General features: G+C 39.7%; 2 protein-coding genes across 2 annotated transcripts; both read right to left on the bottom strand.

The window, feature by feature from the left end:
* Positions 1-40,625: 40,625 nt before the first annotated feature.
* SUSD1 (sushi domain containing 1) lies at positions 40,626-77,988 on the bottom strand. The gene is made up of 16 exons (XM_065745185.1): positions 77,856-77,988; positions 76,923-77,036; positions 76,109-76,264; positions 75,302-75,454; positions 74,389-74,565; positions 72,699-72,878; positions 71,422-71,601; positions 63,217-63,311; positions 61,459-61,648; positions 60,475-60,569; positions 59,183-59,369; positions 51,114-51,207; positions 50,033-50,288; positions 45,076-45,115; positions 43,171-43,264; positions 40,626-41,140 (listed from the first exon to the last, which is right to left on the bottom strand). The coding sequence occupies exons 1-16, from the start codon at positions 77,935-77,937 to the stop codon at positions 41,011-41,013; spliced, it is 2,223 nt and encodes a 740-aa protein (XP_065601257.1). The 5' UTR covers positions 77,938-77,988; the 3' UTR covers positions 40,626-41,010.
* Positions 77,989-92,524: 14,536 nt separating this feature from the next.
* PTBP3 (polypyrimidine tract binding protein 3) lies at positions 92,525-133,194 on the bottom strand. The gene is made up of 15 exons (XM_065745217.1): positions 133,064-133,194; positions 132,030-132,063; positions 116,519-116,588; positions 114,501-114,670; positions 113,516-113,662; positions 107,903-108,067; positions 105,189-105,299; positions 103,671-103,845; positions 101,338-101,409; positions 100,507-100,592; positions 96,833-96,866; positions 96,108-96,200; positions 95,355-95,571; positions 94,308-94,385; positions 92,525-93,617 (listed from the first exon to the last, which is right to left on the bottom strand). The coding sequence occupies exons 1-15, from the start codon at positions 133,132-133,134 to the stop codon at positions 93,485-93,487; spliced, it is 1,656 nt and encodes a 551-aa protein (XP_065601289.1). The 5' UTR covers positions 133,135-133,194; the 3' UTR covers positions 92,525-93,484.
* Between the last annotated feature and the right edge of the window lie 497 nt (positions 133,195-133,691).

The following is a 133,691-nucleotide window of genomic DNA, read 5'->3' as shown; positions in this document are numbered from 1 at the left end:
CAACACAATTACTCCTGGCATGGTGTGGGGGAGCCCTGCCTGCAGAAAGGCTTACCTGACACAGCAACTGGCCTCGTGGAAACAGGAACTGCAGCAATTTGATGGCATCCCATCCTCCTTGCTGTGCTGTTTTTCTCAGGCTCAGCATTGTGTGTGTACCTCCGGATGCTGTTCTCACTGGAGGGCACAGCCAGTGCCTGTGCTGGCTCAGCACCTGCCCAGCAGGGCTCAGCACCTCTGACAGGAGCAGCCTTGGCTCTGCAAGAGGGATATCACTACCCATGGTCAGACCATGATGTGGCTGCAGCCCAAAAAACACTGCACTTTGCTCCGACCACTGGGTTGCCAAAATCAGGCTGATAGCTCACAGGTCTCCCCAGGAGCAGCAGTGCTGAGAAACCAGGGCTATTGCCGGTATCAGAGGTTATAGAGAATTGCTGATCCTCAGTGCTGCAGTTCCAGGCCACCTCCTCCTTTTCCACTCCTGGTGCTCAGATTGATTGTCAGCTGCAGGATGCTATGCAGCAGTGCTATCAGGGAGCATGTGCAGTGTACTGAAGGCAGATGGCACCAAATTTGCCACACATCATCACCTTCCCCCTACCAGCACTTCAACAACTGTTCTCACAAGGCCTGGGTTTTGGAGCATGAAGACATTGGACCTTCCTTTGCTCTGCTAGTGGCAGGGCTCCCTATTTGCCTGTAGGATGCCTGCCAGCTCTCCTGCAAGGAAAAGGCAAAATTTTGCATGTGGGATAAAAAAAAACAAAAACAAAAACACCAACAACACTGGTATTTTTGTCTAAGCAAGGGGATTTCCCGTCTGTCTATCTCCCTCAGTTTCCTTTTTCCTGTTTCACTATCATTCCTCTTTCATCACTTCCTCGTTAGGACTCACATGATTCTCCTGCAAAGCCACCACCACCTGCACAATGTGTTTATCTTGTAATCCCATGCTCTCCACCCTATCAGCAGGTGTTCTGCAGTCATTTTGACACCAACGTGCCCTTCCTTCCAAAAAATCTTGAGAAACCAGCACCTTAACAGGCTGAAAGCCCCACATCTTCTACTACCACCCTCGGCCTCCTCTCAGAGCACTGAGGCACCAAGACTCACCCAATTACCTCCCTCTGCCTTCCTGCAAACTCTGCCTCCACACTTCCCAACCTGAAGGTGCCTTTTGGGCCCACCATAGACTGCTTCTCTTGGGCTCCTCACTCAGGCTGGAGGTATAAATGGGCAAAGAGCAATCTCTAAGGCAAGGACTTTGGCCAACAGGAGCTTTACTGTTGACTTAATGCATCAGGTGGTGCCAAGAACATAGTAGGTTTCAGCAGTTACCATTTAGAAAAACAAACACTGAGCTCCGCAGTCTTTTTGTGGGAACACTGTTCCTTCAAACCCAGGAGCCTGAAATGAGACAGGGAAACTAACACCTCCAGGACAGTACAGCCCACCTGTGATTCAGAGTGTTGGGAAAATAAAAAAAGAAAAAAAAAAGAAAAAAACAAGTAGTTCACTTGCTGGTTTTGATGGAGATATGTTGGGCCAGAGGAACCAACCCATCCTTGCTTCTGATCTTCACGCTTCTAACAGCTTCTTCCATCAACCCCCGCATGAGACTCAGGATGTTTTCCACATTCACCAATTTGCTGACTGCAGCAGCAGTGAGTGGGACTCTGAGAAGTGTTGATTAGTTTCTCTGTGGCCAGTGAATCGAATTATGCAAATTTTCACCTGGCAGGTTCTTGCAGGTTGAGAAAAATGGCAGAAGGGAGAGGCAGAGGAAGAAGAGCTCAATAATAAGCTTCGCCATTCCTAAATCCTGTGAACAATAATCCTGCATCCTCCTCCTTCTCAGGTGTCATCTGTAAGCTGTGCTTAAGATTCAGGAGGGGCTGTTCGTGCTAAATGTGACATTTTGAGAGACCTCATGGGAATTGTTCAGAAAACTATTACTTTCACAGGTTTTCTTCTTCATTGTTCAATGTATTAAAAAAAAAAAAAGAAAAAGAAAAGCACAAATGCCATATCTAGTAGATGCCAGAAGAATACCAAAGGCTTAGGGGAACCATCAGGCCCTTTATTTATCAGCTTGGGTGCTGCACCATTAATCTTCCTCAGCATTTCACAGCAACACCAGCTCTCCCTGAGAAGCACTGGGACTTTGCACAGCCACTTCCTACTTTAAAGCATGTTTTAAAGAGGTAACTTCTTCCTTTTATCCAGAGTACACAAGGTATAAGGATGTAATGCTGCTATTCAGCTATATTTATTTAAAACAACAAACATTATGACATGATAATGTTTACCCTTTAAATGCATGAGGAGCCTTGCTTAAATCACCATGACATGGTCTACAAAACCTGTCTGAGTGTGGGAGGAAACACCAGGGTGGTGACTTCACCCAATTGGAAGCATTGTGTCCTCAGGGTGACAGTGTCCCCTGTGTCTCCAGCACAGCCCTGATCCGACCAGTCCCCATGCTGCACCCACAATTGTTTGCATTACCGCAGTGATTCACGGCGGGTAAGTGCCAGGAGCTCTGGGCATGGCTCAAAGGGAAACTGTGCTGACCTCCCCTCTTTGCTCGGTGAAGGGTCAGCTCCTAGTGTCACCAGAAAGCCTTTGGTGTGTGAGCGTCACCCTGCTCAGCACAGCATGCAGGTTTCATCACAGTCTATTTCTGATGCCCCTACTTATATGGCCATATTGACTTCCTGTTTATAAAGCGTGCAATTTAAAGTAGATTTTAAAACCAAAGTACTGAGGTTTCACTACTGCAAGAAATGCGCATTATTATATAAACAGGAAAGACCTGATCTTTCCAAACAGCTTACTTTTTTTTTCTCAAAGGCCTCCTTTCTTGGCTCAGACCCAGCCTATTACGATAAAGAGATTACTTAAATGGCGAGAGACAGAAAAAGAAAAAAAATAATTGTGGGGGATGGAATGGAAATGGCTAAATGGCTAAATGGCTTGTGAAACTCTTCCCCTCCTCCTCACCTTTCTCTATTTGAACTTACTTGCATTCTTTTTCTCTTACACACACCCTTCACAAACATGTATCCCGGAATAAGCCCTGGAGGTTTCTCGTTCTGTTGCATTTGAAAGCTGTGCCACGTGCAGATGTGGTTGGAGAGTTTGAATCAACTTGTATTCAGCACTTCTGCTTTCAGCTGCCACGTGCAAATGCAGGGAAACAAAGGCCCTGGCTCCCCAGCCCAGGAAAGCCCCCGGCTGCACACCCAGCCCCGAGCTGCTGCACGAATCCAACTGCGTGGCCACGAGCCATGTCATGCTTACACGTGGCACTGAACAGGGTTTCTCCTGGGACTTTCACTCCCCGTTACTGTGCCATCTGCTAAGATATTTTGGGGGGACTGAAAGCTTATGTTTGCAACAGCCACAGCCTGGCATGGGATGCTTTGAATGTGTGCTTGCTGCAGTTTTCTGCTCACTGATGTGCTTCCCTTGTTTGTTCTTTCTCTTATGAATCTGCTCACCTGGCTGCCTCGTCCCATTGATTTGTTACCAGCTTCCCGCTTATCCAAGGTCTGCCCATGGGGTGAGTTTGCAGGAAGCATCCTTTCTGCCCTCCCGATGCCATGAGCACTGGGGCATATGGGCATGGCTCACCCAGGGGCTCACAGGCATGAGCAAGCATCTCACTATGTTTTCTTGACATTTCAACCTCAAAGCTGTTGCTGCATTTCTCAGAAGAAATCCCATCATTCTGAAACTTATCCATGACGATTGTAAAGCTGTGTGGTCTTCCAGACATGACCAGGAGCAGCTCCTTTGCCTCTGCAGGGGTGGAAGGATAAGGACAGCAGCCAGCCAAATGCAGCACAGGACCACAAGCATCAGGACTACCACTGGCAGGTTGTGTTCATCTCACTGACTGCATGATAAAGAGAGTGAGAGGATGTGCCTGCCGTCAGATGCTGCAATTACAGTTAGTTTTCTTTGGCTTAAAAATAGTTGTGTGTTTCTGGTTTTGAGGCAGCTGGAAGACAGCAGCAGAGAAAGGCAAAAGCAAGGTGCTGCAGAGGGGTATGCCTATGACTCCCATGGGCCTGCACGGCAAGAAGGAGGATTGTACTGGGACATCTGGGGACTGGAAGGCAATGAACAGCTCAAGAAGACCTGCAATGGCTCCAGCTTTTCTTCCAGATGGTTTCCGGATGCACATTGTGTTGCCCAAGGTCAGAGTGTGGGCAGGTCTGGAAGCCTGCCCAGATCATCCATCTGCATCAAAAATTTTCACGAGAGAAACAAGTGGCAAAGAGCAACAATTAACCTCCCTGTTCCGGTGGCCCAGGCAGCCTTGTGCCAGGTCACTAGCATAAACATAACATGAAACTCACATGGTGATAGCCAGTGATGGACTTGGTGGAATGAACATGAAGAATAGATTTTGTTAGAAAGCTTGAGGGGCAGGAGGGACCCAGCAGCCCAACTCCATTTGAGTCCAAACCACTCAAAAACTGTTTGTGTGACACTGGATTGCACAAGGAGCCCTCCACAATGACAGCAGAATTGGTTTGTGCTCAGATAGCCAAAAAAGAACTATTTCAGTTGTAGTGTGAGGGCCTCCCAGACTGAATTCCCCTGTGATCTTGGGATGGCCTTCTCCCAAGGAAGTCTGTACGCTGGCACATGCTACATAAAAACCACACTGCTTTTATTTTGTCCACTGTGCAACCCAGAGAGCCAGCAGTGTGCAGGCTGGAAGGCAAATGGGAGCAGTGTGCATATCCCAGCTTTCTCATTTGTTTTCTGGAAACTCATCCAATACCACGGGACAAACCATTGCTGGGAAAACACAAACTCTTTGCCTCTGCCTCTGCTGACTGAGTCTGTTTAACTCCACAGAAGTGATGGAATAAAACTGACTTTTGTTAGGAGATGATGTAGCCAGCTGTGATGGCATCAGGCAGCAGAGGACAATGGCAATGGCCAGCAGCCTCCAACCAATCCCATCACCTTCAACAGAGAAGTTATTAGTGAGTCCTACCTAGCAAGATTTGTTTGGATTTTATTCTATGGTATCATGACTGTTGCTCCTGCTTCACAGAATCCCAGCATGGCTGAGATTGGTAGGGACCTCTGGGTCTGTCTGCCCCAACCTGTGTTCCAGCAAGGACACCCTGAGCTGGATGCCCAGCAGCCAGCTTTGGAGATCTTCAAGGAGGGGACTCCACAGCACCAGGGCAGCCTGTGCTAGGACTGAGGCAGTCACACAGCACAGAAGTGCCTCCTGGTATTCAGCAGGAGCCTCCAGTCCTGGCACTGGGTTGTTTCCCATATCCAACTCTACAGGAGCTCTGCTGATATTAGTAGCATTACTTCTAATCAGTAAACTAGAAACCCAGCTGAAGCTGCTAATTTTAACCAGAGTTTTAACGTTCTGTGAAGGCTGCCCTTAGCCCTTCCTAACTCATGCAAATTACTCAGTGCTTGGGACTGGTTGCTTTGAAGTGAGAAGTGCAAGCAGGTATGAAGGGTTTCACAGCTTGAGCCACAGCTTCAGGAATCAGTTCCCCTTGCTCTGCCCACAGGTTTTATGATGTCCTCCTCTGGATGCCAACTGCCATCTCATGTATGCTGCTCTCATAACACCTCTGTTCTCACCTTTAAGGTCACGATGCCCACAGGAATTTGACAGGGATTTGCTGTGAGATTTTCAGACTGAAGGTGCTTCCTGCTCCCCAAGGCCTCCCTGGTAGTTCAGTGTGACCCACGTGGCCTGTGTGCACCATGGCCATCCTGTTCTGAGACTCCACAGGGCTGAGATGAGAGGCTGTGTTGCACCATCCAGTCTGAGGAAGAGCTGATCTTCCTGAAACTCCATCCCTCAGCAGGGCTTATACCTCCAGGGGGCTTCCAAGCTGACCCTGCCACTCCAGAGCCCCAGGAGCTGGGGCAGGAAGAGTGGAAGGACAAGAACTGGACAGGGAGTGTTTCTCTTCTTGCCACATTAAACACTGCACCCTGACTGACCCTGACTTGTATTCCTCTGTGTTCTGTGACTATTTTTCACGTTATTCATCAGCTATAAAACAGATAAACTGTATAGCAACTATCTGTGTGAGTCACAGTCTTGGTCAAAGTGATGTTCAGGTTAACACAGAGCTAATGCTAGCTGGGGTTCAAAGATCTCTCTTAAATCCTGAGCATAATGAGCAATGGGTGATGTTATCACACTAAAGCTATACAGTGTCAGTACTGCAGGAACTACATGGCCTAGCCAGCATGTAAATCATGGACCAACCACAGACAAGTGCCCTGACCAGCCAGGAGCTGCTCCTGGGACTCATGTGTTGTAGTAGGCGTGGAGGAGCATCCTTCCTGGGTCCCTGCATCCTTCCTCAGGAGGGAAGTGCTCCTCAGCATCACGAGGCCATCTGTAGATGCTAAATTTGGTCTGGTTCCTACAAGGTGGTGTGCATGCAGATAGTTCACAGCAGAGCTTTCATTGCTGTCATTATGCTTGCTGTGTCAAAGTGAGGTGAGACAGGTCATGTGTGAGCCATAAGTAAGGAACAGCCACCTACATGTAGGCTGTACACAAAGCACAGTACAACTCTGCAATGTGGCCTGCCCAAGGATCTTAACAAGGTAATTCGCAGGACTCTCCAGCTGAAGAGCTTCTGATTTGGGTCAAGATACAGGAAGCAAATGGAAAAACAAAGTCACATCCACCCCTCTAGAAAGAGCACAGGACACACCTTTTTCCCCATCTTAATCTCCCTTCTGAAATGGCTGCAGCTAGCAGTTCCTTGAAATGGCACCATGTACAGACAATAAAACCAATCAGTTCCCTAGCTATATCCAGCAAATAGCAGCATTTCTTAGGAAAAGAAAAGGCATGTTGGAACTTGGACTAATATGCCAATTTGTGTACTTCTTTTGCATAAAGCCAGAGGCTTACTACTTGCATCCTGGCAGAAAAATAAATATCAAAGTGCTTGTACATTCTGTATGATTAGTGAATTCTCAGTCTTGAGAATGTTTGCAATTCGTCATCTTTTGTTTGTGTATTGGACCAGGCTTTTCAGAAAGGAAATCACTTTCTAAATGGCATAAAAGGAACACTTTAACAATTTAAGGAATTTATTCCTTTCAGCTTGTGATGTTGGCATTTTCTACTCTTTGTATATGTTAAAATCACCCCAACATCTGGAACAACAGTTTAACAAAAAGAAAATTCCAGCTAGCTGTGCAGGGGTACATGGAAGTGATCAGCAATCAGAAGGAAAGCTGGAGTGATTTGAATCTCCTGGGCTTCATCTACATAGAGCACAGCCAGGACTGTGCACAAGCTCTGCTCTCTTCACCTGCAGAAGCCAGAATGCCTCATATACCTCCATTACAAGGTGAAAACACAGATCTTCTGCTGAAGATCTGAAGTCTGGGACTTCAGGATGGGTAGCCCAGCAGGTATTCACTGATTGCCTTATGTGGGCTAGGAAAAAAAGTCCTGCCTAATGGGAAATATCATCATACGTAATGTCTAATTACAGCTAGGAGTTAAGGAAAACAGGATGTTGTTAAAACATGAACAGATCTCAACTTCTATATGTCATTTTGAATATGAAACTCACTGATTTGAATGGAGGCTACATATATACATTTTTTTTCCATTCATTATTTCTGTACCATAAGATAATTGTCAGTTTGGCTGGTTTTCATTTTATGCAGAGCTTATTTTGCCCTGGTCCAGTGCTGCAGCTCCCAGCGCCTGTAATTACAGATGAAGGCAAACAAAAACAATGATTTTACTAGCAACCAGTAGCCTAAATACAATAGTGAGTAGACAGGTGTGGGGTGCATGTCACAGATGACACAAGGCACTATGGCCAGGACAAGCAGAGTCTTTGAAGCAGCTCAGGTGGAAGCAATGATTCACCAGCCACTTCTGAGTTGTTCTCATTTGTGGCTTCCTCACAACATCCCAGGGAAACTGCAGCTTCAGACTCTGAGTTCCTGCAGTCATAGGAACACTAATCTGGAAAGAACTCCTATTGAATAAAACTACCTTGAACAGAAATACAACAACCCTTGAGGTCACTTGAAGGACTTTGATCTAAACACACCCAAAAACTGTCAGGGAATGAGGTTTCTCAGTAGCTTATGTAGCTCTTGGCAGTATTTCTCTGCCCTGCCCTGCCCTTGCAGCAAGCATTTTTTCACTTGCCAGGTCAGATCACGCTTGCAGCAGGTGAGGCTGACTGCGTGCCAAACTTCTCACAGGACCTGAGAACTGATTTGTGCCCTCATATATTCCTGAAAAACAAGTGAAGATGATGCCTGTTGCCTCCTTCCTCAATAAGTGAGGACATTTTCCCAGCTACTAGCATATGCCTAGAATTTGTGTATAGTCTTCATTGCTTTCTGCTGTCTCTTCAAGCTCCATGTCTCACATCTGCAGTTCACTGCAGCTGGACCTACACAGTGCTGAAGTGAAGACGACCTTCCTTTACTGGGACTTTAATTCTTCCATCAGTCCCACAGCACTCTTTATCTACTTTCAGTAGCATCACCCAGCTTATATCTCTGGCGTTCAATGCTTTCTTTCTGCCCTTTTATCCTGTGCCACTCTCTGAATACTCTACTCATCCAGACAACACACATTTTTGCTTCTCCTTCTTCTGATCCAGCCAACTGTGGCTGTAGCCTAAGCATGGCCATTGGTGCAGTTTGTGATGAAGACAAGCTGATCAGTAAGACAGCGATTGCACTTGGCTTTTTCAGCCTGCAAACTTTTTATCTGTTTCCAAATGCCTACAAGACCCTCCCATTTTTTCTTCTCAGCCCCCTTAGATCAATGCCCAGTGTCCTCAACAAGGTTTAAACAGCCAGGGAAAGCCTTCTGTTTGCCTCTTCTTGCGATGTTAGAGAACAGATGACAAAGATCAATCAGGTTTGTGGAGATAACCACGGTCTGCAAGAAGGAATACATCTAAACAGTACCAAGCAGTGGTCAGACTCACTCAAGGAAGAGCACCACCTCTCTTGGGAAACAAGCAGGAGTAGGGGAAATGTGGGGAAAAAAGAAACAGCAGCCCTGTTTGACACTCTCCTATGACAAGGGACCAGAAGGGATTGGTGCAGAAAGCACAGGGTATTCCTATTGCTCTCCTTGGGTGCACTGGCTCCAGAGGCGCATCTTTGTGGGACTGGCACTCTTGGTATGATGCTGAAGAGCCCCAAACACAAATAGCTCGTGCTCCAAGGCCCCGTGGGAAGCTCCTGGGGAGCTCAGCTGCCCCTGGAGCTTAGGACGTGGTACTCCCATGGAGAGCAAATATATCCTAGAAATCCATTCCCTTCCCAGACCTTGGCTATATATAGGCTCGCATTGTCACTCTGAATGTGTTTCTCTTTTTGGTTGTGTAGCTGCTGGGGAAAATAACCAAATACATATACTGGGTCAGAAGCCAGAGTATTCAATGTGGTGTGGAGCAAATGGTTAGTGTGGAGGTGCACTTTTCTTCATTAATTAACAACAAGGCAGAGAGGAAAGAAGAAGGGAGTCCCATGTGGATAACTGTCAGGCCAGGGAGATCAGTACCACTGGGCAAGGAGATGGGCTGAGGTCACAGTTTGGATTCTTGCCCTTTTCATGAAAATAAGCACTTTATTAGGGCCCTTCAGCCCATGCTAGCTGACTGTCACAGCACTCACAGAGTAGTACAGCCACTAGACAGATCCATGAGGAAAGACAGGCTTCATTGATTTGACTTGCTAATTGCTATAAGGCCAGGGCAATGTCTGCCCAGCTGCCTTCTGGTTTCTGTTATGTGGGCCATTCAGAAATCAAATGCAGGAAACAGAAGAAAATAATATCGTAATTGGAACTGTCCAAGGCTGCACTTTAAGCTGCAGTGAGGCTGTTCACACAGCATGTACAGTGCTGCAAGGGGAAGGATGATGGGTACAGGGATAGGTCCAGAGGAGTCCATGGCCACTGTTCAGCACCTCTCACTATCATAAGCTGGCATGGAGACCCCTTGGTAGGGACAGAAATGTGACAGACCCCACAGGATTCATCACTGATGAGGGCCCTGTCTCCTCTGACAATGCATTCTGGCACTCTTGTATGTTACCATCACAGTGAGCATGTTCTTGGTGGTTCTCCTTCAGCCTGTGTTTTCTTGACCTTCCTTGTCATGGATGGAAGCACATGCAAGGTGCTTACAGTAAGTACTCTCTCACAAGCAACCTGACAAAAATCAGTTCACATAGCAAAAGATCGTTCAAAATCTGTTGACTGTCTAATGGTTTAAATTGTGTAATTTCCAGAGGTCCCATGTGGGAGTGAAGGAAGTGCAGACCATCCCACATCCCCTGAAGGCACCAGATCCTGCCTGTGTGTTCTCTGTGGAATAGGACAGCTCTTAAAATTACTGTGGACTCAAAGAGTGCATTCTTCTCACAACTCTGAAATGTTATGTACAAGAAGTTGAGGTAAGAATAAAAGGGAGGAAGCACTTGTCTAATAACAAAAATAAAATCATTTATTCCACCTAGAGCATGTTTCTAAAGAGTCATCCCCACTTCTCCCACAGGTAGTCTTGCCAGGGAAGTGATTGGATTTCTGCTTACTGAGTATTTCTGAGGGACACAAAGCCAGCACCCACAAATGGCCATTTCCTGAGGTTATCAGAGCACAAGGGCTCTGACTGCTGTAGCTGGACTCTTGGGATGGAGGTGAGAGAATGAAGCATCTGCTCAAAACTCCTGCTGTCAGTTGCAGTGATGGGATTGACTCAGGGCATTGTACAACTGGTATTGCAGATAGCTGACCTCTTATTAAGGATAACCACTGAAGTACAGGTGTACTAGGAGAACATCTGTTGTCTGCAACAAGGATGATAGTGCTGGCTGTGCTGGGGGGAGTGGGAGCTGCAAGCCCCTCTCTCTCTTGCAAGCAAAATTGCCAGTGCCTGGTATTTAAACAAATGATTCATTGACACTTCAATCTCATTTAATTAAAGCAGAAAGGTCATGAGTCAGATTTTACCTCTGAGCATGAATTTACTTCTGAGAATGAATTGTACACTTCTGACCCACTTAGCAAAAACAGTGTGGGAGTGAGTAAAAGCCTTGCCATTTGAGAAGTGAAACTGGATTAGGTGGTAAGGCTGGAAAGTACTCAGAATGTTAACTGCTTATACTTCTGTCCACAGAAAGGTTTTGGCCCTAGCACAGCAGTGAAAGCAGAATGAACTGTGGGTGTGACTTGGTCTTATTCTGGCTTGACTGCATGATCCTGTTTCCTTTGGAACCAAGAGCAGAGTCCACCTTAATGCAAGAAGAGATTATTTTTGTGAGTGACACAAATTGCTTATTATTAACTCCTTCAATATTATTTATATTATTTTTTATTTACTGTTATTTAATTTATTATATATTTATGAAGACCAGGTTTTTCACAGTCCCTACATGTTCTGATCTATGCTGTCTCTGGGCTATGAAGAGCAGCAAGCTGTGGATGGATATGGCACCATGACCACCAGATCTGCAGAAGTGGAATGCATTTCTTTAGGAATGGTCTCCCCTAAATACCTTTCCTGCTGCAGATTCAATGACTTCACATAAATGGGAAAATGTGTTGCTGTGCCATAAGGGCTCAGGTATTCCTGATCTGGCTCTTCTGAACAAAAACCACACAAAGAGTGTCTTGCCCAGGAGTGGAGGCAGGAGTGTGGAGTATCTACTGGATGGGATCTTGAGTAATTTAGCATAAAACACACCTGTAAGCTCTTCCACACCAAGTAGCTCACTGCAGCATTGCTGATCAGCCAGACCAGGCTGCTTTCTTTGGAGGAAGCATGCCTTAGGTAAAATCTGTTCCCAGGGCAAACCACTTACACAGCAAAAGGCATTTCTTCTGCAGTTCTCCACATCTGGACCTCCCACTAAGAGACAGCTGAATATCTGAGATGCTTTGGGAAACAAGAGGGAATAAACAATATGTATTATTTAACACACTAAAAATAGAATCAAAGTAAGTCTTGAATATTGCTCTGCACGCATATTTTTTTAACACAGTTTAATTCTTCCTAAAACTGATCATATTGGCCTGTAAAAAAGAAATGATATGCCTAGTGCAGGTAGGATAATGGTAACATTGATTAAACCTGGTAAGTGCACTAGAAGTTTGCAAGCTTGATCTGTCCTAAGTGTAATTTTTTGCACCAAGAGTGAGCAATCTTCATCTGCAAACAAATATTATGTATTTCCTGGGGAATTAACATCAAATGTGAAAGCACTGCCTACTGAAGGTAAGTGCTGTCACTGATCTGCAAGCAGTGGGGTTAGGGTCAGGATTACAGTCAGGGCCATTTTTGCTACCTGTGTCCAGCAACCAAGGGTTGACACGACCATATGCAAGACACAAGTGCATCGATCTGTTTTGAAAAGAATGTGCAGGTAGGGCTGGGGGTAATTTCCTGAAGCCCAGGTACAAAAAGACAAGTTTTGGTTGATGGCTTCCACAAGCATCCTTGTTGCTTACAGACAGAAGACATTGCAGCTCAGCTGGTGCTTCTCTGGTCACAGAGTAACAGAGGAAAGATGAGGAGATAAATGAAAAAATAAATAAATCCATATTCCTCCTCATTTTCTGTATTGAAGGACACCTGGAAGGGTTGCTGGTATGCATGCAGTTCCTGTATGTGCCCTTGGAGGCACATCAGTGTCCTCCTTCAGTTCAGCAAAAGATCATGGACCTCAGCACTGTGTCTGGGTTACTCTGCTGCTCCTCATTAGGCTTGTGGCAATTATTACGAGAGAACCACTGTGTTGTGACAGAGTGCAAGGGAAAGCATTGCACATTCGGCAGCAATTGGATGGGAAACAACACAGATTCATCCATAGAAACGTGGAGCAAAGGAAACTTACAGAATATCTGACTTGGGGTGGAAAAAAAATAAGAAAATAGCCTGTGGGAAGATTTGATTTATTTACAAACACTAGTAAGCATTTTCGGGAAAGAAGGGATTTTTATAGCCTAGGCATTTTATCACAAGTATAAAAATAGGGTTGTTTTTCTTTTTTTCTTTTTTTCCTTTTTTTTTTTTTTTTTTTTTTTTTTAGGGGAATACCCTGCAAACCCAGAGTGCTTTTGGTTCTCCCTCCAGAGATGTTTGCATTCTCACAGCTAAAACCTACCTCTAAAGATCCGCATCAGTGGAAACAGAGCAAATCTGTGCTGCCAAAGGCATTCTTTTCATCTCCATGCCTCACAGGTGTACAGTGTTACTGCTTACCCTCAGGTAGATATTCATCTAGTTCAAGCTGGAAGACTTGCCAACACGGATACCCTGAAGTCTTCAAAACCTTGTATACAAACAGACATTTCCTCCCCTCTCCAACAACCCAGCAATTCACTCAGGCAGAGGCAACAACTGAGATAAAGGACATCACTTTCCAGGAAACTGTATGTTCTACTGCCCTTGAAACAGGGCAGTTTCACAGTGGGTAGATCCTTTAGTAATTTTCTCATCAGCAAGATTTCAGAAGAACCTAGAGATGGAAGAAAAGAAGACACTTATCAACCCAACACAACCTCATCCTTCATACAATGAACTTGAATGTGAACCACACTACAGACTCTCTGGCTACAGTACAGCAAGGAAATGATCTCAATTTCTGCCAGGAAAGGTTCGGATTGGACATTTGGAAGAATTTAATCATGTAAAATGTGGACAAGGATTGGAATGGGCTGCCCAAGGAAGTGATGGAGTTTGCATCCCTGAGGCTATTTAATAGGTGTGGGGATGTTGTACTAAGGGATATGGCTTAGTGCTGGGACTCAGTAGGTCAGGCTGATGGCTGAGCTTGATGATCTTGAAGATTCTATGAAAGCATGTCAGGCTTAGTTATCACTTATTTATTATACACCTGACAGTGAGCCAGGGTAGCTGAATCACTGTAATTTCTCCTCACAGATCCACCAAAAATCGTATTATGACAAAGGCAGATGGATCAAGACTAGGAAATAAAATACTTGGTGGTTACAAGAGAGACAGAAATTGCATCCATTATAGGAAATGCCTGATGCCAAAATGTTTGAGGCTAGGAGACAGCTCAGGGGAAATACAGCATAACTTCTTGTAGCAGAACTACTGCTGGTTCCAGTTATGGCTCTCTAGACATCAATTTATGAACCCAGATGGAGATAGGAAACCACAGTACTGGGACTATAGTCCACACTAATGATCTTGGACAGCTTCAAGTACTGAACTGCCAAGCATCACTGTGAGAGTGACTTTATTGTCTCTCTCTTGCTGACTGATGCAGAAAACAGAATGGATCTACAAAGCTGAACCTGCTGCAGAGCAATTTGCTTGTGTGAGGTTAAGTCAGTCAGCTGCAAAGGAAAGAGCAGCTTCCTGGTATACGATCCTAAAGTCACATGTCTGGATCCATTTTGGCATCTCTGAGCAAGAGCACAAGCTTAACATGTTCCCTACATGCCAAAAATGTGTATGTGAGAGGGAAGACTCTCCTGAAGCAGATGTTTTGTGGTAATGGAATTTTTCTATGGAAAGCAAGATGAAAAATCAGAGTTTATCAGCAGGATAGCTCATGCTATCCTGCTTCAGGGGGAGGCTGCACAGGTTCAGACAGCAGCAAGAAAAACAGAAACAGAAAAGCTGCCAGGTGCATAGGACTTTCTAATGTCCATACCATCTACTCTTCAGGGTAGATTTTCTAGAGAGCACAATGCAACAGTGTACTGCAAATCTGCTTCCTAAAACTAAAAATCCTTGACAGCTTTCTGTGGTGAGGAGTTTGTCGTCTCCACGCCAGACTGTCAGCTTGAAAAGCATCTCAACATGCTGTTGCAGGATGGGCAATGGCTCTGCCACAGCTGTGTCTTCTATGGGTGGACTTCCATGTCCACCCCAAAGACCCCATGGACTGTTGGTCAACTCCCCATAACGGTGGTGAGATATCCTTTGCCAAGCCCAAATAACATGGCTGAAAGACAATCAGATATCTGACTTACATGGTTGTTTGATCTCTTCAGAGAGGCTGAATTTTACCAGGATTTGAATCAAGACCAGTTACACACATGTCTCTTGAAAAGCCTGAGAGTTTGGTAACCTTCTAAGAAGTCCAAGCCCTGGAACAAGTGGGAAAGTTTTCCTCCAGAAGGATAATCCATGCCTGTTTTTTTAATCTAGAAGTGCTGGAAGGAGGAACAAAGTACCAAAATGGTCAGGCCTGGTACTGAGCAGATGTGCCTGCCAAGGGGTATGAGGAGAGCTGAACTAACGTGAAGCTGAATCAAACCCAGAAGCTGGTGCTTTCTGAAGCCTACAGCCAGACACCTTGCCAGCCCACTCTTTCTTTTGCTGGTTGTACATGTGCAGAGAGGAAAAAAGGGATTATGCCCAGTGTGCCCAGATCCCAGATGTCCCCTGGAAGGAGCACCATGCACCATGAAGAAACTTGAGTATGATTAGACTGCAGAGACTGGTCTGTTGGTGCAAGCAGCCTCCACTGAGACTCCTGCCTGTCTCTAAGTACACCAAGGTTGATAATCAAGACTGATGGCCAGGGTCTCAAAGGCAAACATCTCCTCTGTGCTGCCCTCCATCAAGAGGAAACATTTTTTGAGAGGAAAGAAGTGCAAAGAAGAGATGAATCTGGCAGAGAGAAAGGGAGATAAACAGAAGGAATTGGGCTGAAAACAATTTTCTTTCAGTTATTTTTGTACAAAGGGAGCCATATCATAGAGCTGAGAGCGGTTTGCAGTTGAAGTAGCAGCAGAAGTCCAAGCCAGCTGACCTTGTGAGTGTGCTTGAGCATCTCCTTAACCCTCATTGACTGCCTCTCACACTACACCAGAAAGTCCAACTCCATAGAAAGTGAGCAACTGAAAGAAAGCTAAAGTTAGGAAAGCTTGGTGAAGAGCTATTTGCAAAGTACAAGAAAAAGAGCAGAAGCTGTCTAAGAATCTCTTGAAACTAGAGAGAGTTTATAGCACTAAATACCTTCTGCTGAGAGCAGATAATAAAATCTCTCTGGCTACAGGTAAAGTTTGCTTGCAAGGTTAAAAACAAGAAATAGGCAGGTCAGAGCAGTGAGCTGTGTGGCTTCACCCATCCAGCACAGCTAGGCATCAATGCCCACAGAAATTTTACATCCTGAAAGCATATGGCTTTTGCTCTGAGAGGTTGACAGCCGTCATGAATACCAAAAAGTTTAGGTGAAACAGCTCAGATTTTGGGAGAGATGTCCAAGTTCAGACTTCTTGAAGTGAGCCTTTATCATCAGGCGTACCTGCAGCAAACCAGTCACCAAAACGGCATGCTCATCGCCACATCAGCAGGACACAGAAGGAAGTGGCAGATAAGGATGGACTGGGAGAGGAATTGTGAAACCATTCTCCTAGGAACAGCAAGCATCTTTTCCAGTTTTAACATCCATTACAAAGACTTAACAAATTTGTGTAAATCGTGTTAATTCCTATTGCCATTCTGCAGCAGTCAAACCAGGCACCAGATGCCTGATGCCCTGCCCTTTTGCATAACAGCAGTGTACTGAAAAATGTTTTAAAACAGCAGCAGCAAAGCTTGGCAAATACATTCTTTCAGATTACTGCTCTGAAATCACTGAAGCATACACTGACAACCGTTGGAAAAACTAATTTTGTAAAAGAGTTGTAGGACTCATTCCCCTGCCTACATTATTGCCCTGGTTGCATTGGGAAGATCACAGAATCACAGGGTCATGGGGGCTGAAAGGGACTTCAGGAGGGCTTCCAGTCCAACCCCTGCTGAAGCAGATTCTCTACAAAAGGGTGCATAGGAAATCTTCCAGGCAGTTTTTAACACCTCCAGTGGGCATTCTTTGGGTGCCCTGCTCCAGTGTTCTGCCATCCTCAAAGTAAAGAGGATCTTCCTTGTGTCAGTATGGAACTTCCAAATATGAGAAACTCAACATAAATGCACAGCCAGCCTTGGCACAGAACAAGGCTTTCTTTATACCTACTTTTAACGTAAGGCTAGGAGAACAACCGATAATAACCATACCCAATGTTTCCATGTTCTTCCAGCACTGCCAAACACATCCAGAGATTATCTGTGCTCTGAAGAGAAGAAAGTAAACTAGCAGTTTTCTCTCTTTCTTCCTTAAAGCATAGTTGTTGCTAATAGGTCATTGCCAATGATCCTAATCACAGCTTTTCCTGCCTTATTTCAAGTAAATAATAGTTTATCTTTCAATCCCGCTGTTTTTACAAGTTTATGATGTTCATTCCTGCCAACATGTCAGTATGGCAATGTAAGGGAAAGCTTGCTTTTTTTTATATCCTATGAAGCTTACAGAAATTCTTTTCTGATCCTTAGAACAAAATAAGCCTCTTCCATTGCCTATGATAGAGACCAGCATGTGATCAGTGCAGAAATAATCTTATCAGGCTGCCACTGTACTCTGCACCAGTTACAGCAAAGGACAGCTGGGATTTATTTTTAAAATTAAAAATGATCATGTGAGAGAGAAGTGCTTTGGGAGGACTTAGTCATGGTTCACAATGACAACCTTTGTTAATGAAGTTCCAAGAAGGCTTCTATCCAGAAGCAGAATGAGGTGCAGAAATGTTTACAAGCCCAAGGAGAATTAATTAATAAAGAAACTCTCAGATTTGCTGAAGGAGCCAGCCTGCAGGATCTGACAAGTGATGTTTGTAACAGAGACACAGTTAACATGCAAGGCTGGCAGCAAACATGAGGCAGGAGTTCAGCTCCTCAGCAGGCTGCTGTTTGTGCTTTTGAAATTCTTGTGGTCCCCATGGGTCCCCCCTCTCCACACATAAAGTCAAGAGAAAGAAGGCAGCCTCATGGTTAATGCTGCCTCTAATTAGGAAATCTCTCCAGTGTAGCAGTCTCACACAGCATTGTGCCTAGGGAGCTAAGATCTTTGTTTTGATATGACTTGGGCCCAACCATAATACTTATCATAGAATCATAGAATTATGTGAGCTGAAAAAATCTTTAGAAGTCATCTAGTCCAACCCTCCAGGAATGAAAAGGGAGATCTACAGCTTGTTAAGGTGCTCAGAGCTCAGTCCAGCCTGACATTAAATGTCTCCAAAGACAGAGCCACTTCTCTGGGCACCACCTGTGCCAGTGCCTCACCACCCTTATCATATCTTTTTCTTGGCCTCTCTGGATGGTATTGATCCTTCAGGCATGTTGACCACAGAACAAAGCTTGTTGTCACTCATAAACTTGCTGAGAGTGCACTCAACCCCACTGCCAGTGACACTGATGAAGAGCTACAGGTTAGTCATTCTCACTTCTGTGCCTGACAAGGTCGTGGAGCAGATCCTCCTGAAGACCCTACCAAGGCACATGGAAAATAAAGATGAGGTGACTGGTGGTAACGAACATGGCTTCATGCCTGACAAACTTGGTGTCCTTTTATGATAGTTACAGCATTAGTGGATAAAGAAAGAGCAACTAATGTCATATAATGGGACTCGTGCAATACGTTTGACACTGTCCTATATGGCAACCTGGTTGCCAAATTGTAGAAAATGTGTTTGATTAATGGACCTCTTGCTGGATAGGGAATTGATTGGGTTGTTGCACTCAGAGAGTTGCAGTCAATGGCCCAATGTCCAAGAGCAGACTGGTGATGAGTGGCACTCCTCAGACATTAGTGCTGGGTCTGGTGCTGTTTAACATCTTTGTAGGCAACATGGACTGTGTGACCAAGTGCACCCTCAGCAAGTTTGCAGACAACATCAAGCTGAGTTGTGCAGTTGGCACACCAAAGGAAAGGGATGCTATCCAGTGGGACATGGACAGGCTTGAAAGGTGGGCCCATGCCAGCCTCATGAAGTTCAACAAGACCAAGTGCAAGGTCCTGCACCTGAGCTGGGGCAGTCCCGAGCACAGATACAGGTTGGGAGAATAATGACTTGAGAGCAGCCCTGAGGAGAAGGATTTGGGCATGACAGTTGATGAAAGGCTTGACATGAACTGGCATTGTGAACTTGCAGCCCAGAAGGCAAACTGTGCCTTGGGATGCATCAAGAGAAGTGTGACCATGAAGTCAAGGGAGGTGATTCTGCTCCTCTACTCTGTTCTTGTGAGACCCCATCTGGAGTACTGCATCCAGTTCTGGAGCCTCCAACACAAGAAGGATTTGGAGTTGTTGGAGCAGGTCCAGAGGAGGGACACGAAGATGATCAGAGGTCTGGAGCACCTCCCTTACAAGGACAGGCTGAGAGAGCTGGGGCTCTTCAGCTTGGGGAAGTGAAGGCTCCAGGGGGTCCATATAGTGCCTTTCAGTACCTGAAGGGGACCCACAGGAAAGCTGGAGAGGGATTTTTTTGTAAGGGCAGGTAGCATCAGGATGAGTGGAAACAGCTTTAAACTAGAAAAGGATCGAATTAGACTAGAAATTAGAAAGAAATTCTTTAGTGTGAGGTTGATGAGGCACTGGAACAAATTCCTCAGACAGTCTGTGGATGCTCCCTCCCTGACAGCATTCAAGGCCAGGCTGTCTGGGGCTTTGAGCAACCTGATCTAGTGGGAGGTGTCCCTGGCTATAGCAGGGTGTTGGAATTAGGTGATCTTATAGGTCCCTTCCAACCCAAACCATTCTATGATTCTCTGATTTTCTGATTCATGCCCTGAATTAACAACAACAGATGGAAAGTCTTCTTGAGGGACATGGCATGTTAGGGACAGCGCACTGCAGAAATGAGTTCTAGGATGCTCAATCACAGCATGTAACTGTGTGTTTGTATGTTTCCCAGCAATTAGAAGGAGACTCATGGAGAGAGAGTGCAATATATGACTCCTCGGTGTTGCCTATGTTTTTGGCTTTGAGGAAAACTTCAAGCCTCCTACATATCCTGGGCAACATGGAACACTGGAACAGGAGGTCAGAGAGAGGTGGTCTTTGCTCACAGCAAGGAACAGCTTTGCCTTGTCCTGGAGGCACTTACTTTACTAAATGAGACTGCAGGCAGAGAGGTGCTTCTTGCCAAGGCTGAGTGAAGTTGTTAGCTGCACTTTCAGTTGAATTTCCCATGACCACCTTCAAGAGCTTAATGGCTGCAAACAGGACTGTGAGGCAACAGTGCAGATAGAAGGTTAAGGTTAGTGATTATTGCCTCTGCTCCAAAACTGAAATGAAGATTGAAGAGGAAGATTAAAGTAAAAGGGACAAAAGGCATCTGTAAAAAGTCATAGTAAAAAAAATTTTTGCAAAGCACAAAGGCAAAACTACTTACTGCAAGGAGGGCCATGCAGTAGGGAACAATTCTGAGAGAGGAGTGCAATTTCTCTCCTTGACAGATTTCAAAATGGAATGAATAATGCCTTGATCAGTCTTACCTAGCACTAAAGCTGGCACAGCTTTGCACAGGAAGCTGGACCAGACATTTCTAGCAGTTTCTTTCCATTCAAACTGGTCCTTTTTTTTTTTTTTTGCCCTGAAATTCTGAACAGACGAAATAATTCCTCTCACAAGATCTCTCAGACAGCAAGATAGGCTTGCTAGGAATGCTGATTAAAAGCTGGAAACGTCAGCTAGCAGCAGATTTACTTGTCTATGAGAGGGAAGAAATTTTCCCAAAATTCTTGGAGCCTTTTTTTGCATACAAACCCAGCATCCTCTGGTGGTCTCCACACTGCTGTGCCTAGAGGTCTAACCTCTTGGAGTTCCATATTCCTTTTTCCCCCATCCCCAGCTCTCCAGATTTCTGAAGAAGTTTCTTAGTCTCAACTGTTTGCACCTCAGTGAACACTTGCAGAGGCCATGGATAGGCAGAACCCCAGCTGTGCTGCCTTGAGGCCTGAGATGCTCTAGAGAAAAGTCCTTGGATCCTGTGCATGGAGTTGAGCACGATCAGAAAGGCTGGATGGAAGGAAAAAGCTGTCCCCCAGAAGGATGACCTGTGGATGGGCTGGCCTGATCTCAGAAATTTCCAAGCATGATGATCCCTGTGCAACCCCATCTGATCTCATGTCTGACCCTGCTCCTAGCAGGAGATACTCCCATTGTTCCTTCCCTTTCTCTTGTTTTTTTCTTTTCTTTTTTTTTTTTTCCTATGTTGGCTTGGTATGTCCACAGAGAAGATCATCATATAGATACAGAAGCTATTCAAGCCTTATCTCGAGGCTGGCATATACTTTTACCTTTTTAACAACCTTATTCTTACCAGTGCTTTTTCAGGTACTTGCAATCAAAGACAAACTGAGAAAAAAGCTCCCACACTGTGGTGTCCTTCCCTGTTCAGACTTGGGTTTGCTTTCAGCTGTCATTGCCGTATTCCAGTGCTGATGGTTCTCTGGCTATCTGGAAGCTTCTGGAAGCAAAGAGATACACATATTGAATTCCCTCCCTTTACAAGAAGTGAGCAAAAATTCCACAGGCTACCAATGCTGGCAGGAGGTGACTTGGATTTGTTTCATGAAATACTGAATGAAGTTATGTCGTGTTCCCTCACTGTGCACTGGAAATAATGCTGCCATGATGAGCCCCATCCTGCTGCAGCAAGCAGAGGGAAAATTAAAAGGCACTGATACAGTAGTTGCCTTCAGTTTGCCTCATTTCCACAATTAATATGGAGTTTCAGTTCTTATATAAGAGGGTCTTTTTTCCTGCTTATTAGATTTTGATGTTTTGAGTCTTATTTAGGCATAGCTGCTCTGAGTGTGGGAGCATCTCTCTTGTGTTGGGGGGTTGGACTCGATGATCTCTAGAGGTCCTTTCCAACCCCTGTGATTCTGTGATTCTGTGTGTTTTGCTGGGTCTTTTGTCACAAATTCTTTCTGGACATCTTAGCTTGTTCTAGGGCAAGGAACTGCTTTCCAATTAGCAATCACATTTCCAACTGCCGGGAGTACAGGCGAGTTTTTCTTTTGCAGGGCACATGTCTCTCATCATCCTCAGATGATATGTGTGGAGTCACTTGACTCCAGATACTACAAGAACATGACTCCAGCCAGCAAACCACTGCCCTGGGGCCTTCCTCTGGTGGAAGTGACAACAAAGGCAGCCTGGCTTCAGAACTGGGGCTGCTGCCTCTCATGAGGCTGGCAGCTCAAGGAGCTGACAAATAAATTACTACTGTGCTCCCCTACGCTCATGTTGGCCTCCTGGATATCAAATACAGAAACCTATTTCTTGAGCTAATATTTCTCTGCATGAAACCTGAGAACTGCTATTTTGCAATTCCTTGTTGATCAGGAGCTTTATGGCTCCTTGTTTTAAATGATACAGATGCTCTTGTTCTGAAATAGCTGAAACAATTCTGTGTCTACTCAAGACTTTTCCCAGCATCTCGTTTGATAAGCTGTCATTTGGTGTTAAACCACCGCAAAAGTTTACTGTTACTGTCTTCCTGGAAAGTAGGGTAAAATCATCACCCTTTTCCTTTAAATCTCTAATAATCTACCTTGGAAATTATTAGATTATTATTAGATTATTATTAATTACACTCTGAAGAGAGTGGTAGGCATAGCATCAGGCCAGCTAATATTTAATCTCTCCTCCATTTGCATTTTGTATTTCTCTTCTTTGGTTGATCCATCGTGTGGCTGAAATGGAACAAGAATATTTGTTATCACTCCTGACAAATGTATTCAACTTTCTGAAAAAAGTTAGTATTTTTGAAGTCTTCAAAGAAGCCCGGAATTCCTGACTATATTTAACTGAGGTTTGGGCTGTAAAGCTTTCTGTTTCATGCTGAGAAAATCTAAGAGATGATTTCCACAGGATCAAAGCTCCTTTAGATGTTCCTCTCATTAGTGCAGGCAGCAGTTACATTATCCTCTCATACAGAAGCATTTCAATGGCATAAACGTGAACAGTTTCTGCAGTAAATTTTTGGGCACGTTTCATTGACAGCATTATTTCTCTCAGTGGTTTTCAAATAATCACAGTAAACAGAATATTCTGAGTTGGTAGGGACCCTGAAGGACCATGAGGACTAACCCCCCAGCTCCACAGAGCACCACCAAAACCCAAACCCTTGTGTGTGAGAGCTCCATGGACATAATCTAAATTTTAGTGTGAGCCTGAAAATGCTTTGCAGTTCACAAACGTGTTACACTCAGTTTCAGAAGATTTATTTCTATGCAAAAAATACCAGTGATATTGTTTTACATTTCATTTTGTAATGAGCAGCTGACTATTGAGTTTAAATTAAATTGAGGATTCACATTGCTGATACATTCCTAAGAATTAGAAGTGGTTCTGTGATATCTGTGTTCATCTTCACATCACAAGTTCTGCTTCTGTATTGCCTTTCCCTTGCCTTTTTCAACACTTTTTCTGCCATCAAGATCTCTGTTGTTTAATGAGCAACACAGTAAACACGAATAGCTTTTAACATGGTTCTGTTGTAATCTATATAAAAATACCTGTTTTCCCTGTACTCTGCCAATTTTTTCTCTTCATTTTGAATTCCAAAAACATTTACTGCTATCTTCTTCCATTAAAAAATATATATCCTTAGACAACTTTCAGGCAATTTGATAGCATGATATTTCCACATTCTATCATTTTATCATATATTTGCATGAGTGAAGATCTGGTGAGTAGGAAGAAAACAATGTTGTTTTCTGGTTTTTGGGTGTTTTTTTTTTTTTGTTTGTTTGTTTGGTTGGTTTTTTTTTGGTAGATTATTGATTCTGTGACTCTGTTCCTAATGCACTTTGATGCCCTTGTGGAAGAGCCAGGAGTGTTTACAGCCTGCATATTTCATAATACATACAATTCCCTAAAGATGAATTATGACCTGGAACCATAGAGTCATAGACTTTTCAGAGTTGGAAGGGAACCAATTCATCTAGTCCAGCTCCCCTGCAATGAGCAGGGACATCCACAAACAGATCAGGTTGCTCAGAGCCTGATTCAGCCTTGCCTTGAAAATCTCCAGGGATGGGGTATCAACCACATCACTGGACAACCTGTTCCAGTGCTTCACCACCCTCACTGTAGAAGATTTTTTCCTTGTATCTAATCTAAATCTACTCTGTTTAACCTTGAAGCCATTTGTCCTTGTTCTGTCACCACAGACCCTGCAGAAGAGTCTGTCCCCTTCTTTTCTATAGCTCCCCTTTGGTTACTGAAAAACTGCTGTCAGGTCACCTCGCAGACTTCTCCAGACTGAACAGCCCCAGCTCTCTCAGTCAGTCCTTGTAAGAGAAATGCTCTGTTCCATGGATCATTTTATGGCCTTTTTCTGGACATGCTCCAACAGCTCCATGCCTCTCCTGTGCTGAGGACTCCACATCCGCATGCAGTGATCCAGGTGAGGCCTCACCTGTACGGAGCAGAGGAGCAGGATCACCTCCCTCGCTCAGGATACTGTTGGCTTTCTGGGCTGTGAGAGCACACTGCTGGCTCACATTCAGCTTCCCATCCACCAGTACCCCCAGGTCTATTCGACAAGGCTGCACTCAGTCCTTTCACCCCCCAGCTTGTATCAGTACAAAGATTTTAGTCTTTAGTCAGCACTCACATAGCAAATTTCATCTCAGGATGTGGATCACAAAAAGTGGTTTCCACACGGGCTCTAAAATAATAATAATAAAAAACAATAAATTTGTCCTGTCAAATGTGTACATTATTAGTTTACAACTTTTGCCCATGTGAGATAAAGCACTAAGGGATAAGGTGCAGCTGGTGAGAACGCTTGCTAATTTCCACGGGAGGAGGAAACAAGTTGCTGACCCAGACAGGCATGGTGCCAACAGTGCACAGCAACATCAACCCGGTCATTTCTTCTCCAGGTGTTTCATATGCTAGTGCACATGCTGTTCATATGTCTTGCCTTTCAATCCTTCCATCAACAAGCTGTGCAGGAGGAAGGCTGAAAACTGAAAGAAGTTAGAAGAAGAAATGCAGAAGCAGTAATTCAGTGCGTGGGAACTCAGTGAAATGTGTTGCTGATAGTGAGTTGGGTTTGTATTTTGTTACTTGGTCAGGCCTTGTGAAATACCACTAGAACCAACATCACAACAGAAACAAAACGAGATCTGAAACTCAAGAGGCACGTGGCCTGTTTAGGATGTAAGAATGACCATCCTACTCTCAACTGTGTTGCTGTGTCCCTTGAAGGGACACTTCAAACCCTCCAGCTTCATGGCATCTATAGAAGCAACCTCCCAACATTTAAGAGGATAGTTAAAACTCAGCTCAGTGAGCTTGTTTTTGAATTATCATTTAGATGGAATAACTTTGTGCTGTAAATTGCTCAATTTCTGTTTATCTAGATCATTCTGGAGAAAAATAAATAAATAAAAAAAGCAGAATCCTTTCTACCAGCAACATCCTTGGCACAGGTTTCCCAGCATTAAAGGAAGCACACTGCCCTGCAGCATGAAGGGCCAGCTGTGCCCTTGGGTGCATCAGGCCCAGCAGTGCCAGCAGTCGAGAGGAAGGGTTGTCCCCCCCTGCTCTGTGCTGTGTGGCCTCACCTCCAGCACTGTGTGTGGTCTGGGTGCTGCTGTGAGAAGGACATCAGACGAGGTGGGCTATGGAGAAGGGCAGATGTGCCAGGTCCTCACAACAGAACATATAATAATAATACGTAAGAATTATAGCTCCATCTGTCCACCGTGAGGGCCATGTATTTCCAGATGAACCCCAAAATACATTATTTTTCAGATAGTTATGTATCAGAAATAATACATCTGCAGCCAGGGCAGCCAACAGGAGAGCTCCCAGCTCCTCATCTTCACATGCTGAGCACCAGTGCAGAGCATCAGAAAAGCAGCAGTTTTGCCAAATACCATATGGAGCATCTCACAGAGCTGCTGTATGTCGCTGAAGGACAGAAGGTGGGCACAGAATGTCTGAAGTGTGCTCAGATGGAAAGGGACTGTGCAAATAAGCTGAGGGATCCTGCAGTTTGCTCTCACCATAGCTTGGTTTTCCACTTCAGAAGGTTTCTCAGTCCCCACAGTCTGAGCAAAGGAAGCAGAGCTGCCCCAGAATGAATTTGTCTTACACATGACAGTATGTGGGAGCCTCCACCCCTTGCACTGCAAAACCCTGAACCAGCACACCCTGGGGCTTGCAGCTTAAGAAGCTCACAAAGCCCTTCTCAGAGCTCTTCTCTGCACAGTATCCCTCCCTGCTTCTGCTTGAGTCCTGAATGAATTCAAGCTCAGTGCTCTGTTGTGATGCAGGAAACATGTGACAGCCACGATCCACAGTAATCTGTGCATGTGCTGGCAGGTCATCTGATGTATCTTGAAGACTGAGACCTCTTGGAAAAGATCCTCTAAACCATATCTCCCTACTTTCATCTTTGCCTCTTTCTCTAGGACCATTTTTTTCTTCAAAGATATCCTGGAGCAGAGGATGCTCTTTCAGAGAAAAAAGGCTTTTGTAAAGCAGAGTCCAGACTTGCACAGTTCAAGAGGCAAAGCAGCAGGAAGCCAAGCACACCATAGCCAGCAGAGCCATCCCAGGCCCTCAGACTTTTCCCATTTTCACTGTGCTTTGTTTGACTCCTGCTTTCACTCTGTTGAAGGGAGTGGTGTGCTACTTGGCCACAGATCAGGAGAACTATGGTTGCTGTCAGCAGGGAGTCACATGCCTGGATTTTCCAGAGATGAGCAGTTCTGGTACCAGGTATAACAATGGCAGCTGGGCTCTTAAAAAAAAAAAAACATTAAAAATGCCCACACAAACCAAATCCTTATTGGGTTTGGGTATCAAACCACTGGAAAAGCATTACTGACTTCTGTGTCGTGATGGATGGAACGGTGAGGATAGATATCACACATGCCTTCTGCTTCAATACTGCACAGACTAGTTGCAGTTTGAAGAGGACCAAGCCTCTTTTCCTGATTGATTTTAGCTAAAACCCAATTTTCAGCCATTTTCTGGCTGGGTTCCTGTGGACTTATCATGTATCCTCACCTGATGTTATTTCCTGAATCAAATCCCACACAATTTCTCACACCAATTTCTGAAAAACTAAGGCAGAATGGAAACCTGAAGGACCAAGGGATAAGCAGCCTGGGTGCAAGGCATGAGTGCCACCTGGAAGGATAATGCTCTCTCTGCAGGGATGTGTGGCAGACAGGCTGAACAAGTGCTGAGCTTGCACTGGTCCTTACGGGTACCTCCAAACACTGGATCCTGAGCACTGAAACAATGAAGATGATGGCAATGCTCTCAGGCTGTCAAACACTGTGTGTACAGGATGCCCCAGCCCTGCCAAGTGGACACAGCACCCACATGGCACAGAGTGGGAGCGCAGACAATGAGGGCTGACGTTCCCAGCAAGGTGAGAGCTGGGGACTTGCAGCACCTGGCAGTGGCCACTCTGTGGGCTCTTTCCAGTATGCTTTAGTATCATCTGTTCTCTCTAACCCTTTTCAGGTTATTTATCAGAGAGTAGCCAAGTTGCTTTGCACCTAAGCTCCTTGTTCTCCTTCTACCACCCTCCTCTTGTGATAGAGGATTATTAAATGTAAAGAAGTTGCAACAAAACACATACTTCAGGTGCTGTGTAATCAAATATATGGAAAAGGCATATCTGTAAGTACAGGCTATGCAAAGCTTTGCAGGATACAGGTTCATGACTGCATTAATATTTTCACCATGCAGATGCACATACATTAAAGGGAGACTGCAAGCCCAGTGATTATGAATTCAAACAGTAATCATCCCTAAGCAAACATTTCTGTGGTTTAGGCCATCTTCTGCTGCAAAGGGAACCATTCTTTTTACCTAAGTGCTTAGGCTCATTGATTTGGGATGGCTTTTTATTGTTTGATTCTTTCCTGCTGGATATTAAGTTAGAGGCTATTTTTCACACGTAGAGCCACAGTTTTCTAGGCCTTCATTTTTCTGGTCTGGGTGCTCTACTGATTTCTGCTGTGTTTGGTTCCTGTAGGACTTCCAGTTGTCTGAGAAAACCAATACTCTCAGATCTGTTTCAGATCTGTCTCAGGAAACACCAAGTGGTCAAGAGGTAACCTAAGCAAAGCTGTGCCTTTGCAAAAAGGGGTGAGAAAACCTCATGTTTCTTCAGAAGCGGAGTGCCAAAAAAGGGCCTTGAATCCACAGGGTTGCAAACATTTTATGACACACAGTTTCCCCTTGACAAACCCAAGGTGCAAAACAAGACATAACACATGCAACGCTGCAGCCCCCAGGGACATCAGATCTGCTCACTTGCCATCAGACTGAAGGCACTTGAGAAGCTGGAGCTCTCCAGCTACAACCGTTGCTCCTGGGGGCAAGGCAGGGATGCAGCCCCCTCTGAGCTTTTGGCAGCACAGGCACGAGTGTGAGCAGTATCTGATGTGAGTGCTGGCAGATGAATAACTCTTTACAGCCACAGGCGCTGAGGGGATGGATGCTTGCCAATATCTGTGTGCTGATTATATAAATATACATTTATGTAGATGCTTGGAACAGCTTCAGTGTGATTGCCGTGTTGTTCCAGTCGAGAAGAGTCTCTTCAACTGCTGTCATAGCAGTTTTACCAGTGGTGAGACAAGGCCACTCACTGTGGCCCCCTGGGCTACAGCAGAGGCCCATTGGTGCCCCCATGCTGTCTGTCTTCAAAAGCACCAATATCTCATCCATAGCTCATAAAGGTGAGGAGCTACTTTCTGACCACGCTGCTCCTCTTCATCTTGGGTACAGCACCAGACAGCTCCTGCCTCAGGAAAACTCACAAGAATAAGAAAGGAGACACTTCATAATGCAAAGGTGTAAAAACAATGCAAACGTGCTACTTGCAGGAAGAAAAGCAGCAGCAGGCCTTGTTTCCTTGTTTCCTCAAAGGGATCACAGTGAATTTAGCATGGAAAGCACCAAGTGGAGTATGATTTGCTGTGAGGGAGGAGATGTGTCTTCTATAGCAGCTAAAGAAGTTATAGACTTCTTCAGCTGCTATACTTCTTTAGCTGGATTGTGGTGTTCAGAGCTTTCTGCAATGGTAAAAATTTAATCTGAAGCTCCTGCTCTCCACTGGACAAAGAAAAGACCTGATCACTGATTGACAGTCTAACAGTCTAGACAGTCAGGCTAGGAAGGTGTCCACTGGTGTGCCCTCCCCCTCTGGGCTTTGCAAAATTAATGTCAGAGACAAACTTCCCTGATTCCATATGAAATGACAAAAAATCAAAGTGGTTCCAGCAGTGTCTAATTTCAACCCCAAGAGATGCTTCAGTACCCCCCCTCCCCGATCCCCCCACTGTCCTTGCTTTCTTTTCTTTTGCTGGGGAAACACAGTTCCTCCTGCTCCCGCACCAGCACACCTGGAGCACTCACCATATTGCAACTGCTGTGCACACACAGTTGACATGGAAATCATTTGTCTGGCCTCTCCCCTACACAGACAACTAAACATAGCTGGCTGTGGTGGACTGCAAGAAACATCGATATTGCAAAACCAGCACAAAATGCAGAAGTGGCACATACATATCTTCCCAGATACTGTCTGCTTTCATTACCTCTTATACAAGTCATTCCCCACTTTACTCATGCTCTTATGAAAGACCTCCTTTCCTTAGTCTCTTCCCAAGGCTTTATTTAATGGTAATTGTTCTTTATACTAGAACATTTCCACTCATGACTTCATTGTGGACCAAAGAGGTGACTGTCAGCTACAGCTCAGCATTGTTTTGCAATTGTTAGTGAGGTTGTTTCTCAGATAAGAGGAAAAGTTAAAACTAGTTTTAAGAAAATTGACTGAATTTTATGTTCCTACTACTCCACAGCAACAAAGAGGGACAGCAAGTTGCTCAAATATGTGCAAAGATGAATAACAAATCTGGTGAGGGGACTTAAAAATAAGTGTTATGTGAAGCAGTTGAGGGAACTCGAGTCTGGAGAGCAGGAGATTGAGGGGAGACCTTGTAGTTCTCTACAGCTACCTGAAAGGAGGTTGCAGCAAGAAAGTGTCAGACTCTTTTCTCAGGTGACAGTGACAGGACCTGAGGAAACAGTCTCAAGTTGTAGGGGGGAGGTTAGAGGGGCATCAGGAAGAATTTCTTCAGAGGCCAGCCGAGCATTGGAAGAGGTGGAATTCCCATCCCTGCAGGCAGATGCATTGATGGGGCATGGAGCAATATGGTTTGGTGATAGGAGTTGTCAGGTCGGGTTAACAGTCAGACTTGATAATTTTGATGGTCTTTTTCAAGCTAGATGATTCAATCATTGTTGATGGGATCTGTACCATTAGCATGGCCTAGTGTTGACACAACCCTTACAGAATGCAGTCTACTGATAACTTCTTTATGTAAGCAAGCTGACAGGTCTGTTACAGGCCTGTTGCTTCCTCTCAGAAACAATTTCAGGCACAAAGCTGCAGAATAAACAATATTTAAATAACATTTTTCACAACTACGTTTTCACCATACAGTGCTGACTAAAAATCCAGGAGTAATAAGTTCATAAGTTCATAAGTTCATAAGGTTGGAAAGGACCTATAAGATCATCTAGTCCAACCATCCTCCTATCACTATCTCTACCCAACTACTAAATTAAGTCCTTTAGCACCTCATCTAAACGCTTCTTGAACAGCGCTAGGGATGGTGCCTCAACCACCTCCCTAGGCAGGCCATTCCAGTGCCTGACCACTCTTTCAGAAAAGAAATGCTTCCTCAGGTCTAATCTAAATCTTCCCCGGTGCAACTTGTGGCCATTCCCTCTCGTCCTGTCGTTATTTATCAGGGAGAAGAGGCCTACCCCCTCCTCACCACAACCCCCCTTCAGGAAGTGGTAGAGTGCAATAAGGTCTCCTCTGAGCCTCCTCTTCTCCAGACTGAACAATCCCAGCTCCCTCAGCCGCTCCTCATAAGACTTGTGCTCCAGGCCCCTCACCAGTTTTGTTGCCCTTCTCTGAACACGCTCCAGGGCCTCAATGTCCTTCTTGTAGTGAGGGGCCCAAAACTGAACACAGTACTCGAGGTGCGGCCGTACCAGAGCTGAGTACAGGGGGATGATCACCTCCCTGCTCCTGCTGGCTACACTATTTCTAATACAGGCCAGGATGCTGTTGGCCTTCTTAGCCACCTGGGCACACTGCCGGCTCATGTTGAGCCGAGCATCAACCAACACCCCCAGGTCCTTTTCCTCTCTACATTCTTCAAGCCATTCTGCCCCAAGCCTATAGCATTGCATGGGGTTATTGTGGCCAAAGTGCAGGACCCGGCACTTGGTCTTATTGAACCTCATCCCATTTTGCTCAGCCCAGCTGTTCAGCCTATCCAAATCCCTCTGAAGGGCCTCCCTACCCTCAGGCAGTTTGACACATCCTCCCAGCTTTGTGTCATCTGCAAGATAATAGCCTCACAATAGCAAGCACCTTATGCGACTTCTCATTCACCAAATTAATGTGAAACCGATCTGTATTACATTACTGAAAACCAGGTCTTAATCACAGACAGGTAGGTGGCAGACACAGATTCTGAGCCATAAAAGACAATTATCAGAAGATAAAGAGATAGCACTGTCTAAATCAGTCCTCACGACACAAAACTGGCAGTCAAACTACAACAGTTTTAGTTTTATGTTTTTACTGATTCACTCTGTGACAGTCAGTACAGTTATTCACACTTTTTTATGGTATACTATTTTGAGTTCTACAGGAAAAAAGGATGCTCTATAAAGAACAGGCAATGAAGGCAGGGAAAGATTGACAGACGTGGGAGCAGGGCGATTACCCACACTCACAATCACAGCATATGGTTCTTCATATCAGTGAGATGGAGATAATTATCCCTAGCGCATCAGCAAAGGAAACACTGTAAAAAGGCTTCTATTGTACAAAGGTGAGAAAGAGTACTGGGTACTGACAAGATACTTTCCAAGCACGAAGAGGAAGCTGTTTAAAAACAAACAAAGAAATCCATTCAGCAGAAAACACTTAGCAATGCAGCTTATCCACACTATGTCTCTTTTTTAGCACAACTGACTGATTTAATTATGTTTTCTAAATAAAGATTCAAATTTCTTTTTTTTTTTTTTAGAAATAAGACACATTCCAACTCTGTATATTTTAAAAATATGAAACCATGAATGGTTCAAAATGCCTCCATCATGTGGAACAGCATAAGCAAATGAGTAAATCCTTACAACAGACATACATCCAAGTCCCGTGTTAGAAGTTGTATTCTCCTTTTTCTGAAGTTATATTCTCCGTATTAACCTTTCAAGCAGAACTTATCATCATTACCCTACAGCAAACTCTGATTTACTTTGGGAATGAGTTAAGATCTGGTCTACCTCATTATTCTTCTTCTTAATGAACTTCCACCTCCCTGTCCAAGGGAAGTCAATAGGGAAGATAAAGAATTTTAAAAAGAAATCTAAAGAAGTTCAATGGCAAAAGTCTCTCTTCTGAGCCAGGTGTGGCACTTTTAGAAACTGTAGCTTCAAAACAACATCAAATCTTTTCTATGGCTGGATCTCTAAATCTGCCTAAGGTAATGCCTTCCTACAGACACATAAGAAAGCAGCTGTCTGCAAGAAAGATTTTTTGCAGCTTGAAGTTTCAATAAAAAAGAGGTTGTGCCATTTGCTCTAAACCCATTGTGTTGTCCCTTGATTAAAAACCTACTGGAAAAGGTAAAACCTCCTGCCAAACAGACTGGGAAGACTAACAGTATTGAGACACAGTTAAGAGTGCCATGGAGAAATGCAAAGCCTGGAGATAGCAGCACTGACTTCATAAAATGTATTCTTATATGCAATGGCCAGGCATCCCTGTAGGGACCCACAATGAATACAGATCAAAGACTTCCAGCACAGGATGAGAGGAAAGGTCATTCCTTTCAGGAAGGTGCTCCCAAGCACCCAAGTGAGACAACTTGCTTCTTCACTGTACTTCTAAAATACAAACTTCTACAATTTTTCTTAGATCAATTATTTGTAATGAAGAATCAGCTAAGCTTTACTGGTATCAGATTGCAAATTAAGCACTCCTGTGAGATGAGGATAACAAGCACTTTTATATCTCCCTGAGCTTTCCTACCGCTGCACAGGAAGTCCCAGAGTACAACATACACCTTTTCTGCCTCGATTTGAAACCTGAGAGGAACACAGTGAACATAAAATGTTTGAGCAAATACATTTCAAGTCCTGGTCTCTCCTTCTGCCCAGCAAGTCTGTTGAATGCTGTGTATTTCCTAGCTTCCTAAGGCTTCTACTGAAGAAAATCTGTCTTTCCAACAGAACAGTCATTGTTCCCCCCTCACAAAGAACAGGAAAAAATACTACTGTATGTTCCCACAGCATGCTGACTCCATTGGGAAAAAGATAAAGGGAAATAAATGTAGAATATAAAAGAAAAGGAATACAAGATTAAAAGGGAACAAAGTGAAAGTCAAAGTACAGTGTGTTTGCTTACAGATGTCAAAGACAGGAAAAGATTTATGTTCTTTTTTTAAAGCTGTTTGTTTATTTGGAAAAACAAGGACTGATTATAGTGATTTGCCCTTCAAGATGGCTGAAAAGAAACACGCTGCTTCTGCAGTTTCAGGACCTGTAATGTGTAGCCTGTAATTTCCTAACAGCCAGTAAACAGATTTCTACAGCTGCAACAGGAACCTACTCTGAAAAAGTCTGATACCCAGATTACTGATTTCAGCATATTTTTGCTTGATCTGCATAATAGGAGAATTAACTATAAGCTGCAAAAGCAATAATGATGTATTGAAGCTAACCAACAAGGACCTCTAAGCACTGCCTCTGTTACAGAGCCTCCAAGACAGTACCTACCACCCCACAGCCATTCCTGGAAAGACATGAGCTGAGCATGGGTGAGGAGAAGGGATTCAGAAGTCAACTTTAAAGGCCAGCTGTCAAAGTATGAGATTTAAAAGCATATTTAACTTAATGAATCTGATCATCACTTTGCTTTAGATTTAAAATGTTCCAAACTGATAGTTCAATACAGTGTAATTACATGCACCTGTCAGCTTCCTCTACTCCTGTGAACACCAAAAGGTTTGGCTTCCAATCTTGTACATTCCTTATTTCCTGGATGTGGTTTGTGCTGTGCTCTTCTTTGCTAGGACTCTGGGAAAACATGTCCCCTGGAAGAAACCCAAGCCTGCCTGCAATCTCCTTCTTCATCCTGTGTTTCATAATTTTGTACAAGAAACTACTACATAACAACTACCCGCATCAAGCATGCATTCACACTGACTTTTTCTTTTCAAATCACAGAGGGGGGTTTAGAGAATGGCACTGCTCTTTTTCAGCAAAAAAAAAAAAAACATCTTCAGCCCCACTGATTTTCAGATGCTCATAACAGCTTTTAAGAACCAGCAGACTGCAGATAAATATGTAACAACAAAGAGCCACAAAAGAAAAATAAAAAAGCCTCATTTTCCTCAAATTCATGTCTTGTGCTTGACCCAAATTTCTAACCAAACTTGAGCTCTGCTTTTAAATGAACACACTCCATAGCACACAGAGAAGAGTAATAACATATCAGGCAGTAAAAGGCTTCCATTTCTGTTTGCAAGAACGAGACAGAGACAATTGACTGCATGGATTCCCAGACTGTACAGCTTCCTAATGTACAGGCAGAGCATCTGCAGCATCGTTTACTTACGGGGATTCTTTGATATCTGACAAGAACAGAGATTGCACTCTTGCTCTTCTGAATTGCCTGCTTTTCACTGAACTCACAGCACGATTGCTTTGTGATTCCTGTTACTCTTTAATCTACAGGCAAAGATATTATTATGGGAGGGAGCAGACAGAGATTAATGTACTAGATTTGTTTCTTTAGAAAAAAAAATAAAACTGTGAAAGTGCAGAGAGCCAGTGCTGTGAAATAAAGCCTCTTTTTGGTATCTGTTTCCGCACACAGTACCTAACCACTTCAAACAACTTTTAGGTCGTCATTATCCCTGCAGAGGAGGGGCCTGACTGTGGAGACTGTAGTCATTCAGGAAGGGCACTTGATGATAAGACTAACCACAGAAAGATGTACAAGGAAAATAGCTGGGAATGGAAATTCCATGTATCAAATAAAAAGTCCAAAGGCAAAAGTATTTTACTATCATACTGACTTACTGTTATCTGCTGGCATATATTTTCTGATAAATGCAATATCATTCAACATCTAAGTGGGATTAAATTTCTCATATCAAAGTAGCATTGTTGCTTGATGACGGGATCTCTACCATGTGTTCCAAGTTCATCATCCCTGTAATTATGAAATCATTGTCATTTAAGCCTTATTTTGTCACTCTAAATACAATTTCTCTTAAATTTAAATCTGGCTTTTATTTTGGAGGTGAAGTCATATTGTTGTAAAAGAAGCACTTGTTAAACCTTGTCAAAGATGGCATGGCTTTTTATAGCAGAACACCCAAAGCCAATGCATGAAAACATGTTCAGACAGCCTGGACTGATGGAAAAATATCGATAAGCCCTGCCTGATAATTACTGTCAGGGATATGGGATGAAAGAATTAATTCCCAGCAAACATACCAGGAAGCACAGCAGCCCAGCAAGATCCTAAACCAGCTAACTCAAACAATACTGCTTAATCTCAAATGCTGTCAGACTGACGAACAGAATAATCTCCTAAGAAGAGAATAATCTCCTAAGAAGAATACACAGAAGTAGGATGAAATCTTTGAGCAAGAGAAGGAGTCACCACAGAAACATGGTGCAGCTACAACTTCCCTCTCACCTTGCTTCACACTGTCTTCCTATGTGAACAAACACTGCTAGAGAACCTTTGGGTACTGCTGTGGCTGTACCAGGAAAAACCCTTACAGCTACTGCTTTCAACCTCATGAAAATGCATAACATATTCATCTCCCTGGGCTCTCTCTCTCTGTCCTAAGTTAAAACCTAAGAGCAGATTCTAAACTAACGTAAGTACATATCATTGCTCTAAATTCAGAAAGAACAGAGCAAAAAGAAACAGTGAGAATGTGGATAACTCCACGATTTCAAGGGAATTTTACAAAAATCTGGGTCAGAAAGTTGAATTTCTCAGAATATCTGGATGTATGTCCAATTAGTGCCTGTTTTATTCCAGTAAAGTATCTGCCAGATTAAAGCCATGAAGAATAAAGAGAGTGAGGTACTATGTAAAAGAACTGGATAAAGCCAGATTTCATTTAGCCACAGAGCATTCATGTCACCATTCCAAAACAGGCTGCATCATCATCTAAATATGATTTTATTCATTTGCCAGTAAGTGGCTGCAAAAAGGCAGAGCTGCTACTGAATTCACTGCTATGTCCCTGACTTTCAGCAGGAATCTATAACTGCTGCTCATTTGGCGTTTACATTCACCAGGCTCAGGTTTTGTGAGCCCAGATTAATATTCCAGGTGATGGGAAAAGACTGGCCAATTGTACGTGTGGAAATATAATATCCAGCGTGAGTCAGAAGTCACAGGACAGCAAACCAGAATGGAACTTCCTAACATTTTCATCAGCCAAGAGGCAAACTGAAAAGGTCATTTTACACAGTTAAAATGGAAAGCTGAGAACTGGCTTATACTACTTTCACGTTTTTGTTATGTTAGGCTTTGTCCAGCTGACCCCTGCCCACAAACCTGAATAATTGCTACCAGTCTGCTGTAATCCATTCAGCGATCTTTTCACTTCTTCCAGGATGGCTGAAGGAGGCTTTTTTATATGAACTGTCACTAAACCAAAACATTTGAGTCTAAATGCTGCTCAGGAGAATCACAGCCTTTGGAAATTACCTTCTACTGTGAATTATCTTTATTGCTATCATCCTTTCTCTGTTGTTCCCCAGGCTGTTTTCTTTTGTTTTTTAACGTTCCACTGGGGCTGAAATGGAACTTTCCCTGTGTTGTGAAACTGTGATTAAGTCTTTGGGTAAAGAAAAATGGATGAAACAGAAAACAACTGTACAGACAGATATACACATACACAGTATACACATACAACATATACAGTTTTTCACAGCAGGTCATCTAATAAAGACACGAACGAGTGTAAAACACTGCAACTGAATAACACCAACTGTGCTTCCTTGATGTACTAAAACACCAACAAAGCCACTCTTCCTTGTTAGCTGCAGGACTCCAAGAACAACAGTAGTATTTCTGGAAAAACAAAAATATTGAGATGGGGAGAAGAGATAAAACAGAGCTTTGGAGCAAGTTATATTTTCTATATAACTATAAAGGTGACAGTTTTGTTAACCTCAAAATGGAAATAGCTTCAATAATGCCACAAGTACTGTCAAGGCCGTCTGCCTCCTCAGACCTCACCTCTGACAGAGCCAAAAGGAACGAGTGTTTGTGTGTCCATCGAGCCACTTTTCCTACTGCCAGGAACTGCAATTGCAGACTTGATTTTGCAATGCTGACATCTGTTCCTTTCCACTCGAGCTCCACACTGAGATCATCAGCTAATTTCGTGGAGACCCCAGGTCGTCGTCTTAAAAGCAGTGCAACAGTTTCTTCTGTCCTCCATTGCAGTCCTTCACAATTTCTTAGCAATGCTATCACTAGAACAGCCATGCTTTCATCTGAGCTGATGATCATTGGTCTTCCAGCTCATGCTGGGTTCCAAAGAACAGTGGAAAACCTACAGTATTAGAACAGTGACTGAAAACAGGTTAATCTGAAATCACATGTAGATATAACGAGCATACTGCTTCACGCATCTGGCCCTGTAGGTGCAACGAGCAGACATCTGCACACTGATTTCTGAGCTCTGGGTTAAGTATCTGCTGAAAACTTTCTTCCACCCTAAACTTATTTTTGTAAGGAGCACAAGTGCTCAGAGATTAGTTAAGAAGCTACATTTACATATATATATGTGTGTATGTATATATAAATATATATACACATTTATATTTATATTATATTTAGATTTATTTATATAAATGTATATACATTTATATTTCAAAATACTGAAAGGGACTCATAGCTGAAAATGTTTCTTACAGGAAGTTCTTCATTTAACACACCATCACAACTACACGTACAAATGCTGCATTTTTACAGTAAGCAGCATACTAATTTACACAAAAACCAGATTCTAAGATTGCTTAAACTGACACAGAATTTGTTATGCAGAGCTAACAATTTCCTCTTTCATCTGCAGAGGAAAAAGACTTCTGAGATCATGCAGACATGCATACGTTTCTAAACCAAACAGTTTCTCAGTGCAGCACCTTCTCAGCATAGCACCACAAACATCTATAAATCAGAAGTAAAACCAGGACAGCATCAGCTGGCTTTACTTTTTTGTAACTGGGAAGTTACACATATAAAAACAGAATTTCAGTGGTAACAGAAGGAATGGCAGAGAAGAATCATTAGAAATTTCACTAGAACCTAATGAACCATGAAGGCAGAAATATATTAATGTTGCTATAAACAAAAACAAAAACAGAGCAGCTGTATTGCTGCATGAACTTGATTGTAAAGATTATAAACCTCAGTAACAGAAGTACCCCTGAAGACATACATTCTTAATTCAAAAGCCCCATTCAAGATGCCATCTTTTAGAATTCATACTTCTCGTAACACGTATCTTTGTAAATGAGTTGTCAGACTAGAAGCCCAAAAGTTCCTGATTGCAGTGAAATCAGTTCTAGCATAAAGGCATACCCTCTCCTGATGGAAATGTCAGAGAACTGGCCTAAAATTGCAGTTCTCTTAAACCAGGATCAGTGTACTGTGCAAACCTGCTTCTGTAACAGATGGACAGCATAATTTCATATTGTCTTTTCTGTACAGTCCATTAACAGCTGTTCTGAGTAAAATTTTTCTAGAATCTGCTTCTAACCACTTTTAACCTTTTTTCTATTTCATAAAAATACTAAAAAGCATTGGAAAGGATGGTAGCAACGGAGGCTCTAACAAGAGAAGTGTTAACATTTGCAGGATGATTTCAAGAGGGGCAGTGCTAAATTGTTTTTTCTCTCTATGCTTCCCGCATTAAATTGCAACAGATGTGCGTGAAAAAAAGTTATGTATACAACAGACAAAGGCTCACAGCCAGAGGTAGGTCTGCCAAGTGACAAAGGATGAAGAAAGAAAGAAGGAATCTTGCAGGACTGTAGCTGTTTTGGATAACTTGCTGGCAGAGACTCCTGCCTAAATGCTTCTCCCTGATCAGCCCACTCCTGCATCTTAAATATGCTGCATCACTCCGCTGTGCAGAGAAGTCAATATGAGTCATTATGTAATTGCTAGCAGAAGTGAGGATGTTTAGGAAGAAAGACTTGCTCTGAAATAGTTTACATTATGAAAAGACACCTCGTTAGAAAAGAGACCCACGCAGAAGGAGTGACTTGCTCAAGCTAACAGATTTCAAACTTTACAGACACCAGTGAGGTGGACTTCACATTCCTGGTCCAAAATAACAATAAAGCAACTGTAGCACAGGTGCAAGAAGTTTTCTTTCACAGAGGATGTCATGCCTCTTAATTATTTCCCGATTCTCCAGTTCTCTCTTATTCAGGAACAGCTGCTTATGAACTCTCAAAGGACAAGAGCAGGATGAAATTGAACCACAATGCAATGGTGCACTTTGTACAGCTACACCAAACCTTGGCCATCTATGCCACCAAGAAATGGAATTAAGAACAGAATGTGTGAGAATTAATTCCAGAGGAAAAACTGCAAAATCAAGTAACAGTAAGCCAACAAGAATACTTCAGTTATTCTTGATCAGTGAAGGAAAACGTGACCAACTCACAACCATTAATTTAGGCATTTTTACTCAGCTGCCTACTTCTGAAGTCTTACTAACATGATGAGCAGATGCGGGAATCAGTGGAAAAACACTGTGGCTAACAGATGTAATATCCAAGTACTGCTATTACCCAGACTTCAAAATAAAAGAAAAAGATAAAATAAAGTTAAAAAATAAAATACCCCTGGCTTTATGCAATTTGGTGGTAACCCCTCTCTACTTTACCAGCTATAAAGCCTGCTGTTACACTTGAAAATATCCTTCTTGAGCACTAAAAAGAGAATTACATAACCCAGAGAGACATAATGTCTAAAATAAGATAGTCAACTGGAACTCAGAATTCCAAAAAGGGCTATCACATATTTGAAATATGAAATACAAAACACAATGAGGAAAAGCAACAACACGGCTAAAAACAAAACACTTTCTTCTTTATTTCAGTAGTTAACAGAATGATTTTGCTAACATATTTCAAAGCAACTTCCGAACAGGAGTGGAAATAAGGTCAGGCACTTGATTCTTTCTTACAGAGGAAAAAATATTAGGGGGGAAGTACGTCATAAGAAATTACTTAACTATACTTTATTAATTGACAGTAACCTGATGTTATATACCAGCTCATCAACCAGACAATAATTTTAATGTTTTTATTCAGTTACTATTATAAAACAGATTGAAGAACAAAAGCTGCTTTTAAGACAGAGAGCCCTTGTTTTAGAACAGTTTCACATGCCACTAAAACTACTCTTCTTTACTATTTGTAATTATTGCTAATTGCTAAGAGCTGTGCTTGCAGTATCTCTGGAACACACCTCCTGGTGATGCTATTTCAAGTGACAATTTCATGACTAAAAGCTCTGTACTTGTTGTTGGGGTTGCATTATCCATGAGTAACTGATAAAATCTACCTTTTTAGTGGGAAACACAATAGGCACTTTATCTGTCATTAGGCTTGATCTCCATTTTCTCTCACAGTGGGTCAATTTGTATTCCCTCAGGTATTTAAAGTAGCAGTTGATCTTCAGACAGTCTCAGTTGGATCAGGGGATTATTTGTAAAATCAGGTATGATAAACTCACTTGTTTCCAGGCATCCATGTGGCTGGAATAGCTAAATGTGTGGCCAAACAGATGAGATGCATGCTGATGTCGCTCTCTGACATAACACACTGTGATGGAAGGTTCTTTATACACCAGACTGAAAACAGGGGGATACAATAAACAACTCAAAAACAAACACATTTCACATGTCAGTGCAATAGTACAGATGTTGGCTTTGGTAAGGAAACTGCATTTTCTCTACACTGATTTCAAAGGATACCACATTAGAGCATAGAGACATTTTCAGTCTGTACTAATGATGATGCTCGTGCTGTGTCCATAGTAGCAGATAAACGTACACCCTCGCAGGCTAAAGCAGCAGGTTGGGAGTGCACTGTCCTGTGGAGATAAGAACTGAAGAAAGAGAAGACATTTTAGTAAACAAACAAATAAATAAATAATAAAAATAAAAAGACGACCAACAAAACCTTCAAAATCACTGAAGACTGAAACACAGATCTGACAGACGATGCCTTGCTCAGACTGATGAGGTAAATGACAGTTTATAAAGATGTTTTTTATGTTAAGACCTGAGATGCTATTATAAATTCTGAACATCAGAGCTAGCAAGTTATATAAGTAGGAAGCATTCCCATTGCGTCAGATACCTGACCTGGGTTAACCCTGATAACGACAACACTCATGCCCAATGCTAATTTTCACAACGCTGAAGTTCTGTCACTGTGCTCTTACATCTGAAAGAACACCACGTACTGAAGGAAGCATAGGAATGAAGGTGAGTATATGACAAGGTATGTCAGAAGTAAAAAAAACTATGGGCTAATACATTCTTCCAAATGAAAAAAGAAAAAAAAAAATTAAAGTCAGGCTGTATACTTTGTTAATGCAGTGGGCAAACCCACTGAGGGACAGGTGAATGTCTGCAACTGACAATGACAGTAGGAGTTCAGAATCTGGCACTGAAGTAACATAACTCGTTAGACAGCAGACAGCTGGTGAACACTTGAATAGCATGGATCTTTGTGACAGAAATCAAAGAAAATGAAAGCTTACAATGATCCCAATAAATAACCTGAGACCATCCACCTGACCTCAACAGCAAGATCAGCTGTAGCTTTGTCATTCCTAAAAAATACTGGTTTGATCTTCTCTTACAGACCACAAAGAAGCCAGTTTTACATCTCCCACAGTTCCCTCTCTTTATCATTCGGAAGTACTCACGGGTACCATGGACAGGAATACGTTGCCCATTCCATAATTGCTTTTTGAGTGTTTGCAGCAGTCTACTGTTTAAACAGCTCACTTTCAACATTGATGCTAATTGATTGAACACGATTCTGGAAAGTACTTATATCCCGTGGTCACATTTTAGTCACCAAAACGACTGAAGAGCCTTTCAGACCATGACAGATCAGGGATGTGCTTCACACTGCAGTAAGCCTTCTGCCAGGACCCATTAGTTCAGACACAAGGACAGCTATTAAGAGCCCCTCAGTCCTGAATGTCAGAGCTTGACCTTCACAATGTCCTTCAAAAAACAAATCCAATCTAGTCTGCACACTTTCCACCGTATCCCAATGACAAGGGAAATCTGAGATTGCTTTCCCACTTTGTTACTTAAAGAAGAGAGAAGCTGTGGAACCTTTATTTTGGAATTCAGTTGGCAAGATCTGATTTGAAATGTAGACATCTGCAAATAATCCAAATAACCCCACAGTAGAAAGAGTATCTCCTCTATTTCTGAAATAACCAATAGCCAAGATGTAGGCTCCTGAATGTGCAAGAGATCTAAATCAGAATACTGTTAAACATATCCTGTAGTCAAGAGATTTTACACATACCTAGACACGCACAGTTGATGAAAGGAACACGTTTATCTTACTTTTGAAAGGAGGACAGTTATTAAGTTATTGTCCCTTTATGAAAGATCATAAAATACAGAAGAATCAACTTCTTAAAGATTACCAAAATGCTTTTATCACAGGCCGTGGCAAAATATCAGCCACTACAAGCTATCTTGCTAGGCACTTTGAATGAAGTAGATAAGACTGGAAACTGTCTTCTTAAATCAGAAATATACAGCAACATTTCCATTGGTAATGACTTCACTTTTAGAGTAGCACACCCTGAAAACCTTTAAAAATCATAAAATCAAAACATATCTGAATGAAATTCCTCATGCTATTCAGTTTCTGAATCCTCCTTTTATTAAGGTGAGCTCCATACTTTTCAGATGTTTCCCCAGAAAGATATAAAGGGCATCCATTCAAGCAATTGTCAGAGGCCATTGAGATAATATTTGATAAAGTTCATAACCCAAAAGAGGCCTTAAACATGCAGACTGGCAAGAAAGACATACTGAAAAGCAAAACGTAAACTTTGTGCAGGAAGTCTGCAAAGGTGGAGTTAAAAACAATACGTACCGTGCTGCTGAGAACGACAAGAACAGTATAAGGCAGACAGCAGCAACTGACCCTAATACAACAGCAGTCATGTACTGAAGGGTGGGTGATGAATCTGAAAGAAAAACATCAGATCAAATGAACAAATATCAAATAGTGTAGCTTCAGTCTGGTGACAGACCAGCTGAGTTTCCTCAAAGCTGAAGCACTCTAGCAGAACTGCTACACTGGACTTGCTGCTCCACCAAGCAGTCCTAGAGCTGACTTTTCAACAGCTACAGGGCTGAGAATGAAGTAAAACTAGTAGACAAATTTCTCAGAAGTTATTACCTTTCTCTGTTCCCCAGTATCACAAACAACTCAGTCTATATCATATGCCAAGGTTGTCTCTTGTGCCAGACAGCTCTAATTAAATGGCTTGATTTATCTCTTTCATAAATTTTTGGAATTTAGGAATGATTTATCTCCCCCATCCCATTTTCTTCCCAAGGCAACGATAACCTTACCCAAGCCCATCATACCAGAAGCCACCAAAGGACAGAACAAAAGGCTCAATAGTGATTTACAGTTAAAAACAGACTTACTGTGAACTAGCTATGAAGGTACCCTGATAAAAGAGAAACTTAACTCTCACCTGCTAGTCTACTGTGAGTCTGGGAAAATAGAAAATAAACAATTTCAGACTAAGACCCTGCAAAGAACATAGGTTTACACATTCAGTTTTGGTATAACTAATATCTGTCCCTACTTCACTGTGATGTCGATTTCCATATGTTAATTACAAATAACAGACATTAGCCTTCCATAAAAATGAAAGAAATGTTTTCCCTACACATGGAAGTCTGTTTTGTGAAATAATTCAAGATAACTGAAGGAAGTACACTTGCAACAGCGTCCTACCACTTTTTATGATATCTTATCTTTTTTTTTTTACCACTTTTTATGATGTTTATGTTAACTTTTTTAAGTCCTATCACTTTTTATGTTGTTATTCAACAACATGTGGGTGTGTCTACATGGTACCTGCAGTTTGGCTAAAATTTAATTTACAGATCTGCTCTTCACACACATTAAGTAATACTCCTCAAAGGCTTCAGTGAGTCAGTAACACTCTCAGCTTCTCCAGCTGCCAGAGTACATGAGGCCAAGGACACTGGCTAGAAATCTGTCCAATATAACAGCAAACATATATTCAGTAGGAAACCAAAGGCCTGTTCAGTGCTATTCTCATTCTTTTTCCCAAAATAAAATTCACCTACACATAGCAGTCTCTGACAAATGCTCTGGAAACTTTTAAAAAACAAGTTCAGAAAGGACAGGGTTGTTTTGGTTTTTTTTTGTCTTTCCAGAGTTATTTGACAGCTCTTGCGTTTTTAAACCAGCAATAGAGCTCTCAATTCCTGAGCTTAGCAGAGTTTCTCATAACTACAGGCTGTCAAACTAATACTTGCTCCATGGCAGTAAACAAACCATGTCTTGAGAGTAAACAACAACAAGCAGCCTACAGATAAACACAGGCTTCTCCACAGAAGGCAAGTACTAACTGCAGCCTGATGTGTCTCCTGTTGAACAGTCTGTAGAGGTCTTCGGTGGATATTAATAGCTAAAAGATGTTTTAAAAAATATAAGTACCTTGAAACTAGTTACTAAAATTTCACCTTTGCTTTTCAAGTCACTAAGATTTATGTAATATTCGGATGGGATGTATAGAAAGACTGATTCATTAAAAAAAACAGAACCAATTTTATAATGTCGTTCTCTAGTTATCAAGTGCAAAGTGGATTTTCTGACTCTAACCTTCCCAAACAACAAAACCAACTGATTGTAAATAGCAAATGAAAGAGTAGCCATAGCAATTATTTATTCATGCTGCCAAGAACAGACATTATACCTTCTGTTTTCTCATTAAAATTAAAATTCACTTACTTTTAATTTGTGCCCATACAGCACAGGACTGCGTTCTCACCTGAAAATGAAAGCATAAAAATCACTGTTTCTCATGGGAGAAATTTATCATCACTTACACTCTCTGCAAGGGCAGTCACCCTCAACATACTGAACGTTTTTACTTTGGAGAATTGAGAACTTTTTTCCCCACTACAGCAGCCCCTAGATCTTGTCTATAGAATATGAACTATAAAGATAAGATGAGATCTTTGATAAAAGTTTGGCTGTAGTCTTTCTTCATTCTTCCTTCCCTTCAACTTATGCGTGTAAGTGACATCAAAGGATTTTTGAAGCTGCTTGGATATGGATTCAGAATTTATGAAGTGCCAAGATAAGGCTGCATATGCTATACTGACTGTATATCCATGTAGCATACACGCATTAAAATGCAGTATTCATGGTTTCAGATACAACATGTCATTCTTTAATTTCTATTAAACCCTCCAAATTATGACACCTCTCTTGGTAATTTGAAAATACTTTTAAACAATAGTTACAGCAGTTAATGTTCGCATCAGTTGAATAAATATCTGTCAATGCTCTTTCTTTTACAGTAGTTTAGCAAGCTTGCTTTTTCTACTGAAACCTGTGCCTCCTGTACAGCTCTCCATACCAGTACTTCACACTCATACACGAAAACTTGTGAACATCAGTTTTGTTCTGAGATGTATCATACATACCACTGAAGTCTGTTTCTGTAGTGCTTCTATGCGCACTTTCCAGCTACATGACTTTCAGACTTTCTTACAATACACACATATTATTGTAGTGGCAAAATACGTATTATGTTGCTCTGGATAATGATATGTTTCTGTGAAACTGAAGGCTACATTTTGAAGCGTTTGCACAAAAGGGCATAAGCATTTTTGTATGCATTATCTTCCTTTCACGTGTCTGCATGCTAGAGTGCAGAATTTCTGTGTTTCTTGAAATATCTTTTTACACAGGATTTTCCATTTATTTAAGAAGACAAAAGCACTGACAAAGGAAATCCTCTTAGTGAAAGCAGAACAAAGACTAAAGGGAGGATTTAAAAACTCAAGCAATTGACAGATTTGGACAAGCACTCATGCAAGAGCCACCATCTTGAGACATCTGCCTCTGTGACATACTCTGAAGACTCCCATCTTCAAGAAAGGACGTAAGGAAGACCCGGGGAACTACAGGCCTGTCAGCCTGACCTCGGTATCAGGGAAAGTTATGGAACAGATGATATTGAGGGAGATCACACGACACGTGCATGGCAATAAAGGGATCAGATCCAGCCAGCACGGGTTCACCAGGGGCAGGTCGTGCTTGTCCAACCTCATCTCCTTCTATGACTGGGTGACCAGACAGGTAGATGAGGGAAAGGCTGTTGATGTAGTCTACCTGGACTTCAGCAAGGCCTTTGACACGGTCTCCCACAGTATTCTCCTAAGGAAACTGGCAGCCCGTGGTGTGGACAGGTTCACTCTTCTCTGGGTGGAGAACTGGCTGGAGGGCCGTGCCCAGAGGGTAGTGGTTAATGGAGTTAAGTCCAGCTGGCGTCCTGTAACGAGTGGTGTCCCCCAAGGGTCAGTTTTGGGGCCCATCTTGTTTAATATCTTTATTGATGACCTAGATGAGGGAATTGAGTGTACCCTCAGTAAGTTTGCAGATGACACAAAGCTGGGAGGATGTGTCAAACTGCCTGAGGGTAGGGAGGCCCTTCAGAGGGATTTGGATAGGCTGAACAGCTGGGCTGAGCAAAATGGGATGAGGTTCAATAAGACCAAGTGCCGGGTCCTGCACTTTGGCCACAATAACCCCATGCAATGCTATAGGCTTGGGGCAGAATGGCTTGAAGAATGTAGAGAGGAAAAGGACCTGGGGGTGTTGGTTGATGCTCGGCTCAACATGAGCCGGCAGTGTGCCCAGGTGGCCAAGAAGGCCAACAGCATCCTGGCCTGTATTAGAAATAGTGCAGCCAGCAGGAGCAGGGAGGTGATCATCCCCCTGTACTCAGCTCTGGTACGGCCGCACCTCGAGTACTGTGTTCAGTTTTGGGCCCCTCACTACAAGAAGGACATTGAGGCCCTGGAGCGTGTTCAGAGAAGGGCAACAAAACTGGTGAGGGGCCTGGAGCACAAGTCTTATGAGGAGCGGCTGAGGGAGCTGGGATTGTTTAGTCTGGAGAAGAGGAGGCTCAGAGGAGACCTTATAGCACTCTACCACTTCCTGAAGGGGGGTTGTGGTGAGGAGGGGGTAGGCCTCTTCTCCCTGATAAGTAATGACAGGACGAGAGGGAATGGCCACAAGTTGCGCCAGGGAAGATTTAGATTAGACCTTAGGAAGCATTTCTTTTCTGAAAGAGTGGTCAGGCACTGGAATGGCCTGCCTAGGGAGGTGGGTGAGGCACCATCCCTAGCGCTGTTCAAGAAGCGTTTAGATGAGGTGCTTAAGGACTTAATTTAGTAGTTGGGTAGAGATAGTGATAGGAGGATGGTTGGACTAGATGATCTTATAGGTCCTTTCCAACCTTATGAACTTATGAACTTATGAACTCTGGTCTTCTGCAAATCAGCCTTTTCCTAACTGATTTTTTTTAATTGGGCTAGTTTTAATGGACTTTTCACCCAGTATAGGAGATAGGAGATTAGGAGTATAGGAGATTCCAATTTAAAAAATAATAATAATAAATTAAAAAAAAAAAACCTCTCAGATTTTTATTGCAATTTCTACAAGGTACAGAATTATACTATCTTCACTTTTCACAGGTCTAGTCTTACTTGTTACATACACAATCTGCTCCAAAAAAGACCTGTTGACACTGAATACTGTGAAAAGTTATGCTAAAGAAATTAATTTCAGATATGCTTCCAACTCAAAGCACCTTATTTAGTTCTGGATGTTCTCTTTAAGCTTTGCACTTTGGACTGCACAAATCCATAAATTTATCAATCACTGGAGAATAAAACACATATCAAATGGGTCTGAGATATTTAACTAGCAGTATCCCTTTCAAAGAATGACAGCATGGTGGACAAATGTCCAGAAAATTTTATTTGTACTGATTTTTCCACCCTTAACACAAAGAAAATATTTCAGGTATGTGGAGGAGCAGTACCAATAAAAAGAAAAACAAAACACAACCTAATGATGATTTTGAAGCATGTATGATAGAAAATGCACTATCCTCAGGATGAAGAAGTCTGGAATCAGAAGGCATTTTAGCTGTATTCAATATCTATGAGACACAGGTATGAGTTTCATTTCAAAGAAGAGATGAGAATCAAAGCTGTATGTAACCTCATGTGCTTCATTTAATAAGAGAAGCCATACAGAAAAGTGTATATTAAGGTGTTCTAAATGGAAGTGAAAAATACAGATAACAGAAATAATGTTCCATTAAACCAGTGGCCTAGGAACACATCTGGCAATGCCAAAGACTACAGAAGCAGGGAATAATTTATATCAAAGAGAATAGGAATATATCTTAGAAGCAGCTCAACAAACAGACTGCAGATATATTGAAGCAATCTGTGATGTTCTGTTTCTGAAGGAAAAGGCTCAACACAAGTAATAACAGGAAAAGTTCCTCAATATCAGAGAAGTAATGAAGGGAAAGAACTAGGGATGCCAACTGCAGGATGCAAAAACTGAATTCAAAGACTTATTTAGGAGAGCCTAGATAGACTAAACTTGTACATAATTCGACTCATTAACAATCATGCTCCACAGAGTAAATTCTTAAAAAAATAACAATATAGTCCAACATCTGAATTCCAGAATATTTTTAACTTGTCATTTATGAACCAAATGCCTTTTGATGCCATTTCTCTACTTTCCGCCTCATGCAATTAATTAAAGATTTATGATAACCAGCAGGCTTGTATCAGGATCAGAAGCCACACTGCCCATGACACAGAAACTCCTCAGACTACTATGTAAAGTATACGGCACATAGAATATAGTTCACACAGACTAACAGATATCACTAACAGCTCTTGCATTCGCCTGCTTTATTCCACTTGGCGTGGACAGAGGCAGTCACATTTCTTACTGGAAGCTGCATTCAGTTACTCAGATTTGGGTGCAGATTTCCAAAATTAAAGGGAATTATTTACAAGTGACTCACAGATGAGCTTTTGCCCAGTTCTCCTTACTTCATGCTGAATTCACCAGGCCCCTGAACTCTGTTTTCACATTATGAGCAGCAGGCCAAGATATGGCTAGGTTCTTTTTTCTTTAGTAGGCGTTTTATTTTTACTTTTGACACTAAGAAACTGCATACATGTGGAAAATATGGCATGTGAAAAACTACCTGCAGCACAAAAACTACCTTTACAATGAGAAACTGATAAACTCTTGACCACTGATGCAGATAAAGAGTGGAAAACTAGTGGAGAGATGTCACAGGAGGCAAGACTCTGGGACACAGAACACAGCTCAGAGACGTGGTTTCTAAATAAAATTTATATTTACCTTAAAAGTGACAATAAAAAAAGAAATGCTGGTAGCATGCTTTATTCCAACAAGGCTTCCTCAAGGGAGTTGGCTGGTTAGGAGATAATACACATTAAAAAGTGTATTTTCCCTTATCATTTGGATAACTGGCATATAACTTACAATTCAAAACTGTGAGAATTTTTCATAGCTGATGAGTGGTTTTCAGATTCTCAAACTAATCTCTTTCACTAAGTTCAGCCCAACAGACACCTCCAGTTACTGAAGGCAGAGATGGCCCTCTGCTTTAAACTCTATTGTTTGCCTTTTGACATTCAGAAGCGTTCCAGAATTACAATGACATAATTATGTGTAAGGAGCTACAAGAGTTATTTAAAGAAGCATTATATTTAAACTAATCCTGTTGATTAGGATTGTAAAAATTTAGCAGGAAAGTAACATTTCCCTTTTTTCTCCAGCAACATGTCATCTAATTGGTATAGAGAAAAATTTATATAACCCCAATTACCTTATTCCACTCGCTTATTATTCTCAAAAAAACACAGTATTCTTTTCCCAGCTTTAAAGGAGCATTATAAAACTTTCCATAGTAATGTCTGTCTCCAAGAGCAACTGACATGTTATCAGCAACATCCTTAGCCCGAAATTCAGCTGCCACATATCCCTTAATGTCAGTGGCGTTGCTAAAGAAAGTTGCAGCGGCGAAGGAGTCGCAAACAAAAGTACTTTGCAAACCAAGAGGAAGCACAATCACTTGATAAAGACTGGAGAGGGGGAAAAAAAGCAAACATTAGCTTTCAGTTCAGTGCATTAAACATCAGACATTCATCACATTTTTATAGTATCTTTCCTACTTTAAGCTCATCCGCTACTTTTAATTATCAATGTCCAATATAAGCTCTTCTTGTACTGAAATAATTCCATGTGTGTGTTCACCCTTGCATTTTGAACAAAAAGCAATACAGACACCATTTAAAGCTGGGACTCCTCATGTAAAAGCATGTTCATTCATGCTCAGAAGACCACCAATCTGAGTTATACTGCAGGTGGTCCTCTCACTTACATAAAAGTTCACCTATGAAACGGAACACATAATGTGGATCTGAAACCAATTCCTAATTTCCCTGAAACTAGATGTTTTCTGTTTAAAGGAAAGGACAGATGCCATTTCTAGAAAGCTGATAGTATCTGTATCCTTTATCCCAAAACAATGTTTAGTCTATAGGATCCAATCACAGGAAGAGTAATTCTTACAGCAGTTACCCTCACTATTTCCATTATTATAAACTTTCAAATGTTTTCTGCTTCACTGCAAAGTGAGTTACAATTACTTTCTTCTTTTACAAACAGCACTTAGTAGGATGCATATCCTTATTCTCTAGAAATATACTTTGACCGTAATACTCTAGTACGGAAACACTATTCCAGAACATGAATAAATACAGACTTTGCTCTCAATTTCCTCCCACTACTAGAAAAAAAATATATTGGTTGCACTAAGTTACTCAGAAAACAAAAACAAAAAGCTCCAATTTGTAACAGAAGTCTACAGAATGCTGTTTGAGAGGGTAAAGAGTGCAGAGACAGACCTGATGGGTCCATTTCGATCTTCTGCTTTCCGGAGTCGGAGCAATGGTGCAGAACCTTTTGCTGCAACAAATTCTATGTCTGGAAAGGGGGGTTCTAAAAAGCAAGCAAATGACAGAGAGCTTTTAGTGACATGTAGGCATGAAGATTTCAAAATACTCTTTCCCAAAACTTATTCTATCCACTGAACTTCAAACCTCAAAGGTTCAAGTCTGCAGACAACAAACAAAAGGAACCTGGTCAAGTAAACACGGGGCAAGTAGAAGCACAATAGCATGGCAATGCTAATTCAGATGCCTGCAGTGAGGTATATGTACTGTTTGGAAAAACACAGATATCCAAGAGTAATGATAGCCTGCCCTGAAATGAGAGAGGAAAGACTGGTAGGAAGAAACAGTATTTATTAGACCACACAAAATGCCTAAGGAGAAGAAAAACATAGATCTCTGGGCATACAGCTCATTATGAGAAATAAGTCTGTATGAACAGAGGAGGATCCATTTGAGCCAAAAGCACTTTCAAGAAAGCAACTTCCTTAGTTACTGCATACAGTCAGCTAGCAATACCACGTCCCTTAAATACAATTTTGATATGGGCACAGTGCTCTGATATGTACTACTGGGAGTTTGCAGCTAAGCCAAAACCAAACAAACACTGCCACTGCCAATTTCAGAAGCAATGATGGCACTGACAGAGATTGATGCTATGGAAATGGAAATAGCTGATATTAGACTTTATGGGGAAATGAAGAGATCTTCAGTACATGCAGCTGAGAGAGCAAGTGTGAAGTCTGTATACTACCTACCTGAGAAGTCTGAAAGAACAAGCTTGGATATTTACAGGTACAGCTAGGCTTTTTGAACACTCATCCATCTAGCCTCTGATGTGCCAAATGCAGTGCTTATCTGCAGAAAACCATACCTTTGGAAAGAATAATCAACATCATGGAGACAAACAAGAAAAGCACTGCAGATTTACCAAAAGCAAGTCATCTCAGGCAAGTCCTTGCTGAGATGTGAGGACTTTTCAAGTAGCTGGAATTGAGGCATGCAAACGTAAAACTTAACATACAAGTAAATAATCAGGGCAGTTACAGAAGAATAGAACTGGCACAAAAACTGTAAGGTGGGTTAAGAACTGGTAAATGCAGAGCTAGCAAAATACGACATGTTGAAAGCACAAGGACTTGCACTCAGAAAGATCATTACATTTCCTCCGAGCTCAAAGAGATTAACTACTGAGACACTCATATTGTAAACAATTGTGGTGTAAAGTCCAGGTGTGTTCAGATAAATTTGAGGCCCCAAAAATGTTAGATACTGTACAATTAAAGTAGTACGGAGATATGACAGAAGAACTTAAGTCCTGAGAGCTATTGTTCTGAAGAGATGCAATTTAATAGCATAAAATACAAGGTGACATGGGGTAACTAGCATGCTTTGGTGTTGTTTGGCTCTATTTTTTAAGTTTATTTGAATAGTGGTAGGAACATGTTAGTACAACTCAGAATGAGTGTTAGTCATCAGAATGGCAATGGAAAAAATAAGCAGGAAAACATAGCCCTAAAAAGCAGTTCTCTGTAACACTAGAATAGTACCAGCACATGTATATAGGGTTCAAGAGAGCTCACTTCACTGCCATCTGAAGTTCCAATCATCATTCAAAGAAAGTAAGTCAAGCCAGTGCAGAGGATGCCTACAAGAACTATCCTAACAATGGAGAAACTGTCCTACAAGAAAGAACCAGAAACTTGACTTTGGACTTTGAAAAATGAAATCTGAGAGCTTACATGATCTCTGCTTTATATAAGACTGCAGCAGTATGAGAAAGGAACAACTGAAGTATAGAATGCCCAAAGTAAATGCAACAGGACAGTTGGAAGGGACTTCTGAAGGCCATTCAGATAGCACACTAGTTTTAAAGCTCAGCATCTTTTCCATTTTTCGTTGCTGATAAGAAAAATTAATTGTCAAGCTCAAGACAACCTCCCTGCTTTAGTATGAATAGGAAACAGCTTTCAACAACAGAAACTAATGATAATAAGGACATACAAAAGGCATGGATTTCATTTATGCTTTGGTAATCTGAAAGGGAGTTATTCTACATATAGTATTTGCCAGCTATAAGCTCTTAAAATATCTTTCAAAAAATTCAATATTTGAAAAAAAAAAAGATCTAAAGCCATCATAATGTTCTTATCTACAAATGCACATGACAAAAATCCTGGAATAACAACAGCTAGAGCAACCAGAGGGAGAAGAACATCGCTGATGTATGAATATTGGCAGTAGACCATGAGAAGAAAGCAAAACTCTCCAACGTGTTCAGGTGCTGCTGGCACCTGATTTTTTTATAAGTACTCACCGTGTTTTTTTTATAGTTTGTTTCAGCTCTCTACCTGCAAAATGGATTAATATCTGTAGCAGCACCAGGAAAATGCAACAGAACATAGCAAGAAATATAAGCATATCCAGAGGCAATCCCACTCTAGTACTTGATCAAGCATTAGCAGCCCAGGACTGCTACGACATTTAATTGCCAAGCTCCTTCTCCACAATAAAAATCGCTGTGCTGAGCCTCTCTTTGAAAATGAAGCCAGGCTCCAGCAAAGAAGTGCACCTGTTTTCCAAGTGCAAAAGTACAGGAAAACAGCACATGCCTTGAAGCTGGACTGAAAACCTTTCATATTCTTCACAAAATGCTGGAAGCATTAATTAACACAAAAACCATTTCATAAAGAAACAGTTATTTTTTTTCTTTAATCTCGGAAATGTACCGTTTGACAGACATGGCTTTTGCCAGCACTGTTTATTGCCACAGCCCAAGACTGCAATTGCAAACTGCTGTAGCATGAAGAAAGTTTATGAAATTTTCCACTAGTGGTAACAGGAATATTTAATACCTTTCTGGCCACCTGATTTTATGTGCAACTCTGAAGCAGTAATTCTAGGACAGCTCGGTGCTACTTAAGCTATATATACTTCAAGGTACATAATAATAGCAAGCAAAGTTGTAGCACAGGTTTGTCATGTACACAGATATGTCAAAAATGGATGCACAAATCCATCTCTATCCCACTTTATATAGCATTACAGATAAAACCTGTTGAATTAGATAACTGGTATCTTATTAAACAACCTTTGTCTGGGGACAGTATATTCCTTTTAATGCTCCACGTTGTTATTTTGTGCTAATGGCATAATAAAAATGGATCTAAATCACAAATTCCAAGAACAATTAGTAACTTTTGTCAGGGAAATCAAATGGGAGATTCCCATTTTGCCTTGTTGTGATTTTGTGTTGGTTTTGTTTGTTTTTAATGGTTATTCCAAGGCTTTATACCCAATAAAATATTTTACTGAATTTTAAAATAATGTAGTCAATAAATGCTGCTGTAAAATATACTCAAAAAAAAAAAAAAAAAAGCCAGAGGCATTGATTCAACAGAGAAGGTTTTCTACTATTTATATTACTGTCTGAAGAGTAATTAAGTTTACACATTTCAGTACAATTCCTTTAACAAAGAGGAAATATTTTACTTCTTAGAAAAACATTATTAACAGAGGAAAAGGAAGAAAGGAGGGGAATAAATCAAGATCACATCTACAGAAAATGATGACTTAAATCTCCTTTAAAATACTGTATCTTAGAAATGGAAAAGGTAGCAGGGTGCAAGTATGTGTGTATGAATACATAGCTTGAAAAGGCCTTAGGATCTACCTTCCTCCCCAGTGCAGCCTATTCTTCAGTTGTTTCTTTTTGCATTTCATTCAATTTACTCTACATAAATGAAGTTAACTAGTCAAGGAAAATAACAGATGATGCAGGTGTATTACTACAAATTTGCAAAGAACAACAAGCACCTAAAGCAATACTACAGAGCTCCCATCTAGAAGATGGAAGAGATTAAAATAAGTCTTTCAGTGAGAGTGTAAAGCACAAGCTACAGAGCACAGACTACATCACTGACATAAAGTGTTCTGTAAACAGAATGACAAAGGTGTTGAGAATGAGCATGATTTCATGGATCTTTATGAAAAAATAAATTCTTTTTATTTAGGAGATCAGAAAAAAATACTTAAAAGTAGGGTTTATGTGAACTTAACTGTACATTTGAATGGTCTTTGTATAAATGCAAAGTGAGCACATGAAATTTACATGACCAGCGTCTCATTTCCTCCTTACAAAAGAGCAATTTTCATGCTCAGGTTTTCTTCACACCCTTTTTCTCTGGAGGTGTATAATGTGCTGTGAGAGTATGAACTGCCATATCACTACAGCTCCAACAGTCTTACCACTTCCTCACTGAAAGCAGATTTGACTTTTCCCTCTCCTTTTCCAGATGTTAAAAAAAAAAAAACTTCCTCTATGAAAGAAAGTGTAAAAATTTTCCATCATATGACTGAGCATTTAGTTTAGAAAAGATCTTCAAAAATGATCAAGCCCAATGTAGAACGTTTTTCACCTACTAAGTCCAAAGCAGAAAATTCTAGATGATTATACACAGTCTGTATGAAATTCATTCTTTTAATTCAAATCATCTCCTTGACTCCCTGCTTGTGAATCTACTTTCCAACTTACACATTCATATGAAGTGTGAGAGGACACACATGCAAGGGTCTGTACCCTGCGTGACATGCTGGACTAAAGCAAAAACAACAGCATTTGAGAAACATGAGAACTACCTCAGCTGTTTGAGATGCACAGGTCATAAGCCAAACCTGACCAAATCCACTGGAATGTGCATGATACAAATACATACAAAACCATAAGAAGTGTGAAAAGCATGCATACTACCTACTCAAAATATAAGTGATTCTGAATGAAAATTAGAGGGTAGAAAGAGTAATGAGAAATCATCATTGAACCTATTATAATCTATTTATATATATATGTAGATCTTATTTTTATATAAATATAGATCTTCCCTATTCAGTAACTCAGACATATTCATATAACTCAGACTATTCCTAGTGCCTAGAAAATTTGACTTACAGGTATAAAGCCCCAGATCACAGTGATCAGGTCTAAACCACAGAAAAGTAGACAGATAACATAAATCATTACGAATTAACATCCTGAAGACCAACATTTTGTCACACATGCTCCTTAAAAATCTATCCCAAAACAGATACCAGCATCATTTTCATGTCACAAATGAAAAAATTACTGTTATTTAGAATTTGGAAGTGAAAGCTCACACAGACCAACTTTGTTTATTATTTTGTTTTTTAATCCCTTGGAAGTAGTTATAAAACTCAGTCTTTTTAAATTCATACGTGAAATCAAGTAACAAAATTAATAAGGGCTTGTCTGAGCATGCCTCCATAAATCAGCTACAAAGTGGAAGAACAGCAGAATAACTCTGACAGAAATTATGAAATACAAAGTATACTCATAAGACATATTCCTCCTCTTCTTTGAAAAAAGACAAGAGCTCCCTCCTTGATTAAAAAACAGTCTTGTTACCATCATTTTACACCTACGATGTAATCACTGGCAAACCACTTTATAATTGACTTAATTTCCTATCTTGAGTACACAAGGGCTGACAGCTCACCTAAAATAAGACATAAAAGACTGCGTGAGATGTCTGTTACTGGAAGTACGAGAGGAGCAGAACTTCAATGATCCATGAAGCATTTGGTAGACTATATTTACCATCCACAAGATGTTAGGCAAAAACAACCATGTGCTCAGCCCAGAAGTATTTTAAAAGGATGTTTCTTGCCAGGAATTGAAACAGGCTTTTGAGTCCCAAATTCTTGTATCTTTTTTTTTTTTTTTTTTTAATACTATGGATGCAATATATACTCAGTTTGGATATATAAACTGAAAATGGATTTCTCAAGAGGCATTTACAAGTCTTCCTTTTTGAAGAAGCTTTTCGCAAGTTCTTACATTACGATTGCATTTTGCAACAATCTGAAGAACTTACACAAATTATTGGGAAATTGAAGCTGACTGTCCAACCATCAGGGATACGACTCTTGACAGGATTTGAAACTCCACAGGTACAGCTTCCCATACTCCCAAAATGTGAGAAATGTGTGAAAGCCAAGGAGATGCCACATCTATCACACTGTGGATTTGACTCCTCTGGGAAACAGACAGACTGAATGTGCTTTCGTTAACAGATGCTATATGAAATCTTAAGACAATAAATGAAATTGCTTCCAATAAATTAACAGTTAAACATATGTGTGAGTCTCAGCTGCTTTACAGTCTCTGTTTTTAAGGCATATCTTACTTTATACAGTACTGTTTAGTCAGAAAATTACCACAGCCAGACAATGCTTTCCAAAGATAAGCTGGCAGAAAAACTGAGATCATTCCACCCACCACAAAAAACAAAACCATCTGGTTTAACAACATACATTATTACAAAATAGATGGACAAATGAAGAAGCAAATTATACACCTACTGTAAAATAATAAATAGTTATATAAATTGTTTGTAAGTTAATGCAATGCTCCAAATAGAAGGCACAGAAGTCATAAGGGATACTGCCAGTAAAAACATTTTAGCTGTTTCTTTTTCATCTCAGATTAGCTGAAATAGCATAAAATGTAAGACCTTATTCAGCTTCTCCTTACTTGGTGAATTTGCAGCATGATCACTCTTGGCACAGTAATTTTGCGTAGCATCTTTTAGATAAAGATCCTAATTGCAGAGGAATTTCTACCTTTTATTACTCACTGAAAGAAAACTGCAATACATAAGATGTCTTATGTGGCAAGCTCTCCCTTCAAAATGGAAATGACCTAACTTTTATGAGATGATCTCTTCTATCTGGAGCTAGGTACATTTGCTAAGCACTAACTCAGTGGGAAAGGAAACATGCCAGCTGACAAGTCACAAATATCACTTTGTACAACACCTACTGCACAGTGTTCTCTTGAACTTTTCTGGGTAAGTGACTCAACATGATCCAGCAGACTTTCAGAACTATGATGACAGACTGAAGAGGAACTTCACTTTGCCTCTACTCTGAGTGTGTATTTCCACATCCAACCAAACTCAAAGACAGGTAATAATTAGTTTTCACAAATCTACATATACTCATGGATGCTACATTTGAGTCACAGCAAAGTAACTTATAAGACATGCTAGCAATCCTGGTCATTGTATACCTTAACCAGTAATTTCAGGAAAAAAGAGATGTTTTGCCATTTGTGAAGCTTAAAAAATTACAGTTACTTTTAAAAACCTTCTAAAAATATAAATATCTAAAACTTCTGACCGCCAATTCCAGTAGTCAGAAGAGGACTGGTTCCATCTAGTGGCTGAACAGAGTTACATGCACCCAGATAGTTCTGAGGATTCTTCCCTGACTATTTCAACTCGTGGTCCAAACAGGAAGAATGGGCACTAGCACCAAGCACTGCACTTCACAGGAGAATAATAATAACCTCATGCAGAAAGTCTGACAGTATAGGCATGGTATAAAAATTTTCTGAACAAAAGTAGGTGAGGAAAGAACGTGGTTTTTTTTTTTCCACAGCATTCTAGTACCATGCACTTGCAAAAATATTGAAGTTGAGTATCTTCTGAGGGTTCATTTGTTGCTCAAATGCCTTCCATGTTTTGAATTCTGCTAATTATATGTGAAAGGATCTCTCTGAGGTACTTGCAGGATTCTTTGTACTTTGGACCCACCAGTACTACTGCAACTGCTACTTCAGTAGTATCTGTTGTGCTAAGGTCTCCATGGTGGAGAGAACTTGCATGGAAAGAGTAAGTGACCTAATAGCAGAGGGAACTGTCCTTTTCTCCCCTAGGTACCAACCCTGCATCTAACTCACCAATCCATCTTTTCCCTGGTGTGCAAGAATGACACTTCAAAACACTGCACTCCATTTCTCCCCCTCTTCAGCTGCTGTACTGCCAACAGTATTAAATCCGTGAAAGCAAATATGAATGAAGAACTTTTAAGTATAGAAGGACTTTTATTTTTTTTTTTTTTTTACAGCCCACCATACAACACAGAGATGAACAAGGCAATTTCACCTGCATCTCTCATACCCAACAGTCCTTTTGAAAACACAAAAAATAAATGGCAGGTCCTACCTGTGATTTGTGTTGCCATGGAAACCAGCAGTGAAAAATTCAGAGCTACCATGGAAATATTAACAGAGTAATTGGTGCCTGGCTGCAAATCAAAACAAACTTCTGGAGCTTGCTTGCGTGTGGTAAGGCTGAAGGTCATTTCATGCAAGAACTCCTTCTGATACCAACGCTGGCCTTGCACATGAAACTGTAATCAAACAATCACAAGCATGCACATTGCAATGTTTTAATATATCACTTACATTTAATCATGTCACACTCTAAATAAGAAGGAATAGCAGGAAAACACTGCAAGTGGCAAAATTCCTGGCACTGACAGTTATTCAAATGTGTAGAAAATCTGACAGGTATAGACCCTCTCGTTGATCACCTCTGACATTGTGATAGTTCTGCTTCTAGTCTGTCGTTCCTATTTACTGCTAGAACCACGACTGCCCTCAAGTCTCACTTGCCCCCTAACACACAGGTTTCTAGTAATGGTGCACTTTCATTGCCACTACATTTTCATGGTGCAAAGTGATGCATGACAAAAGTAAGCTCACATGCATACATCTGTGGTTTAACAATAAGTAAAAATCAAGAATCTTTGACATATGCCAAAATGACAAATCCCCTCCAGGATTTTTTGGAAAACAACTATGCCTCCAGGAAAATTTACGGACCCACTACTTTTATTTCAGTTGGATTTTTGTTTTGGTAGTTTTGTTGTTGACGTCCCTAATGATCATGAAGTTATTAACTTAAGGCTTTTCCTGATCATCCTATTCATCAAAACTAAACTGTTTTCAGTATTTTGTTCCTGCTGACAGTCTTTTAAAAGGATCTTATGCCTTTAGATAATTAGTGAGCATCACCTAGAATGTGGAAATTTAAAACAGCAGCAGGTTTTCAGAGTCCTGGTAGAGATGGCTCACAAGGAAAAGCCTTGTCAGACTAAGGGCAGCCTGGAGGGACATCACAAGGTGGAGTGTACTGCCTGGAATGGGACCAGCCTTGTCTGGGGCCAGCGTGTGACAAAGCTGAAGGTACAGACAGGTAAGGCAAAAGATACCAACAGGGAAGATACAGATAAGGAACAGTAAAACAGGGGAAACAATAAGAAAGAAAAAGGTGGCTTGTTTCTGTTTTGAATGTTGCTGTGAAGCTTACTCCCTTTTTATGAGAAACTGCAATAGTACAAGGAACAAGTGACAAGTACCTGAAAAACTGCAGGTTATTCACATACATGAATGATATAAAGTGTTTCCTAGGGTGGTAAAAGAGTCTAAGATAAGATAAGGATTATTACTTACTAAGTATCTGTCTTCTGTATCAGCTCCCCTGACATTTCTCTGCCATTTCAAGCAGGTATCATTAAAAATCAATACGTTATTGAAAGCTTCCTTTACTGTAGAAACAATAATAACAGAGAGAAACTTTATTACAGAAACTTCACATTCCCCAGCAAATTGAACGTGAGTGGATGAAAATAACACAGTAGAAAAAAGCACAAAAATGTTCCCATGAAAATGGCTTCTGGAAAAACTCAAGCATGGTATTCAGGAAATCAAGACCCAAATGAAAGTACAGCGTAATGACAAAGATCCAGTGGTTCAGAGCTTCTGATGGAAATAAAGTTGTTAAATCATTTCTCACAGCTGCTGTCCTTCAGGATAAAAACTCTTGAGAATAAAAAAAAACCCAACATTTTAAAGGCAATTACTTCTCAAGGTCTGTTCCCTTACTATTAATATGTCAGAAAGCAATCATATTTCCATAAGCAAAATATTACAGAATTCTACAGTTAGAACATACCTTCCACCATGTCTACAAAGCTGCCAGAACATCGCTCATCAGTGCTAAACAAAACACAAGCACGTTGTCTGTAATGCTCATGTCACTTAGGTCAGTATCACACAGCTCTGCCACAGTGAACTGTCTCACAGAACTGGTTATAAAGACAAGGAATGGAAAGCAGTGAGCACCGTGCCATAGACTGGCAATGCCACTGTACCAATCCTGCCTAAGTCTAAATACAAATTCTGAAAAAGCATGTTTCCCACTTTTTCTGAAGAGCACTTACTGTCACAGCTCTGAGTATAGATTCAGGGACTAAAGTGAGCAGAAAGAAAAGCACTAGCAAAATAGAGACAGCGATGACAGTGGATTTCTGCAGTGAGCACAAAGAACGATCTCATCTAGCAAACGGTTGTTAACCTCCCAGCAACAATCAAACATTTAACTCTTCACCAGAGTAAATTCATCTACAAGCACAGCAGATACAAAACAGAACCTACCCTTTGTTTGAACTGCTACTGAAACTGAGACAGGCACGTTCATGGAGGAGATGGCAGTGATATTCACCACGTAGTTGCTGCCAGAGTTGAGGTCTAAGCACACCTTTGGATTATCTTCACTCGTAGTGATGTTAAGTATCACATCTTCTGAGAATGTCTTTTCATCCCATCTTTGGCCAAGAATATGAAACTATTAAAGGGTTAACAAAAATTAGTTTGCAAGAGGTTGTGGCTCTCCAAAATTCAGAACTAAGACTAGTGAATCCAAGTGTCACACATACTGCATCAGCCCAAATACAAAAATAGGCTTGTGAACAACTACTTTGATGCAATTAGATGGCTTATTTACTAAATTAGGCTTGTAATTTCTTCTGGCTCTTAAAACAAATTATATGTTTTATTTCTACGATAAATAAAAGGAATCTTTAACACAGATTAAAAAACTACCACCAACACAGAAAGTAAGCTGTAAGTAAATGCTCAGTGTGCACAGTATGCATGAAACAACTTGCTACTCTGGGTTTTTTTGTTGTCTTTTTTTTTTTTGTCTAGTTCTTCCCTCTTGCCCTGCAGAAGCAAAATTTAGGCTACACAACAGTAAAATACAACCTTTCTGCTGACTTTCCCAGAGCTGTGAAGTAAAAATCTGGTATTTGTTTGAGGTGAAGAGACAGATTAAGCTTATCTAGTTGAGCTCAAGGCAGTCCACTCCAGACAGTATTTTGAACTTTACCACATCAACACACTGTCCTTCAGTTTTGACTACTTTGAAGTGTCTTGCTGAGAACCAATTTCAAGCAGCAATACATACACAGATCACATTATCTCAGGCATCCACAGCTTGCCAGGTACCTCAGGGTACAATGAAAAACACTGGCTTTGAAATATTAGAAGTTAATTTGGAACTTGTTTTCTTCCATCTCAGTGTAGCTCAGTAAAAGCACTCAAACTAAAACAGGACTCGTTTATAACGCATCAGGAGAAAGCCAGGTTGTTTTCCAAAATTATCACCCTACCTTGAAATGCTTTTCCACATTAATTTCCCCATCCTTTTTCATTCTTCCACATTTGGACATGCTCAAAAAATAACCTCTCCTGGTCTGTTTTTATTCCTAAAATATGACCATTCTTGTTGCATTTTTGTTTTGGATGTGAATAATTACTGACTGAATGACTTGTTTTCAAAAATGGACATTTTGATTTTTATTCTTAGGTTTACAGGTGGCAAAAAGTAGTAATTACAAAGGTTGTTTTCCACTTACAAGAAAATCGGTTATAAGAATGTTCAAATGATAAGACAGTTGAATCCCTTGAGCATGGCACAGTGCTACCTTGCACTTGTTAAACAAGTTACATCCCATGTCTGCAAGTGATATACTGCTTGCTTGAAACATTTACATCACAGACAGGGATAGAGAGCAGACTGCAATGTTTCCCATGTCTGTGTGACCACCAGCTCTGCAATGGAATTTCACTGAAACATGAACTTGTGCTGAAATGCTTCTTGTAGTTTCAAACAGGCATTAAGATCCAATACAGGAGTTAGATCCAACAGTTTAAGTCTTTCAACTAACATTAGGACAGGTATATGTTCCTTTCCTAGGAAAACCATGACACCTAGTCACCTTCAGGTTTCCAGGTGGTTCAGTGGGAAAACTGAGCCACATAAACAAAACCCACAGAACTAATCTCCACTAATGACTCACCAAAATTAACTAGAACAAGGCTTCTCTCAGCCTCAAATACTGCCCCACTTACCATGTAAGTCTTCTGCACTCCCAGTCTTCCAGTTCTCATTTGCCACTTCACACAGGTTTCATTGAATACGGTCAAATTACTGAATAATTCCTCCTCTGCACGTACACAGAACAAAAATAGTTGTTATTTCTCACACAGATCTTGATATGTTTGGAGCAACATTTTACAGCTCCACCTTCCCTGTTTCTTTTACAACGGGTAAATAAAACAGAGCAGGCAAAAATTATGTGGCAAGCTTTGCCTTGCCTCCCCTATGGCAGCTCCTAAAATCAAAATACATGGTTAAGTGAAAAAGCATGTTCTGACCTAATTTTCCATTCACAAATGAACCTGAAGAAGTTGCAGACCACTGAATCTCATGCATTAGAAATCACATTAAATAGCAAACAAAGAAGTCAAACTGCTTTAAAAGATCTGCTGACAAGTAAATGGGGTACTGACAAGCCAACTCAGAAACAAACAAACTCTGGAAAGCAAAACAACACTTCTCTGAATGCAACAACCTACATTTTAAGAAAGCTTCTGAGGAAGAGGCTTCTTTAGCTAAATGAATGTCTTTGCTCACTGTTGGTTTGGGCTTTCTTTTTAACAAGCTATAATAAATAAATGACACAACCACACTAACAACTTTTCAGATTTTCATTAGATGAAAAGGAAGAAGTGCACAGAACAAAGCATGCAGGGAGTATAATTCTAGCAACCAACAGTAGAGTCCTCTGTGTCACCTGTGTTCATTTACAAACTCAGAGTTGGTTTGTGTATGAGAGAAATAGCACGGTCAGAAAGATCTACTCATCCATTCTTTTTATAGTCAGTCCTCTCGCTGCTGTCAGATGCAGAGCAGTTGCCTTCACATGACAAGACAATGAAATATCTTCCCAGAGCTAAGAACATAGCTCCCTCTGGACACATTGACAGTGAAAGTATTTGATCCTCTCCTTGTTTTCACCAGCCTTCAAATATGTCACTGCAAAAGACTGGCGTATTTTCTTATCAGATTTACTACATGAACAAGTCCATACAAATCCAAGCTGATGCTGATGCTGGTCCTAAGCTAAGAAGCCCTTACAGGCTACTGAAAGCACAAATGGGATTTATATGACAGCCTTGGTTGATTCTTCACAAACACTCATGCAGAGTTGGTGCAATGCCCTTCAGTAAAGGCAGGCACAGCTCCTCCTCTGTAAGTCCACTTCATTACCATTTCATGGGGGACCCTTGTTGCACAGACATTAATCTATTACTGAAATAAGTGAATATAGAAGGTTAAAAAAAAAAACCACACACAAAACAATCACTGGAATTGCTCAGCAAGAAAATCTGGCTGTCAATCAATGAGCTTATAAAATATTCTGTATAAATAAGAAAAAATAAGGAAACACATCTTACACAGTGGCCTACTTGGAAGGAAGCAAGCAGCAATAGTAGCATTTTTTTTTCTGTAGCAACATCTATCTGTAGCATCAAGAGTTCTGCACATTTCCAAAGGACAAGGCCACCATGCACTTACCCACAGTATAGCTGACAGACTTTTCCAAGCACTAAAAAAGCCACTTTGCTCAATTAGCATCAAGGTTACCTTCACAACACCCATCCCATCCCAAAGGAAAGGGACCTCAAACAGCACGCAAGTGGCTGAGTATCAGAGCAACAGGAAAAAAATCCCTGGTTGAGTCAGACACTGCAAGGCAAATCTGGAATAGGGCTGAGAGACACAACTGACACCTGGCTGTCAGCTTCCAGGAAGGGCAGGAGCTGGTAAACAGAGCACAAATGGAAGAACACAGAAAGGAAGAACAAAGAAAGCAAGCAACAGAGTGGTTCAGCAGTGCAGCGAGATCACGGGGGGAGAAATCATGCTATGAAAACCACAGATACTGACTCTGAAGAAGAAAAAGAACTAGTGAAGGTCAGTGTCTTCTTTACACCATTTTTAAAAGCTTTGCTAGGAAGAAGAGTTTCTTTCTCTGCTTGAGTGCATGGAAAAAACCTTCATATTAATTACAGCCAGTACATAAACACCTGCCCCATCACACTGACCTTCCGTAACCCAGTGCTGATGCACCCATAGGTCTTCAGCCTCCATCAGTTTAGGTCCCAGTGCTCAACTACTATTTGCAGAACCAGAGTGAAACATAATAGGCAGACAATGTATGTCCTTAAAATCACGACTTCTTTCACATATACCATTCATTAGTTCTCCTTGGCTGAAAAAGCACTTGACTGCCACTGAGGTGAGCCTGAGATACACTTTACCAGAGAGCTACTCCTGAACTTGCTTGAAAAGAAATGGTATTTACCAGCATGCTGTCAGAACCAGCTCCAACCTGCCATTCTGTCTTTTGCCAATAGCTAAAGGGACATCCACACAGGCACATCCACGTACAGACCATTTCTCACTCACCCATGCAATTAAGGAGAAAAGAAATGTTGTCTTCCTTTTTTCACCTTCAACCCTGTGAAACCTGTGAACGATGCTGCAAATGCCACCTGCTGCTAACATGCATCACACACGTGGCACGTGTTTGGACAGACAGTATTTCAAAAGGGACTTCTGCTCAATCTGCTTCAAGGCACCTGTTTCACAGCATACAGGTAAATCCATTTTCCATGGTACTTTTTGCAGGTATACACAGAATTTACTTCAGAAAAAGATACCTTCAGCATTTGTACCATACCTGAAGGGCAGCATGATGGCTTTTTTAAGAGGTTTGTTCATTCTTGCATCCAGTTTAATTAAGGTTAAAAATTTCAACATGTTTTCACCTTCTCCCCTGAAGTTTACACAGAGGAAACCCACAAAAACAGCAAGACTGTAGGCATAGACAGCCACATAAGGAGACAGAGAGCTTATGATTTACTGCTTCCCTGGTCTAAAAACATTACCCGAAAATAATCATGAGCAGAGTAATTCATGTACTGAACAAGACTACCAAAAACATGAAGAGCTTTGACTGTAAGTCTATTTACAATGTAAAGACGAATCAATCAACAGTGTGAGATTAGATGGCATTACCTGGACTGGGACTAGAAATGCACATGATCTACTCCACAGGTCAAAGAGGTTCTGTAGACTGTTATGTGCCATCACAAGCTGGTTTCAAACAAACAAACAACAAACAAACAGCCTGAACAGTTGTACCGAGCAAAAAACTATACTTATTTTATTTACATATCACTGTGCCATGCATTGCTTTGATCTAAAGAGCAGCACCTCCTGAAACAGACTCCACCTGTGTTTTTCCAGGCAGACAAAGAAATTATCTGATTGCCACATGTCTGGATTTGACATATCCAATTAGCCCTTTTCAAGAACTCAGGTCCTGTTCACTGATGACTATAATTATCCTAATGGTTTGATGGGTTCCTTATTCCTACAGAACCGTGTGTTTTGAATCAGTGCCCACAGATGTGAGTGACACCTTTTCTATTAAGATCATATCTCCTGGCATGAATTATTTGCACATGGCTAGGAATAAAAATTAGGAGGAGAATTACATTTAAACCATTCGCTGACTTATGGAAATTACTGATGCTACCAACATAAACACATTCCAGCTGTCTTTCTGTATCAGCTCTTTATTGTACAATTGGAAATGTAAGAACTGACATGTAGTTAGAGGGGAAATCAGCCAGTGGGAACATAAAGCACAGGAGAAAAAGGGAAAGTGGAAGCAAGTGAAAAACAACTCCAAATGAAAAAGCGCATTACCAAAACACTGCAGAAGGGGAAATCAGTACTTTCATACTTTAAAAAGTCTTGGAAAAAAGAGTAGCACAAGGTGAGGCTGGACTGGGCTTTGAGCACCTTGATGGAGCAGTAGATGTCCCTGTTCACTGCAGGGGAGTTGGAGTAGATGGTCTTTAGAAGTCCCTTCCAACTCAATCAATTCTGTGATTCTATGAAATCAGGAGTAAAATCTGAACATGGAAAAACAGGGCAGGATCATCTTTTCAGCTGTAACTGCAGACCTAAAGCAATATCCATGCAACTAAGGGGGTTTCAATTACACAGGTGTGGAAAATCTGTCATGTCTTCTCTGGACTGATTCATCAAGCTGCTCTTCTTTCTGTGCCTTCACAAATCTAAAGAAACATTTATAAAAAATCAACAAAAACATGCCACCCCATAGGATTTTCAGTGTTGGCATGCAATAGACATCTGGGACATAGCTATATTCATAACATTAAAGTTTAAGAAGTCAAGACATGCAGCTAAACACTATTTGTAGATAGGGAGCCACAACACAGAATTTAAACAGGAAATTGATCTTTAAGAGAAAAAGAGACAGTTCACAACACACTGGGTATGAAGCACTGCAAAAAAAGAGCATGCACGTACAAAATTAAGATACAAAAGAAGCTCCAACATCAGAATTAGGTGCAGTGCATGCTGGTATGGAAAACAGGAGCTCCACTTTGAGTTCCAGGTTCACAGTATGCTGGGACTGAATCTGTGCATAAAAACCCCCAAGCTGCTGACAGCCTGCACTGCCTGACTCTGCTCTGAGAGGCTCTCACAACTGATCACTAAGAAATCTGTGCTGCCAGACTTGGCACTACAGGGGAACAGGGGTCAAATTTCCCCTTTTGACTACCAGCAGTTATTTCCTGCTGCCTGAGTTTTGGAATGCTCTGCAAGAAATGTGCACCACCAAGCTGGGAGGAAGTGACAATTTGCCTGGGGGTAGGAAGGCCTTACACAGGGACATGGGAAAGGTGGAGGTCAGCCTCTTCTCCCACGTAACAGCGATGGAACAAGAGGGAATGGCTTCAAGTTGATCCCTGGGAAGATCAGGCTGGATATTTGGAAAAATTCCATCTCCAAAAGAGTGGTCAGGCACTGGAGCAGGCTGCCCAGGGAGGTGGTGGAGTCACCGTCCCTGGAGGTGTTCAAGAAACATGTCAATGTGGTACTTAGAGACATGGTTTAATGGAGAAATATTGGTGGTAGGTGGATGGTTGGGCTGCGTGATCACAGAGGTCTTTCCCAGCCTTGGTGATTTGGTGATTCCTTGATTTTTTATGTGGCTGATTTTTTTAGGGCAAATTCTTGTAGGAAGATCAGCTAATAAGGGAAAACTCCCATAAACAAGGATATCTCTAGGACTTGGAAGCGGGAAATTGGAAGAAGGGGAAAAGAGGACTCTGCAAACAGAATCAAGAGAGCTGCAATAGGCAAAGGGACTGTCTTCCTCAAAAATACCCCTAACATTTGTCCAGTTAACATATAGAAGTGCACCAGACACTCACCCTTCTGTGCATAAATTCACCCCTTCCTGACGGAAACAGACTGGGAAAAGCACCAGCTTTAGAGTTGCATATGATATTATGAGCAAAGCAAGCCCAAAAATACCCACCTCACCATAATTGCTTCTAAGTTGCCCTGCATGTTCAAGAAGCAAGGTCTCAAAGTTAGGCTGGATGAGTGTATGTACATACCAGCATATCCATACACAAAGAAGGAGGTGAAAAGATTTCACATCACTGTTCTAGTCCTTCTTGACATTTAATTAACAAGCACTTGTACCCAAGCTCACTAAGAGACAGAACCAACTCCATTTACTCTTTCATTTCAAATATGCTCCAGCTCCTCTTTCTGTCCTTCTCTTAATAAGAGTTACCCCTAGAAACATGGCAATGGCTTGGCACATACACTGCAACACTGTGCCTTTTGCAACGAGCATATTCAAGCACAGATTCAGGAGCAAACATCTCAGATACAGCCAAGGCACCAATTCTTACTCCTGTGATGAATCCACTCTACAAGAAAAAGCAGAGTGGGAAGGTCTGATTTTATGAATTTCCATTTAATAAAGAATGCAAACGTAATTCTTATATTACCATTTGTAACACTTTGTGATCAACCTGTCTAGATAAGATAAACATTACTACCAGAACCAACTCAGGTTTGACAATTTCTTCTCCAAAATTCTCATCGAGCAGAAAACAAAGCTTCTTGTTGTAGACTACGTTCTATTCCACTGCTGCACGCTATAGCATGCTATGGCTAAATCGCTTTCCTGAAACAAACTAAAATATTATTCCCACAAGAGTATCTTATTTTCCCTCTAAATAGAAGATCCCAGATTTGCCAAGTAATTTCCTGCAACAAAAATAAATGAAACCACAGATTCCTACTCCACAGAAATAAAAAAAAGCTTTTCTAGGACAAGCTGTACAGGATGCTCAGACTTATATATTCATCTTACTGGACAGTGAGTATTTAACTGCTGATAAGTTCTCTGCACTTCATGCTCTTGAGTTTGCATGAAGGGTTAGGAAAGGAAGTCTGTACTTCAGCTGACTGAATTTCACTGCTGATGGCTTATTCCATTCAGCATCTCTAAGAAAAATTAATTACTAAAAGCCATTTTCAAAATATTTTAAGTAGATAGTATTAAGTGTTCATGAACGCACATATATTCCAAGGATTTCAGTTAAAAAAGAATGCAAATAAAGGGCATTCCATCACAGTGTCTGACTGAGACATTATTATTTGTCAAAAGGAGATACTTGGAGGAATTCTTTCATTTCTTCCTTACTTCTAATGAGGTTTTCTAGGCAGTAGAAAAAGAAAACTGTTTTTCTTCTTAAATTATAACAAAATTTATTTAGGAACGTTGCATGGTTTTCTTTCATTATAAAGAAATACTGATTAATCATGCATACCTTCAAGGTGATACACATCTGAAAGACATAACCACTGAAATTTCATTTCATTTGGAACTCACTTATTACCTCTAATGAATGTTAAAAATAGAAGTTTAAGAAGTTGAAAACCTTTATAATTTCTGTTTCAGATGAGCCTAGGCTAGCTAGTTTATTTAAAAAATATATGTTTTCCATTCCACTTGTATATAGTGTAGGTGAACCTGGTGTAGGGAACCTGCTTTGGCAGGGGGGTTGGACTCAATGATCTTTTGAGGTCACTTCCAACCCCTATGATTCTGTGATTCTATAGCTACAATATTTTATTTTATTTTTTGCTGTCTAACCTAACATCTAGAGCTGGATTTCACCCTTCTGTCTCCTACAAAGCCTCTGCTGAAAGCTACAGTAGTCCTGTGCATGCACTCTGCAAGTTTGGGCCCTTCAAAGCTTCGCAGTGCTCAAGGCACCTCCTGGCATTGCAGAGACTTCTCCACCTGACCAGCCTACCCTGTCCACACAATGCTCCCTTCAAAACCAATTCAGAAACCAGAGCCATGCAAATTGCCTACATCAAATAAGAAATATGACTTCTAAAAACAGCCATTACATTTTTCCATCAGGGGTCTATAAAAAGTGAGAGAAGCATCCTTCTGTGTGCTGATTTTATGTGATGTCACATGGTTCACATTCATGGTGAACGGCCAAGACACCAAGTGAGGCAACAGAGGCATCAACTGGCAATGCTGTGTAAAGGTTTGGTCTGTGAAGTAGTAGCAGTCAAAGGCACACTTCCACTCCTTCTGGATAACACATGGAGGAAATAAAGCTACAGGAGATGCGCTGTCATCTGCAACAGACAGCACTGCTACTTAGAAAAAAGAGCTGAACAGTCACAGAGATCCCACATGGCACCTCTTTCACACAAAGAACATTTGTGGAGCACAACCACCAAACATCTGCTAATTCTTAACTATTATTAAAATGCCATTATCGCTTGTTTCCAAGACCATGTAATACAGACAGCACCTTCCTCACAAACCTCCCTTCTTAGCACTCATTCTTTTGAAAGAAAAAGCTCTTCAACTGAAATTCAGAGAAGCAGATTTGGCAGAAAAGGAAAACCTAAACAAAATTTATTCTGGGTGTTAGGAGGGAAGAAGAGGAAGGACTTCTGAAATCCAGCAGCTTTACTGTAACTGTCCTCTGCAGCAACATTATCAGGCCCACAGCAGAGTACTATTAAATCCCATCTTCTCGACTCTTCCCTGCCTTCTAACACTGAGGATTCAGTGCAGCCATGGAACTCTAGTCCCTTCCTGTTTGAAATAAAAAGCAAGGCAAGGCAGCTACAGAAAGATCTAACCATGACCTCCACAGAAACTGCTGTATGTTTAACACTCTTTTTTTTTTACTTCAAAGTACTATGATGTTCTATATACTGCAAATTAAAAAGGGATTTCTTTCCTTCTATCCACCCTGCCTCAAGAACAGAAATTAGAAACTATTATTTAAATAGCACTCCTCACAGGAATTTCCTACAGTAATATTTACCTTTGCATATGTATGTAATATTCTCCCACTTCTGGTCCAGCGTGCACTGTGAAAAATTCCTCCCTCCACTGAAATAATATCCTTCTTTGCATTTATAGAACACTCTGCTCAATAGAGTGGTAGAATTGTCCCAAATAACTTCTGTGTGTGGAATCAGCAAAGGTTTGCCACAGTCTATTTCTGGAACAGAAAAAAAAGAACAACATGATAACAAAGCCTAAAAATGAAAACATGCAAGGAGTGTCAAAGAGTTTAAGCAAGAGATGTGAACGATCCCAGCAAATAACACATCAATTTTTTACCTCCTAATAATTTCTAGAAGCTAGATTTGACTTTTAGGACCTGGAATTTCATGACTGATAAGTTTCTAAAAGAGTGAAACATTCATTCTTCAAGATGAATCATAAAATAAAACAGCATCCTGTTTAATAGTGGAGAAGAAGAAACTAATTTATCTTCCCATAACACTTTCTTGTCCCCCATGCATTATTTATTTATTTCTTATCATAACCATCACTAGCAACAGCAGAGCTGAAGAATGACACGTAATTCAAGGAGCAACAGCAATAACAGGGTTACATCCCCTTGCCAGTGCATGATTTGCATGCAAAGAATATGTTCAACTTACATAAGGGCAGTATGTGATGAGAGGCAAAAATTACCACTCTGTAACTACAGCTGTCTGCCCACAGCCATCCAGTAATGAGACTGAAAAGCAAAGATGCAGCAGTACTTGTACGCATAAGACAGAATACCTTCTGGACAAGAATATTAAGAAAGATTTTAATAGTAGGGAAACTATGTTTGATCTCAAAGAAGAGAAGACCCAGCATTACTGGACTGAGCTGATGGGACATTAATTGTCCTGCAAATGGAGTGAGTATAATTGTATCTGTGTAAAAATTGACTAAAGACTGTACTGGACCACAATTTTTTGGGGGGTAAAGCACATTTTTTAATGTACCCTTACATTTCTTCCTAACGAAGAACTTGGTGTGCTATCCCAAAGTTTAACGTAAAGAATACTGAGAAAGTAGAAATTTACTGCAACTTTGTTAGCAACACAGATATAAAAGAAATTGCATGGCTGTTGTTCTGTGATTACACTTCATCTCTCACAACACCACGTAAACCACATACCCACATGAAGGTGCCTCTTAACTGATGACTGCATGGCTGCTTTAATGATGTAAGAAAGACAACGTTGTCTAGTATGTAAGACAATGATGTCTGAAGCAATATCTATCCTTATTAATCTGGAGGCAGCCTTGATTTACCTTTGCACACCAGATCAGCACCATCCCATTGTCCTCTGGCATTGCACACTGCAGTATGGTTGCCACTTGCGATAAAGTAACCATGAACACAACTGTAAGTAACTTCACTTCCGTATGTGCTCCCGCTTACAAATGCTTGATGTGCATTTAAGACAGAAGGTGGAACTCCACAATCCACACCTATGGGTAGAAAGAAAGAGGAAAATCAACTGTTAGAGTATGTCAGAAGCCAGCATGGCTGTACTCCTGTTTATCGATTTATTTCATCATTAAGAACTAATCTTATTTCTGCAATTATCCAGTCTTCCCTCAAGTTCCCTGTGACATCCCCCTGAGACTGACAGAGCTCTATCTATTCCAGAGCTGCTTCCAAACAAAGCAAGCTATGCCTGCCCCTCCTTCATCTGGCAGCACCAGTGGCCAGAATCATCACACAAAATAAGCTTCTAAATTACCATAGGAAGAAAGATAAAAGACAAACTTGTTGAATTTGCTGAACAAAAAGACACTGCATCTGGCCAGGAGAAATTCTTCAGTTAGCAATGATGAAAAGTCATTGGGGAAATTGATAGAGCTTAAAGAACAATTATTCAAGGGTGTTTTTACAGATATATAACTATAAATAAAAATAATAAAAGAGAGAGTCATGTTAGTTTCAGAAAAGGAGAAGTCTTGCTTGAAATCCAGGAAAAGACCTTGCAATGCAAAGAGGAAATACTTTGTCTTTCTGACTCATGGGCTGTTTCCAGGGGCTTTATATGTTTTATTTCAATTAACTACTGGAAGTGTGCTGAGAAACTTCAAACCTGATCTGCTGTTTGCCTGTCAAAATTTTAAAAATGTGACAACAATCTCTCAGAAAAGTATTAATGAAAAAAGGTATCAATAGTTCAGAAGAGCCACACTTTGCAAGGTGTCCTTCAGAAAGCTCCTCAGACATCAGGCACATCTTTTTCATTTTTTATTTCACTGTTCTTCTATCAGGGTGAAAAAAAAAAGAAAAAAACAAGAAAGAAAAAGAAGAAAACCTTACTTAAAATTCCTTTCTTTTCAATATTCATGTATTTCATTACTCAGAAATAACTGCTACCAATAATCTAGACAGAATCTTGCCACTGTATGCAGCAGTATTTCAACAAGATGGGCAATCAGAATACCGAAGCAAACTGAGCTTTTAAGAAAGCTCAGGGAAAATCTGGGGATAAAGGGTGGTACGAAGTCTCTTTTGCAACCTTCAGACAAAGCCTCACAAGATATTTGAGAAGTTGGTTCTTTGCTCCCGAGGTCACTGCTTCTTTCCAATTCAGTGGCCTTACATACTACAACAAACTAGGGGTTTTCTGAACATATAAAAGAACACACTGCAGCATCTGTAGAAGTGTGACAGACCAGTAATGAAGGTGCCATTATAAAAAGAAGAAGAGGTAATGTAATATTATTATATGATCACTGAAAAATAAGGTTGCTTTTGCAAGAAACCTTTATAAAGAATCCTGATAACGTTGTTTATGCTTCACGTGGCATCCTGGTTGCAAAGTAGATTCAAATTCACAAACATCAAAACAGTTAGAATAACCTACCCTTTTTTTCTCTATTATGTTTTCTGCCTTTTACGAGCACACTTCACAATCCATTTAAATCCTGAGCAGAGAATTCAAGAAACGCATAAAACTACAAAAGCTCACTTCACCTTTACAGCTCAAAGTGGCAGGCTCCCAAACTTCGTTCTCATTGCAGTACGAGGACTTTCCCTCATCACTGTAAAACCCTTCTTCACACTCATAGTGAACCGTGCTTCCTGGTACCAGGCTGTAGTTCCCCACAATGTACCCATGCTTCATTTCAGGAGGGGAGCCACATCTAATTTCTGCAAAAGATTGGGATAGAAGCTTTCACAGCACAAAAATCACAGCACGTAACCAAAGCAAAGCAGAGCACTGTAGCTGGCTAAACTGGGTAAACCAGGCAGTGAGTTTCACCAACAGATCTTAAAACAAAGAGCAGAGTTAGCAGCAAGGAAGCTCCTTCCACCTGTAACACTGCTAGCCCTTTGCATCTGTTTACATCTACCCCAGAGAACAAAGGAGGAGGAATAGTTTCAAAATGAAAGGCTGTTTTTTCCCCCTCCCAGCAATATAAGCAAGAGCAGTTCAATCAGGCAGGTGGCATAGCATGTAACAGATGGGTAAATAATTGCTTTATTATTCCACTCTCCAGGCTTGTCTTACTCACTTGACCTTTCCCACCATCCATTTAGGTCCTCTTCCCTTCCCTTCAGGCACTGTGATCACATAGGCAAATGGTTACAGCGTACTGCTTCCCTATTTAGGATCTAACTACATCATCTTTATAGAGCTAGCTTCTCTGGAGCTGCACACCTGACCCACAGCTGAGAGTCTGTAGCAATAACATCCCATGCTGGAAGTAACATCCAGGCACTGCAGGAACAAGCTGAATCCGAGGAGAAAAAAAAGCACAGTGGCTCAAGCCCATGGAGAGGGCTTCTGCCTGCTGCCTGAGAAGCACAGGTCACTGCAGGTGCTACTACATCACCAAAAGTCTGATTTAATCTCCTAGCACAAACAGCATCCAAAGGCTCTCACCTTTGCATGAATCAGAGCTCCTGTTTGGATGAAAAGAACGCTCTCCATTTTCTAGTTTATAACCATCATTGCAGTAACACTCGTAGCTTCCTTCAGTATTGATGCATCGTGCATTGTAACCACACAGCCCAGGCTCCTCACATTCATCTATATCTAAAAGCAGTACAGAGAAAAATGCACGCACTTTAAAACAGATGATTTATTTCTGATGAATCTCCAAGCTTAAAATAAACACAGCCTCCCCTGAAAGGTTCTACATATCTTCTGTTGGCTCTTCTGGGAAACAAAGGACCTTATCACGCCTGGCACCCAAGCATCTGGAAGGAGGAGATGCAGAATTCTGTGGTTAACCAAACTTCAAGTTGATTTCTGACCTATTTCACCTTACAAATAGATTCTGATGCATTTTCTGCTTCAGAATCATCAGAGAAATCCCATTTCAGCAAATACCTTAATAACAAGGGTTTACGCACTCAACAAGGAACAGCATAATATTCCACATTAAACTAAAATACAACATTTCAGAGGGAAAGATAAGCACTGTACCTTCTTACATTTAGATCTCCTTTTCTGGAGAGGTCCTTGCTTGAGTGTGATTTTGCAGCAGAAGTTTATAATAACAGAGTAAAAAATGAAAAACAGAACTTTTCATAGCTGATAGAGTTTCTGTGTCAAATAAGTGCATCACACAGCAGAAATTATTCTGATACAGCTTTGGAAAGTAAGCTCTAATGGGATAAGAAAGACTTTTGCAACAGAAAACAAGAGTTCTGTACTCCTGCTGGCCAAAGTTCCTGTGATGCATACCTGTGCAGTTGGTGCCATCATTGGGAATGAATTTCTGGTCGTTGTTAGAGGCCCGAAATCCATCCAGGCAAACACAGTAAAAACTTCCATGTGTATTATGACACAGCGTGTGATTTCCACAGATCTTCCTGGCTCCTATCTGGCACTCATCCTTATCTAAAAGCAGGTTCACAAACATATTAGAGAGATTAAAAATTAGAATATCCTCTGCTTTTCTTTCATGAATGGAGGTCAGAGGTGAAGGACCTTTCCTCTAACCAGTGCTAAGCTATTACACCAACTCAGACACAGGATTTGACATCAGCCTCTTATACACATATCAATTTCTTGTGTAAGATTGTACCAGATGGGTGATATCAACTACAGTTTTTTAAAAAAAAAAGGAATGTTTTTCATAAGAAACACAGAAGCTTAATAAACCTGCGTGTATTTGCACGCTGTTATTAAGAATAGACTTTCAGCTTACAAAATTTAATTTTAATTGCTCAGTATCCTGAGATAGCTGGAAAAAAGTCAGAGTAGAATGCTGATTTTATTATTATTTACTTTATTGTATTTATTTTATTATATATTTATTTTATTATCTATTTTAGACTAGCTCTCAGTTCAAGAATACTCATTTTGAAAGGAATACTTAAAATGAATGTGGGTTTTGTTTCTTTTTTGTTTTTGTTTTGCTGGATATTTGACAAAAAATACGAAGTAAACCACTCCACAAAACGGCAGAGGTCATACTTTAATCTGTAAGGTTACCCAAAAAGGATATTTTAGGGATGTACATGGCTTCTTGCTGTTTTACCAACACACAGCCGACCTTGACAATGGGTTCTTCCATTGCCCACAAATCCATAGTTACAGATACAGGCGCTTTTTCCTTCAATTTGGTGACACGTAGCATGGACGTGGCAAGTTGCACAGACGTCTGAAACTGACCAGAACAAAAAGAAAAAAAAAATTAACTTTCAAAAGAGAAATAAGAGCTATAACTCTGGTCTGCAGCAGGTAACTAGAACAGTCTTATGTGTAAAAAAAATCCATCCTGATCGAGAACACAGAAGAAAACCTTACCTCCTCCTAATTCAAACTCGAAGGCAAACCCACAGACACACTATTTGGACACGTGCACAGAATAATAATTAAAAAAAAGAAGACTAAACAAGGGAATTCTTCACCCATGGACAGCAAGCCTGCTGCATCTCCATGCGCTTCCACCTGTTTCTACCCATCGGCCGAAGGAGGTGAAGGCGATCCCGCTCCCACCCCATCCCCGCCCGCTCCGCAGTCATAGGTTCATAAGGTTGGAAAGGAGCTACAAGATCATCTAGTCCAACCATCCTCCTATCACTATCCCTACCCAACTACTAAATCAAATCCCTTAGCACCTCATCTAAACGCTTCTTGAACAGCGCTAGGGATGGTGCCTCAACCACCTCCCTAGGCAGGCCATTCCAGTGCCTGACCACTCTTTCAGAAAAGAAATGCTTCCTGAGGTCTAATCTAAATCTTCCCTGGCGCAACTTGTGGCCATTCCCTCTCGTCCTGTCATTACTTATCAGGGAGAAGAGGCCTACCCCCTCCTCACCACAACCCCCCTTCAGGAAGTGGTAGAGTGCAATAAGGTCTCCTCTGAGCCTCCTCTTCTCCAGACTAAACAATCCCAGCTCCCTCAGCCGCTCCTCATAAGACTTGTGCTCCAGGCCCCTCACCAGTTTTGTTGCCCTTCTCTGAACACGCTCCAGGGACTCACCCGGCTGCCCCGCACCGGGCGGCAGCGCCGTTAGCATCAGCATCAGCAGCAGTCCCAGGGTCCGGCTGCAGCCTGCTCTCATGTCCCCGCTGCCTGCACATCCCCCCGCGGTGCGGAGGGAGAGAGCCGCAGCCCCGAGCCCTTGCCCGCAAAGCTTTTCTTTTTTTCCCCCCTTCTTCTCCCCCCCCCCCCCCCACTTCCCTGGCACAGCCCCTTCCTTCCACAGGACGCCGCCTCTGCCCCAGCCGGGCGGGTGACAGCGCTGATAAGGGCAGCCCTGTGGTGGCCGGCCTTCAGTGAAGTGGGGGGGATGGGGGTCAGCATGGAGGAGAAGGTTATTTCTGGTTACTGGGAAAGGGGAAAGCACGGTGGGAACGTTGCCCCCCCCCCCCCCCCCCCGCGCACAGCTCAAGGTGCTGCTAGGTGGGCACCTTGAGCTGTGCAAATCCCCTGCAAAGGGAATGAAGGAAAGCTTTTGCCTTGTTGGGCATCCCCGGGGTACAGCCGTGTCCCCAAGTGATATTTTTAATCAACATCAACAGATCGGGAGAAGAACTAACAGAGAGGAGCCCAGCCCTGAAAGGCTGATGGATGAGAAGCTGGATGCAAGCTGGCAGTGAGCACCTGGGAGGCTGGCAGTATCCTGGGCTCCTTCAGCAGGGAGGCAAAAAGGACAGGGAAGGCAATATCCAACCACGCTCCAGATGGAGTGAGGCGTCCATTCTGGGGCCCACACAGCACAAGGATGAGTCCAGAGCAGGGCCATGAAGAAGAGCAGGGGGCTGGAGCACCTCTCCTATGAAGATCAGCTGAAGAAACTCAGCTTGTTTAGCTTGGAGAAGGCTGTGGGAGACCTCGTTACAGCCTCCTAGTTCTTAAACAGAGCTTAGAAAAAGGAGGGAAAACAACTTTTTACATGGTTTAAGATCGGATGTTAGGATGAAATTCTCCACAGTGAAGATGGTGAAATGTGCTGCCCAGTGAAGCTGTGGGTGCCCCACCGCTCCAGGTCAGGTTGGATGGGGCCCTGGGCAGCCTCATCTAGTGGGTGACAGCCCTGCCCGTGGTAGGGGTTGGAACTGGGTGGGCTTTGAAGTCCCTTCTGACCCAACTCGTTCTATGATTCTGTAAGATACTGAAAATGATTTGCAAAGGGCACTGTTTTCCCTTCCCTGCTAGCCCAGCAAGATACAAACCCACTATGCACTGCAGTTTCTACTGTGCCTTCCATAGAGGGCAGCGGGAATAACGCCTTGGAGTTGCAAACCTTTTACATAGGAAACAGGAAAATATTTTTGGCTGTGAGCATGAATAAATATATCATTACATTTTGAAGACAACAAGTTAAAAAACGAACTTTAAAAAGAGTTACAAGGAAATGTATATTGGTTGAGGAAAACACAGGATCTAGACTAGAATAAAACTCCTTGTATGCTTATTAGCTGTTACTGAAGACATAATTCAGTACAGAATAATCAAACTACACACAAGGCTATTTTAGATCACGTCTCTGTTGTTCACATATCTAAATTCAAAGCACTGTCCTAAGAAATAAAGGCCCAAAGGATGCTGAGAGGTCATCTAATCCATTTTTTTCTCCTCCAATACAAGCTCAGCTGTAAATAAATGATTCCTGAGTAGCCTGATCATTAACATGACAGCCATGCAGGATTCATTGCATTTACAAGCACTCTGTTCCAGTACTTTGCTTTATTTGTAACCTGAAAATGATAATCCATTCAACTTGTAATGGTAATACGTTCAACTTTCAAATTAAAGATGCCAGGATGTCTTTGTCCTGCTTTCAACAGATTCCCAACAGCTTTTGTGATCTGGATCCAGATGTGAATCAGACAATGAAATGTCATGGATCATATTTGCCCTGTGGTCACCTGCCAAAGTCCTGAGTTACTTAATTAGAAGGACAAAGGCGTAGGAGGGTCAGAAAGCTTTCCCGACAGCTTAGGCACATTCAGCTTATTCCATACAAAAATCTGTCTGTTGAGTATATGGAAAAAAGAGACAGGATTTCTGTTCTACACAGCATAAGGCTTTTAATCTTATCACTGTCAAACTCCAAGGGTCCAGTCTGTAACCAAGCTTTCTCTGTACCTGACATCATTACATCTCACTACCCAGGAGGCAAATGTGTCGTATTTGCCTCCATTTTTTTGTGATGGGATAACAGTTGATGGTCAAAGTAATTGAATTCATCCAGAGACACTTAGAAGTGTCCTGTGCAGCTCCTTGCAGCTGTCTAAATGGAGATAACTGAAAATCAAAAAGGCAAGCAGGATTAAACATCTCAGTTGTCTGTGTTTGTTCTGCCTCCTTAGCAGACAATGTCCCTATGCCATTTGAATCTCATTCATTTTGTAATGATGTTTGGCATAGACTGCACTACTTATTCTGAGATACAAAGAAAAAAAATACTTGATACTAATGGCTCTTTCATCAAACAGATTTCTACAAGCACAGCAAAGATCTTCAGCCAGACTGAATAACATAACTCATCCTTGCTAACATCATTCAGCTTTTGTAACTCAGGCATTCTCTAGCAGCTTGCTGTCCAGCTCTTCTCTCCAGCTGGCAACAAAGAGTGACTGTAACTTGACAGGAGGTCCCTTCTGCCTCTCTAGCCTGTTCAAAAATGAGTCAGATTAATAACTGTTTTCTGATTATCCATTTTATTTCCAGAACAAGCAACAGCAATTGCTGAAACAACTGGAAAATTGGCTGGCCCTCTTCAGCATCTCATGAAAACACTTCAGTAAATATCGCAAAAACATTCTCCTGTATCTTATTTAGCCTTAAATACTGAATGCTTCTGTAGCACTTCCCTGGAGGACAGGCCCTGGATCAAACAGACCTCTGACCACAGCACACTCATCTCACAGTGCAAGCATGCTAGGTGATAAAGCCTGCTGACAGTTGCTGCTAATCAGAAAAGCAGTTTTACAGAGCAAAAAGGCTGCTATCTGTGGCTTTAGCACAGGAGTCAGAGCCCAAACCGAGCTTTGCACAAGTTCACTGTGACCTCAGATAAGATAACTCCTTTCTGCCTCACTTGGCTTCTTCCTCCTCCCTCAGCTGTGAAACTGGGATAATATTCCAACAGAGATGTTTTCAGGCTTAATACCATAAAAGCAGGCCTGCAACGATGGCATGTAAACTGTTCTCACAGATCCTTTGATGTCACCACACTGCTTCAATCTTTAAACATTAAGGAAAAATTGAAAGACTTCTGCCCAGTCAGTTCATGGGGCAGCACTTTCATGTTGATGGATTTGGGGATGTCACATGAGAAGGCTACTGACTTGGCCACTGCTCCTAACTCATCCAAGCTGCCGCATGCAACTTGTGTCATCACTTTCATAGGATGAGAGGCCTCAAGTTGCGCCAGGGAAGGTTCAGGTCGGGTATTAGGAGAATATTCTTCCCTGAAAGTGTGGTTGGTTATTGGAACAGGCTGTGGAAATGTTGGGGTGTTGAAGAGGCATGCAGATGTGACGCTGAGGGGCATGGTTAGTGGGCTGGGTGGGGGTGGGCTGAAGTTGGACTAGTCTGAAATAGTTAGGCAATAGTGTAATTAATCCCTAAGGAGGGGCGGAGAGTCACAAAGCAAAAGTAAGAAGCAGAGTTCCATGCAAAACAGCACCTACTTCACACATCATTTTAAAGAAGATTACAAACAACAACATTCAGTGTTTCATAGAGTCGTAGTGTTCTGAATAAACTTCAGATAGATACACAGACAGCTTTTTCTTTCTAATCCTAGAATACACACTGAAATCAGAAAAGAAAGAATTGGGCAATGAGCTGAATTCTCCCTTCTTTTCCAGGCTTCCCAAGCTCATCCACAGCAGTGTTGGCTTTACTATGGCAGCTGCAAAAGATATCTTCTAGCTATGACAGAAAATAATGGAAATTTCTCTTACAAGTATAGGAGGAAAACGAAATCCCATCTTTTTTTAGTACTGTCCTTTCTTACCACTAGCATCACTACATTTAAAGGCAAGATCAGTCAAAAAGTGCTGTTATAATTAGAGGAGAAGTATGATAACTTACTATCTCTGAAAATAAAAAAATCCTGTATGCAGGTCTTATAAGAACAAAGAACAAATACTGATTAAGACTATATGCAAAACAGATTGCATATTTTGTTACTTGGTCATTTCTCTGCATCAGCTCTTTGCAAGGGGAGAGAAGTAGCAAAGAACCTAATAACCAAACCTTTCATAGTAAATACCTTGACCTTTGGTCTCAGAGTTGTTTCATAAGCAATTCAGCTTTCAGATGCTGTTTATCCAGCTCAAAGAAACCTCTGTTACCTCAACTAGAAAGCATCTCATATTGACTGTATTTTTAGACTAAGAACACAAAGTCAATAGGATGAGTTGGAGCCTCAGATTCCTAACATTATGCGTTCATTTCTGGCATACAAAGAGAGAGAGTTTTTGTTTGGTTACAGAAGCATGAGCTCTGCTCTTTGGTCTTTCAAAATTAATTTAGGAGTGACTATTATTTCTATATTTACTGGCAACCAGAAGAGAAAGAGACCCTGGATGAAGACACTGTCATAAATTGTTGTAAACACGTGAGACTGACTTTGCTGAAGAAAGAAAAGGTCACCTAGTCTGTAGTCTGTTATATATGTATATATACACATATAAATTGCACATTAATATAAATTATTGTTTATATTAATGCAAAACAAAGTTGACGGCTTTGTTCATCTTCCAGTACTCTACAGTATTCCCTCAAGACTCTTCATGAAGTCAGCTATCCAGAAATTTATTCGCAAAAAAATACTATTTGCCACAGTAACTATATGATGAATTCTGTCTTGTCCTGAATGTTTGTTACTGCACCACAAAAATTTAGTAGCTAAATAACAAAATCAGAAAGAAAGGCAGATTCATTAGTTCTTTCTGGAGGAAAAGCAAACAAAAAAGGAATCAGGAAATCATCACAGATAAAAATTTTTTAAGCTTCTGAAAATGCCAGAAAATGAAGGTTTCTTTGTAACTTGTCATACCGAGTCCTGCCTCATTCTCAGGGAATGCATGGGCAACTTACATTGCAGAATATCCAACCATACTTAACCTGGCCAAAGTAGTTAGTGGTAGTTATCTGATACATCAGCAACTACTGCTCCTAGACTACTTTTCTGGTCTTGCAATTAAAATACACTTTACAATTGTAGAAGGAGCACACCAACTGGTTTTGGTTGTTTTTTTGTTTGTTTCTTGTCGTGTATAATATTCCTCTCAAAGCTTACAAATTGGGAAACAGAAACCTGAGCAAGAAAATCAAGTTTATTATAGAATGCACTGCCAGTTATAACCTTTAAATCTGTTGGGAAAAGGTCATGTAAAAATTTGGGGTTTACCTACAAAAACATACAGAAAATCAATCAACAAACAAAACAACCTTCACTGTAGAAGAAACTTTGATGTACTGCACAGCCCTGTTAATGAGGTATTTGCACTTTATACTCTTTTAGCCTTTCAGAGAAGAACTTTCTGTACGTCAGAAGAACTTGAGATTCAATAATGGAAGTCTGTGGTAACTAAATGATAACTTCCTATTTAGTCCTCCACGAGGCCAAGTATTTTTTTCTGCTATGCAGTGTACTACCTCACTGTCTAATTAAGATTGCCTTAATGATTTAGTTCAGACCCATTTGAAATACAGCTATTTCATCTTTTTGGGTCTTTAAGCAACCTGGTCCAGATGGAGGTAGCAGAAGATGGGAACTAGACGATCTTGAAGTCCCTTCCAACCCAAACCACTCTATGATTCTACGATCTTTAAAGAGCAACATAAACCAAATGTCCCAGTTTATAACTGTTCCAGGATAAACCAGTGTGCACTAACACCTTATTTAGATCCAGGTAAGTGATTTTAGACTTCCTCCCACTCTCCCAAGACATAAGCAGGCCGTGTATTAGGGTTAGGCTGATGTCACGGTCTTATCATGGGGAGGTTAAATGAACAGGTATGTAAATTTAAGGATAGCAGTATCATTCTTCAGATTGGATCCTGAGCTTTGGAAAAGAAAAAAAATCAAGCTTACTCAGCGGAATTTCTCATAATACATTCAGAATCTTAATCTAGGCAACTGGTCTGCAAGATTATCACCAATTTTCCTGTTAGATTTCATGAGACAGTAAGAAACTAAGATATCCCAGGCAAAACAGGATGTCGTTACTGACATCTGATGTTTATGCCAGACCTTTCAGAAATAATTCAGTGCTTATCTTTTTCTTTTTTTATTTTTTTGTATTTTCTGTATGGTGAGTGTTCATAGTGACTTTGAAAATATTTCTCAAGGCCCTTGATTAAAATCTCACTCACCAAAATTAAGGATAAATTACATAAATTCACCTTTCCTATCTAAAAAGTCTGTTCTTTCAATAAAATAAAGTCAGGAGACTCTAAGTCCCAGAGAATAACAAGCAGCTTGTGTAACAGATAAAGATAGGCAATAGTTGACAAGCTTCCTCAAAGAAAAACAACCAGAGCAAAAATGAAAACAACAACAACAAAAATAAGACGTTTATGCATAAAAAGTCTTAGCATCACAAAGCATGGTGCTATGTATTAATATTTATATCCCTTTGGTTGAATTAATATCAAAAGCTCTTCTTCTGTGAGAAACTTACACGGCGTAACCCCTTACTTCTTACTGACAAAGCTGAAGACACTGCAGTTAGAGGTACAGGCAGACAGTTGGGCTAGATGATCATCTTGGTCTTTCCAGCCTTAATGATTCTACAATGCTGTGATCAAAAAACTTAAAAACTGATTTTCAACAAGGTTAAAATTGGGATCAAGCTCCTAGTAAAATATTTGACTAGTTCAGTACTCATCAGACCAGTGAAGCACCTAGGAGGGCTGGTAAGCTTACTGAAACACACGGGGAAAATGTGAACAGTACGACTGTTTATGCTGTTGACAGGACAATTAGTGCCTCAGCAGGACAGAACCTGAAGCTATCCAGTCACTGTAAGAGCACCCACATAAAAAGGAAAGCAATATGCAAAGCAACAATTTGCAAATTAAGAAAACTGTAGGAACAACTTACGATTGATATATGTGACACTCAGCTACCAAAACCCTTCTGAAAACTCCATGTGCTGTTGAATAGAAGAACTGCTTCTACAGTGAGGAATTTTAGATACATAATTTACAAGATGTTTCCAAATCTGTTGATGAGATTGGTTAAATTCTGCATAAACAGAAATGACATTTTTATGAACATTTTACATTGCAGATACAGAATTTTATCTTGCTGTCGAGCTACTTGAACATGGAAGAGAACTGGAAACAGGTGTGGAGGGAAAGAGTAGTTTAGAAGTGCTGAAAAAACTGCCAGTGACATTCTGATGTTCTTTGATAAGAGCTAAACCTGACAATTTCTGTCCTTTCTCCATACTTATCTGAAAGTTTTCAATCTGAAAAAAACCCACAACCCTCCACTTTGATGCCCATTCACCCTGCAGCAACTAAAAGCTGCAGACAGTGCTGCCCAGACCTTCCACAGAAGCAAAGAACAGAACTAACAGAACTACCCTAATTTCTGCAGCTTTTGAAATAACCTTAAAAGTCACTCTTACTTTAAGATCAGAATTTTAAAACGGCTTCAATTTCATTTTTAGAGGCAGTGACATTTACTCACCAAGCAGAGTTAGCAAAACACATTATTTATGAAGTAGGTAGCATGCAGGGTGGAAACAGAAACTGCATCCCACCACAGAGCTGCAAGCACTATGGTATTTCATTCAGCTGGTCCTTTGAAGTTTTCAAGCATGGAGTAACATGGCTTTCAGATGAAGTTGTGCTTTGGAGATAAAAGTAAAGAAATAAAGAAAACTCTTGTTAAAAGCTACTGTAGATTTTTCAACATACAGGTAACGTGCATGCACATGAGAATCTGTTAAACCACAGCTGAAATGACTCTTTATATAAGTGTGTTTAGTGCCAGGTCCTGCAGGAGATGTTGCACTGTCCTTCTTGATTAAATCACTTTAACACTTGCATTTAAAGTCAAGATTCTCTTGTATGAGCACGAACAGGCTGTAGGGGAAACATATTGCACCTAGAAGCATTACGCAGTTCAGATGACTTAGCTTAAGTAGCAGGAATGATCATTAACTCGAGACTGAAACACTAATCCTCCTTCAAGGATGTGTTTTGGAATCTCCCTATTGGTCTGTCTGGGAAGACACTAGTTCAGCTAGAACCTTGAGGTAGCTGTTCTGCCTTATTTCTGCATTTTCCAGGCATAGAAGGAATCCTTTATGTAGTGTGGGAAGACTGAGCCTTGCATGTGCTGTATAACCAAGGGAGACTTAAGGGAAATTGTATTCCAGCATCATTTTGTTTCTGAATCCAAACAGTCCGAGTTCCTGGAAGGTGTATTAGATCAAATGCCACTTGTCAGGCAGATCGCTTCTTTTAAAAAGGTTAGATCAACTCTTGAACATTGGAAAGGAAATTGGGTTTAAATGTGTGAACTCTCTGATGCAGAAGAGGTAGGACAGATGTAGGTCAGTCATTTAAGCTGCGAATCACTACCATGAAAAAGTCTGCCTTTCATGACAGCGGGCAGCTTTGCTCATTTTCTCAAGCTGAACCTATGGCTGACAGCAGTTTCTCTGGAAGTGACCTCTGGGAGGATTCACTTCTGAGATCTCTTTATCATCTGTGCCTTGCTCTGGTGTTACCTCCTTCTGATGCATTCTACCCCAAAATTTTATCTTTTTCACACTTGTATTCCCCTGCTACAGAAGGGTTCACAGGCAAACATATGAACCCACTTAACAGAATAAAAGGCAGATGGGTGAGTGGGATCTCTTTTTTTTTCCCTTGTTTTAAACCCATGTTGTATTGTTTCCAGCCCTGTAAGTGGGTAAGCTCCTGTGGCTTTAGGTCTGTCCAAACCTGGGCTTACCTGTTTGCCTATTCACCAGTTACTGTCCTTATTGTTACAGTTTGCAGGTAATAGGATAAATTCTGCTATAAAACCTATGCTGTTTAGAAGTAATATTTAATTTTCCAAGGTTACTATCTATTTAGACACATTAACTATTTAGGAAAAAAAAAAAGCTTCTGATTATGTCAAGGAGAGGTATAACAAGAGCAGGCATTCCCCTCGTAACTGAATTTTTCTTCTTATAAAGGCACACATGTTCAGAGATCAATAATGACATAGTTTACAGTACGTTTATTCAGTGCTCTGGATTCCTACCCATGAGACTCAGGCAGACTTTGAGAACTATTAGACTTCGGATTCCTCAAAGTCTGCTAGCCCTAGACTCAGTAGCAGACAATGAAGTCTTTGCCAGATGGACTGAGAATTTTAGCTCAGCAAAGGGGCACTGCATTCCCCTCATCACTTCAAGATTTTTATTTAGTCATTTAGACTCCTGCCTGCTCACCATCAGTCCCAAATTCTAAATCTATATTTGTTTTGTAACACACAGAAGGACAAGCAGGTGTTATGGAAGAGAAGCAATCAACGAGAACATTAAGAAAGAATAAACTAAAAGTAGAGCATCTTTTTCAGCTAATATTTAAATTTTGGAAATGTGTACAAGAATCACAGACTTATACCCTATGGCTATAAAAGAACCAGCCACATTAAAGAGAAAACAAAAGATTTCTCGTGGATGAAACCCCCCCAGGGCTTGGTAAGTCTCATCCCCGCCTCATAAAATGAAGCAGTCTTCCACCACTGAAACAGCTCAGGGTTGTTATTCCCATCCTACTGAAAATGAGGAATCCTACCCTGTTCAGGTGTTGCTTAACTTCACCTACTGAAGAAGTGCATTATTCCCTCAAAATATATTTGATGTAACAAGCTTTTTCTTAGGTAGCCATGGCTGCTAAAGGAAAAAAAATGGAAAGTTATTACTTGCAGGAGATAAGGGAAAAAAAACAACACAAAGCAATAGACAAAACACAGGAAAAATTGAGACTGCAGATTAATAACATTTATTAAAAGGCATGCTACAATAGAGTTAGGGAGTTAGGTATAGGTATCAATTAATCAGCATACATGTGAACTTAAATGAAACAAGATATTGCAGCATAAACAAATTAAAACTAACCATGCACTACACAATTGGAAAATAGTGTTTCTTTTTAACATTACATCTTCTTGGCACATATATTATATACCAGCAAACATGGAAACTTTTTTCTCTAATGCTGCTTTAGAAGTGAAAGCTGATAATGTTGTTTATTAAAATAAACAATGTTTTTATTATTTTTTTTTTTATATAAAACCATTTCACACTTTCACTCATTTGCACCAAGGCCATTTTTACCAGTTTTTGTAAGATGTTGCAAATGTTTACATCACTTTCTTGTGTTAGATGAATGTTTTTAGAAACTGAAAAGGGACGTTTGTGAACAGATAATGTAAAATGAAGGAATTTCAACAATGCTATGGTTGTGAGTGTCTTGGATATAGTATAGTCCACTAACTCCCAGCCAACAACACTGTTTCATGTTACAATCTCATTTTCATTATGGACTAAGTGTTTCATCAACAAACAGTAAGAAAAAGCCACTTTGCATTTGGGTCTTCAGAGAGCAACTTGAGAGAAAAGTTTACACAGAATGTCACTAAAACCAGTGCAGTCAGTCTTTGGGCAGAGAAAAGATGATGTTCTGAAACAAGAATCTGCTTGCTTAGTAACACCTTTCATCTGCTGCTGCAGTTCTCAGGAAAAATTTTGCAGGAAGCAAACAAAACACTCAAGGAAAATTGAAAAGTGCTTAAAATGGACTAGGTGGTTAGAATCCCACTCATCGCAAGTAATGCAATTTCCAGGAACTGAAAAACTGTTTACAGTGATGAGAAGACACTACTCTAATGTAATAGCTTTTAGCGTCTGTCAAGGACCTTCAGCTACATAAGCATTTTCCTTCTCGGGGTCTACTCCAGTCACAAACTACTGTCACTGTTCAAGTTGGAAATAAGTGGATTATACTTGGATTCTGGTATACTGCAGTATGCCCCTCTAAAATACAAACCCAAACCCACAGCAGTGAAGGCAATTGTATCATTAAATCTGTACTGAAGTTAAAACTGACTGATTGTATACTTAATGGACAATTTTTGTTCTTAACTATATAAATATACAATTTCCAGGGGAAAAAAATTATTTATTATACAGAAAACAGCAGTAGATATGAGAAAACCTTACACAAAGGACTATTGAAGGCACATAAACTTTGGTCCCACTTTGTTACATCTCACTTACCTCACACAATCAAGCCCTGAAATAAAATGCTTGAGAATATTCCTGTTCTTTCATGAAATAATTCACAAGTCCCAACTGTTAAGACTTTCTTTTAAAAGAACAGGACAACATTCTTGAATAGAGCAAACAAATCATCAGAAGACTGTTAAACATAAAGGAAAATGTATGTGATCTGAACGGTACGATTTCATCACAACAGTAAAAACACTAAATCTGGTAGATCTGCTTTACATGAAAACATATCAGGACAAAAGTTGAAAGCATTTTAAAAGAGCAATACGCACTTGTATACACTGACAAGGAACAGGTCTGCATCCTTAACAGGAAAAAAAGATGAATCACTTTATGATTCAAAACAAAGGAATCTGAGGAGGGGAAGACGCACCTATAGTTTTTTCAGCATAATTAAATCGTTTTCTCTGTATACAAACACAGGTTTGCCACCTGCTAACAGAAAATGTCATATAGGCAGATCTTGTCCGAACGATGGAATAACTGAAGCACAAAATAAATTTAAGTCTATCTATCTCAGAGCACCAAAAAAGTACAACTAACAGGACCAGCAGACAATGCAACCCAACCAAGCTAAAATAAAAGTCAAATTTTCACCTGATGTTTCAAGGCATTTCAAAAAATCGAAAGCTGAAGCTTCACTATTAGGCAACATATCACAGGTCATGTGAAAAGCCACCAAGTTTCTCCTGGATTAAAAAGGCCTTACTATGTTTTGCACCAATGTGCTGCCACCAAAAAAACGCAGGAGCTGTAAGTAACCCAGGGCTGATTTTTGACTTAAAATATAAGAAAGCAGAGAACTCTACCCTCATCCGTTTCTGGTAGCAGTGTGTCAGAACATTAGTGTTTTAGAGTACAACTCCTGCGTGACACATTGTGAAGCATGTCATAACTGACTCAAATGGAAATTAAGAATTTATCTGAAAGAAATTATGAACCTATCTTTAACTTAATATCATTGTAAAGAGAGAACAAAGCCAGAATCTTTCAGGGAGTTGCACCGTAATAGAACAAAAAAAGGCAACATATTGCGAGGTCAGATTTTAGGAAAATCTCTGACAGAGCGGTTAGCTCTAATCCCAGGGAGAGGTAAGATTAAGGCCTTCAGAGTTCCATTTCCAACCTACATCAGTGTAAGAACCTGTAAGTAAAGCCAGCTCTTCTTAAAGGTACTAAGCTCATACATTCTATAGAGATTCACAAATGGGATGCAGCGGAGCTTTTGCACTGGTGAGTCAAGCACAATTTAACAATTACTCCGTTTGTCCTTATTCTTCACTAACAGTGCACTATGATAACATTTTTGCTATTCATGACTCAAGGCAGAATACTGAATGAGATAAGCTAACCTTAACTAGTACCATCACTCTGTAAAGCAAAGATGTACAGCTATTTTTGAGACTTGTCTGCACTTCTTGTGAAAGCAGATCTCTTTAAGACGTAGTATCTCTAGGAACACATGACAAGAATATTTCAATTAAAGAAACAGAATGACAGCAAAAGATAATGACAAAAAAATACACGACAAATAAACCATAAAAAACTGCGTAGTAGATACTTGTGATCTTGTTAGACTTTTCTTACATTACAAGTCTGTAAATCTCTGGGAAATTAACCTGTAGCTCTCCTCACTTTAAACTGCAAGAGGTTCTAAGCTGACATTAGTTCTATTCTAAAATAAAGATAAAATAAAAAGATTATTCATTTCTGTTTTGTGAGAATGCTGTACATTCTCATCCCTTCACATCTGTTTAAGTGTTAGCATTAAGTGTAATTAATATCAACAAATCAAAAGGGCATGTAATTTGTGTGCTTGTATGCACACAACACAGGACACAGCATACACTTAATGTTAGCACACACAATATCAGTAATTATCAAAATTAAGGTTTCATTTCTATGTTTTAGAATTACATTCAGGTCTAATATGATTCCCCTTTAGTTTTAAAGAACTTTTAAAAAGTGGTAAGCCATACATTATGAATAATGTCCTAGTATTAACAAGCCACTATATGAAGTAAAAAGGAACACTCTTAGCAAGTGTCTTTAACTGTGTGACAGCTATGGAGGTTAAACACAGACACGAACTATGAATTAAGTATCTTGTTCATTTGCAGATAAGGACTTTTTTCAACAAGGCTTCTTACAACACGGCACTTGGCTAAAAACACGAAGAGGATATTAGGATATTTTCTAATAGGGTTCTCTGGGAGCTCTGATTCTGCACTTTTTTTCAACTTTTCACTTTAAAATTACTTTTAGAAAAAGGTTGACAAGTCATCAAATTTAATCAGTCATTTCAAAGAGGGGAAAATGGGAAGATTATCTTAAATCCCAAAGATAACATTGGCTGTTACTCCAAAGCATTTAGCTTTCCATCAAATGCAACATTCTGAAAAATTATTTACTTCTGTTGAATAGAGCCTCCTGTAGCTACCTACGTAGTCAGCATTTTACTTGGTGCCATATGGCATGGCATGCTTTTGCTGTATTTTAGAGACCTGGAACCTTCTTTAGTATGATCAGCTGTTGTGACTCAAGTTACAGATGTTAAAGAAAGGCAAGCTAGTATGTCACTGATTTTACTGAAGTAACTCAGAGTAAGCTTACTCCAAAATACTCAAGAGATTTCCAGAATTACACCCTTTATTCTAAAAAGACAGGAGAAATCCTACAGTTAATAAAAACCACATGCACACACAAAAAAAAAAAAGAATGAGTGGCAAAACGTTACCACAGAAAAGAATTCTGCAGTAGTTATAAACAAGTATATGTGATGATATCATTTTAAAAAGTGACATTTATGGTAAATTATGAAAAGAAATAGCCCTTAAAAAGAAAAAAACTATTTAGTGACAGAAATCAGGAATGCTCATGTGTACTTTCTATATAAAATATAACTGCATCTCAGCTCATTCTTCAAAGAGAAATGGATGTTCAGTACTGACCTTTGAAAGAATGTTCTTCATGATAAATGCAGGAACCCGAAAGAGAATTATTTGGAACAGCATCCCTAGAAAAGTGAAATTACAGAAACTAGGTGGAATTTGCTCTTTTGCCTTTCTGTATTGTTGTTTGCTTGCTTTGTGCATTTTTCTGGGTGTAAAGTTTTTTTTTTTTTCAGCCAAATATAGGTATAATATCAGGCAACTGCAACCAAGTAAGTTCAAAGAGGCCTACAGGATTGTATAATGATTTGAACTTAATTTCCACCTCTACCCTATCTTTATGCTAAAGCACCAGAGACCAGCAGCTAGAATATTACTGGGAATGGGGGAGAGCAGAGGATGGGAAATAAAAGTAGCACTTAGGAAAATATTTACAAGAAAAATTAAAAAAAAAAAAAAAAAAAAGACCATCTTAAAAGCTCACATTACATTTTTCAAGATACTTCAGATAAACTCAAAGCTGTTGTGTCATAAGCACACAGTAAGGCACATAATAAGAAATTAAGTAAATACACAGTTAACTATATTGTTACAAAAAACTTTTGAGGTTTAGTTTTCATCCCCAAAGATGACCTTACCAAAAATAACTTCTTAAAAATTCATTAAGCTATCATAGACCTGAATATTTTCTCTAAGATTGTAAACATTTAAAGAAATGTAAAAAAAACTCTTCAAAATCAGGACTATTTTCTCCTCTTATTTTCTTTAAAATACTATTACACAGTATTACTTCATAGTAAAATAACACATCAAACTTCCATTCCAGGATGAAGGCAAGCTAAGACTAATGTCACAGCTTGTAGAAACTTGTCAAATATCTTTTACTCCACTAAGAAAAGGCACTGCCTTTCCTCTAATAATTTAACCATATGAACAGCACAAAATCTAGGTTTTAAAAAAGTTTTTGTAAAGATTTGCCTACATGTGAACACACACTCTATAAATACTGTTCAGAGGGTGAATGCAGTCAATGCTTGCTTTTCTCTTCAAGAAAGCCAAGCATTATTTCACATTGAAATCAGTGTTTAATAAGCACAGATGGACCATTTTGTCAGAAACACTCTATGTTTGGTATATTGAAAAAGCACTCTAAAATACTTCATAAGGCTAATTTGAAACAAAAATTCAAAATATATTCTTAAAAGAAAAGTTAAAATAAGAACTTTGATGATAAATATTACTTCTAAAGAAATTTAATCTTTTAAATGATGAATGTTAAACTTTGATCATATACTGGCAGCTGAAATGATTATCCCCTAATTCTTTGCTGTGTGTATGAACAAGCTTTTTCTTTTAAGAGGCAGAATTGGTCACAGCTACTTCAGTCTCTGTTTGATGATTTTAAATAAACTGCGATGCAGTTTTAAAAGGAATGTTCACAGAAAAGTCAAATTGTAGACTTTGAGAAGGAAACTCGGAGGTGATGATTTTCTCCTAGGTCATAATTGTGAAGTTCAATGAGAGCGTGAACTGCTTCTTCCACAGAGCCCAGCTGGATAAGAGCCATTTTGCAATCTCTCCTGAAGTATGACAAAAAACATTATTAACCTGAACCATATTCTCATTGTAGTAGTCAACACAAAAAGAAGTGATAAAGATTTTTTTTTTAGCTACATCATATACACTTCTTTCTCCAAAACTACAGGTGCTCTGATAGAAACAGATCTAGTTGGGCACCTGATAAAACACAGAAATAACAGAACTGTATGGATTTTGCAGATAAATAGTCTACAGCCACTCCATTCTTCCATAACACTGTATTCAAGAAGCATCCAAATATGACTCAAAACTCTCTGGAAAACACTAGTATTGTCTCTATATATGAGATTCAAGCAGGTGTGATCATGCCAAAGTAACACAGAAGAGAGACCTTAATGTGCACTAGAACAATTCATTGCTATTTCTTACCTGACATTTTACTTGTACAAATCTTGTAACTCTTTTTAAAATAAGCTAGTATTACATCCACTTTCCTTACGCTTACTTGACTTTGGAAACGTGGAAATTATCAAAAGATCAAATATTTTTCATTTATTTATGCTTAGAATACCTCATTTAAAATTTTAAGATTAGAATTATCATAAGCATTGTCACAAGCCATTAAGGTTTTGCCTATAGATAGTGTTATACATTATATGGAATTTCTCCAAAAAGCAATCAGCCATCTTCCAGGATGAAAGATTTCACAGCATTTTTGCATGAGAACTTACTGGAAGAATTTCAAGGCTTTCACAGTAGATCCAGTACGTGCAAAGAGACTCTTAAGATCATCAAAAGAAACAGAAGGCCTGTTTAAAAACAAACCAAAACAAATCAAAATCTCCTCGACTTGTACAAGAGCACAGCCTGCAGCAATTGTATCACACTGCTACTTCTCAATGGTAAATTAAATTTAGTCAGCAAACAATAGCCTCTCCAACACAAGCCCAGCTCAAACATCTTTGCTTTGACTCTACCAAGTAGCACTGCAGTGAGATACAAAAAAAATTCAGATACAATCTATTGCTTTTCATCCTCTCCCATTCTTGCCTTGGTTAAATTCAGAAAGTATGAAGGTTAACTGATAGCTTCCAAAATATTTTTGTCTTTTAATTACTGTTAGTGTGCTTCACCTATCTTCTACTTTGAAAGTCTGTTTTACTCTGTCATTTCAGAGATATCCTATAACATTTTTTCTGATTTGAACAAAATACTATTAGTTTTCCTCCTTTCTTTTTTTTCTTTTCCTGAACATTTGGAGAACAACAGAAGCCTGTGCAAACTTATGCTGAGCTGCCACTGCACACACTGTGGACAACACTCTAGCGAAGAAAAAAAGGTTGCTTCAATTTTAGAAAACATGCTTCCTAACAATTTCCCTTTCTGAATGCTGTAAAAACCACTCTTTAAACTAGAATGATGAAAAAATTATCAACATAACGATGTTAATCATAAATTTGATGCAATGTAACTCAAAAAGCGTGTATTTAATATTTCATGAAAATTTACAACACAACTTCAGATGTGAAAAAATACGTCAGCCAAAGAAAATGTAAGCTCTATTAGAACTTGCCCAGAAGAGTAATAACTTTCAATCCATTATCCTCTCAATTAACAATAAAAAACGTGGCAGTTAAACCATTTGAGTGCTGTTAATTATACAGCAAAATGACCCTTTTCTTAGGAAGATGTAGAAGGCCAAGTTAGTCTTTGTAGCTTTAAGAACGTAACCTAAAAATCCCTACCTTTCTAAGAAGATCATGCATGTTGGTACTCACGGGATGTTGGAGAGATGTAGGGTGGCAGATGGAGGGAAGATATTCTGGAAGTTCTTGGAGCTAGGGTTCTTAAAGCGATGTAATGGGCTGTTGCTATAGTCCTTGGTCAGACCACTGTCGTTTTCTCCTTCACGAGGGAGTTGAATACTGTGGTGTTTTGAAAGAGTTGTACGGATGAACTTCCCATAAATCTTCTGTCCATTCAAATTGGTGATAGCTAATCAGTGGAAATATCATTTGGACATGAAAACAAATGGTTGGAGGGGAATTAAAAATGGTTCTTTGGATACTGTTCTTGCCTGCTATTTAGTGTCAGATTACACACTCAATTTAAACAGCAGGCTCCATCTCTACAAAGTGGGGTAAGTTTTCCCCTTCATAGCATTACAGTTTAAAGAAGTGCAAGTCTAAATGAAATGGAAATGCAAAGTGGCATTATTTTTAAACATCCAGATTTAAGATAAGGTATATGAAAAATGTATCATTTAGTAATAAGATAAAACTACAGAAGATTTGAACAATTTTTTAATAGTAATGATGTTTATTAGACTTGTAGAGTTAGTTTTAAACCACTACTGGAAAATCATTTTCTTATATGAAAGCAAATTAATCAATATCAACATTTGAAAGCAAAAGTTCATATATATATATGATGGATTTAATTTGGTTATGATAGTCACTGACAAGAGGCAAATTCCTTGAGCTTTATCGCATCATGATAGTTACAAACATAACTGCCTTTAAAATCAGTACCTAGTTGAGCCTGAGTTGAATCTGCCATCTGAACCAAAGCACTTTCTTTATTCTTAAACATGATCTTCACACGAAGCACATCGCCATAAGCACCTATGGAAATTCAGAAAAAAAACTCGTACAGGGCATTACTACCAAAAGCAGATGTGCAAGTCTGTCTCTTTTTACTAAAATTAGCTTAACAAAGAATAATCAATCTCATTAAACAGCTTGGTTAGAACATTAACATGAAGGAGATATTTCAAGCTTGTACATAATTTTTTGAGGCTCAGAAATAGGGGGGAAAAAAAACACACCAACAACCAGAATCTCAGTCACAAAATTGAATGGCTGTGTTCAACTGCTGCAGAGTGTAAGTGTTGAAATCCTCTCAACAGAGGAGTATTAAAACATTACCATGTCAACATTCTTCCCTGCAAGTAACAAATATGTCTGTTCCGTAGTCCATTTCCTCCAAAACCACCTTTGCCTTTTCCTCTTTGCTTTGCCATTCTTTGTAGTAAAGAAATCAGAACACACACTGAATTTTTTTCTGAAACTACAACAATTCTGTCTTTTTGGCACCCGTGTCTTAAAGCCTACTGACTCACAACACCATCAATTAATCCAGCACATTCACTTGTGCATTTTCTGGACAAAAACAGTAAAACTGAACTTCAGTTAACCACCATTTAAATAAAAAGAACTCTATTATAGTTTCTCTAGGTATATTTGACATATCTTACCAAAAAGGATGAAAAGTCCATGTGGTGTGATGGCCTGTTTAAATGATAAAATGAGTATATTACTTTAAAGCCAGGCAAATAAATAAATCTAGTCCTTAAGTGCATGGTAAACTAAAAGAATGAGAGAAATTCTGAACTCTAATACATAAAACCATTTCACCAAAAGCTATTCCCATCAATAACTAGAGTGTAGTGCATTCTTGTTAATACACATTTACTATGCACATATGAAATACATAAACAACCTAACACTTCAGCTCATGCATTTTTCATCACTCAAAACTCAGTCTGTCATGCTGAAGAAATTAATAATACGTTAAGTGGCTTAATTACTTGAAATAATTCTTTCCAAGCTCTCAAGGTCAGCATTTCCTACACTGAAAAATCAAAGCAATTTGCTGAACTAAAAATAGAAAAGAGCATTCATTAACTTTGTCTTTTCTAAACTACAGATACCACCTAAAAAACTAAAACCTGTTGCTGCAAGGAGTCTGCTTTGAATTTTGCCCCCATCTCTGCAAATGACCATAACATGCACACTATTTAATTGCTTATACATGAAGTGTATTGAGAGTGTTACCTAAATTTTGTCTGATTAAAAGCTTTGAAAAGAAAGCCTGAAAGTATTTCTTCTTCAGAGATTATTCATTAAATCCTAGTGTACCAAGTTCCCCAATCACCAAAGAAGAGAATTTGCACTCTAATCAACCTAAACTTCAGCTGACACAAGAGTTTTGCCAGTAATGAGCACTAAACATTTATTGCATCATGCATTGCGGTATAAAGTTCTGAATGAGAACTTCTTAGGTATAATCAGTATTAAGTAAAGCAGCAATGTCCTAAAAATAGATTTGATCCATGCTTCACTTATTCTGAAAAAAATGTCTCTTAATACTCAGAGAATCATCTTAATTATCTGTAGAACAAAGTTCATCAGAAATCTGAAATTACTTGATAAGATACACCACTGATAAAGCAAAGTGTAATTGGTTTGTCTTCCAGTCCAAATCTATAGCTTTCTTTTTGTGCTTAATGTGAAATTCAGTTATTAGTAAGAAAATATATGAAATACAGCAATTACTTAAAAGATTAAAGGAATTGGTCAACAGATTTTTAAACTTTTGTAATATGAATATATTTGACACTTTGACAGTAACCTTAATTTCATCAGTTTAATAGTTAAGTGAATCAAACGAGAGTATAAAACAAAAGAATTTTACTGCTCTGGAATTGCTTATCAGCAGTGAAGTAGAACTCTGTATTATCTCATGACCTTTCTAAAGCTCATTTATTAATAAAGAGATGTACATTGCTTCTAGTTAAGTATAGATCAGTGTGTAAAGTTTTAGTAATGGGGTAAGGCTATGAAAGAAACTGCTATAAAAGTAGCTACCCAAGTTGTCCTTGGTAGTTTTACTGTCAACATATATGAGAAGAAAATAATTATGTGGTACTATGAAAAATGAATATGCATATTTACTAACATTAAAAAATGGATTTATAGATATGTCATACCAAAGGAAACCCATGACCTTCCTCTTCAATCTGAGAAAGGCTGCAAAACTGGAATCATAGAATATCCTGTGTTGGAAGGGACCCCCAATGACCATCAGGTCCAACCCCCAACTCCACACAGCACCTCTCAAACCCTGTGCGTGAGCGGTGCCCAAATGCTTCCTGAGCTCTGGCAGCTCAGGGCTGTGCCCACTGCCCTGGGGAGCTGTACCATTCCCACCACCCTCTGGGGCACAGCCTTTCCCTAACCTCCCTCCAAGCCTCCCCTGACACAGCTCCATGCCATTCCCTTGGGCCCTGTCACTGTCACAGAGAGCCCTGCTCAGCTCTGCCCTCTGCTCCCTGTGAGAGCTGCAGACACCATGAGGCTTCCCGTCAGCTCCTCTGCTCTGGGAGGAAAGACAAGGTATGTTCTATCAGTGTTTTGATATTAACGTGATTTGTCATGTTTTTATCTTTATTCATCTTCCTGCTGGCTTCTCTGACTCCTCATGTATCAAATGAAAAACTCATTGGCTTCTCCAGTGATAACCTGGCACCTTAAGAACTCTAACAACTCTGAGATATCAGTGAGTTTAGCCATATGTTGTGTACTACCTCAAACATTTTTCATATATAACCACAGCCTGTTCACTGATTACAGACTCACTATTACATTGCTAATCAATTTTTTTCTGAAGTATATTGTCTTTAAAAGCTTTTTACTGCTGAATAGAATTTTTAAGCTTCATCAATAATGGGAATTAGCTCAAACAAATATAGAGATCATAGTACCATAGAACCACAGAGGTTGGAAAAGACCTCTAAGATCATCCAGTCCAACTATCCACCTCTCACCAATATTTCCCCAATAAACCATTTCCCTCAGTAAAACATCTAAATGTTTCTTCAACACCTCCAGGCTCAGTGACTCCACCACCTCCCTGGGCAGCCTGTTACAGTGCTGGACCACTCTTTTGGAGAAGAAATCTTTTGTAAAATAAACCTGAATCTCCCCTGGTGCAACTTGAGGCCATTCCATCAAGTCCTATCGCTAATTACATGGGAGAGGAGACCTTCTACAACTACCTGAAGAAAGGTTGTGGCAAAGTGATAAGGTCTCTCCTGAGCTGCTTCTCCTCCAGACTCAACAGTCTCAGTTCCCTCAGCTGCACCTCATAAAACCTGTGCTCCAGTTCCCTCATAGCTTTGCTACCCTTCTCTGGATATACACCAGAGCCTCCATATCTTTCTTCCAGTGAGTGGTCCAAAACTGAAAACAGTACTCAAAGTGCAGCATCACTATTACTGAGTACAGAGGGATTATCAATTCCTTGCTCCTGCTGGCAACCCTATTTCTGACACAAGACAGAGTGCCATTGGCCTTCTTGGCCACCTGGGCACACTGCTGGTTCATGCTCAGCCAAGCACTGACCCCCATTTCCATTAACTGTAAGCAGTCTTTCAGCCATTCTACCCCAAACGTGCAGCACTGCCTAGGGTTGCTGTGGCCAAAGCACAAGACTCAGTACGTGGTCTTGCAGAACTTCATCCCACTGGACTCAGACAAAGCTATCCAGCATCCCCAGATTCCTACCCCCAAGAAGTTCAACACTTTCAGCCAACCTGGTGTCATCTGCAAACTTACTCAGTGCCCTCATCCAGGTCATCAATAAAGATACTGATCAGGACAGGCCCCAGTACTGACCCCCGGGGAATGTCACTCATTATCGGTCGCCAACTGGATTTAACTCTATCCACCACCACTTTCTGGGCCTGACCCTCCAGCAAGTTCTTGAACAAGCAAGGTGTGTACCCTTCCAAGTCACAGACAGCTTCTCCAGAAGAATACTGTGGGAGACAGTGTCAGAGGCTAGGAAGACTATGTCAACAGCCTTTCCCTCATCCACCAGACAGGACACTTCATTACAGAAGATCAGGTTGGTCAAGCAGGACCTGCCTTACATGAACCCATGCTGGCTGAGCCTGATCTCATGGTTGTCCTGCACGTGCTGTGTAAACTATCTCAAGATGATCTGCTCCATAAATGATGCATTGGCTTTGATATTATCAGCATAGAACTTTCCTTATCTGTTGCTCCAGCTAAAGTTAATTTGCAGTAAGGATTCTGGCAGATGGTAAAAGTGGACACTTGCATCAGTAGTACTAATCAAACCTACCTCAGAGTTGAGGTTGCTGACCAGCAAAACAGAATTTCCTTGGGCACCTGGATTACTCATCTGTACAGATCCTGCAGATGTGGTCACTGCTAGAAAAGAAAGAACTCCAAGTACAGATGAAACTGAAAGATTTGGAATTGCACTCATAGCATCACTTGAGACTTAAAAGCAGACTAAGCTCTTCCAAAAATTTGTTCTTCTATAAAAATAATGCTTTTAAGTTAAGGTATTCCTAGTATCTGATTAATAAAGCAAAATGCATCTACTCTCTATTGCTAAAGAAATACTGAGCCACAGCAACAGACCCACTGAAAAGGGAATGTAAATTGCAGTCTAGAAATCAAGACAAATCAACTAGCATCAGCATTTATCCTGTGCTAGAAAGGAAGAGATGATCAAGTTTAGAAGACTATTTATTTCCTATTTGATACTTAGAAAAGGGAAGACTTCCCATTTTACCTCTGAATGTCAGAGAAGACTAGAATTCTAAGGATCTGTTTTTCTAAGAATTATTTCTCTTGCAGGTACTCTTTTTCAAAGCATTACATTTCCTCACTTATTAAATTAAAAATTATTTCAGCTTATGTTTTTTATTATGGCAAGAAATTTTACTGAGTGCTATGATACACAAAAAGAACCAGAATGACTAAAATGCATTCTGACTGCTACACTTAAAACACACTGCTTTGAAACCAGGTGTATTCTGATAGACTGCTAACCCCAAACACAAGTACTAATGGCTTTATATTTTTTGTCTGTTTTGTGTATTTGTGATTGGTTCTTGGCTTGCTTCATTATATTTTTTAATTGAAGTTAGAACATTACCACCACCTTGAGGAAAGCATGTGAGAGGGCTAAATCCACCAGTCCCTGCATATGGTTGGAAGACAACACCTTGGGAACCTAGTAACAGAAGACATCTAATTAAAACATTGATTTTAACATTTCTGGGAAACAGAAAAGACTTCAGGATTGAGACACAGCTGCCAGCGCAGCTATTCTCACTTTTACCTGTGATGACAACTGCTATGAATGTTTGAGTCAAAAAGAAAAGAAAAAAAACCCAACCTCTTCTAATTGAAATCTGCATTTGTACTTACAATTTTCTGTCACTTTTGAAGGCTAATATTAAATGTCTCTCAGTGTCCCCTTCTAAAATGCAATTTAGACAAGTTTGACAATGAAAGCACAGCACAGATCAGAATTCATTGAAGTTTAGACATCCGTGGTGCAGTGTTCACTAAGTGTACTTTTTCTTCATAAAACTGAACTGCATTCTAGAAACTTTCTTAAAGAAAATTATGCAATGTTTTACAATGATATCACTATTTCCTATGAATTTATGAGAAAGTATGGGCTAAATAATTAAGCAACTAAAACCAGTCTGAGTTTCTGAATTCTACTAACTGTTAAAGTGTGTATTTTTCTTTTCAAGCAGATGCCACTCTCCAGTTTATATAAATTCATTAAAGAAAACCCCACAGCTGCAGCTGAGTCCACAAGCAGACTCAGAATACCACTGTAGAAAGAGATCTTGCTTCAAAGGTGGCTCACTGGTTTTCATGCTAGTATGTCAAGTTAAGCACTACCCTGGGTAACAAGTAAGACTGTGTTAGATGCAAGCTTGATTCCTGGATTATTTCATACATTAGCACTCTAAACTGTTGTTTTAAAAAGTAAAATAAATTGGGCCACACATAATCAGCACATGAAACCTGCAAATCTTGTAGTGTTTCAGTATTCAAACTTCCATCACTGACTAAAACAGATGGTTACTGACACGAATATACAATACCATATGAAGTGTCAGTCATGAATCTCAACAACAACAAATGAAACAGACGCAGAAGATCAAGCACTCATGAACACTGCATAATGTCACACCTCTCTTATCTGAAGTGTCAAAGCACCTTTAATATAAACAGTGGAATACATCCATCAGAGCAAAGCTAGCTGTTGTGCTCTTTGTAATACACCAGTGCGAGTATTATGCTGACAAGTTCTGGCAATAAAAATATTAATCTCTTATTCACAGTCCAAGAATGATAATGGAAATGTTAATGAAGGAACAGACAAGGAGCTTCCATTCTACCAAATGAGATCTGCAAGGTGCACACTGATACCAAAGTCATACATATAGAACAGAACTAATGCAGAGAGGTCTGGAACTCTTTCAAGCGTGTTGTATTTGCAAAATCATTTGCTTTATAGCTGGCAAGTAGTTTAAAAGCACAGTCATTCATATACCACTGCCCATACTCAATGGGAGAGGATGATTTTAAAATTCAAAACAGTCATAAAACCTGCTTTTTTTATAGTGCAGTGTCTCAAAAAGTTTTACTATTAAGATAACTTCAAGTCTACAGTAAAAATTGGAAGCATTATTCTGACACCTACTTTATCTTGTAATTCTCCATCAAACCTGCTTGTACCAGTAATGAAATAAGTACTGACATGTCTCCCAAAATCACATCACTCAGCTAAGTGCTATTTGAACACATGCAGGGCAGTATAATGCACTAATCTATTCAATGATTTGCACTTATTAGCGAAGTTGAATAAACAAGCATGCATGCGCTGTGTATGACAAAAAAAAGCTTCTCCAGAGTCACTTCAAGCAGAAACTGTATTCTCTGTGTGATGGAAGTGACTTCTAAAATTTGAGAAATTTGCTAAAATTTTCTTTTGGAAGGCATCTAAAAAACAATTGCAATATTTATCTCTTATGGCTTGTTCTTTAAAGCAAGCAGACATCCTAAAATATCAGCAAACAAGAGCGAGCATACTTGAAAACAATTATTTTCAAGTAGCTTCTGGGAATCAGTCAATGTTGAATGACTGCCACTGTCTTTTCTCAATATAGTGTTAATCATCTTACATGAATGACATAATTTCACAGTGCTTTTTGATAATGCTTTGAATTTGCCCATATAAATATACTCAGATATTAATTTATCTCAACAACGGTTCAGGTACTTGTTTATCTAAAGTAAGATTTTCTGCTTTCCATACAAACTTTATTGAATCTAACAATCAGAATTATACGTAAAATGTTCTTTTGTTTGTTTTTAACAGAATCTACTATACAGCCAGGGAATAAAACTCCTAAGAGTATGCAATGCAAAAAGCATAATGATCATATTGTGTAATTATGGGCTTCTTACCAAAAGCAGCAATTACAGATGGATCCAGGAGTTGTTGGCCATTAGTAGCTGGAAGGTCCAAACGAGTGAAATCTCTGCTTTTCTCATTGTTGTACTTTACCTTAAGGCTTGTTAATTTGGAGAAATCAACACGTAGAGTGCAGCATGCATTGTAGATATTTCGGCCATCCAGTGCCTGGAAACACATAGTTAAGTTTTCAGATACAAAACATTTTGTTGCAAACCTCCTCAAAAAAGAGAAAAATGTGCAAGTACCAATATAAAAATGTTTTTTTGCTTTTCCTCTTGAAGCTGAGTATAAAGGCAACCCTTTTGGATACCTTCAAAGCACAGTGGAGTTGGTGGTGACTCTGGTAACATTTTCAAGAAAGGGTAAAAAAAACAGATACTGTACATCAGCTGTCAGAGGAAACAGTAAGAAACATGAGAGAATCAGCCCTGCAGGCCTCAAAGTCAGTGCAGGAGGGCATGAGGTGCTCCAGTTGTGAAGCAGCAGCTCCCTGCAGCCCAGGAGAGGTCCATGGAAGAGCAGGCTGTCCTCCTGCAGATCTCCCTGTGCAGCTGTGGAAAAGTCCCTGGTACAGCCCATGGACAGCCCTGCAGGAGCAGGGCCTGGGCTGCAGATGTAGCCTGTGGAGAGGAGCCCAGAGTGGAGCAGAAGCTGTGTGCAGCCCATGGGAAAACCAGTCTCTTCCTGAATGATTGCATACCATCCTGGAGCAGCTCTTGAAGAACTACCTCCCATGTAAAGGGGCTGCAGTTCACATGCAGCCTTCATGAAGGACTGCATTCCATGGGAGAAACCCTACACTGGGGACAGGGGATAAGTGAGGGAAAGAAGGAGCAGCAGAGACTAAGTACTATGGTATGATCACAAATCCCATTTTGCACACACTTGCACTGCTTGTAGGGGGAGGAAACAGAAGAGTCAGGAGTGAAAAGCTGAGAAGAAGAGGTATGAGAGGAAGGTGTTCCTACTATTGTTTTTAGTTCTCACTATCCTTTTCAATACAAAATAAATTTATCTTCCTCAAGTTGAATCTGTTTTGCCCATGACAGTAAGAACAGGAAGATCACTTGCCAGTTATCTCCACTCACAAGCCTTTTCATCTTATTTTCTTCCCATCTTATCAAGGAGTGAAACTGAGAGAGCAGCTTGGTGGGCACCTGGCAGCCATTGGGGTTAATCCACACTTCAGATTAATCCTCACTGATAACAGTTCAGTTACTTTGACAAGGAAGAGTTTTTGTCACAACTACAGCTACCATTGGTCTTCCCTACCAGCAGCTCCAGCCTTTGATTTGGTAGAACTGTGCAGACTTCTGTGTGCTGTACACTTACATTTGATGCTGGAGTACCATTCTCATAACTAATGAGGGTTGTCAAAGTTATTCTTGTGCAGCAAGACAGTTGGAATGAACTCAAAGTTAATGAACAAACTATCAGTAACGTAATGGACAGTTTACCCATGTGAGGAAAACACAATGAAACAAATCAGCTGAGAACTCTACACTTACCATTTTGGCATAATATGCATTCAGTGGTTCAGCATATTGGATCAAAGCTTGAAACTGATTGTTCCTTGTAAAGGTGACAATCTTCAAGACAGATCCAAATTTAGAGAAAATCTGAGAAGGAAGAAATACGGTCTTTAAGAAAAAATGAAGACTTCATTCCCTGTAAAAAAAGAAACCCAGCATTTTAATATCTAATATGATTTTCTGGGGCATATCTTTTGTAAGCGCTGAATAGAAATATATTGATACCAGAATTTGTTTCAGGTTAAAAAAAACAGAAAAAACAAAGATATAAAAGATGAGGAAGAAGGATAAAATTCCTCTGAAGAATGAGCGATGACTAATTCTAACAGCTAATAATAACTAAAAGAAAATAGACCAGACTAAGGAGGCTTATGTCCCATATTAAAGCTGAGTTATGAGAAATGCATTTTCACAAGTCAGTCAGACAGGAACTGCAAACTGTAAAGACATGTACCCTTACAGTCTATGTTTTGAGCAATTTCTGCAAATTAATGATCAAACAAATCTTAAATAGTTAATGTGTCCACAAATCTACAAATTAAAAAGATAGATCCACTGTATTAAGTGGAAGATAAAGAAGGAAAGAAATAAGATAAGCACCGTGTTTGAGACCCATCCTTTTATTGATTTATAAGCATATCAATTTATAATTGAGTGGTGTCTGATTCACTGCAAATATAGGCATCATAGAAAAGGTTTTAATGGCTGAAATTCCATACATATGTATACACACATTAAGAAGGAGAGCATGTAATTCATGGAACACACTACGTGACATGATGACAGCTTCGGTGACACTCATGGAGAATGTGGACAGGAGAATGTGGACAAACGTGTAGCTAGGTTCAGACATACCATGCAAGTGCAAACAATGGCAAAGGTATCGATGAAGGAGGAAAAGTGATTTGGAAAGCACCAACAGTTTTAGAACAAAGTCCTAAAGCACTGCAAAGCAGCACAACAGCGAGGAAAGCAGAATCCTAGAAAAGTACTCATCCTAGAAGGGAAAGGTACACATAAGGGCAAGCATCCCTTGCCAGTCTATTAGCCTTAGAGGCATGGAGTTGCTGTTTTAAAACTTCGTTCCCAGTTTTTCAGGATTTTAAGCTACAGTCATCGTTTCGTGGTAGGAGACAGAACAGAAACATTTTTCACTGCAATTTAAAATTAGCTGACAAGTTCCTGTTCACAAAACACTTCCCCTTCAGAAGGGTCAAAGTGCAGTTTCTAAACGTGCTAAGTATTTCTACGTATGCTTCCACGCATATTTCCACAAAAACAAGTAAACAAACACCACAGTTTTGTTTCTACAAATGGAACAAGTATTCCACTCCTTACAGTAGGATATTTTAAGGTAGATTGGGGATAAATAAACAAACAAATACTATACGTAACTGAAGTTTGGGATGACAGCCTGCCTATGAGTTTATGATACATATATCAGTGAAATTTTCTCACTGCCATCAACTTCCCACGCTTATGAAGTTATATTACTTTGCAGCACTGCAGCTATCTATCATGCACAAAGTGCTGCTTTAATTAGAGTTCAATGTCCCTTATTATGAACTCCAGTTAAGCTCCCTTTTCATGTGTTACCTAATTTTCTAGACCTTTTGCAAAAAATAGTTAACAGAGGGTTACTAGACAACTAAAACATGGAAAAATACAATTTTGCTGCACTGAAGCAAATGTTATTCAGATTAAAGTAACACAATATGAATCTCTTCTTCCACTGTCTGCTTTGTCAATATCAACGAAAAAAAACCCCAACACACAAAAAGTACACAAGGTTAGATCCAGGAATTGCTGTTGCACAGATATCTGTGTATCACTATGCACTAACTGTTAACTAATAGATTATTCTGTGTACACTAATAGTCTTAAACTGTTGACATACAAGTTGTATGATTTATTATTGAGTAAATAACACCTGACGGTACAAGCAAAACTTTAGAAATAAAATTTTTTGTGATCTAAGTGACATCTAGTACCATATTAGTTAATCCATACTGACTAGGAGGTAAAGAGGAAAAATAAGCATAAAGAGGAAAGAGGAAAAAACAAATCCTGACAATAAGCATTTGAGATGCTTAATAGAGCAGCAAAAACATCTTTGTTCGGACTGCAGCTCCTTGTAAAAGATTGCCAATAATTTTAAATCACATTAGCTCAGGAAAATCGTATTAGGGGCATGTTTTCTGTTGCAAAGATTTACTGACATTTAAAAATCTTCTAGTATGAAATTCTTTGTAATACCTGAAAGAAAAATATTGACAAATACTCGATAACCACAGTCAGAAGTTACAGTAATGTCTTTCACAGCTATAGTCTACAACTATAGGCATAAATTCAAAGTAGCAATTCAACTTTACCGTTCCTTCCACAGAACTCTTGCTATGATCTTAACTAAGTTAAAGACCTATAAACCAAAGAAGAGACAAACAAAACCAAAACAAACAAACAGAAAAAAATCATGAAAAGCCAACTAGAAAAGTCATTTTAAAGTTTTTTCTTCTGTTTTTGAAGTAAAACCAATTCAAGCCTAGATCTCTAGAACTACAGAAATCAGATTTGAAGTATTCAAAACTCAGTAATGCACAACTGAGGATCCACACGGTCTTAAAAATACATATATTTACAGTGGCAACATAGAAACAGATTTCACTATTTGTTTTACCAATTCTTATTACCTGATGCAGCACGTCTAAAGTGACAGGGTAGAAAAGATTTTCAATAATAATTCGAAGAACAGAACTGTAAACTGGAGAGAGCCCACCTTCAGCATCAAAACCAGTTGCAATATCTAGGTTTCCACACTGCACAGCATTCATAGCTTGCAAAGCAGCTTGAGTACTCTGAAATCAGGACACAGCAGAGAGAACAGTTAACTTACACACATGCAAACTATTTGGATCTAAACAAAGATCTCAATGAAATCCATGTAAAATGCATTTGACATGCAACTTCTAAAAGCCATATTCCCCCTTTGTGAATATCCAAGGAAATAAAACATGGTAATGAGTTTCCAACAAGCCAGTAAACCAGACTCCTTGGTTTGCTCTATTAGGATTTGATTTTCTTCAGGAACTGAGTTTTGGCAAATGCAAGCTTAAAGGTACATATTTTTTATTTTTTATTTTTTTATTTCCCAGAGCTAAACTACTATGCACAAAATAAAACACCTTTAAACTCACTTCTCAGGCAACCTCACTGGAAATCATTTAGTCTGTATATTTATTTTTGATGGGCTTTTCTCAAAAAGATCTTTGGAATACATATAAGAGCCTCACAGAGAGATGTTCCTTTCCAAATGTAGTGTTGTGACTTAAAGTCCTACCTCAGTTACACTCTTCTCTTGGAAAATGGACTAAACATGACATGAGATGTGGATATTATCTAGTTTCATAATCATTTAGGCTTGCAGAATAAACTGTCCCTTAGAGATGAGTTTAGATTCTAAAACATCAACATTTTAGTGCTTGGTTGCTCTTAAGTTTAAATAAAAAACTCAAATTAGAAAGTCATAACTGAATATATATCTTTAAAGTAGGCAATATTGTTTTTGTAGGAGAAGGAAAATATTCTCTCATGTACTGAGCTGAAAATGATAAGAAAAAAGTAGTTTTATTTGCAAACAATTATTTTCTGAGGCTCCTACCTACACCACACCCTTGAATCTTGACTTATTTGTTTTTGCAGACAAAACAAACCAGCGAAGAGACAAATGACATTTACTAGACTGACAAGTTCACAAGATTTCAACGCCTTTCAAGTTGGCACAAATTAAGGATGAGCACTAATTTTTGCTGCAATCACTATGCACAGTATTAGTAGAGAAAATCAAAATTGTTACCCAAGCAATCACATTCCAGAGCTAATTTAATGTACATCTCTCTTTAAGAAAGCACAAATGTAAGAATGAAGCCCTGTGTCTTCGCAGTAGGCCTGGTACTATGTTACTGACACATTCACAGGAAAAAAAATAGTGAAAAGAGATTACTGGAGAAGCCATGATATTTTCTTTATTTCTGAAGCCATTGAGATCTGTCCTCTAATATAAAAAAAACTTAGGAGTAGAAAAGGTTCTTTCAAAACATACTATAATTAAGTATATTTAAGTCATGCAGAGTACAATTAGCAACCTTCAGGATCACCAAATCACTGAATCAATTCACTTCTACCATTGTTCAGAAGTACACAGAAAGATTTCTTCTTCATGGATCTCTCACCCTCACTATATGGAAGAGGTAACACTCAGTAGCAAAGGGAACAGAAGGAAAGGGAGAAGCTTGCAGGTAGAAGGTGTTTTTCAGGTTGTGTTGGCTTTTGGTTTTGCAGTTTGTTACTTTTTTCATAGGTTCATAAGGTTGGAAAGGACCTACAAGATCATCTAGTCCAACCATCCATTTTGTTGTTTTTATCTTCAGTTCTCACTACACTACTCTACTTTTAAAGGGCAAAAAGAGACTCAAAACTCAAATCTGTTTCATCTCTTCTAGCAGCAGGTGAGCAACATCTTTGTCGTTATCACAACCCATGAATGTCTTGCTCAAATTTTCTTCCCCTACCCTGCTGATGACCGAGAGAGTGCAGTTTGCTGAGCACAAGGCATACATTCAAGGTTTACCCATTGCAGGCATAAAAATGTGCACTTGAAATCAGTACCACGGTTACTTTAAAAATAATGATAGGTAAATTGAGCTTCCAAGTGCAGTTCCTTAAGGCATAATATGCCGACCATAGAGATCACTGTTACTGAGAGACAATCCTGCTATATTTTTCCTCTGAAACAGCATACTATCTCAGAAAAACTGTTCATTTTTTTAACTGACAAGTAAAGAGCTGAGTCACTCAGAAGAACCCAGGATGCACCAGAGCTAGAAAGCAGAGAACATACAGCTGCAACCAAGATAAACAATGTCAAAGACCAGCTCATTTTGACAGTAAAATGCTGCTAGGTGAGCTCAATTACTCACAGAATTGCTACTTCAAGGATATCTCAAGCTCCTTCTGTTTTTAATACTGCTAATTAAAAACAAGTGCTCATTAAAAAAGTATTATTAATGTCAGGTTTCTACTAGAAACCTCATCCAGAAGTCCAATTAGAGGGCATTTAGTATTTAGAGTAGCTGCCCCTGGGAATATTCCTTAGTCACTCCTTCCTGAACTGTTTAATACTGAATGTAACAATGATCACAACAGCACTGTAAAATATAAATAAAACATTAACCATGGGGATTTTTTTTTAGATTACATATTTTCCATTCCAATTGATAAGTTCATTCATTAAGAACCTGCATTTCTATAGTTCTAGGCATTGAGGGATACTATGAATGCCAGCTTGCACAAGGGGAACAAGTGACAATGTAATATGTCCATCAGTGAAGCATGGGCATGTAGTTTCCATGGATCAAAACCCTGACTGACATCACATGGCTATGATTAGTGCAAATTACAGTCGTTCCAGGTAAATGAAGCTAAGCCTTTGTCTTGCGTTAAGATCCACCTAAAAGGGCAATAGAGAGTGTTCTCATGCACTGCAAACTGAAGCCCTGATTAGACAGTTGCCTAGCTCCTACTAAACCTCCCCAGTGAAAGTTCCCATTCTTTCCCTGATACAGAAAGCTTGTTTTTTTTTCAAAATGAAATGTCAGAACATCACACTGTTAGCCTTGAAGATCCCTGATGCAGGGCACTGCCAGACAAAAGTTTACAGTAACAAACATCATTAACAAGACAGTAACGCATTATCTTATTCTTAAGAACAAAAGTTGCCTGCAAAAGCTTCATGGAACAGTTTTGACATTACAAAGTGAATCCTTCTGACACTGCACTCAAGAAAATGAAAAGATCTCAAAGCCAGCAAGACAAGAATTTTAGTTTTCAATACAGTCTGTAATCATTTATTTTCATATTAGAAAATACTAGAAACAGTTATCTTTATATCTGCAAGACATAATATGCCCTTTAAAAAAGAAATATGGTTATATAGCAACTTGCTGAGAATTTATTATCAATTGGAGGAAAAAGAGGGTAAGAAACAAAAATGAGTATATATGAAAAAAGTTATAGATAATAAAATCCATCTTCTAGCACCTTCGATATACTTCAAAGCAGAAAAATGATTTTGCAGCAGTCTTAACTATTTATTAACTGGTAGGAACAGAGAATTCTGAGGAATTCACTGATTTTATCTGTTAATTAGAAGGAAAAGTATGAAATTCTTAGAATCTACAAAGAGACAGAACCAGAAGCACTTCTTCCTTCATGTTTTTTTGTTTAACTTCAATTTGTGGTTGAAAAGCAAAAAATATCTGTTCAGGAATTTGCATTCTTGCAAAAACCTATAAGAGTAATGCTTCCTATAACATAATGCTTCCTCCCCAAGAATAAAAGTGTGCCTTTAACAGAGGCTCTGGAGCAGAACGGGGCAAACAATTGACCCTTCAGAAGTGAATACAAACAGAGATGCCCAGAAGTAGGGAACTTTTTCCACAGTAGGTAATAAAACAGTACTGTAAATACCTCACATTTCACAGGAGAGAGAAATGAGATTCTCCTGAAGAAGTTAAGTAGAACTAGAAGTAAACATCCACCTTACAAAAATACCATGAACAGATCTGCTTTTTCAGAAACATACATTCATGTCAGTGGGCAGACCTAATAGAATGACTCCTTTCTACTTTCTTTTCTAATTGAGCACAGCCTGAGGATCCAGACTTACTTTATGTAAACAAGACAGATGCATCCCAAGTCTCTGACCTGCTGAAAATACAATTTTAAAAAAATATTTGAGGTTGAAAGGTACTTTCAGAGACTGTCGAGTCCAACACCCTTGCTTCGAAGAAGCTAGGTGACCTAGCTTAGATTGCTTACAATTGTTTTCATTTAAGTTTTAAATGCCTCCAAGTTCCTTAAACTTCATTGCCTTTGCTGGACTTGCTCCACTATGTCTATGTCTTTCTTGTACTGAGGAGTCCAAGAGTGGACTCCATATATGAGTTTCACCAGTGCTGACTAGAGGGGAAGAATCACCCCTCATCTGATGGCAGCACTCTGCTTTTTGCAGCTGAGGATGCTGTTGGCTTTCTTTGCTGGAACAACAAACTGCTGCTTTATGGTAAAGTTGGGGTTCATCAGAAAACACAGATCATTCTGCAGGCTAGCTTGCTGGTTTCCAACTAGTTGTTTATGACACACATTGCACTGGTCTATTCCTTCCCAGGTGCAAGAGTTAGCATTTTCCTTTGTCAAACTTAAATCAGATTCTCATCAGTCCATTTCCTCCAGCTTGTCAAGTTTTGACCTCAACAACAGAATCACTGGGTTCGGAAGGGACTCCACCAAGTTGAACCCCCCTGCTAAAGCAGGTTCCCTAAAGCAGATTGCACAGGAAAGCAACCAGGTGCGTTTGACTATCTCCAGAGAAGAAGACCACAATGTCTCCAGGCAGTTTGGTCCTGCGCTCTGTCATCCTCAAAGTAAAGAAGTTCTCTCTCTTGTTCATATGGAACATCCCAAGTTCCAGGTTCTACCCATTGCCCCTTGCTTTGAAACCACAAAGAAGAGTAATCCACTTGGTCCCCTCCCTGTAGTTATAAAATACTGGTTAAGATCCTGTCTCACTCTTCTCTCCTTGAAGCTGAACAATCCCAGGTCTCTCAACTTTTCCTCATACAGGCTCTCAGTCACCTCTGTGGACCTCTGCTGGACTCTCTCCAGCAGTTCCCTGTCTTTCCTGAACTGGGGAGTTCAGAAATAGACACAGAAATATTCCAGATATGGCAGGATCACCTCCCTCACTCAGCTGGCCACGTTCTTTTAAATGCTCAACAAAATACTATTGGTTTTCTTGGCCTCACAGGCACGCTGTTGGCTCATGGTCAGTCTGTTATGACATCTCTCTGCATATTAAGATAACATCTCTATATTCCTCCAGGGTCACCTCTCCATGCTTATAACCTCTCCTATACCTCCTTTTTATTGAGTTCTGACAGGAAAGGCTTGTTCATCCACGCAGGCTCCCTGCCCCATTCTCTGGACTTCCTGGCTGTTAGGACAGATGTTCTTGAACTTGAGCTCCTACACAGTAATTTTAAAGATACTGAGTCCCTTTATGAAAGGACTTTGTTTCAATTACAACTAACAGAAAAATATATGTATTATACTCATACTCATTAATTTAGTATTAGTAGAAAATAGACTATTTAATTAATTAATGTATGTCATGTATAATTCTAATAATAAATTCTATAATTCTAATAAAAATAAATGTAATTACTAAATGAAAATATTATACTTACAGCCTGACTAGGTAGATTGTCAGTCTTAAGTTCTCTGTGATTGGAATACTGAACATACACAGGTTGATTGTGGATGTGAGGTATAGCAGAAGAGCAGTAGTTCACCATACTAATAGCATTTTCCTCAGAAGCCATTTCCAAAAAAGCCTGCAACAGAATTAACAGCATTCAACTATTTTTTTTTTTTACAGGAAAGAACAAAACATCAAACCATAACTTATACACAATTCTAGTCTCATTAGGAAAAGACCACAAGAAATTACAGCATTAAAAGGTCTTCATTTATGCAAGTTTGTGGGGATATTTGATTTGAATCTCTTAATAGACTTATACATTTTAAGTACAATATATAATTAAAGAAGAATCAGAATAAGTATGACATATGGGAAGATATGCTAATAAAAAAATCATTGCTAATGAATTTTCTAGAATTCTGAATACAAACATTACTGCTTAGTTTGCAAATGCATACACTGACTGAGGCAGTAGGAAGAGGACACTAAATGTATGTTTTCTGCACAATATTAACCCAGTGCAGTGCTGTAGACAATTTCTGAATGAATGCCTGTTATTTTTAGGTGTTTATTCCTGACGTAAATTGCCCATCTAAAAGGATTTGAAAAAAAACCAAAACAATTTCACATAAAAATTTAAACTCATTGTTAATTATTTTAACAAGCAGGTCATTTCAAGACAGCTGTCAACATCAGCAGTGGCAACAAAGTTTTCCATCATCATATGTTCTTACATAAGACGCATATAATGTTTGTGACTAATATCAACAAGATTCTAGATCATCATTTGATCAGAAAATACATGAAAAGAAATGAATACCAAGACACTTTTTCAACTGCGAAAAAGAAATGAACATTTTGAGTTCTAAATGAAGTATTTAAAAATCACTGCAATCATTTCAGTAAAATGCAGTACCAAAAGCATTATAAAAATGAATGACATCAGCAGGCTTGCTCTTTAAAATTGTTACCTGACTCCTTCCTCTCAGAATCAATACGTTGGTTACTTTGCCAAAAGGGAGACCTAATGAAATGACATCTGCTTCAGTGGCATCATCTGGAATTTGACGGAGATGAAGGACACGAGAAGGTAAGCATGGCAATCCCATTCTTTTAAATTTCTTCTTGCCATTCTCATTACCTGTAGTATTTTAGGGAAAGGAATGGACAAACAGATAGGACAAGCTATTATGCAGTATAAATGCCAAACCTAAAAGAAGAAACTGATGTCTCAGAACCGACATTAATTTTCTGTAGCTTTTTGAATTCTAAGAAAGGACAGCTCATATATAAACCATTGACAATTGAAAAAGTTCCCTTCACCTGTTCCAAATCTTCACAATAAACGTGAGGTCCTTCCACTTTCCCCTTTTATGTTCCAAGTGAATAACTTCAGATTGAGAAACGTAAACAGATTCTAGATAAATGATCCATTACATGTAAGAAATGCCACAGTTGAAGCTGTTGCATTAGCTGAAGAGCTTCATCAGAACAGAGATTATTAAAAGAAGTGGAGAGCCATCACTGAGAACCAGGGTTTTTTTGGACTTAGTTGGAGTCAAAAACATTCATCTTATTTTAAAGATCAACAGCATTTAGAAACTGCAAGTCACTACAAGGTATCACTGGTCACACTGGTAATTAATAAAAACCAAATTAACTAAATACAGATTTATAACCCTTACCAGCTGGCAATTTCTTACAAAAAACACTATCTACACAGGTCTGAAATATATTTCAGCTATTTAATTACTGAATTATAGACTTACGCTGTTTCAAGACAAGGAGAAGCCGCTGGATGACATACTAAATCAATTAATAGAAGCATGAACAATCCAACACGTGGAAATAAGAAATAGAAAAGACTGTTCAAATTAGTTCCTTTGTCTCTCCCTTTATCATATTTTCCATTGGAAACACAGCAAGCAAATCTTAAAAGTTTACAAAGAGGTCGTTTGCTCTGTCCATTACACCCCTATAAGATCAAATACTAACAGAAAATTGTCTGTGTCACAAGCTAGTTAATTTATATTGCTTACAGTTAACTTCTGCAGCCATGGGCCATGAATACTTCAAGCCCACATAAAAAGAAAATATTTCTAAAGGAAATAGTCCCATCCTTTTCCCACATTCAACTTCTTTGCTTGATCTAAAACTACAGGTAATGGAACACTGTTACTCCATCTTTTCCAACACATGGAGCAAAATCTTTCTTGGGTAGTAATATCAGTTCAATATGAACAAACCATGGCTGTGGCTTCACTTCGAACCACAAAATCCCTTAAATGTAATCAGTCTCTTTACCCTGGGTCTGTCTACTCGATTTCCTACCATCTCTCAAAGAAGCCCACTCTGCTGAAGAACGATCTGCACATACATGTGGTGAATCAGACCAAGGAACCATCTGATCAAGAAAAATTACATACAACTTTTTCTAACGCTTCTCTTGCAGTAAATCAATAAATAAAGCCCTGGCAGAAAGCCTGCTGCAAAATATATCATTGGGCAGTCTGTGCTGCTGCTCAAGAAATCCTAGAAGTACAACAGAAAGGCAGAAAGCATGAACAAGAAGAGTATTTAAGGGAACTCACCTCTTTATCACATCCACACAACATGCTCTATACTCCACTAAACTGAGATTACTATAAGATATTCATCTTCTGGCTCCATAGTCCAGGTTGTATTGAATACTTTAGAACAAATTCCTTTCAAGTGTCAGACTATAGAAACACTGAGTAGGCATTAGAGAATCTCCACAGAAGGCTACTAGCTTGATCATGATTACACAAAACAGGTATCTCTTGGGCCATCCCAACAAGTCAGTTTTAGAGCTCCTCAATACTGCAACTAAACAAAACTGGGTAGACTCCACTGTTAGAGCCACCTTACACAGTTCAGGACCTGGCAAGGATGCTAACTGTGACAAGAACAAAAATACATATGTCGTTGAAGAAGAACTGTGATAAAGATGTCTTTTGCTCATATATACCTTTAGCTGGAGTAGGATTACTCATGGTAAGAGGCTTTCCACTGACACTGGAAAGACTGTCAGGTCCAGCCTGAAAAATAGAAAGTTCATCAGTTAAGAGGCATTACAGAGAAACAGCCTGATAAAAAAAAAAAAAAACCTTCCAAATAACATCTCCTTTCTATGCATAGTATCCACTACTGCTGTGAATTTATTTTTCAGAAAAACAGAAGGAACAGTTAGCATCATCTCATTACATTAGTTAGCAAGTTCAGATATGTTACACTTGCTCTGTCAATATTTGACTAGGTCAAGTTTTAAAAGATTAACAAATGTTTATGAAAAGAAATGAGCTGGTAGCAGGCTCTGAGTCTGCATTCAACTTTGCTTCTAGATACAAATAAAACACACAGCCACATTGGTCAAAAGTTGCCTGAAGTTGGTGTTTTCAGGTCAGTACATTTTCAGTATACCTAACAGTTTGTTTTATACTTACTCATCAGCCAAATAATTTAATGGTGGATCACACATACTTTTGAAAAAAAATGAAGAAGTGAAAATCAAAGTACATTCTTTAAGAAGGCAGAGAATTTATGGCTCTAACAACTAACATAAAAGAGTTTGAGAAACACAGATTCTTCATCCAAAAATGCCAAATCCAACACGCCAGGCTTAACTGGCAACTGGGTGTTGACTTTACCCACTGGGGTTACTCTGGTATGCCAGTTAATTGTCACCTCCTTCTTATCACAGTTCAAAATGCCAGAAAGATACTTCCTAAGACAGTTAAGGTTTATGAAATCTGCTGTATGCTGTTCTGTAAGAGTATTTACATGAATAAATTGAGACTAAGGGAGATAACCTAGAAAACAGAATCAGAATAAGCAGGTCTAGAAAGCACATCACTTTGGTGGAAGGAGAAGATCCTGTTGCTCTTGCCCCAGTATTCTCACCAGCTCCATGAAACAAGCAGCTTATGCTGCATCAGTTCTGGCACCCAAGAGTTTCTTTATGAGATGATTCAATCCTTCAAACAGCTGAAACTCACTACTGAATCAGGTTATTAAGTTTATCAGCTGAAAGCAAGTTCAAAGAACACCAGAATTCAGATCAAAGGAAGAGGCAAAGAGAGGAGATGCTTCTATGAAAGCATCCTTTTGGCAGCAGGAAGGCACCTCACTCGTTGGTGTGGACTGCAGAAGTATCTGCCTTTGAGAACTGGTTATAAACTGTGCACAAAGAAACAGTTTGGTTCTTTTCATCCTTAGTCATGGGTTCCCACTGCTTCCTCAATGTTCACAAAATGGTTTGGGTTGGAAGGGACTTTTAAGATCATATAGTTCCAGCCCCTGTTATAGGCAGGGACACAGCCCACTAGACCAGGTCGCTCACAGCCCCAGACAGCCTGGCCTTGAATGCCTCCAGGGTGGGAGCATAACAGCCTCTCTGGGCAAACTGTTACACTGGCTCACCACCCTCATACTAAAGAATTTCTTCCTAACATCTTGGCTCTAAACTAGCAAAGGGTAGATGTAGACATTTTACATCATCGTGTCACTACCTGCCTTTATCAACAACAATACCTCTCCAGCTTTCCTGTAGGCCTCCTTCAGGGTTGCTATAAGGCTGCTATAAGGACCCCTGGAGCCTTCTTTTCCCCAGACTGAAGAGCCCAGCGCTCTCAGCATGTTCTTAGAGGAGAGGTGCTCCTGCCCTCTGATTATCTTCTGGACCCACTCCAACAGCTCCATGTCTTTCTTAGGCTGGGGGACCCAGGACTGGACACATTATTTCAAGTTTGGTCTGGGAAGGTCATTCACAACAGAATGCTCTATCTAGGTTAGAATGGTGAAAAAACTTAGGCAAAGTTAGCTGTTCACAAAATATCAAGTGTTATCCTGGAGATTAAAACATGACTGTGTTCACCCCTCACTGGCAGCAGTAAATACTTTGGAATCAAGAAACCACATCTCAACTGTACAAATGCAACATCTAATACACTAAGCAAAATAACCTTTACAAAAAGAAATTAAAAAAAAAACAGAAAAAAGTAACTCTAATTGTTTTCACTTGCCTCCAGTTAAATCTATTCGCAATAGAAATATAATCTAACGTAAGGAGCAACTTAGTTGAGCAAAATAGCACACTGTGTATCATACAGCCCAACATCAACAATAGCATCAACAACTTACAGCATCAGACATTTTGCAAGTATGGCACGTGACTTTAGAACTGGAATGTCTGACACTGACTTCTGGGTAAAAATCTGTAGATGGCTTGCACAGAAAATGTCAACTATCAGGGTTTACAACACCATAAAGAACAGACATGTCTTCATAATAAGCTGCAAAGGCCATAACTCACAATCAGAGATAATACAGAAGTCTACAAATGAAACAATATTCCTCTTAAAGATAATTCTCCACAAATAAGTTCAAGCATATTCTGGAATATATGCAACCATCTGAATAAACACTCATCCTCTGTAGGCCAATCCATGACTACAGCTTTCTCCAGTGAGAAATTCCACATTGCTTGTGGAATTGTGCTGCAAACCAGATCAAGGAAATAATTCCAAGTTGTTGAGACAAGTGCACACAGACATACAAAATAATTCAGGTGTCTGTAGCATCTGAACAGTAAGCTCACTGCTGCATAGAATGAACGCCTTCATGAAGAGGTTCCAACCATTCAATTGTAAAGTGTAATCACTATGTTCAGTGGTGACATGTGCCTGCACCACTGAACCAGCCTCTCCCAACACAGCTCCATAGGCTCTACCAGTCCTCTGACAGCCATTAACTAAGGCATATAGGTGGTCATGATAATAAAAGCTCTTTTAACTCATGAGGTCATCACCTTGTCAGCTGCTTCACTTGATCTAATAAAGGTGTTCTCTTACAATACAGGAAACCACCACCATTACAAATGCACAACTATCTTCATATCATCAATTTGACTCAAGAAAGATTTTAAAACAAGTATACTTTCGACTCTTCTTAAGTTTTTAGGAAGAAAACAAACAATTACATGTTAAGATGTCACAGAATAATTGGCCTGAGAGAGTCACACTAATCCTACAGTCCTTATAACAAGATATTTAACTTTCTGTCCTAATACTAAATAATTTAATCTACTCACATGCAGTTACAGTGTATTTACTAATTACACTGTGCTCTCTAAAAAAAATGCTATAAAAGAATGGCTGGGAACATACTTTTCACAGATAGATGACCAACCCACTTCTGAAGTACACCACCATAAAGATGGTGTTCTGCATTTTTCCCTTTATTCAACCATGCTGCTGATCAGCTTTCTGAGTCCCTGTCTGACACAAAAACCAAACCCAACATGGAAACAATCTAGAAGAATACTAAGATAAATTGACAAAGATAAGTTTTTTTGAAAGCTGAACTAGAACATGCAATCATCAGGGTTAGTCTGGAGAAGTAAAGGAGACGTTTTCTTCACCAGAATCCTCCTACATACTCATAAACACAGGTCCACAAAGGGAGGACAATTTAAGTTCCCATATTCAGTTAATCCTTATCCCTTTTTCCAGGAAAGCACTGAAAGAAATATTTTGAAGTACTTTGAAATGTAATTAAGTATGATGTAGGACAAAGATCTAAACACTGCCCTGGTAAAAAGGCAAGTATTAAAAGTGACTACATAAGAAATTACTTTGGTCTAGATATTATGCTACAAATTCTCATTAAGTCTTTCTATCAAGGCTCAGGAGTCTTGCCAGTGCTCCCAGTTTCTGTACACAAGTTTTTGGCTGACTTACTTTCAGTTAATTGCTGTTTAGAAACTCCATCTGAGAAAACTGGTCAGAGCAACCAAAGCCTGCCCACAATGTTAGTTTTCACATCCTTCTTGCCATTGATTTTGATACACATGGCTGGAACTTCTTCCAGCATGGAAGTCAGCTTACACAGCCTTTACACCAGCATTGTAAAGTTTCAGCTTTCACACCACAACAGTCTGAGTTGACCATAGCATCATTTGTCCCCATTCTCATTCCACCATGCCAAACACATCAATAATCTCGTAATAGGTTAAGATTATTTTTTCTCAAATCACAAGCTGTCCTCACACCTCTGCTCTTTCACTACATTTCTGCACTTGTTTGGAATTACTGAGCGGTGACAAGAGCAACAGGTAAGAACTCCAGCAGCTAGTTCAAATTTATTCTTTAGTTCCTGAGTAGGAATTAAAAAAGAGCTGGTAGTAAAAGTATAATTTTAAGCATTCCTTCAAAATAAGTAACATCTGCAGCAGCAAATAACTAACCCAGCAAGTGGTGCAGCAACCAATGACAAGATAATGAAACATTTTTTTCTAATCTATTATGGCCAATTTACCTGACTATATAACTTCAAAACTTCAGACTACAGCAATTGATGCCTGTCTTGAAATTACCTAAACTATTCCACAATTTTAAAATTTCTGATAGCAGTATGTGTCAAAAATTCTGTAACTCAGGCACTTGCAAGAAAAAGTTAAAGCAACCTCCTATCTTTCTCACTAGCCAAAAAATTTCCAGTATAGTTAATTACAAATGGCAAAAACTGTGTCTAACTTACAGAAAGTAAGAAAAAGAAAGATATTCAGTTTGTTTTTCTACAGCATACTTTGTCTCCTTTCTGAACTGCTTCCAGATCAATAAAAAAAAGGAAGAATATGGTCATAGCATTCCACCATGAGACAAGGATACTGACAAAAAAAAAAAAACTGGCCCAATAAAATAATTATTCCTAAATGCACCTTTCTCCTTGCATATAGACTGTGGCTTTTTTTAAAAAACAAGATTCTACTCAAAAGAAACAAAAGAATTTCCGTTCCAAAACCTACACTGTGAATAACATTTTCAAGTTATAATAGTGACAAGCTGGTATCTAATATTCATTAAATGAAGTTCTAATGCACACCCTATTATTTTTTGCAGAATCTTAATTAAAAAAAAAAAAATTTGAGGGTTATGACTAAGTGTGAAAATTTCCATTATTTTCTACTTCTGCAAAATCTTTCCAAGCACTTCTTCTATTCCTTTATTCTTCCTTCCACATACTACATTTGCAACAGCAAAGACTAAAATTCTACTTTCAAAATGAGGATTTAACGAGAATTACAATGTTATTGACATCAAAATAAAAACACCTCAAAGAAAACGGAAGTTAAACTAATAAAAATTTCAAGGTGATATATTTGCATTAAAAATAAACACAGAGAAAGCTGACATTTCAATATGCTGAAACAGAAGGAAATTTTAAGCAGTGATCATAAACACGCAAACCCTTTTTCCTCCACTGCAAAGGTCCCTCCAAAACACAATGGGTCAAAAGCCTGATCATCAGACACCACCAAAGAAAGCTGTTTTAGCACAGGTAGCTGCTCTTCTGTAGACTTGAACACTCAGTGGTTCTTTTAGCAACACAGTCAGCTCTACAGTCTCTGTTATCAATTATTGAAGCTCCATGCTACGCCAGTAACAAGATACAGTGCACTTCTAAAAAGTCATGCAATGGTAATTAAAAAAAGAGACTAAAAAGGGAATAAAGAATGACCAAATTATTAGCTTTGTTGATCTCATTAACAAAAAGACAAAGGCTTCTCTTCAGAAGAGATTTAGTATCAAAGAATTAGTGAAGCTGAGACAATATACACTGCTGAAATGTGAAGCTGCTATAACACGATAATAGCTTAAACAGTTTCTAATGCCAGATGCCATAAGGAAGTTGAAAATACAGTGCAGACTTCTAAAAAGCCCTAAACATACTGCATGAAGTACTTAGCTGCCATTTCAAATTCATTAGCTCCTAGAACTGTATATAAATCAGTTGCTGAAAATTGTCTAGTCATCCCATCAGAAGTTCTGCAAATTTGCTAAAAGAACAGTAAAATCATACAAAAACAGTGGAATTTTTCCATGAAGCAGCTGGAAAAAAGTGTTCAGTAATAAAACTGGCTACATGCACGTGCAATCCTTTGTCCTATTGTCTTTTTGTAAACAGGTATTTCTCAATTGAGACTATAGACTGTTTTGTTTACTTTCTTTTGTTTTTGTGGTTCCTTCACTCAAGGTTTATGCAACAACTTTAAAAGAAGAAACGCAAAGTAAAATAATATATTTTTTAGATTTTTTCTAAACACAAGTACAGTGGTTATAATCACACCCAAGATATGGATTACAAGGTTTGTCTCCAGTTAATATATGTTGAGTGTTCACATCATTAGCAGGAATACAGAGAGGATTTACCTAGCTACAACATTCACCATCCCCTGCGAGGGCGGAAGGGAAAGGCTGAGGCACCGTCCCTAGCGCTGTTCAAGAAGCGTTTAGATGAGGTGCTAAGGGATTTGATTTAGTAGTTGGGTAGGGATGGTGATAGGAGGATGGTTGGACTAGATGATCTTGTAGGTCCTTTCTAACCTAATGAACCTATGAACCTATGAAAGGACAGAGGGGAAGGAGGTGGAAGGCTCAGGCAATGCCTTTACTCCCTGCTTATCACCATGCCAACCTGCACAGACACGCAGTACACTTACTGCATAGTATACACCTAGGCCATTTATCTTCTTTGCCACATAAACAACTCCCATTAAAAACACTACATGGTTTCAGTGGACAACACAGAAGAAACAAGCATTACCGAACAAATCTATGCTGAGAAATTCTTCCACACTCAGAACAGCTGTTTTCATCAAGCATAGCCAAAATGCACAAAAATGATGCACTCTGCATTTCAGTTTATGATCACTGCTGCAGTTAGCAACTAACGCAGGGCTTGTGGGGATGGGAAAGCACCTGGTGACTCCTCTGGGATCCTGCTGGGTGAGGGAAGTGTCACCATGTTGCCCAGGGGCAAGCCAGCTGGGGGTGTGCTCACCATGTGCTTTACAGCAAAGGAACTGCAATGAAACACTCACTGACCATTAAAAAAAAAAAGTTTCATCCTCCATATCTAGAAAATACATGGGTTATTTCAAGTAACAATGACTAGCATGTTACCTTCTGCCTTTCAAAGCAGACAAAAGACCTGAGAGACAAATAATTAAAGCAAGGCTTTTGCTAAGCATGCAAAGCACAATGAACACAGCCAAACGAGTTAAGTCAGGCCTGTGACACACACATCCGTGGTGAAGTGGGAGGAGCACTGACACAGACATCAGCTGGCTAACAACAGGTACTGTCATCAGTTGAAATAATCACAGCGGTGCACTAGGTGACATACAGGCCTTTAAATCTTGGCTAAATTCAGCATTGATAGACACCAGATGCACAGAGATGACACTACTGTTAGCAACTAAGTCTCTATTACTCTCACCTTATTTAGATCACTATCTGTTGTGGACTGTTTCTTTTTAATTAGCATTACTAAAAATATTAACTAGCAAACATCATTGATTTTTTCAAGAATATCAGCATCGTACTTTCTTTTCACTTGCTTTTAATTACTAAAATATTCAGGTGAAGATGCTATAATCCAAGAGGTACTAACACACTCCAAAGGATGTGTGACTGCTGTTTTAAGCACTGTTGCTGCCTCCACCCTTCCAAGTACCTTTAATTTTCCTTTGCTAACCACAAAAACAAATTTACTAACAGATTAGACTACAGAGGACTGCCAAATCATTCATGCACTGTAACACACTTCAGGGTTACTGCCTTCAAATTAACCTCAAAGAAGGTGCTGCTCAGATTGCCAGCAATGCAACAGCAGCAACAACAACAAAAACCTCTTACTAAATATTCTGTTACTGCGTAAGTATCAAAACTAATAAAATTATAAATGGCCTTTTTAAAATCAGACAAATATTTTTGTAGTGAATATAAGTATTCTCCTTCCTATTTTTGGCTTAAAAAATAATAAAACAAACTGCAAAATTGTAAGATCAGTTACTCCTTCATCAAACCTGAATAGTTATTAATTATCAACAAAAATAGTTGGGTTGGAAGGGACCTGAAAGCCCATCATCCAGTTTCAGCCCTCTGCTGGTTGCAGGTTGTCATCTACAAGATCAGGTACTGCCCAGGGCCACATCCAACCTGCCCTTGAGCACCTCCAGGTATGGGACACCCACATCTGAAAACTGTATCGGTGTCAGTGACAATGGGATGAGCTTTAATTCAGATGAAGCAAGCAACCTGGGATAAAACTTCAACTTTTACTATTCACTTTTACTATTTACTATAATTTGTGTTTTGCACTCCATGAGAAAGAAAAGTAATTGCCAATTGTAAAAATATACATACAGTGATTTCACACAACAGCACAAACCTACCTACAATATTTGGTGAGGCTGCAAATATCACATTTTAGATGTCTGTCAGGTTCCCAGAAATTAGTTAGAAGTTACTTTCAGAATTATTTATTCCTCTGTGCATACAAACTACACTTCCACTGAATCAAAATTGAATTTATTATCTAAAGACATGTATTCTGCAATGTTTTTAACCTGTCGTCCAAAACCAAACCAATATACAGAGAAACTGAAAGTACAGTTGAGAACCCAGATGCAGTACACAAACCCGACAGCGTAATTGTTAATAACAGCACTATGATCAGGAAGAATCCTGACTTGTTGAAGTGTTAACTCCCAGTGCATCTACAACAATGACTAGAGCTCCAGAAGTAGAAAACAAGCCAATGAACTTTGCATGGAAAGCACCAATTGCATTTTAAAGGAACTAAAGAAATCCTATACAGTTTATAAAACTTCAGTCATTAACTGGCTCTGGATTAGGTAGAGGAATAGTTCATCCAGGACTAAGTGAAAGGACTCAGTGAAAGAGGCAACTAAGCACTGACAGGAACATTATTTGTATATTATTTTGTATACATTTAACATCTTATTTACAATGAATCTCACACTGTTAAATCAACATCCTCTCGACAAACAAAGTCAGAAACTACAGGGTGCAGTGATAATCTGACATCTTAATAAAATCATTTGAAAGTAGGGATACACCTTAGAAGTGTGAGGATGAGAATGAAGAATACAGCTGTTCTTGCACATACATCCTCAGGTCATCCATAATGGCAAACATATTGAACAGCAACTTTGGCTTCCACAGCTGCCTGGCAACACAGGTCACAAATGTTCTATTTAAAATATCTGCCCGGTCACAGTTTAAAAATTTAAAACACATCCTCTCTATAGAAGCTTTGAATTGAAATAGAGATATGTGGTACAATTCTAATACAAAACTTTAGTACAAAATTCCTTGTCTTTGGGATATAAATCATTTTAGTCATAAAAACCTTCTTATATTTCAACAAAAATAAATTAAGAAATCTCAAACATACAGAATCAGAGTGTGTGTTATTTTTAAGGTGATAAAATAAAGAAAAAACAACTTTGCCAGTTCAAACCCTGAAGTCATACTCCAACCATTTTCAACTTTTTGCATACAGTCAGTTTCACCATCACCATTCAATAGTCATGTTTGCCCCGACTACTGTCACAGAGACCCAAAATCAAATAATTGGCTTGTTGAAACACTCGAAGGTGGCACTTAAGATATTTTCTTCTGTACTTACTAAGTACAATAATGGAAAGAGTGAAAAAAAGTAAGCACGAAGGACCTCATCTTCCTGTCCTAAATATGACTGAAGCATCCTTTCTCCACTTGCCATCTTCAATTATATTTTTCTTCCCTTCTGACAAAAACAGAAAGGCAACTAAATATTTGGTAGGTATAAATATAATGAGTTTTCTTCAAGTAATAAGCTCAGGAAGATCTAAAGAGTCATTCAGTCTGCTTGACCCCTCTCAAACCTTCATGTAGCACTATACAAGGACACAGTAATGAAAAGAACTCAACCTGACATCAATTCAATCATTGCTTCAGCTAAGCACAAATACCAGCTCTTCCAAACATAACTATAATATTGTGTGATTTTTCTCTTTTCTAAGGACAGCTTGCCTATGTCATCTTCAGCATAAAGGAATATAATTTGGCCACTTGTTAAAGTAAAGTGCTCTTTTCAGTTTTGTGGACAGAATGGGAAAAGGCATCCTAGCACTTTGATACACTTAATACTAGAATCTGGTCTTTAAAATACACAGTAAATGCTATGTATACGTACCAAGAAAATCTATATCTAACAATATTATTAAGAGCAATATTATTCTTAGAAGACTCAGAAGATCAGATTAAATTAGGACATAACCAGGACCAGTATTTGAACAGAAACCTAACAACTCAGATAACAGAAACTTGTCTACACTGACACCAGAGCTGAATTTTCTGATGCAAAGTCTTCAACAGAAATACCAGCTTAGGATATTCTTCCCATATAACCGATACTATTTCCCCACTATTTGTCAAATGGACAAGCTAACTGAATAAAAAAATCTCAAAAAATAACATTTATTTTTCACTTAGCAAGAGATATTTACAGTCAATCAGTACTTTAATATCTTTCTTCCAAGAAGAGTTTAACAACTGCAATATTTGCAATATGTCTCTTTCTACTTACAATTTAATGAGAGATTCATTTTCTCCTGCTAAAACTACACTTTTATTCATAGGAATACTAGCACCATCCAACTTAAAAACTTAGATGCAGACAAGACAAAGAGGCATTAAGGGGACTTCACCAGAAAAGATATTGCAAGCTTCAGCCCCTCATGATGCCTTGCATCAAAATTACAGAAACCTGTATGTACTTTTCCATTATGACTTTTCCAGAAGGAAAATATCAATGAGAGGGACACAAGCTTCACAGTTATCATGAATACCAAATCCAGTTTGGCAAAGTTTTATGACTCACACATGAAATCTAATGAATGTAGCTCCAATTGTTCTGTATCAAGCCTGAGTTTTGAAACAGTTTATCTACACTGGATTCTGAATTCACGATTTTGCTTACATGTAAGGTTTACTTGCCATCTCAGTTTTTCATATTTATGCTCTCAGAATTTTTCAACTTTATTGTAACTTACTTCTGCCAGGCTCAAATTCAGATGTGGTTACAGTCTCTCTATGTCCCATGCATTTTTATGAATCAGTATGCCAGTTCAGCCAAAGCTAGAAAGTAATCAAGTGGACAGCACCCATCAAAAGAAGCAATCAAGTGAACAAATTAAAATAATATCATTTTGCAAAAAGATCTGCTGAAGGAAATTCAGTTTGACTGACATACATTCAACAGATTTGAAAGTTATTTAACTATTTATTTAAGAAGCACTTAAAGTATTTGTCCAGCCTAACAGCATTGCCATTCCTATGTAAACTGAGAATGTGACAGTCCAGAAGTTCACAAAGCACAGAATCCTGTCTGTGACACTAGCTAAAAGTGCCTGGGACAGACTTTCAGGAGAGAACAAGCATACAGCAATATTTTGTCATAGTACTCTTCCCAGAATAACGTAGGCAGACACACACACCTAAAAATAAGACTAAAATGTTTAAAAATATAAACATATTAAACAGAAAATGCACAAATATAGTGCGTTCATCATCGACACACAATAAAAATCAGTAGCTGAGTAAAGGAAAAGCAAAAATGACAATCATATTTAACACAACTCATCTGTAGACAAGAAGTCTTGACCTAAATAACAATCACTGGCCACTGAACTGCCTTCCAAAAGCTTATGTCAGTAAACCTACAAAAAATGGCTTTAAAAAAAAAAAAAAGGACTGATATTCAGATACTAAATCTTTACATTTCTGGGACAGACACCCCTGAAACACTCCTTTTTGGTTTTGGCTTTGTAAAACAGATTTTAGTATTAGAGGATACAAGGATATGCACAAAGCCAGAAAAGTCAAAGAATCACAGGGGTTGGAAGGGACCTCTGAGGATTTAGTCCAGGACATCATTGGCCTTCTTGGCCACAAGGACATTTTGATTCCTCATGCTGAACTTGCTGTTTGACAGGACACTCAACTCCTCTGTAGAGCTCCCTTCCAACCAGGCCAGCCCCTAACTTGTACTGATACATGCAGTTATCCTCTTCCAAGTGTAGCAGTCTGTCCCTGTCCTTCTTGAAGGCCCTATGGCTTCTCTCCACCCTCCACTCTGTCCACATATTGCTGAATGGCAGCTCAGCCTTCCAGTGTTTTGGTCTCTCCTCTCAGCTTCACATCATCAGCAAACTTGCTGAAGTTGCACTCTATCCCTTGACCCAGGTCACTGATGAAGATACTGAGTGGGCACAGTACTGGTTCCTGGGGACGGTACTGACTAAAGACCTCCAACTAGGCTCAGTGCTGCTGGTCACAACACTGAGGTGATGTTAACAGACAATGCATTGTCTGTTTACACAGTACAGGCATATTTATCTCCTCATTAAAAAATAAAAAATAACAGATGTCAAATTATTTTGCACAGTAATTGCACTTCTCCCCTTACCAGAATACTAACACAACTTTCAAAATATCTAAGGTTTATACCTTAAAAATGCAGGTGATAACACAACGTTTTAGAGAAAAGCAGTAAGAATTTCAACTTCATAAAACGTGGACTTTGAAGTTCTATAATACCATGGTTTTGATCAGGCCAGAATAAATGCATTAATTGGCACACAACAACTTGGACTGATATTGAGTATTTGTCTTTTTATCCCTTCTGTAAAAGAGTTGTAATTAATGTGAGGATCATTACAGAGTTATAGAAGAGCAGTTCACTCCACTGTCAAAAGGAGCAGTAGGAATCAGAAGTTGCAAGGGAATGAGTGTGAAAGCTTCAGCCACATGAGCTTGACCCAAGGTGTCCTAGGATGTCCTCCAAGGCCAGGTATCCCTGAAGGCACAGTACCTCACTCTTTCAGGCTGAAGTTGGTAAGACATTTACAAGGTGGAAAGCATCCTCCAGCTTGTTTTTTATCAGCTGGCAAACGGTTTTGAGCTGCTGTACATGTAGTGAGTTACTGAGCACATACTGCTATTGATTTCAGTCATGCTATTTTTACCAACTGAATGCTTTTTCCCATAATCCCTGCCTGATAGCTAGAACAACAGCACACTGTTATAACATAGGCCAAACATAAGTCTCCAACATCACCAAAGGTACTTGGGTGACATTAATTCAGTAGACAAAGGCATGTCCCACCACAGTTTATCAACCACATAACTCTCATCCGATAACACGCAGTGGGAGCTTACTTGCATCACACACTGTGCAACAGCCTCAAGATTTTTATATGCAGGACTACAACAGCAGTAACTAAGATTATAAATGCTGGCAACTACAATGGGATAACTGAGGAGGTATGCTGAGGTCCCCTGGTTTGCTCAACGCAGAAGAGGTTGAAAGGAAGCCTCCTGGTGGCCTACAGATCACTGTTTAATAGGCTTCAGTTTCTCCCACCACTGCTGTTTTTTTTTGTGACTACTCAGCCCTTCTTCAGTCTAAGCAGGATCTGCTGTGATGTTTAACCCAATGTTTTCAAACTGTTCCTTAAGTGAAGCAAGCTCTTAACTGCTCCTCTCCTCTTCCAGGAAACAGTGTTACATCAAGAATGGCCTGGGCAGTGTAAGGACTTGCTACATCCACTGTATATTGGGAGTGGCTCACTTATAATAGAAAACATACTTAAGAAGGACAAAAAAAATTCCATGTTTTAAACTACATTTTGAAACGCTCATGATAATACCACACAAGATGAGTAGAAATTACTATTATGCTATACTCAGTACTGACATCATTCTGAAGAGTTGTTAGTGTTACTATATATGACTTAATGTGCACTATTAAAACATTTCAGGTAGAAGTACTCAAGTGAACTTCTTGTCATGCCCCTCCCTCTGAGCACGCATATCCCCATCTCCACAAGGAGACACTGTGAAAGCTAACCTGGATGCTCTAAGCATTCTCAGCACTGTGGACATTCAGCTGTATAGCTCTCTTCTCAGAATCTAAGCCTTTCAGACCCCACTTCTGACACCAGCGTTTTTATTATTATTGTCATAGGTTATGTCAGGATAGACTAAACATGGCAGTAATTATTATGTAATAATTAGATTAATGTGGAGCAGTGTGACTTTCACTGCAAAAGAATGATTATTGGATGCAAGGAGCATTGCAAAGTCACAGAAAAGCATTTTTCCCCCAATTCTCAAACTGAAAGGAGTAGTGAGTTCCAGGCATAAGAAACTGAGCATGCTGGTTCCAACCATGCAAACTTGACAAGTGCTCCAGTGGACCTCCCAGGCCAGGCATCCTAAAGACAGCATTGTTTCTTCTCCCTTCATTATGAAATGGGTAATGCTTAAGGGGAGAGTGTCTTTCAGATTGTTTGACCCACCAGTTGGTGGGTCTCTGAGCTGCTGCTCAGTGATTGGAGTAGCAGGTCACTGGACAGCCCTCCAGGTGGAGACTCATGAAAGCAGAGCACAGGGGGAGAATCATCTCCCTGTTGAGGGCTGCACATACCTCTGTAAAGTTTCACTATCACAGAGGCTCTTCTTCTCACCTAAGATCTCTCTAGAGTATGATGTTTAGACTGCACTTGCAATGGTTGAGGGTGAACAAAAACTACCATCAATTAAAGCAATCTTCAACATGCCATTATCAAGAGCTGTGAAATTAGTGTGATAACAATCACTATTTATCTAAAACATGTATTTTTATACTTAAGACATGAAATACTTTCACTTGGTAAGAAGACTTTAAACTAGGATGAGTTTAAAAGACAAGAATCCACGTATAATTTTGAATGCTGCAGTGACCAAGCAGGCAAGCTCTGCTGTGCATCAGAAAAAAAAACAGACAAGACAGCTTTTACTTGTAATGCTACCACCAGCTTACAATTTTCAGTAATGTTGTTTTCTGATAGTTGAAATACAAATTTTACTAGCAAGAAAGATGAATGCCTCCTACTTAAATATGTAAAGGTGAAGATAACAGTTCTCCCAACAAGTTAAAACAGGCTTTCCGTTCAAAGAGAAAGTTACTTCAGTAGCTTCCTTTCAAACATATTCCTTCTTTAAACAACAGATTTGATACTCGACACAATCCTTACTAAAATTTTCATCCTGCTTCTTTAAAAGCAATAGAATGTGTGAGAGCATGTGTTAATAAATACCACAGAACAAAACCCTGAACAGTGAGAACCTCATCTCCTTAAGCTTAATAATGCTTTACATCACACATGTATCTGTATGATGCCAGACCACATATAGTTCTGCTGTATTTTACGCTTTTACTATCCACAAGTCTGAAGATATTTACACAGTGTGAACCAACAGTATCCTGCTTAAACCACCAGCAAGCTATGTGCTTTCCATTTGGTCAGAAAAAACCCTTACACACACTCCTGAAGTATAAATGTGTCATCACTGGATTATCCATTTTACACTATTATCATTATGAAGGATTAAAATTCAGAAAAAATATAGTTAAGGGAAGAAGAACTAATGCAAGAGTCTTGTTAATACCAATGAAGTATCAGTGAAAATAAGAAGTGTTAGAACATTGATTATATTTTAGGTCCCCGTCAACCCCAAGTGTTGTATTGTTCTATACCAAAAGAAAGAAAAAGTGCACATGAAAAGATGAAAAACAATTCATACCTTAAAACCAACAGCTGAAACATCTGTTACAAGGCTGTATGAAAAAAGGGAGAAAATGAAAGATGTTAGAAGGCAAATTATGGCAAAGGGAAATTGGCTAAAGGAAGAAAGAAACAGTTACAAAAGTAAAACTGTGATGATGAGCTGTGATTTTTTCACTTGAAGAGGAAATGTTTTAACAATGTACAGTATGGAGAAAAAAACAACACATGACAGTCTGGATCACAACAGCAGCCAAACTTCTGCAAAATTTCTGTATAAACCACACCCTTTTTACCACCAATTTTTAAAAATAGTTAATTGTGAAAACAACAATAAAAAAAAGCACGAACAGGATTCCAGGTACTTATCAACAGCTACACCTTATAGAATGAAGGACACCCATTTCTGTTACTGTTCCTATTTTTCTGCAAGTCTAAATAATATACCAAATTTAGCTCACGACTAGCATATTTGGAAAAAACAAAAAAAGAAAACCCACAACACCAATCTCCCTTCCAATGCATCCAAAAAACCTACAAATTGATATGAAGCAAAAAGATTTGCCCTCTAATGATCATTCAATTTAAAAGCATTAAAGATCTTTTGGTAACTATTTGCTTCAGAGTGATAAAATTGCCCAAGAACATAAAAACAATCCTATTCTCAATGTGACCACAACACTCCAAAGATACATTTTGGATAGTTTGTCTTTTTTAAGTTTTGGATTCACATTTTAAGCTCATCTTCACAATATATGCCATATATATAATTTTTTTCCCTAATGAAGTTCATATTCTCAAACAAACATAATTCTGGGATTTAAAAACACTAAGAATTGCACGCTTGAAATCAAGCAGCTGGAAAGCAGCAGAAGTCTGCACAATTATACACATCACATAAATTAAGCATCACACACATAAGCTACATGAAAGATTTGCATCCAGATTAACAATAGAGAACAATAATTTCATAAACAAGTTGAATAAATTAACGCTTTTCTAGGAGAGTAGTGTTGTATGCCAGAAAAACATGGTCATATCTATGATACCCACTCTTTTCCCTTTTCTATGGTCTGATTTGTTGTCTGCCTTGTTTCATTCTCACTTATCATGTCCTCCTGCATGACACGTTCACATGCAGCAGTCTTTGATCCTGAGCCCGAGTCCGTTTCACCTGTCGGAACAGGAACTAATAGAAGAGCCACTGTTAGGATCATCTTTCAGAAAAAAGCTTTGTTAACAGTGTATTAATTATATAAACAAGGACAAAGTAATTCTCTCAGATTGTCTACAGACTCATGAGAGAACACAGCATTAATGAAACTATTATAGTTTACATTTTCTCCTATTTCCATACAGCCTATATCTTTTGTAGAAAAGAGTGCTGCATCTGTTCAGTACGTGGTAATAAGTGCCTCTCCCTCTGTCATTTGCTCCCCTTAAATAGCACCATTCATACAGAATGCCACTTCCCTCCAGTTCTACCTCACAGGAATACATCCTCTAACAGCTCTAATTTCTCATTTTTTCCTCATTGGTCTAGGGGGTTGCTTTGGCAGCAGGCTGGACTTGATCTCTAAAGGTCCCTTCCAACCCCTGCAATTCTGTGGTTCTTGAAACTCTGAACTGAATACATGAGTTTGTTTGCAAAATTATCATTTTTTTCCTGATCAAGGTATAC

The sequence above is a fragment of the Cyrtonyx montezumae genome, unplaced genomic scaffold (genome assembly GCF_038088225.1).
Source record: "Cyrtonyx montezumae isolate F1298 unplaced genomic scaffold, pur_monq_1.0 scaffold_34, whole genome shotgun sequence".
In the NCBI taxonomy this organism is placed as follows: Eukaryota; Metazoa; Chordata; class Aves; order Galliformes; family Odontophoridae; genus Cyrtonyx; species Cyrtonyx montezumae.
The sequence above is the reverse complement of the archived record's forward strand: the minus strand, read 5'-3'. Positions and strand labels throughout refer to the sequence as shown.

Bases quoted from the DNA above. Each gene is read 5' to 3' on its own strand.
- SUSD1 (XM_065745185.1), bottom strand. From the start codon at position 77,937: ATGAGAGCAGGCTGCAGCCGGACCCTGGGACTGCTGCTGATGCTGATG. The intron at 50,289-51,113 runs GTCTGTCTCTGC...CCCCCTCTCCAG, and splicing joins GATCGAAATGGACCCATCAG to TCTTTATCAAGTGATTGTGC. The intron at 43,265-45,075 runs GTAAGTGAATTT...TTTTTCTTTCAG, and splicing joins TGTATGGGCACAAATTAAAA to ATTCATCACCCACCCTTCAG.
- PTBP3 (XM_065745217.1), bottom strand. From the start codon at position 133,134: ATGCAGGAGGACATGATAAGTGAGAATGAAACAAGGCAGACAACAAAT. The intron at 108,068-113,515 runs GTAAGTATAATA...TCCTGATTTCAG, and splicing joins ACAATCTACCTAGTCAGGCT to AGTACTCAAGCTGCTTTGCA. The intron at 96,867-100,506 runs GTAGGTTTGATT...TCATTTAAACAG, and splicing joins TCAGCAACCTCAACTCTGAG to GCCATCACACCACATGGACT.